The following is a 141,748-nucleotide window of genomic DNA, read 5'->3' as shown; positions in this document are numbered from 1 at the left end:
AAAGCACCCTTAGAGGCTCCAGAACCGCACCCTGCGGGATGCCATATGTTGTGGCAACCTGCTCAAATTTAACACGGCAACATAATAACTCATACAGGCAAAATATTTCTACGGGGAACTGGCAAAGAAAATAGCAAACAAAAAAAATCTACAAACTGTGTAAAGCCCATATAGTCACACTACAGCATTCATAACACCGAACCTCGAGGTTCAAAGAATTAAGATTTAGCTTTGTATTTATAAAAGAGACCATTTTCACCACTTAAATCACGTTACAACCTCGTGATACTAGATGTTTGGTTCATGAACTCTTGACATGATCTGACTCTCAGGCCACTAACCACAGTGATGAACGATAAGTCTCCCCATTGCATGACATCAGCGGTAAACACTGTTATCACACCAATCCCGAGGCCAGCAGCATGGGGTTATGGGTAAATACCCGCTCCAGGAAAGGTTGTAATTTGTCACCAGATTTTCTGAGAGCTGGGCGGGCTGCTGCATGTTAGTCACTGTTTTTCCTGCTGGAGTTAACCTTTAGCTGTTGAACTGGACTCGGCAGTGAGCTATTAATAGGACAGAGGTGGTGAGGAAACTGAGGGCACATCTAGTGAGAAGTGTTTCAACAGCAATAAATGATTACAAGTCAAGTTTAGATAAATCCATGATAAAAAATAATGTAGCAATCTGGCAGGTCAGGGAGGGTAATCTGATTATATCACGTTACAGAACAAAGGGTGCTTTTCATTTCACTGCAACTGAGGAAAAGCTTTCAGATTGTCTGCTGATAGACGATGCTAAATGAAGTGAAAGGCGGAAACTTACTAAATGTTCACCAGACGGGGACTGAGAGCAAAAGAGCTGATGGGAAATTGTGTCTCAAATTGGAGAAACACTTAAACTGGCGGGTCAAAGAGGCAACCAATCATCTCAACCACCGTCAGAGCTGTTTACAATGACACCAATTACATCAGCTGAGACCTAAAACAAACAGCTCATGAGAAAATGTATATTTCAGAAATACTCAATCCTGTTGAGGAATCGTCTAAAATCTTTGAATACTAAAATCTTATCAGGTTTTAATCCAGCGGCCAGTGGGGAGGTTGTCCCGACTGGAGTCTCAACAGCTATTTAATGGATTAACATACAGTTTGTATGGTTCATGGTCCCCAGAGGATGAATTGCAATAACTTAAGTGATCAATACGCTTCCAAAAATGTTGTTGCACAGCAAAAGTCTTAGTGACGGGTGCATAGGAGAAAAAACTCTTGACTTGGAAAGAACACAAAGAATCCCTCTCATCACGTTTTTCAGTTCTCAGGCCTTCATTAAAGTTAAACTTTGCCTAATGGAACATCACCAATTAACTTCAGCCTGTTAGTATTGGCATTGTGAAGTTAGCATTTAACTAAAAGCATCGCTGTGCCACTGCTATGACTGTAGACCTTTGTTCTTTGACCCAAGGCCTGACGTTCCACAGTTTTTCCATTGACACCAGTCAACAAATAATTTGCATATTTCACCAGATAAGAGACGAAAAACAAATACAACGACAGATTCAAAGTAAAAACTATGTTTTTGTTTGTAGCCCATAAAAGGGAACATGCAAAACATTAGGCAAAACACTGCAGATGAAAAGACGTGTGATTGTGTTTAATTGCATCAAGAGTTTTTCTTTCAAAAAGTCGTGGAACAATTGGTGAATAGGTTTCGAAGGCCTAATGGTCACGAGAAATTTACATTTAGGTAAAAAAGAGAAAATACCCAAAGTGCAGTAACATTCTGTTGTTCTGGTTGATACTCAGCTAAACATCCCCTTTAGAGTTTCCAGGCGGTGCCACTTGTTTCAAAGCCTTCCTGCTCTCAGCTGATGTCACTTGGCTGCAATCGACCAATATACAAACTCCCATTCATGTCCATCCATAATAGTTCACACACCAGTGAACTCACACAAAAACCGCAGCCAAACATGAACGAGCTGAACTTTGTTAATGGATTCCTGTTTGGAGCGCCAGAATCGTGGATGACCTCATTGTTGTCTGGATGAATGGTTTGTTTGAAGCAAAACAAAACAAAAAAAAAAAGCATCTGGAAAAAAGCTTTCCCAATCAGTCAGAAGTCCTCTGGGATGAGAAACACTAAGCGGAGCCGCCGCTGACCACAGAGCGAGTGTTTATGGTGGATTTCCTGCCATTGCCACCCTGACAGCAGGTGACCAGCTGCTCCTCCAAACCTTCATTTGTCCACTCTGAAGTTTCTGTCTTTAAACAATGGAGGAACAATTACAGGAAAAGGCAGCGGCAGCAAAGGTCGTCACTGCCTCTCTGCTCGTTTCCGCCTTCCCAATACCGATGTTTATTTGAGTTCAGACCCTCTGTGTTCACAGCAAACACAGAAAAAACATTCCGACTTTTTACCGTAGACTGTACAAAAGAAATGGAAGCAGCAACCGTGACATCACTCCTTGGTTTGGACTGCTATTTTGAACAGGCGGCAACCTCCAATTCTGAAAAGTGAAGCCAAAGAGCCTTAAACTTGCATTCTCTCTACATCAGGGGGCGACTCTGAAAGAAGTCTGGTTGTATAGAAGTCTATGAGAAAATGACTCTACTTCTCTCTTGATTTATTACCTCAGTAAACATTGCAAACATGAGTTCATGGTCTCAATCTCTAGTTGCAAGTCTTCTTCAACACAGCATGATGTCCATTTAGTAAATTATGGTCCATTTAGAGTCAAATAGGCCATAACGCAGGGTATGATTTAGGGCGGGGCTACCTTGTGATTGACAGGTCGCTCATTCGTCCTTCATTTCCTGTCATCTCGCTACTGTTGCTGCATGTCCAACAAAATAAAATATGCCATATAGAATGGCATTGGACATCAAGACGCTATCACAGCACATATGGATTGAGTCAAACATCATGACATTAAGAAGTCGTATTATTTGTAACAGTCAGAATCAGGTCAGTCAGTCGGCTTGACGTCCCACGATGCCGTCAACCTTCCTTTAGTCCGCTGTGATGTGAGCGGAGCTCCACACTGCAGCAGTTTGTTCTGCTGCATAAAGACGCCGCTGGATCCACAAAGCGTCCAGGCTACTGTTACCAACCAGGAGCCTTTTCTCCAGACACAGAACCTGAGACTTTTACATTAGCCGGCGCTGGTTTCTGACGGATCCTCGTCCCCTTCAATGCTCTGTGTGTCTCGCCTCTGTGTGTCCAGGGAGGACCTGGGCCTCTCGCTTGTCCCGCTACCATTGTCCCTCCGCTATTGAGGGAAGGAGCGTAAACCAACACTGCCGTTCCCATTCGGATTCAATATGGCCGAGACCCGACACCATGTGAAGCGACGGCTCGGCTTCTCTCAGAGGGATCCAGTTGCTGGGGCAAAAATAAAATAAAAAAATACTTGGAGCTCAGGTCCATCTCGGCGTCACAAAGAGGGAACATTTTCAGCAGGGTTGAAGGAGAGGAAGGGGTGAGAGAAAGGAAGCATAGCAAACCCGGCGATTCTGAAAGAGTTCTAGAATTCACTTCTCCCCCTGTAGTGCTGAAGATGACTCAAGAAGTACTTTTGAACAGTCCTTTCAAACCTTCCGGGGCCATCGCTTCCATCCCTCAAAACAGTGCAGAAAACACCTCATTCAGACTGTAATCTGTCATCTGCAACAGTTCCTGCCTCGGTATAAGCACAATTAATGCAGGAGAGCGTTTGTCTACAGTTAACGCTCCTAAAACGTGCTGAGTCAGCACTCTTCAACACTTGGTTTCCTGCAGGTTCAGATCATCCTTCTTGGACTCTCTGGCTCTCCGTTGGCTTAAAGTTGTTAATCTCGCTCGAGTGGGGTCACCCCTGTATTAGTCCTATAGCCGGACATTGAAAGAGAATGGTAAGGGCTATCTCCTCAGTTCTTGCAAAATTGCAAAAGAACGAAGTGAAATGGACATTTTTTAAATACAGAATGCACAAATATGTACATTTCTTTCTTTCTGCTTATCGTAACGAAACTTTTCACTTGTCTTTGCTGACTGAACCCCAGACATTTTCTTTGGTGTTAGACTGTCGATGAATGAATGGGACAGTTTTGGCAGAAATTTGCAGAAAAATGTGCAGAAAAAATGAAAGGGATGGAAAGTAAACTGTCCTATAAACGCTCCACGTGTGACCCACTTGGCCGGCGAGGAGGAACAAAGCTGCAGTTTCCACTGAGTCCTGCTGACTGGTTGAACCTCGTGTTTGGTTAAAAGGAGGAAAAATGTGAATCACATCATTCTTTCCTGCGATCGTAATTTTTCCCTGGAACCAAACAGCTCAAACTTCAGTCTCCAATTGAAACAACGGCAATCACATCAAATAGGTTGTCAGTGCTTTCCAAAAATCACTCATATGAGCGTTTCTTTCTGACTCTAATGTTTGGTTGAGCTCAGGCAACTGAAACTACCTGGATAAGGTTTGATGGTAGTCATGATATCAATGTTGATGAGGGATGAGGATTTTAGGATCTTGGCGATGAGACAGATGAGGAAGTAGGAACAGGTGTGTAGGCAACAAATCCATTTGTTGGGCCGACCTCAGCACACGTTGCTAACAGCATACGGCTAAACATATTTCGGGGGCAGAACTCGCACTTATGAACTTTGGTTCAGTCCGAATTCACGAACCGTCACAGCCCCCAACGTTGACTGAAAGCAGACCGTGGACTTGAATGTCAAAATCAGATCATGTAGAGCCGACCATCACCACCGTCCACCAGCTTCTTCACAGGAGGTTTTAGGCCAACGGAGAGACGGCTTGTTCGTACAGTCAGTAAAACAAATGTCTCCGTATTTGACCTGGGAAAGCTTCTACTCTTTTAATTTCTGAAGATCTATATTTTGAACAAGCTGACAGCAATAATATGTAAGTGAACGCATCGTTATCAGACATCTTTCTTTGTTCTGTTTGAGACACGTGGGTCCTTTGCTCTTCAAACTCTGTGAGATTTAACACGCTCCATCCAGACGAAAGCTTTCCTCTCTACGACAACAGACTCAGACTTTTAAAATTCATCCCCTGATGTCAGTGAACCTCACACAGTCGGCCGCCGCCGCTGCTTCTCCTCTGATTATCCGCCAGGAGAGTTGTTAGCTCTGCGTGGGGAATACGGGGGAACTTTCTGCTTGAATGGAAATACCACAGCGCTCCTATTACCCACAATGCATTATTCAACCAGTCAGCCGCTGAGCCTAATGGAGAGATTTAAAGATCCATACAGACAGTTTTGCATGTTTTAGCTGATTGACTTCAGTATATTTTACATAAATTATATGCAGAACTTTTTACAAAGTGTGCCGTCTCCTTCTCTCCAGCAGCTGTTGTCTTCTATTAACTTCAATGGAAATCAGCTGGTAGAGTGTCCATCACAGTCATTATTTAGTCATCAGTTATGACTCATTCGTCTTGTGGAAATGCAAAAGTAATCAAAGACATTTTGAGCACGCAAATATCTGAAAATTATTAGTACTTACTTTGGTAACCTACGTCACAGCGTTTTGATAAAAACTCGGGCGCTTCCGTTTAAAAAACCCGGATTGGAGTCGACCTTCAAGGACTTCAAAGACTAAAAGCTTCAGGCTCTGAGCCTGCAGACACAGTGTTTGTATACACGTACACATGTATGCAGACCACAAACACACACACGCACAACCATGTGTTTGCCGCTGACATCTTGTGTTTGTCCCGCCCAGTTCTGACCTACTTATGTCCGTGAAACTCGTCGCCTCGGTTCATAAAACAGGCCGTAACAGAAGTGCGTGTCCTCTGGGCGCGCCGACCAAAAGCTACCGCAGGGCAGCCCGTGACTGAGGCATGATGGGAGCTGGAGAGAAACCACGGGCGCGGCTTGACCGCCCTAAATATAGAGCAGAGAGCGTGAAACTGAGAGAGGAGGCTGCGTGTTTACATGAACCATTAACTCTGTGGCAGCCATGTTGGAAATACACATGAAGAAGAAGAAGAAGCTGAACCAGACCACAAAGTTTTAAATCTGCCATGAACTGAATACAAACACTTTGATCCTGGAGCATCACTTCACTCAGCTTGTTCAGTGTGGGAATACCGTCCCTTAACTTTAAGAATAAGTTTTACATCTGAACCCCAAGATGGAAAACCACAACAAAGGTAGAGCAGAGTGTTGTTGTTGTTGTTGTTGTTGTTGTTGTGTTTTGTCTTAAAGTCCAGCACATGCTCAGATATATTCTTGTGAAGTCACGTGTGTTTGTGTGCGTTTTAATGATTGTGATGCAGTCACATATTTCCAGAACAGGTTACTTTGTGATATTCGGGAGATTAGGACCAAACTGTCTCTGATGCATGATGAAAAGATGGTCCGTTGATACATGGCGTAAACAAAAGTTACAAACTTATTGTTTCATAAAGAATAACTATAGCGCAGAACTTTGTGTGAAGTGTAACTTAAACATGTGCACAGTTACGCTCAGGAACATTCCCATCAGCCCCGGAGACCGGCAGGTTTGATTCCCCTCCAGAGGACAGACTCAGTCTGTTGTGTGAGCTCGGTGAAGTTGGGATTGAGGTGCACTGTTGACTCCTTCCTGCAGGCGTGACGAGCAGTTGGGTTGTTCTATGTTTTGAAGTGTGTGTGAGTGTGTGTGTGTGTTTTGCGTGGGTTGATGGAGGTGGGCAGCTCACCGTACTGTATCCATAAACACACACACACACTCTGCAGTAATGTAAACCAGCAGCAGCCAGAGGGGACGACACTGTGGACGACAGAGAGAATGACGAAAACAGAAAACGGTGGAGGGAGGACATTTGAGAGAGATTAAAGCTTCAGCGGGAAATCACAACACAATCAACATGCACAGAGTCATGAACCGGGCAAGACACTTGACCCACATTGCTCCGGATGCTGTGCAGTTGGTGTATGTTTGGGTACGAATGGTTAGATAGTTATGATGGCAGGTGGCGCCTTGCATCAGTGTATGAATGGGTGTGAATGGGTGAATGATGACATGCAGTTTAAAAGCACTTTGAGTGGTTGTAAGACTACAACTCCATTTACCATTTACTCAACTTGAGGCATTGTAATTTCTACTCCACCACGTTTCAGAGCGAGTTGTGCAGAGAAAGTACATGAAGAGTTTATAGAATATGACGTTTTGTTATAAGATAAACTACCAACCCGATTAGTCCGTTAATCAATTTGTCAATTGAAAGAAAATTAATCGGCAACTATTCTGATGGTTTCAGTTGTTTTCATGCTTCCAGCTTCACACATGTGATGATTTGCTGCTTTTCCTTTTAATATTGTTACTAATGTTAATGCTTTAGTAATAATGTTGAGGTTTGGAACAAAACAAAGCTGCGTTTTCCTTTCCTGCTTAACAAAGACCAACAAATCTCAGCGACCAAGCTGACGGGCTGATGGCGAGGACGTTACATCAACGCTGAGCGAGAGAGAGAGAGAGAAAGGGAGAGGGGGAGATGTTCCTGAGAGGCCTGAGAACAACTTGTAGCCGCAGAGCTATTTCTGTCACCCTCCCAGATGAGCGAGGACGTGCATGAATGTGTGTGTGTGTGTGTGTGTGTGTGTGTGTGTGTGTGTGTGTGTGTGTGTGTGTTTAATGCAGGGTGAGCTGCAGAGCGAGATATGCACTTGCATTCCAATGAGAGCGTGGCTTTGCAAGCCAAAGAGCTGTCCTTTCTACACGTCTCATCTTAATCTTCAACACACACACACACACACACACACACACACACACACACACACACAGATGTATTACTCTGAGAGGACCCTCACTGACCATGTCTGACTGTCATTAAACTTGTTTATAAATGGGAGTCCTAAAACTTTATTAACTTTATCTCACTGCACAAAAAAAGTGTCAAAACACTGAGCGGACTGACAAACAGGTAAATAAGTAAATAAGTCACACAAAATTAATACAATTGGAAACTACAGTCGGACAATGAAGACAAAATAAAGTAAGAGATGAAGTAATGAAGAGGGGGTGATGTAAACGTGTGGAGCTAAACAGGCTAATTTTGGCACTTGCTGCACAGCTGCTTTTCTTAAATTTTGTCTTTTGTATTTAATTTGGAATATTTACACTGTCAGCATTCTTATTATGTGGTGTGTGTATGTGTGTGTGTGTGTGTGTGTGTGTGTGTGTGTGTGTGTGTGTGTGTGTGTGTGTGTGTGTGTGTGTGTGTGTGTGTGTGTGTGTGTGTGTGTGTGTGTTTTGATGTTTTAATGAATGCCAGATGGGTCAAGGACAATTGTCCACAATACAATCGTCTTCTATTAAATACTATTCAAACAAACAATAACACAAATCTGCGCTAAGAAATAAATATTCTGCGGTGGCACAAAATGGCATTAACTGATTTTTTTGGTCACTTGACGGCAGCGAGCCGAGCAGCAAACACAACACTGACATGAGTATTATCACCTTAAAAGAGAGACTTCCACATCCAGCAGTTAGAGAGCAACATGATGATTGATAAAAGGTCTGTGTTTGTATTCTCCCTCTTTTAGCTCTGTTTTTTGGTCTCCACCAACTCCTGAGGGAAATATCTCTTTAGCTGCTAAATGCTGCACTATGTCCACCAGCTATAGTCTCTAACTGTGTCTGTCTGCTGTTTGCTGCTGAGCAGGCAGAGCTCAGTGGATCTATCAGCTGCTGGAAACACTGAGCTTGAACCATACAGGAGCTAAAAGAGGCTAACAAAGTGCCGAAGAGCTGCTGCTGATTCTCTGTGTTTGTCGAACAAACAGTTCCCTTTAACGGTCCCGTACACGAACCCATAACATGTAGAATACAAATCAAACGTCACACAGAGATGATTCAGGCCAGAGAGGATGACGCTCGCAGCTGTTGCCCCCAGTAACCAGCTGTTAACGGATGAGGACTGGTGAGAACAGGCCGTCCTGAGGGGCTTCAGTGACATAAGACAAAGTAATACACGTCCTCACGATGATGACGCCGAGGGAGCAGTGACTGCTGACGGTTCTACTGTAGCACACTAAAGCAGAATAAAGACAGAACAGAATGCAGCTTTATCGTATCTTCATACGAGAGCGTGCATGGTCTTTCAATTTGAGAGCACGACCTGTTGATTTCACGCTCAGATTTTTAAAATTCTTTCCCTCAGAAACCCCTGCCCTCGCACTCAAAAAGCCCTGCTTGCACTTGTATTTGCTCTGCTTCTGCTCGAACTGTGTGCTCGCACTCAGGATATGTTTTCGCGTGCACGGATTTCTTGCGCTTCAGCTTCGGCCCTTCTGCTCACACTCAGGCTTCTGTTCGCTTGTAAAACGTCTGCTCTCGGATTTCTCCTCTGCTCTCGGATTTTGTTTTTTTTGGTGCAATAACCCTCTCGAAATTCCCCAACCGATATCTCACACAGAGGCATATACTCGCAATAAACACACACTCAAACTTGTAATTACATGCAAGTCACACTCGTCCTTGGTGTACCAGCAGTCCATGTTTGGGAAGAGAGAGGACATGCAGCTTCCACATCCTCCCTCCTGAGTCGTCACTCGTAAAAAAAGGCCAAAGCACATTTTACTATTTTATCCTACAACTTTCATATCCACACACACATGTACACACACACACACACACACACACACACACACACACACACACACACACACACACACACACACACACACACACATCAAATAACTCCATTATCCCTCTCCTGCAGCTCTCTCCAACAAGGCCAGCCATTCATCTGCCGACGTGCCTGGAATCAGATCACTGTCTTCTTAAAGCCGCCGAGCGAGCAGCACAATGACCAGAGTGTCCTGTGTGTGTGTGTGTGTGTGTGTGTGTGTGTGTGTGTGTGTGTGTGTGTGTGTGTGTGTGTGTGTGTGACATGCTCACACCTGAATGCTAATAGAGGAGCCTTACGTTTTGTGAACCAGTGAAAGGGGTAGATGGAGGAAAAGGACAGACAGGTGTGGTTTGGTTCGACAGGTGAGTTTAACAGCAGAGCTGCAGCGCGGACATGTGACTCATGACCTCAGTGCCTTACCGTACATGCCTGTATGTGAAAAGCTGCAGACAGGAAGTGTTCTAGTGTTGTGACATCAGCCTGAGCAGGTTCTGCTTTTTGTTTGCCAACATCGGTGAAACATGGCCGAAGCAGCGGTGACTCAGCGGCTTCTCCCCGACACAAAGGCCCAAACTGTCCGTCCCACATGTCGCAGTGTGTAAACGGTGAGATCACCGTGGGTGTCGTCTGTCAGAGAAGCCTGGTCGTAGGCGTTACAGTCTTATGAAATCTTGTGAGTCGCTGCTCGTTGTGTCAGCCGGAGGCTGCAGGTCAAAGCAGTTTAACCCAAAGGGGAATGTTTGCACCGGTTGACGTCTTCATACGTTCAAGCTCGAACAGAAACAAACTGTGGCCGGTTTAAGTAGCTTTTCATGTAGATCTTTCTGAAAGAACAATCTTTAACAGTGGTGGAATGTAACAAAGAAATTCAAGGTACTTTATTTAATGCACCTTTATACTTTATACTATAATCCAGAAACATCAGATATAATAGTAAAACATTTTACTGCATAATACTTCCATACATTTACTTAATCGTGGTTTTGATTGCAGGACAGTTACTTCAAGTGGAGATCGTGGTATCTTTTACTGAATTATAGGATCTGAATACTTCTTCCACCTCCGTTCTTTATTTAGCTCTTCATCTACGTGACACTTCAAGAGGATCGCTCCTCCTGCATGTAATTACCGCTTCACACTCTCAGCAATGTTGCCAGGGAGCAGGATGTTATGTGTGTTATGTCTGACGTGATGTGAACGCAGCGGGACACTGAAACTAATCAGGTGTGCTCGGCTCGAATGACCTGCGGAGTTTCCGTCACACTGAACTGGTTTCTCACTGTGAAACCCATCAAACCGGCAGAACCTGGATTCCTCTCAGGGCTCAGTTTCACCAACGCCTGGTTCTTAAAGTTTCCCTTTCAAGCTGCGATCAATCTACTCGTGAAAACGGAGCTAAATGTGTCCTATAGGCCGCAACCAACCAGCTGACATTCCAGCATCCTTACTCCACATTAGTGCTGTCACGATATCAGATTTTCACCACCACGAGTATTTTGGCTCAAAGGAAATGATTGTAACGATATTATCGCTATAAAAAAAAGGAAGTATTGATTGACTTTATCTTTATGATTGTGTGTTTTGGCTGTTTTGGCAAATTAATTACACAAAAATGTGAGCGTAGGGAGGTGGAGTGAGTCTGAAAAGTGTCTCATTAACATGATATCAATCTTTAATTTTTTTTAAATATCACCGCTATCGTCAATACCGTCATATCGTGACACACAGCCGTGTGGTAAAACGGGTTTTTTTAACTAAATACATATAAAATAATTTAACAGTATTTCGATGGTTTTCAGCCAGTTTCTTCATTTCTAAATAATGAAAATGTCAATAGTTAAGCTTTCATGACATGTTTTGTCACTGGAGCAGTGTTTCACAAACTCTTTTTCTGGTGACCCACTTTTTAAAAGTGACTAACTTTCTCGATCTGATTCACCACAGGCCTCGTCCCTAAATTGTGAGAAGAGCAAATGATTCTTCCTGACCATTTTTTTCTGCCATTTTCACATCACGTCATGTTATCTTGAAAAGGTAAACGAGACATTTAGAAGAGATGTATATGTTTGATAAATCACACCTTCGCTTTATGAATGTGTTATTGAAAACATACACGCATGTTAAACCAAACACGTACAGTTAAGCCGAGTTAACGGGCAGTTTTCTTTCTTTTATTTTATCAGTAAAACAAACAGAATGAACACCGTAGCTTTTCATTTCGGATCCTGCAGAAATAAACAACTATGGAAGAAATTTAGCAGATTTATTTGGTGGCCTAAATAAAAAATCTCCTGCGACCCACCTGGAGGCTCTGAGCCAGTCTTTGGGAATGAATGCAATAGAGCCCCAAATGTGGATTAATCCGCCGCTGAAAATAGTCCCCAACAAATGCACAATTTCCTCCTGTTTGTTTGATTAAAAAAACGCTGTGAGAAAAATAAATGAAAGTATATATTTGTGTTTTTAAAGATTTACGTCTTCAGTAGGAACCAATGGGCTTGTAGCTGAGAGTCAGACAGGAAGTCAGACAGTACTGTGAAACACACATGTTGTGAAATTTGGGTCTTTTCATTGAATTTGTTGACATTAAGAAAAATATTTTCATCATAATTATTCTGACTGAAATAGTTTCTCCAGCTGTCATGTCACCTCTTTCCCCTCTTCCTCCTGCAGCCTCATGGCTCTTCCTCCTCCTCCTCCTCCTCCTCCTCTCATCAGGCGACCTTCACGCACCCACGCTCTCATCCCGTCTGTTACCTGGCAACCCAGATTTGACACGGGGCAGCGTGTTGCCATGTTAACGAGGATGCGTGTGGCCTCCGTGTGTGAGAGGCGTTTTCTATTGTTCTGAGATTAGAGTCCTGGAGTAACTTTCACTTATTTTATGAAAATCATGTTTCGTCTTTCATCAAACAAATGTCCACACTTGTCTATTGTGTATTTTTTATTAGTGTCTGTAGTAGTTTAGTATATTTATATGTGTATATATATATATATATATGTGTCTTATATATGTGTATTCTGTATATTGTTTGGATATTAAATACTGTATAAATAAAAAATACATATTTTGAATATTCTTTTGAATATACTGTAGTACTCCATCGTGCATTTTAACCTGATTTTTATTACTTTGGAAATAGAGCAGTTACATCTGAGCATTATGATGCAACACAAAACAAAACAATAAAATAAAACAGCAACAGAGCATTATAATGAAGACAGGATTTGTTCCTTCAGATGTTCCTGTGAGTTTGTCCTTCCAGTCCAATAACAAAATAATAAAAAGCTGTGGTTAATCATCGCTCCTGATAAATCAAACTGAAGTCTGAGGGCCCACCTAACAACACGTCAAACTGTGGGGACAAACAGAGGGGCAGGTCCAGCAGCAGAGTGGAGGAGGAGGTCCAGCCTGGTTGAGGAGGAGATCCGGCAGGGTGGAGGAGATCGAGGAGCAGGGTGGAGGAGGTTTAGCAGCAACAGGGTGGAGGAGGTTTAGCAGCAACAGGGTGGAGGAGGAGGAGGTTCAGCGGGGTGGAGGAGGTCTGTGTGTGGTTACATCAGCTACAGAGGATCAAACATCAGAAACTGTTGGAACGATGCATTCAAGGACCAGCGGGTGAGTTTCTTTCCACAAACAGATCATAACAAACTGCACCAGTGAGAGCTGTTGACCACATGCTGCAGTTTAAACTCTGCTGACATCTGAACATCAGCTCGTTGTCTGTCCTCCGGTCGTCCTCAGGGGAGTTCAGGGGATCACCTGCCTGATCGCTCACCTGTCTGTCTCACCTGTTTCCCATTTGCCAATTATCACCCTCAGCATTTGTAGCCCTCAGTTTCCTTCTGACCCTCTTGTCTCGTGACATTCTGCCTTCCTCGTGTGCCACCGGAGTGTTTTCCCTCCTCGGCTCCTGTTTGAACTGTGGTCACCCTTTTTTGCATTTCACGAGTCCAAACTGTGAACGCAACTGAGAAGCATTTGAGACGGACTGAAAGTCCAGCTGTTCTGTTTGAGACACAGCGGCTCAGTGATTTCAACACTGTCTGACCCAGACAGCATGCAGTCTGATTAAACCAAAACGGAGTCACATTTGTAATCTGGTCGATGGAGATGCATACATGTATGAATAAAGAAATGATGAATCACATCTGCATCATCTGGATATATTGATGGACAAGTTCTGTTGACCACGGTTGTAGTAAGCTCTGCCCCGCTGACGCAGGGCCCGTTTCACAAAATCTCACACTCACACTCCTGTTTCACGAATGATTGATGCTGAAGCAATGGGTCGCAAATATATATATTTTCTTTATTGGTGAAACGTGTCAAAGTGAATACTATTGGCCCACAACTGCTGCAGTTTCTGCTGAGCACCAAAGGACCCTTTCTAGACTCTGTTCTCATGAGTGTTCATAGATAAACCTACGAGTTGTGTCGGACAGGAGACCGCTGCCGGTATGTTCAATCTGAAAACAGCGTGCGCCGTTTTGCTACAGTTTCCAGCTCGATTGACATGTTTCCTCAAAACGGGCGGGCTTTGACCTACTTTTTCTTCTCATGTGGTGGGTGTGTCAGAGGTGTTGCCGAATCAGCAGCGTTGTGTATTTAAACCCGGCGTGTTACAAACTCAGTGTGCTTACATCACACAACGGGGCGTTCAACGCGCCACCGTTTCCGTTTTAAATAAACGTTTTGCTACGTTTTGTCGGGGCTGAACGCGCCCCAGAAGTCAACGCTGATTTATTTGTCACGTACTTAGGTAACAGAACTTCCGTGGATATTTTAACCCAAACTAGGATCTTTTCCTGAGCTGAACCAAGTTGTTTTGTTGCCTAAACCAACGCACTGGGCTTGCAACTCACTCCAATGTAAATACACCCGCGTCCTTATTACAGCTCTGAGCAACTGACAAAGTATAAAATGCGAGACAGTCCAAACCTTTCAGGTGGAAGGGTCAAACAAACAGGCCTTTCAGTCAGGAGACCGTTGTTCCAGCCCAGTATCATGGCAGGTCGTGAAATAGTCTCAAAATGTTATTTATTGGTTTCAGGGTCACAAACTACAGTTTTTTTCCAGAGTTAAACCAGAGCTAGTGACGTGGTATTAAATATGGAGAAAGACTACTAATGGTGGACGGGAGGGGAGATGGATGGGTCCAACAAACTACGCAGTTTTCAACCATGAGATCGTTGTTCGATACCGCGTGGCCCAAAGTGTTGTTGTGGCTTTTGTTGCCTAAATCTAACTGTGCGTAGTTATTTTAAGGCCAATCCTGATCAACCATTTTCTTAAACCTAACCATGTGTAATGTAGCGTAATGTCGTCACGAAAAAGAAGTCGTGCCAAGCGACACCAAATAAATTACGGACAAATTGTGTCCCTGCGCACGAAACCAATAGATTGTGACAATTTCACAAACTACCGTAAGACTCATTCTAAAGATTTTGTCACGTGAGTCGACAGTCATTCAAGTTAGCATCAACCCGGCTCTCCTCTCCTAAACCCAACAAAGTGGTTCTGTTGCCTAAATCTAAACTTCCTGTGAAGTTTTTGAAGTCCCTGCCACGTCCCAAACTGACACTCGAAAGCTACGTAGCGCTTCATAGTCTGAAGCTTAGGAGCTCTGGAACATTTGCGGTATTTGGCACATTGGGGTCAGAATGTGTTGCCTAAACCGAACCAACTTGTTACCTGTGAAGACGGACGTTTATTTTAAAGGACTGCATGTATGTCACGAGCGGAAATTGACACGTGTTGCTGCACATTCGTAGAACTCACGAAGAATATGTTTTTCGTAAGATATCATAAGAAACGTATTAAGATACGTTGAGACTCTTAATTGAGTGATTCCGTGTTGGACCTTTGTTTTCTTCAAATGCAGAGACACAGAATGCCAGTTTAGATACATTAATATATTGAAAGCTGTAGATTTTGTGTACATTTCCGTCACCACCACCAATTAATAAATGCATAATGAATTAAAGTCTGAAGCAGACTTTATTATACCGAGCTAAAGTCTACACTACAGCAATAAATCCTCCTTCATGCAGGTTTTAATGTCTAGTTTGTGTTGATTCTTCTGTACGATCATTACGGAGTCTGTAGTTTGTGGTTCTGTTGAATCGTAATGTGTTTTAACATTTCGTCTGCCCTCTTTGATAAAAACGTGGCAGATTAAATATCAGAAATAGGTCTCAGTGTGACAGAGAGAGCTGCACGATGCGAGACGACGCTTCCTTTGGGTAGAAAACGTGACTAAACATGGAGAGGAAGAGGAGAAGAAGAAGAGGTCCGTCGCTGCAGGGTGAAGAGGTTCAGCCGGCTCGTTTTGTAAAGCAAACATGGCTGCAGTCGGAGGGGAAACTTCAAAGCTCAGCGGGACGTCTCAGATAAAGACATCAAATGGAGAGAGTCTTTTTCAGATGAAGCCTCTTCTCGTCTTCGCCTCGCTTTTTTTTGGAAAACAAACGCGCGTCACAGCGGCTGATTGGCGTGACGTGTTTGAGAGTGCTCGTAAATCTCCAATTTATCCGGATGAAATAAATCTGACTAATAAGTAATAGATTACAATAAATAAATAAGGAGACTTATCTCAATACAAACTCTGGTCCTTGAGAGTTTCAAACAGACATGTTTCAATAAAACATTAAGAAACTTTGGAACTGTTTGTGTTAAAGATCAGCTTTAAATTGTGTCTGAACCATGAGATTATAAACTGTGTGTGTGTGTGTGTGTGTGTGTGTGTGTGTGTGTGTGTGTGTGTGTGTGTGTGTGTGTGTGTGTGTGTGTGTGTGTCTGTGTGTAGGTGTGTATGTGTGTGTGTCCTCGTGCCAAAACGTGGTCCTGGAGACAGCAACTGTAACGTGAACTACCACAGAAGCGGTTTGAAAAGGCCAACAAGAGGCTCGATGAGACTACAGCCTTTAGCGCAGCGGTGTAGTTCGATCATAGCCTAACATTAACCTTTCACCTCCATCTAACACCGTTAGACACAGAGCAAACAACAGAGCAAGAGAGAATGAACCACATCTAACAGGACCGCTGCTTGTGTGACTGCCTGGTTTGTGTTTATTGGGAATTTCCTGTCCTCAGTTGTGCCTCTCAGGCAGCTGTGATAAAAGAGCAAGAAGTGATGATGACAAATGTGATGACACATCACACATGTAGTTTATAAGGAGGCCTCTCTACAGCAGACGTGCTGGATGATGGAGGTTTCTGATGATGCTCCCAGATTCCTCAGGAACCGCATGAGATTTACGACCAGCAGCAGCAGAAGAAGACTTAAATACATCCGTCTGCACAGCATCACTTCCACTTTCTGTGTGTGTGTGTGTGTGCGTGCGCTTTTGTGAGTCAGAGGCCAAGACCTCAGAGTCAAATAACAAAGCTGACATCAACAATAAAAGAGGGAAGCAGAAGACATGGAGCCTCCCTGTTTCCTTCTATCTATCTCTTGATGCTGTTGTTGAATTCAGAACATAAACAGGAAGGAGGGGTGTGTGAAAAAAAACAGAGTGAATGAGCGAGTGAGCATGTCACAAAGAGAGAGAGAGAGAAATAGAGAGAGAGTCATGGAGGTCAGATTGCATCATCACAGTTTCCCTCTCACTGGGCGCAGTCAGCTCTCAGCCATGTAAACAGGAAACGGAGAGAGAGAGCGAGAGAGAGAGAGAGAGAGAGAGAGAGAGAGGAAAAGAGGACAAAGGCTTTCATCATCTGAGAATTTCCCCACACAACCTCATGAGAGGATAAGAGAGATTAAAATACATTGTTATTATACGTCTGCATGCATTCCTTCGATTGCAAAGTGCTCTGAATCCAGAAATAATCTTGTAAATACACGGATGATTTAGCTTTTCAGAGAGTCTTAAAGGAGCAGTTTAACATTGTGGGAGCTGATCATAGGCTGCACATAGGAGGTGGACGAAGTCACCATGACGTCACCCGTGTGTTTGTGAATGCGGTTTGTGAGCCTCCAGTTTGGCATTTTGACCGTCACCATCTTGGTTTTTTGGCCGTCGCCATTATGTTTTTCTTGAGACCACAGGGTGGAGCTAAGTACAAGCAGACGCTGAGCAAGATATTTTTAGGCTACAAAAAATGTTTACAATTAACTTTCATGAAGGGAAAACACACTGTGAAAGGGTTAAAGTTGAAACACTTTATATTTTGCTAAATGAATGTGTACACAAACAGAAATGTAAAGAAAAAGATCATATGTGTCTTTAAGGCGATTTACGTGCTGGAACTTTCTCTTGTTGAACAACACTCGGCCACTGAAGCCCAACAATAACTGTTTGTTTTCTTGTATATGTAGGTCCCTGAAATACCTAATATGCTAACAGTAAACATGCATGTTTATTTCGCATAATGCGGTCTATTTCTGCTCATGAAACCCATGCATGGGAACGCACGCAATATACGTTACGCCCCGTTTCGGCTCATTGCAACATTGGGTAATTTTGTCGGCCCAGGCTAAATATTCTGTGTGTGTATTCAAATGTAGTATGTTTAAGGCGGACACATTCATGTATGCACATGCAGCACCCCCTGAACATATAGGGATCCTTGAAAGCTGTTTGTTTGTCTCTGGTGGTCCAGACTGAAATACCTCGACAACTACTGGACGGTTTGTCATTAAATGGACATTCATGGTCCACAGAGGATTAACCCTAATCACTCTGATGATCGCCTTGTTGATTGTGACTGAAATATCTCGACTAAACTTTGGTACATTCACGTTCCCCTCAGCAGTCTTTTGGGATCACTTTAATGTCGATCTCTGACTCTTCCTTTCAGTGAACTTTTACTTGTGAATTTGCACTGTTGATCAAAGTCGAACCTTCTCGACAGCGTTGACCTTTGAGGTAAGTCCAAAATGGACAAAGTTCAGCTGTGTTGCACCATTAACTTTCATTTAAACTCCTCTCCTCGGTTAGCCGTTAAGAGACAGGAGTCAATGACACAAATATGTCTTTTCGATAAATGTGGGATTACCAAACAAGCTGAGCCAGTGAGCTTTTGTCTTTTTCAATAACTTCTTATTGAACTAAATGGTGTACAGTGAAAACACATAATGCCAGGGGGGAAATAAACACATAGACCGAAGCTTTGACTGACAAATGTTAGCTTGTCCTCTAGTTCACCAAATAGCCCTGCAAGTAGCTCAGTCACTACATCACCAAATATCTAAACCAAATATTTGGCAGAGACGGAGAGCGGTTTATTCTCAAATAAAGATAAGCTAAGGAAATTATGAGAGCTGCAGTTTAACACCTGAGCCGTGCAAATGTAAAACTGAGAAGAGCCTGTCTCTTGTTGATTGAGATCCAGAGGTCACTTCCTCTCAGCATAAACAGCGTTTTTCCGAAGAGGATCTGCTGATGTGTGATGTCAGAGACTTCAGATTCGCAGACAGACAGAGAGGATGCTGGGACGGCAGCCTGCTGCCTGGAGCCACAGCGCCCCCTGCAGATGAGTGTCTGTCAATTTATTTTTGCGAGCAACTTCTATTTTGTTCATGACAGATTTTTTCTGGTGTTAAAATCAACAAACATTTTTTTTTTTACAGACTCTTCTCATATTTTGTCTTATTTCTCTAATGGTATTAAGAAATATATGAAAAAACACTGTATATGGTAACACTTTATACAATAAATGGAAATTGATAATCATTGAATGTTTTATGCAATATGTTGGAAATGCATTAAGTTTTTCCAAACAGAAAGAAATATGCTAATATTAAATGTGTGATATGTGAAATGATATCAAGTTTTGTCTTTTTGTCTTTTGGGGCGTTATCATAATGGTTTAAAATGACGTAGAATTACATCGTTTTTGCCCCCAAACGCAATATCTCCTGGTGTCTTTTATTCACTGTAGAAATTCAGAATGTGCGTCTTCATCCTGCTGCATAATACGTACGAGCATCCTGACTGAACAGCTCACACTCCTCAGCTCTGCATGCATAGCTGCCTCTCTGCTGCTGGATCCAGTCTGCAGGCATTATTTAATACATTATAGACAGAGACTATATGTTACAAATAACACAGGAAAGGACAATCATTACAAACACACCACCTTAACCCTGTAATGCTTGAATAGGAATATTATTGGTGTGTTTAAGGTCTGCTATAGAAGATGCATTGAAAGTATAAATAGGGTAACAATAAAATCATAACTGAAACAGTAACATGCTGAGATAAATAATGAATAAATAGGAATAAGTAGCAAGAGATTGCTGTTTCACACTCAAAGACTGTTGAGCACCTGACCAAATTATTGTTGTGCCTAAAGCGAACCAAACGTTAGTCATAACGCTGGAAAGACACAAAGAAATGATGACGTCCTGCTGATAGTGGAGTTGGATCAGTAAACGCATCTGTGTCAGTTTGAAGGCCGTGGACGATGTGTTTGGTCCTTTAATTCAAAGGACTGGTGGTAGTACTAAAAATGTTGTCTCAGAGTAAATATTAGAGACCCCTGCGACGTGTTTGGGTGTGTGAATAACCTTCAAACTCACAAATCTGTTACTAAAACATGGACCATCACCAACCTGTGTGCTCTTTGTTTGTTTGTTTGTTGTTGTTTATCACAGCCATTCACAGTTTCAATACTGGTTCCAAACACAAGTCTCTGTCCTCTGCTGTGACCCAGACAGACGGACGGACGGACGGATAGGACTGAAATGAAAGCAGACGGGGAGGACGAGGAGGACGAGGAGGACGAAGAGGACGAGGAGGACGAGGAGGACGAAGAGGATGAAGAGGAGAAAAAAACCGAAGCCAAACAAGGACGGAGTCTGGTTCCGTGGAGGTGATTGTGTCATGAATATTTAAAGCTCATTCCTGCAGGGCTGTGAAGGGAACACATGAACTTTTAATGAGCCGCAGGTTAAATGAGACATTTTATGTCCATAAATGGCTCATCGAGTGTGGCTTCAGTGTTGGGTGAATATCAATAAGGACGGAGTCACTTTTCCACTCCGCTGGTGTAACTCTGGTGTCTACTGCCTCTACGTTGACTCAACTACCACCGATGGAGCATCAGCAGAAAAAACTACATTTTGAATTATTATATATACCCACATATACCACCGTGGCAGCAGTTGTATATATTAGAATATGGCTATTTTCCGATATATGCATATGACATTTCTTTACAAGATAAATTCTGATATTTAAATATCATTCCTGATAAGAACATTTTCCTCTTTACCTTTGTGTTGTAGAAAAAAATGTGTAGAAAACACTTGCAGTGTCACAAGTGTGATGCTGTTGTGTTATACTATGGATTTTCCAGTATATTCAAATGTATATATGTATATATGTATGTCTATATCTTACTGGTTGTATTCAGTACAATCTTATTATCACTGATAGAAATGATGAAAAACTACAAAAATAAAATTTTACTTGTACAGAAAACAAAGGAATTATCCTTTAAGACTCTTAAAACTAAACTTAACTAAGACAATAAGAATCTGAAATAAAATGTGTGTGTGTGTGTGTGTGTGTGTGTGTGTGTGTGTGTGTGTGTGTGTGTGTGTGTGTGTGTGTGTGTGTGTGTGTGTGTGTGTGTGTGTCCACAGCTGCAGTATTAAGATGCTCTTCACGCACTTTCTGTTACCGTCTTCATGGGCTGCTGACGACGTGACTCTAATGTCAATAAATGTGTTGGAGACTTCCTCTGTCGTTACATTGTGTCTGTCTGTGCAGCTCGAAGGGACCAAACCTCACCGTGAGGACAAGACCTCAGTCATTCATTCCTTGCATCATCATTTATTTGTTGATTATATTTTTATATTATTAATCTGAATTCACAAAAGTTCCAAATAAATGTGATGCAGTGAATCGTAAAATATCTGCGATTCAGTAAAGTCACAGTAGTGAGTAGTATAAAATAGAAATACTCAAGTAAATTGTATGTAAGTAGTACTTGAGTAAATGTATTTAGTTCATTTCCACGACTGACGTTGTGAGATGAAGCTCATTTATGATAATATGCTTTCCATCTTTTGATTATTTGATTGAATGCTTCAGTATCACCATGGGACTTTGGACTAAATGGATGGTATTACCAGTTACAAAGTCATAGATTGATGCTCTGCAGGCTTCACTGACTTTGGGAAGTAAAAGAATAAAAGTCTCTAATGTACAAGTTTACACTCCCCGATTTCCTCCCCTGTAAACTCCAGAGGCTCCCAGCGCTGTTAATTGATGAGTAAGACAAAAACCCATTTCCCAAACGAGAGTGGATTCAGACAGGCGTAATGAGTCTGTGTGAAGTTGGGACCATTACAGCTGCACAACAACAGGCTTCATTAACTGCAGCGATTGGCTTTTCCAGAGGCCCGCGGTCACCGGCTGATTGCTGCGGGACATTAAGCAGAACCTCCGACTCCATCACACCAAGTTCCTCTCTGAAACAAAACACCGCTTTTGCTTGAACTAACCCTCTGACACGGATCGGTCAGTTCATCCGCTCTGCTGCGTGCGTTTTCTCCTTTATTCAACCTGTGTTGACGCTGCTGATAGAATAACACAAGACCACTAAAAACCAATTAGCTTTTTATTGTGCTTTCGGTGTCTTTTTAAAGAATGCATAAAGCGGGAGATCTGCACAGAAAGGAGTTTAGATAACAAAAGGAAAGTAATCGAGCTTCACTGCTGCTGAGTTAAAGCTAATTTCAAGGTTCTGTCTTCTGTCTACATTGGACATGAAAAACTGTAAAAAGCACCACACAAGTGACATGCAAAGATCACAAAATGCGCCAATGATTTAAGCAACGGAACATTTGGCAAACAATTCTGTCCAAAGCAACTTAGCATTAAATGTATTCAACCTCGACGGGAACAAGAAAAGACGTCATCGTCCCTCCCAAACAAACGAATAGTTTGTGTGTTCAGAGCTGCAGAACAAGTGCTTAAAGTAGCACGTCTGTGGTTATTTTAACCCAAACAACTAAGTAGTTATGTTGCCTACAGCTAACTGATTAGTGTCTGTGAAGACGGAAGGCCGTATGCATGCATTGACATGTGTTGCTGACTTTCGTAGGAAAACGCACAAAAAATGAGAAGTAACTTTTGCAAAGATATTACACAACCCGATGAATGAGGATACTTGAACAATACCCATGTTAGTTGTTTACGTTCATAATGTTAATTTTGAGGGGAGTGGCTTCAGAGGGAGGCCTGAAGGGACGGGCTGTCGATGTTGCCGACTTGGCGAATTTCTCGCTAAATTTAGCAACTTTTGAAGCTGAGCTGGGTTTTTCAGTTGGATACTTCGAAACCGACGAACAGAAGTTACCATATTTGGAATGTGGAGGAGTGACGTAGAGACATCGTATATGGCTCTGATAGCACCAGCAACCTGTCAATCACAAGGTAGCCCCGCCCCTAAATCATACTCTGCTTTATGGTCTGTTTGACTCTAAATTAATCATAATTTACTAAATGAACATCATGCTGTATTGAAAAAGACTTGAAACTAGAGATTGAGACCATAAACTCATGTTTACAATATTTACTGAGGTAATAAATCAGGTTAGAAGTAGAGTCATTTTCTCATAGACTTCTACACAATCTGACTTCTTTTTGCAACCAGAGGAGTCGCCCCCTACTGGTCAGTAGAGAGAATGGTAGTTTTAAGACACTTCTGCATCGGCTTCTCAGCAGAACCAGAGGTTATCACCGCATGAGGTAACACAACGGTGATTATGGCTGATGAAACCTTAGTCACACTAACAGCTCTGTGAGGCTGAGCTTGCCGTGCCCGCTGATGTTTAGGTATAATATAATGTAAAGGTATGATGTCTATCCGGTTTACCATCTTAACTGAGGCTGATGGGAACGTCATTAGTTCTGCAGGTATTTGGTCACAAACCAAACATTTTAATTTTGACCCAGTTTGTTCACTTTTATTGTTTTGACGATGTGTTTGACTAACAGTTAACAGAAATACACCTTCACCTGTAAAAGCACTTTAAACTGCATATATGTATATATGTATATATATATATATAAACTTGTATTACGCAGCTACTCTAAAAATAGAGACGCAGTTATTTCGTGCCTCACTATTGATTATTTCTTACAAATGTTAAAATCTGAACCGATTAGAAATCATTGAAAAGGACTCAGTCTGAACTGCTCTATAAACTGTATGGTGGCAGACTGATGAGTCTGTGTTTCCTCCTCGGTTAAGCAGTTGGTGGAGATTCAGTGGACGTAATCAGTTTTGTTAATTCAATTACAATTAATGGACCATAAACTAACAAGTGAGATCCAGGAAAAAAAAACACTCTCGTCAACTCCTCTAATGACGTCTGTAATGAAATCTAGTAAAGAAGGAAGTAACGACTTAATCACTGCACGAACAGATGAAGAAGAGAGCGAGGAAGAGGGCGCCTCTGCGTGGACGTTGTGTGATCTGATTTACTTTAAAATCAAAGAAAAAGATCTGTTGCATTTTTTTTATGTCCGATTTTATAATTAGAAACATTTTTGTGTTCACCAGAAAACAATCATTCCCTGAAACATGTTCACCAAAATAAAGCTACACGTGAGTCAGTCAGTGAGATAATGTAGATAATGTAGAGAGAGATTATCATCTTATCCTCTGAGTGAGAGCTGATGTAGCTCAGATAAACCTGGTCATCAATCATGTTCTCCAACAGACCATAATAGTTTTACTTCATCTCAGAGATCTGAATGAAGGCTCAACTGAAGGAGTCAGTAGATCGCTGCTGCCATCTAGTGCAGAGGCAGAATAAATAATCACTTCATGGGAAGATTGAAGTGCGCTGCAATACTTCCTCCATTACTACAACTAGACTAACCATTACAGCTCGTTTTCCTCATCAAATACAGTAAGAGAAGGTGTGTGGACTCATACTAACAAAGATTGAACAATTATCAAGGTCACATGTTCTGTGTGGCTTTTATGGATGACAGCATGCTTGTCTGGTTTGAATTATACCTTAATTATTTAATAATCTTTTGAGCTGTTAGGAACACATGAAAAAAAAAAACTAAAACTAGGTTTGCTGAAAACACCAACTGCTAAAACAGCTTTATTAAAGATAAGACACCTCATTTTAGGAAACTTAATACAAAAAATAAGTCTTAAGTAAACAAATGGTAGTTTCATGGTAATGTCTAGTTAGTCTTTTACCCTGTTCAGAGTTTTTAAAATGTAATTTTATAACTTCTTCAAAGGTAGTTCTCTGAATTAGTTTTCTCCTCAGACTGAGTCAGAAATCTCCACTTCAGTATCATTTACATCCACCTAACTTTAGTTTCAGTCTCATCTTTCTGCAGGTTTTCATTCATCCATCAAATACAGCACGATTTATGAACATTATCTAAAAAAAAAACTGAAAACGTGTTTTTTATAGTAGACTGATTTATGGAGAGATAAAGATCTTCAACGTGGCCTCTTTAGAAACCCTCGACACTTTAACGTCAACATGAAACAAGAATTTTGAAGCAGGCCTTATTCAAGGTTGCATTTTCCATTCTGGGAATGTCTGCAAATGCGCTCATATTTGATAAGACAATGCACTATTTTCTTAGATAAACTGAATTCCAGAAAATGTGCAATGTCTTGGACGTAATCAACCGGAGCAGTTGGGGCCTTGACCATTTCTTTAAAAGAAGAAGTCAGACTGCATCAATTCACTATTCATAAGATTTATTGGATCCACATACTTTAATTAAAATCCAGCTTTCACAATTAACATAATCAACAAATATTACAATATATACATAATATTTTTCTATTTACAGCAGATACGGAGGCCTGCAGCCTTTTAATACTATAAAATCTAAAAGCGGCGTCAGTGTCCGAACATCTCCTGCGAGGCGTAGGTCATGTAGAGGAAGCCGTCCTCGTCCTGGTGCTCTTTGTACACCTGAGCCATGGTGAGAGACATGCTGGCCAGCCCGTTGTTGTTGATGAGCAGGTAGAAGGCCTGAGACGGCAGCAGAGCCATCCTGTTCCTGAGGGACAGAAGACAAAGAGCGGACATTAATGGGGCGACGGACCTGCAGACGGTTAGCGGCGTCGCATACCTGCAGCTCCCACGTGAGACGCTGGCTCAGCACTAAAAATGTGGATCCACTATTGTTTATTATCCAGCTCCTTCGGCCGCAGACGTCAGCTGTGACCAAGTTCCATTCTTAATTCTGAGCACCAAATTTGTTGCGGTACACATTTGGAGAAGTGACAAACACCTACACAGGAATGTTGGTATGCAGACTTTCAAAAACAGTGGGCCCCGCACTGTCCCACAATGCATTGCACAAAGACATGAGGCACTGCTCTACAACTTTAAAAACCCCAGAAACATGTCAAAAAAAACAAACAAGTGCTGTACAAAACCTAGTAGAAGAAAGAAGACGTGTAAAGTACAAACGGCGCACTATTAGCATGCCTTATTGATTTAGGACACGGTCTTGTGCGATGCTCAATGAAACCACACATCTGTTACTTATGCAATGGCACTGCAACTATTACAGTTTAGCCAGATTACTTAATTGCTATAATTGAACCACGAGCTCCTACTGATTGTGGAACAGCCATCTGACTCGTGTCTGTGGACACTTTTACTGAAGCAGAGGAAAGTAACTCCTGTTGAGTTTCTGCTGTGTAATCATGACTGACAAAATGAGGAAGCAACACAACTGAAGAGATTCAAAGACTCTGGAAGAGGCTGAGAACGACTATAGTCCTCAACATTCATCCGTCCAGATCATAGTCGCTATGGAAGAGACTCAAAGAAACTTATTAAAAACAAGAATCTGAAGCCGATCCTCCAAACTGAAGCAGGTTAAAGTCTTTAAGTAGCCAGCGGTTCTTTGAATGAGCACTTCATGCAAACAATGATGATGTCGACCCATGAAGGCTTCAGTTAACAAGCTGGTTAAAATATCCTGCGTCTCACTGGCTGTTTGACTCGTTTAAAAGACTTTAGGACTCAAAGTGACAGTTTGTGTGAAGACAAACGGGGACTGACTGTTTCTGCTGCGTAATCATGACCAACAAGAAGCTTCTCAGGAACTAAAGACTTTCATAATGAAGTTTGGTGACTTTTTTTTAAATTAGAAAATAGACCAGTCCTGCAGAACTCCAACAGATCTTTTAGTAAATGTTTTCACGCAGTACAAGTTGTGTGAATTAGCAGCCTTGATTTTTTTTTTACAGCAAATAAAAACTTTTCTTTAAAAATAATCCTTGTTTTAAGACTTTACCCCCTAAAGTAGCTTTAAAGATAGAAAATACATTTTCCAGACTATATTCTGGACCTCACAATAAAATTGGCCAAACTTGAATTGATTAATTTTATTAAGCCATAAAAAAAAAAAAAAAAAAAAAAAAAAAAGCTCATAAATTGTGCGGATTCTTTTTGGTGTTACGATAATTAACTCAAGTTTTGAATTTCGGAGCGTTTGGTTGAACAAAGTTTTTAGGAAATCATTTTCAGTCATTTATTTCCACCATTTTCTACCCATCAAGCAAATGACCACCACGTTAATCGATACTAAAGACAATCACTATACACTGTGTTCCACCACTCCAATGAACTATATAAACTTAATGTCACCCTGTTCTCTATCGTAGCTCTGCTCCAGCAAGTAGTCAGACTCCCAATAGTCGCGATCCTTTAGCACATTTAAAGTCTGACATAAGTGATCTCTTATAATAATCGTTTGGACTTCCAAACACGAGGTGAACTTTACCTGATGATGGTGACAAACTGAGTCATGGTGAGTTCATGGGGCACCAGGAACTTGGTTTTATCCAGCGGAGGAAGATACTTCTCCCTCTCGTACCGTTCAATTATAACCTGCGAGAAAGCATCCGTTAGTGAAACCGGAGAGGACACTTTAAATCAAAAGGACTTACCGGTTAATTATGAGAGTTTCACGGCAAACTTACCGGGATTTTGTTGGGGAACTTCGACCTGATCCCCGCCACTTCTTGTTTCCTTATAGCTGCACAGGAAGAAAAAGAACACATCAATTAGTTTAAGTTTCCAATCTCCCCATCACATTACTCTCGTGTGTGAGGCATTTACCGAAGCTCTTCCTCTGTTTGAACGGTTTGTTCTGCACCTGGGTTTTGTCAAACGGAGGCATGCTATGTGTGTTTGAACCCTTGTGTGTGTGTGCGCGTGTGTGTGTGTGCGCGTGTGACGGAGGAAGCGGCAGCAGAGAGCGACAGAGCTGGTTGAACTTGTGGTGTGAACTGAGCAGGAGTTAAATAGGGAGGAGAGGCGGCTGTGGCGCATCAGCTGATTAGCACATGGCCGCAGGAGGAATCATCCGCGAGGTTTAATCGAGTTTTGAGACACACACACACACACACACAGGGTGGCCGCCGGGCTGAGCACCACTCACCACTGCCCCATACGCAGAGATGCATCAAAATGTATTTTGATACAAAATACCCCCAAATAAATGTATTACAACAAAATTCAAAATACAAAATACTGGTCCCAGAAAATGTAACAAAATACATGTATTTTGTATTTAAAATATAGGAAATACTTTTTTCTAGATTTTCTGTTTTCTCACAATTTGGTATAGCAGAGCATTCAGTTTTGGGCTATATAATGTACATGGCTCTTGTTCAGCCATGTCAGTTTATTTTGTGTTCATACAGCTGTAGTAAACAGCCGACGTGTGGCTCGCTAGACACAGTGAGCTCGATGAAATCCACGGAGCTCCTCCGGACTATGTTATGAACCAGACATGACGGCGTTTAGTTCCCTGTGATATCTGGGACTTCCACAACACGTACTGAGCCGAAATAGAGGCTGTTTTTCTACGGTTGATGGCGGACAGTTGAACAGCTTTCAGGCCGATAAGCCACGCCCCCTCCGGCGCGTCCAGCGCGATTCACGAATCACGACACAACAGTTTTCTGTTCCAATTATTCCGCCTGACTGCTCTGGATTCATATCAATTTATTTCCACTACACTTCATTTAAATCAGGGATGTTGTTACAGGTTTGACGTCACAAAGATGTTAGATGCAGATGGGAGCCGACAGTGTAAGCAGGTTGATAAACAATCTGGGTGCAAAGAAGTGTTGTAGAATTTAGAACTTGTACATTAAAAACTCAATTACTCAGACTTCAAACTGTACAGCCAGTCTGGTAAAACAATAATGAATGTGGATTTAACGTTGTTGTGGTAAAGACTAGAAGGGGGGGCTGGTTGGACACCATGTCAAACTGCCCAGAGTGTGGACGAGCAAGACCAGGTCTGCACTGATTTATGCAAAGGAACTTCCTGAAAAAGAAACTCATGATCAGTTCGAAAAGTGTTGTTTCTTCTATTCATTGCAAAGGTTCTTGCAAACAAAAGCTATGTTTACATTCGGTGTTTCTTACCAAAACGACAAAACAAATTGGAGGCCCAATCAATCCTTCTGTCCTCCTGCTGTAATATATCACATCAAACACATGTATTTAGCATAACAGTCTTGTGTTTCTCTTATTGCTGTTCCTACTACTGCTATCTATGTATTATTGCTGTGGTCACACTATAGTCTTGTTGTGTCATATTTACATCTGTTTAAATTGTGACAGCTGTAGTTAATCAAAACAACACTCCCTGATTTGAACATCTTACAGGCTCTTTCCTCACAAGATGAGAGGTAATTTAAAATAATCTATTTACTCGTTTTTGTCAAAACAGCTTCAATAACAAAATGAAATATTTGATGAATAAATCCATGTAGTATAATCTCTGCTTCCATTCCTCTGCTGTCATGCATTTTTATGTTCCATCTTCGATCCTAAACGTTTCTAGAGGCAGGGGGTGCGCGCACCACACTTTGGGAATCCCTGCTCTAAGGGATCACTTTTAGCAGTGTCAATGTACTCTCAGTGAAGCTGCAGAAAACTGCAGGATTACTAGTGACGCAGGCTGGAAGTATCAACAGTTTACAGCTGTAATTGCGGCTTGCTACCTCATCCAGACGGTGAATATTGAGAGCACCTAAAAAACAAGTGTCACGACCTCCCATGATTGAGAGCACGCTGTTCTGCAGTGATGTTCACTGTGCATTACAAAACTCAATTGAGGGAGAGCTCGTGTTTTTGCTGTAGAGCAATCACTGCAGAATATAAAGGGAATGATGTGAAGTTTAGGATTTGTGAAAAACAAATGTATGGGCCTACTGTGGTTATTCTACTTTATCAGATCAAGAAAGAAAATAAATGTAGTTGCCATTGTTTTCCCTACATCCCTCACTCCAAAGAGCTTAAAATGAAAACGATGTATTTACACATCCCAGTGCCGGCAGAGGACAGTTTGCATATCCCAAAGTGTTTGCACACACGCCAAGAAAGTGGACAATTGCTCATTCTTAATGTGGCATGCCGTGTCATATCTGCTTAACTTAAAAGCCGTTTGCTTTGAAGTGAGGCTCGACTCGCACACAGAGCAACATTTTAGTGATGCGGGACTGTTCTCCTTTGCAGCCCACGGACGGTATACAGCTGAGGGCAATGTTTGTTTCTCCCAACACATCGAATGAAAAATCTGACGTTTTCATCACAGTGTGGCTCTGAAGGCCCCTCTCCTGCGCACGCACAGACGTGTTTTGCTTCTCAAGTTTCATTCCAGGTGGAATATATGTAAATATATATATATGGGTCAATGACATGACGTGCATATTTTGGTGTCCGAGTCCACTATTTCCTTTTAAAATAATTGTCATATATCATTTCATTCTATAAAACTTATCCAGTTTTGATACATTTTCTGTACAATCAAATAATATATATAATTTTATGTTTTGGTAGAGTGGTTCACTTTCCATGTCAGGGCGGTACAACCAATGTAAATCTAGAACATTTTTATTTTATCATAAATGTCTTTATTCTATTTAAAATGTATATGTATAAAGTTGTTAGCAAGAACAAAAGCTAATGCTAGTGTCCTAGTAGATGCCTGTTTAATTTGAAATAAGTTGCAAATGTCAGGTGGCACAACCAGTAAATCAGGTGGTGCAACTGCAAAGAATGTCACTTGATATTATATTTAAAGCTCTAACATTATATAAAAACATTTTAAAAAGTTTAACAGTGTTAAGTTAACGATATTATACACTTTCAAACTATTTTCATGATAGTAATGAATATTTTTTAACTATTAAGGATGCCACTGTCAAGTAAAGCAAAATCAGCACCACACAGTGAGCAGACAACAGGTCCTGTGTGGAGTGTGTGCAAAACGCTGCTATGATGAGGTAGAAGCTGCAAGGAAGCTGCAAGGAAGCGACTGTGATTTTGTCTATTCCAGTTATGTGATAAACATGATTAATACGCCATAGTGGAAGAAGTGGCCTATTCAAAAGTATTATTACCACACTGTGAAAAGACGCTGCATTGAAAATGTTTACTTAGCCTACAAGTTAAGCTGTTTGTATTTCATTTTTGCAATGTTTCTTATTGTAGCATTCATTAGATGAAGGAAGTGTATAGAAATATCTTTGAAAAAAAGAATAATTCAAATAAAATAAAAGAAGCAAGGGTCAGTACTGATACATTATACTGTTGCATTGGTGCCAGTTTTATTGAAGGTAATTTATTTTGTATTCATGTGAACTCTGAAGATCTAACTAAGCTAATAAATAAATAAATACATGCTGATGATGTTACATAAACTTGAATCTGCTTCACACAAAACGTAGTAACGCTAGTTTGGAGGCGCACCTCGCACTCTTCTCCAATTGGATCATGTTCTTGTCATTTATCCGATCAGCCAATCATGTGAGAATATGGACGATAGTGGGAGGGGCTAAACGGAGCTGATGTCACCGCTCAGGTGTGTCAAGTGATTTCCAGTTAGCCACAGTGATACCGGTAATGAAATGATTGTGCCTTCAAAATAAAAGTTTGCCAACACGGCCGAAGCCTTAACTAGAGATACATGTGTGCATGTAAATGTTTGACATGGCTTATTATAAAATATACATATTTAATACTGAAATCATCATGTCATTATGAATGAATAATTCATTGTAAAATGGCAATACAATTAATAAATCATTAAAACAAGTTCGAGACCTGCTTAATTTCAAGTTTGCTGTGAGATTTGTTTTTTGTCTGTTTTTTGAATTTGGCAGTCAAGTTGTGTGTGTGTGTGTGTGTGACATTTTATAATAAATTAGACATGGCACACATAATTATTCTTTCTACATTGGCACGTGATGGTATATAGCATTAATATGTAGGCTACTGTATTATTTACAGTACTTTGCTGCACATGTACATTAACATCGGTTGTATTTTGAAATTCTACACCGGAAGTCTTGTGTTTGTGTTGATTCCGGTAGCTTCACGGTCCTCTCATCATCTGACAGCTGGTTCAGACAGGAGTTGTGGTGGCCAGCAGAGAGGGCTGTTGATGGATCAGGTTTCCTTTAGGAGGACATTATACCGAAGCGGTTGAGTGTTCCGGGACCGAACAAGAAGAACCACACTGCCCCGGTCCGGCCATGGACGAGCAGGCGGGCCCCGGTGTCTTCTTCAATAACAACAACAACAACTCGGGCTTGCCAGGCGGTGGGAATATTAAAGCTCCGCAGACTGGCGACGTCGAGGGCGCAGAGGCGGCCAGGGCTCAGTACAACATCCCGGGGATTTTACACTTTCTCCAGCACGAGTGGGCCCGCTACGAGGTGGACCAGTCGCATTGGGAGGTCGAGCGGGCCGAGCTGCAGGTAAAGCAACCTCATGCCTCTCAGGTATCCATTGTTTTGTGTGCTAAAGCTAAGCGCGGTCCCGCAGCGATCAGAAAAGTGCACCAAACCGCATTGACAAATTAGGGAATTTATTGTTTCATAGCAAATCGGCGAATACAAATCCAAGGTAAAGTATCGAACACAACTTCGTTTGAGTGGAAAAGATCCACTATATGATTCGGCGTTAGTGTTATCCAGTCAGCAACTCGTTTTATATATAATATGTGTACTTTTATGGATGCCTCGCTACTTGCCTCGTCCTTTAGCGGTGTGCGTTGGTCTGCACAAGGAGTGACGCACATTCCTCCTGACATGTAAAGTTTTGTTGATATGCAGGCTGCTCCACGGAGCATTGTGATGCCGAATTAAAGCACAGACCCTTATAAACCCAGTACATGCACTGAATGCCGTAAGCGATGTTTGATTGCCAATGTCGAGCAAGACGAGATATAATTGCTTTTAATTTAAATGGATGTTCTCCGTCAACGTTGTCTTCACTGAGGATGTATCTGCGCTGAGATTTCTGACCTCCATTGGTGTCGCGTGTGAGTTTCTCTTGTATATTTATAATTGATACATTTGAGCAAACCTACGTTGTTTTATTTGCTTAAATGCTCGATTACCTGCAGCGCAGAGAAACCAACAACCTGTGTCTGCAGCTGGTTAGACGTTGTATTTCCACGCAGTGCGTGATGAGGTTGAGTCACGAACCAAGTTTATTTGGGGAGCCATAGAGATGGTCTATATGGGCTCTAGAGGTATTCTGGTTCAGGCCTGCAAGATATTTATAATGTACTATATAGCTGAAGAATGAGCACATCCAGGAGGAAAATGTTTATACAAAATCAGATTAATTCTTAGAAAGAAGGTTGTGATATTGATGATATTCAACATGTGTGCAGACACATTATGTGAATATCTTCATGGTCCTTTGCTGGACAACAAGAACGTGCGCTGAGACGCCACGAATAGAGTTGCATCATACACTGGCATCAAAAATAAACAAACTAGGACCCGGAAGTATTTGAAACCCTTTTGGTGTTGGCAGTAGTTTGGGCACTGATCTATACAAATCATGCTTTTTTGTGTGTCATTACACACACAAGCCAAATGTGTCAAACCAGCAGCTTTTAATTCATTTGAAACGCGAGCTGCTCTACAAGAGTTTAGCAAAAACAAAGAAGTATAGAAGCTGGAACGTGTTTGAGGTCCAACCCAAATCTGTCATGTACCGAAAGCTGTCATGGGGACGTTACTTTACTTATTCTGTGATCTGATAGTTCATGTAAATCAAAATGCAGCCAATCTCAGACAGTGACGTTTATAATGTGTAAATCGTCTGTGGGCAACAGTCTCACTCACAGACCGTGTATAAGAAGCGGACGTAGTCATCGTGACGTCACCCGTTGGTTTGTGGACCGTTGTTTTGAAGCCTTGAGTCGCCATCTTGGATTACGGCCGTCGCCATGTTGTTTTTTTCGCAACCGATGAACGGAAGTTACAATATTTGGACTGCGGAGGAGTGACGTAGAGACGACGTATCCGTCTCTGGTAGTGGCAGCGACCTGTCAATCACAGTAAGCCCCGCCCTAAAGCATACTCTGCTTTATGGTCTGTTTGACTCTAAATGGAGCATAATTTACTAAATGAACATCATGCTGTATTGAAGAAGACTTGAAACTAGAGATTGAGACCATAAACTCATGTTTACAATCTTTACTGAGGGAATAAATCAAGAGTGAAGTAGAGTCATTTTCTCATAGACTTCTATACAACCGGAGGAGTCGCCCCCTGCTGGTCAGTAGAGAGAATGCAGGTTTGAGACACTTCAGCCTTGGCTTCACTCCCGCCTGGTTCCACTCATATTTAAGTGCTGTGACTCACCAGACAATTACTGCAAAATCTGACATTCCTCAAAACTGACTTTGTTCAGACTCCACTGGACCCGTCTGGCATTGACACGTTCAATGCAATGAGCCTGCAGGTTATCACAAAGTGCGTAGGAGTGTTTGTCTATTCTGCACTGAAGACCGAACTGTTGCACTGCTGTGTGTTCAAGCTCAGTGCGCTTTTTCTAAAACGAGCTCTGTTATATTACATAAGCAAGAGTCATCAGCCGGCCTGCGGTGCGATAACCTCCTTAAAGGGGAGTCGCTTCCTGTGATGATGAGCTATTGAGAGGTGGCTCTATGTGGCGTTTGTGCACCTTTTTAGCGTTACTACAACCTCCCGGCCAATCGCACTGCAGCGTCCTCTGTCTCCTGGCTGTTTGAGGGCTTTTGTACTAAAAGGAAAATGGAGTTTTGCTCCACAGAGCAGAGCCAAAACCTCCACTCTGCAGCATCGTTTGATTTTTTTAATTTTCCTTCCCATTGAGCCGGGAGCCGATCAGAGCTGCGACGGAGCCGACCGCCGGAGCCGTAAAAAACAATTTCAGCTGTAAATCCATTTGTTCTGTTGCCCGTGTTGCCTGAATGTGCTGCTGCAGACGGACTGCGTGTCGTCATCAAGTTTCTGAAGCTGAGACCGAGAGAGAGAGTGCTGCTTCCTCTGAGGGTCATCCTCTGCAGGGGGAAGAGGAAGAGGAAAGCGGGGAAGCATGGCACACAAGATGGGAACGATTACTCCCGAGTTTACTATCCAAAAGAAACGCAGAAAAGGTCGAGAGTGAAGGAAGTTTGCTGAGGAGACTCTCTCTCTGTGGTTTAATCATCACGACTTGATCAGACAGTGTGAGACCTTTTAACATGTATCACCTCTCACCTGTTGATCCAGTTGTTAATAATAATTAAAATCAGGATAGTTGACATTTCAACCAATCCGGAATTTTTAAAGCTGATTTCGATATTGAAAAGTAAGTACAATAGCAAAAAACTTGTACATTTTACAGTAAAAACTAGAAATGTATTATAGACCAATATAATACCAATATCACTGTGATAAGATAAACCTTTTTTAATCCTCAGTAGGGAAATGTAGGTGTTGCAGTAGCACAATGCGTGCAGATGAAAAGAAAAACGTTGCTGCTGGGACGCGACACTGAGGTGAAGTCATGCGTGAGCTTTGAGAGCGAGTTACGCGCAGGATGTTTGGACGCTCGGCTTCCTTCCTCTCCGGCCTCCGCTATAAATACACCGCCGAGAGGAGGACTACGACGGCCCGGCCGACACACAGACACACCAACCAGAGGAAGGATGGAGGGATGGAGCATTATGGCGTCTGACATGAGCGTGCTGGGCTCACCGGACGGATTCAAAAAGTCTCTCCGCAAAAGGGGTTCCATGTTACAGAATTGAGTTTTCAATGAAAAGCTGCTTCACAATAAGTGCATTTTTGACGGTTGAAGGCAGTTGTGGGCCTCAACCTGTGAGAAGTTGAGTCAAAGTGTTGAGACTTTTGTGTGTTTTTTTCTGGAAACTTTTTGAGTAAAGTTTCTGAGCAGCTTGTAGCTCGACAAAGAAAAAAAGCAGCGCCGGCGTCGCATCTCGTTAACGACGTCACATTATATTATTAGTTTTGGTTTGCGATGAATCAAGATGTGGCCGGGGAAGCGTGTAATGAGTGCATTGAACATCGGTGCATCCTTAATTCTGGTGATGCGAAGTTGTCCAGCCGACGAGCCTCCAAATAATCGTTGTGTCGAAGGCGTTCTCAAACCTTTAACTTGTGTAAAAGTAGTTTTACCACACGGTGAACATACTCTGCTACAAGTCAAAGTCCTGCATTCAAAACCCTAATTGAACAGAAGTATTATTCCCATTTCAGATTCACATATATTATATTATTACATGGCATTGGCCAATTTCAACTACTTTTAATACTAACAGGTGGCTTAATCCATAAAACATACATCATCATCTATTAGTTATCATTTATATTTAGCATTTATATATATATTTAATCTGCAAGGTAACTTGTTGGCAAGTAAATGTAGTGGTTCCAGTATTTAGAGTAGCATAAAGTACAAGTACCTGAGAATTGTATAATACGTGAGTAAATGTACCACCACTGGAGTATTTCCCCTCTGCTGCCTATCGGACTATTATGTCCAAAAATACAGTCCCGGTTATTTTGATCGAAGATCGCGATTAATGTTTGATTAATTGTGCATCCCTGTTGCTCCCTGAGCGGCTCAGACCACGAGCCTGCACACGTGTATACAGCGTACCGTCGGAGTGGAAGTGTTATTGGGGGCGTTGTGCACCATCACTGCTGGAGCGATGAGTGATTCTCCCGCTCTTATCTTTTCCGCTGCCTCTGTTTCTGCAGCCCGTTTCCTTGGCTAATTAAATGATACTTCCCCACGCAGAAAGACAGATGTGCTCGGGCCTCTGGTGCTCTTTGTTTGTGTGCGGAGGAGTTATGTGTATTTGTGCAGACAGTTTGACACAAGGTTCACGCCCCCCCCCCCCCCTCTGCAGCCGCGCACGTGTTTCATACAGGAGGCACAATGCGTCATAACGCGATCCAAGCTGCACTTCAGTTGTGTTTGTTTATTCTGCAAACAGGAAGGAGGAAATCATTGTGTATTGCCTGAACTTGATTTGTGTCACAGTACACCTTTTATATTTAATATGGAATTGTGAAGAAGTGTTGCTGGTTGTATCTTCCTCCCACTGCTCCCAGTCCCATCATCTACTTCATCCCCTTCACATCTTCTATGTACATCTAACAGTAAATCAACCAATGACTTAAAGAACGAGGACAATGCTTGTGGCCAAACATTTTTTTTATTCAGATATAAGAGCAAGTAAACAACTAGCAGAACTTCCACAGACTGAATACAAGTAGTGGACGTAGTCATCGTGACGTCATCTGTTGGTTTGTGGACCGACGTTTTGAAGCCTCGAGTTCGGCGATTACGCTGTCGCCATCTTGGATTACGGCCGTCGCCATGTTGTTGTTTTTTTCCACCGATGAACGGAGGTTACCATATTTGGAATGCGGAGGAGTGACGTAGAGACACCGTATACGTCTCTATTTGGTCTCTCTGACTCTAAATGGACCATCATTTACTAAATGAACATCATGTTGTATTGAAGAAGACTAGAGATTGAGACCATGAACTCATGTTTACAATGTTTACTGAGGGAATAAATCAAGAGAGAAGTAGAGTCATTTTCTCGTAGACTTCTATACAATCTGACGTCTCTCTGCACCCGGAGGAGCATCATGGAGAACTTCCATAGCGGTCCAGAGTGAGTCGGTTAAGTGATGTAAGTTTCTCATGAATGGTTTATAGGAAAGCTATTTATTATGTGGAATGAAAAAGGACTTCAATTTGAGACATTGGTTGTTAAGTTTGGGACAGTTTAAAGTAGAGTTACGGACCGTAGCGGTACGCTGAGGAAAGAAGTTTATTCTGAGCCCTGTGGTTAACCGAAGCCTTCACTTTGTCCAGTCGTGGGACTGAAGCCGAAGTGTCTCCACACCAACCTCTCGCTACCTTGTTTGAGCTCTTTGTGTTTCAGGTTGTTGTGACTGTTGAGCTCATAAAGGAGTGAATCTCTCCTGTGTAATTGGCTGTGTTTACATGCACGCTAATATTCCACTATTATTCCTAATATGTAAACGGCTTATTAAGAATATTGTCTTTTTTCGGAGTAAGGGCAAAAAAAAAAAAAAACTGAATATTTGTTGCATTTAAACGTAGTCGTTGACTTTTGACTCCAAAACATTGTGTTCAGCTAATTCAACCAACCGTGCCCGGCCTGCTTCAGATGCGCTGACTCCGCTGTTCTGGTGAAGCAGACTCAATTCTGTGTTCGGAATGGTACCGAACCCCAGTTTCACTCTTCCAACGGCGCAGAAACCTCCCCGGCCCCCGAGCGTCACTTCTCGCTCAGCGCTGCACCGCTGCAGTGCTTTTGTATCTAAATAATGCAGCTTTTGTAGTTACACGAGGAGGAAGGAAAAGTGTCTTATGTAACCGCTGAACCTGACGATCCTCAGCCTTCAGCCCCGACGAGCCGTGACAACAAGACAGCCGCCTTTCTCTTTTGTACAACAACACAAACGGGGCCCGGCCCGGGCTTCTGGAAACCCAGCCGGACGACCTCGTTCCTCCTGGAGCTGCCGTATAAGGAATGGCATGCACACCTGCTTGTTTTTCAGACGGGGAATGCCACCCCTTGCCACGCCTCAGTGCTGTAACCAGGCTTTGTTTTACCAGGCCTTCAGCCAAGAGGCGCCATGACATGAGCACGCTCTCCCCTCGGCCCGACGTGAACTGGGAGGGAACGCAGCCGGCGCCGCTGCTGCTCACGGCACAGTGAGAGAGTAGCACTTCAGCCGGGCCGGTGCTGAGGTTTAGAAGGTGAAGATAACAGAATTAAAGCAGGTCAGGGAATTCATTTAATTACCTAGAAGCTCCTTTTAGTTACTACCAAAGTAGAAACTGCTCTTCCTGGGGTTTCCATACGACGACGCTTCATCACAATGAAAAATCAAATATGGAATTCAAAAAGGCTGAAGAAAAATGATCAATTAATCAACAACAATAAACCTGCTCTTGAAAATAATAACAACAAGTGACCACCAGGTCAAAAAGGGAGCCGGAAAATGAACAAAAATCAAACTACCAGAAACAATAAATCATCAACAGCAGCTAATGAACGCTCAAAAGAACTCAAAAACAACAGCAGCACCTTTTAAATAAACAGCTGCTGAAATATAAATGCCGTCAGGTATTAAATCAAATGTCACCAAAATCTTAATGTCAAGAAGTTATTCTTCCCGATGACATGATGAGGTTTTTATTTTTATTTATTTTTTAGAGTTTCACATCCAGCTTCTTCTGGAACACCAGTTTGATTTCTTCATATCTTCTCAAATATTTCTTCTCCAAATCAATCGTTCTCTTTGTGTTGAGACACCGTTTCACAAACACTGATGCACCTTTTCTTTAGACGTAAGGAATGAAGCTACAGATGCAGCTGCTTTCACTGCGCTGTGTTCCTCACCAAACACACACATTGTGTGATTTTCTGAGGCCGAACTAATGCGTTTCCTTTTTGCCAAAGTTTCTTTGAGTCTTCGGTGTACAGACTTCAAACGCAGCCCTTGACATTTTGTAGAAAAGTCCTAAAATGACTTTCAACTATTTCTTTTTACTTAAAACAAGATAACAATAAAACAACCTTTGCCAGATCCAATATGTGTTCAAAAGACTTCTACCTCTTTCTTGCTTCTTCACCTTCCTACAAACATCACAATATTTAACCCATTATTAACCTTCTTGGTTGCTTTATTTAGGTTTTGTAGTGTTTCAGCAGCTCTCTGTGAAGTGTCTCAGTAGCTGTGAATCACTTCCTGACTGCGTTGCCGGCGGGTTCGTCTGGAAGCTCGTGGATCCGACTTGGCGTTCAGAGCCAGTTAGTCGGATATATTTCAAGACGCACCGTGACCAGACTCTCCAGACCGCTGTGAAGCTCTGATGACCGATTCAGTCGGACCGATGACCTGGTTCCAGTTTGACCTCGTCTGAACGGATCAAACCCACTGCTGATGCACCGCAGGTCAAAGAGAGAAGAGAGGAAGTGTGTGTTTGACCCGAGGGCTGCAATAAACCAGGACGTGTTCTGTAAGACGTTAACGTTTCAGTAACTTCACGTTTCTCTCTGTGAGGAAACGCTGAGCCGGGAAAAAAAACCCAGTCGACAGAAGAACAAAGTGTTGATCTTTTATCATTAAGGCTTTGGTGACCTTTGACCTCCCAGTGGTGACAGCTCCGAGTTGGAGGCAAAAGTGGGAGGCTGAGAATAACCAGGAAGTGTTGATAGCTCACACACACACACACACACACACACACACACACACACACACACACACACACACACACACACACACACACACACACACACACACAGAGTTTACGTCAAGCGTATGTGGTATCTGGGGTGAGTGCAGAAACTTAAACACACAAACACGCACAGTGAATTGCTCTGGTCTGATAGGTGTGTGTGTGTGTGTGTGTGTGTGTGTGTTTAACTGACTCCATTATATCCGGTGAGCAGGGATCCCAGCCAGCCTGCTTCGGACTCTGAAGTGCTGAAATTAGATCCACTTAAGGAGTGTGCTGATCACACGAGATAATGACGGCGGTAATATTGGATAATAACAGTCTTTTGTACACCGTGGCAGGTTTGTGGTTTCATGGAGAAGCAGTTAAACCCAGAGTTCCTCTCTTGGGAGCCTCTGAGTTTAAAGCTGCTCTTCTCTGTTTTAAATGGTTGTAGTTTTTCTGCGTTTGGACTGTTGGTCGGGTAACCAGATATTTAGCCAACTTCTGGTATCAGAACTCACAAGTCACATGCACCGATGAGCCCAAATAATGCTTGAATACGCACTCGTTTTTCAGCAGCTAATGCGAGCGCGATACTCTCATTGTGAAGCCTCGTGTGTCGCCTGTTTTCAGAACAAGCGCTGACTGAACAGAACATAAACATCCACGCTACTCCAGCATATATGAACATTAAATAAACTTCATGATTCTCCTCAAGCCTCCTGAAGAGACGTAATCCAGCAGATTTGGCAGCGAGTTGCTCTCACGGGCTTCACTACATTTCCGACATACTTTGCATACTTTCTCTTAGAGGTAACCGTCGTACCCGCTGCTTTGAATGTCATACTGGTTTCATCTGTACTCCGCAGTACATACATGTTTATGTATGTACTGTTTTATTTTCCTACAGTCTCAAGTTATTCGAGAAAAGGCCACGTTCCAATTTATTTGAGACGAGGTCAAGCCTGAAATCTGAGAGGGCCTGTCCAAACCAGGTCTCGGGTTATTCGGGACTCGTTGAATCAAATCTAAGAGGGCAAGTACAAGTCAAGCGTCAAGTTATTTGAGACAAGTCCATGTCAATTCACAAATTATTCGAGAACATTTCAATTCAAGTCTCAAGTCTTTTTTTGTCCAAGTAGTTCAAGTCTAAAGCTCTTGTTTGTGGGCATTTAAAAAAAAAAACGTTCGGTGATTACGCCGTCGCCATGTTGTTTTTTTCGCAACCGATGAACTGAAGTTACCATATTTGGAATTCGGAGGAGTGATTTATTGCTGCCAGATAGCAGCGACCTGTCAATCACAGTAAGCCCCGCCCTAAATCATTCCCTGCTTTATGGTCTGTTTGACTCTAAATGAACCATCATTTACTAAATGAACATCATGCTGTATTGAAGAAGACTTGAAACTAGAGATTGAGACCATAAACTCATGTTTACAATGTTTACTGAGGTAATAAATCAAGAGAGAAGTAGAGTCATTTTCTCATAGACTTCTATACAACCAGAGGAGTCGCCCCCCTGCTGGTGAGTAGAAAGAATGCACGTTTTTAGACACTTCCGCATCGACTTCACTCGACGGAACCAGATGTTACCGCCTGGTCTGATCATTTTATCGTCACTGGTTTGGACCAATTTGGTGTTTAGATAATGGTTCTGCTTGTTAGCTGGCTGAGTATCTGCACAGCTAGTCCTCTCCAGCTCAAACGTTTGTTGAGCAAAATCTCTCTGCAATGGATTTTCATGGATTATCCTTGCACCACATGCATTTTTGTATCCTAAATTTGGCTCATAAGCCAGAACACAATACACGGTTGTTGTTGTAGTTATTATCTTGTCATGAAAAAAGGATTCCTCCAGCATGGCGGCGTTCCCCTCGTAGCTCTTGGAGAACTCTCTGCAGACGTTCTGCGATGAGACAGACTTGATGGTTGGCGAGGACGTTCTTTGTTCTGCTCCTTCCTCCTCCTCCTTATCCTCCTCGTCCTCCTCAGCTCTGCTCTTGAAGGCTTTATGTTGTTCTAATTAAAGTCTTGTCGGCTTCAGAGGAGCACGCGTGTCGCTCCCCGAGGGGAAGCAGTGAGTGGGCTAGGGACTTCGTCACGCCGCTATTCCTGTTCATCCCAAAGCCTTCCCTTCCCCCCCCCCCCCCCCTTCGTCTTCCCCAATCTCTGCCTCTCGCTTGATCCCTGTCCCTCTGGGCACCATATCAAAAGGCCTCCTCCCATCATCCTCTGTCTGGTTGACACCTCCCCTCCTTCCATCCGTCTCTTCACCTCCGTTGTGAAACGTAGTGTTCACTACGTAGACCGAACACTACTTTCATTGGTGATGAAGACGAAGGTTGAATTTAACTCAAATGAGTACTTTCGCTTTAAGTCCCACTGAAACGAAAGTTAAAGCGTCATTAGCTGCACAGCGAGGATCCGCCGGTGAGACGGAATATTTGAGTTGCGTTCAGTCACGTGAGAGATTTTAATCAAATCCTTTGCATTTGATTGGACTGTTGAAAAGTTTCGGAGGCGGCGCCCCGTTCATTCCCATGAAAGTTACTCAGTGACGCACTAAAGTTCAACTACCCAGTTTAAAACTATCCTCAGTGATGGGCCCATCAATCATGTTTCCTTTAGCCACGCCTCCCAGCCTTCACACTCATTCACATGAACGGAGGAAAGAAAATTACTCTGCATAACGCTAATTGTGCATTTTACAACTTTTAGGATCCGATTATTTAAATCAGTGCTACACAAATGTTCGTACTGGCAAGTTGATTCACCCCTAAAGACATTTTCCCCTTATTTAGAGACATCTCTCTCCCATCTACTTCTATGTGAAATAATAAATCATTTTGGGACCAGTAGCATCACGTGGGACCTGGAAGTTGTAACTCCAACATTTGGACGCAATGTGAACTTTGCTTTAAAGCCCGGCGCTCTGCTGGTGTGTTTGAGAGCTACAGAGGACTCTGAGTCCACACACACCTTTTCTCTAAAAGCTGATGGATTGATGGATTGATGGATTGATGTGTGTCATGATAGCATAAGTTGAACTTGGTTGGTACCAGCTTACGTAATCACACACACATTTTGTTTTACAGGAAGTAAAGATTGGATTTTGGTACAAAAATACGAATAAATTGATTTTGTATTATTATGTATTGTTGACTAGATGCACAGAACGACCAAAGTGTGATCAAAAACTGTTAAACGGGCATTTTTTATTTCACCTCTAATTTAAGTAAAAGTTTGATTGCTTTACTTTTCCTTGTGACGGAGTGTTTCTACACTTTTCGTTAAGTTAAAAACCTGATTACTTCCTCCACCACTACCCTTGAACTTTCATCTGAACCTCTTAAGATCTGAACGCACATCAGCCCAGCTGTCAGCAGGAACACTTCTAACACCACTAAAATCATTTCTGCATTTCGATCACTACAACGTTTGAGAGACCGCCACGTTAGTTAGTGTTGATTTGATTTTTGGATTTGTCTCTGTCCTCCCACGCTGCCTGGCCAGCAGGACGGAGGTGTTGCTCCTTTCTTACACTTTCTCTCAGATATGGAAGATGTCGACTGCAGCAGCAAAACCCTCCGCAGCAGCTCCTCGGGGGAACGCACAGAAGTGCGTATTGATTTCAAATACAGAAATGAACTCAGGAAAGTGGCATCCATAAGAATAGACATCGGTATAAAGGAGACGTGAAAGAACACAGGCGTCCCGCTCGCTTTTTACGTTATGCTTGCAGACGAATCGATTGGTCTATCTCACTGTCAATCAACACATCAATAGCTCTTATCCTTTACCGCTTTATGACTCTGATACTATGATAATACAATAGCATAATAATGCAAGTACACCCTTTCAAAGAGCAAAGAACTTTTAGCCTAATTCTTGAGAAGCTTCAGACATGGGAATACATGTACTGAATATATAAATTTAATTCTCGGGCTCTGTTAATAATTGGTGCTATGTCTGCGTAATGCTCAAGTCTCATAATAGTAATGAGATCCCTGCTCTTTATTCTGGCATCTAGGAAGAAAAGTTGGTGACATTCTTATGTAAACTAACACAATGGGTCAAATCCATTCATAGTACAATATGTCAAGAACATGAAATGATCGAGGTTGTGTCTATAAATCGTACGATAATTTAAGAGCGGAAAAATGATCAATGTCATGTCCATATCCTGACAAAAAGTTGATAACGTAAGAATAATCGAGGTCATAACTATATATCGTACAATAGTTCAATAATGGAAAAATGATCGAGGTTGTCTCTATAAATTGGACGATATATAAATGACATCATTATCTTCACAGGCTTCCCATATTACTTGTGTTAGAGGCTGTAACAAACTGACTGAACAGTTGCTTTGTATTATCACAGACCGTATTTAAAGGTGGACGTGGTCATCGTGACGTTTTGAAGCCTTGAGTTTAATGATTACGGCCGTCGCCATGTTGTTTTTTCCTCAACAAATGAACATAAGCGACCATATTTGTAATGCGGAGGAGTGACGTAGAGACGCCGTATAGGGCTCTGGTAGCAGCTGTTTGACTCTAAATGGACCATCATCTACTAAATGAACATCATGCTGTATTGAAGAAGACTTGAAACTAGAGATTGAGACCATAAACTCATGTTTACGATGTTTACTGAGGTAATAAATCAAGAGAGAAGTCTTACACAGTCTATGGTCATAACGCTTCCCTAAAAAGACAATGAATACTCCTTCAAATATGCAATACAAGCACACAACATACTAACAATGCTATAAATACACTGTTACTGTTAACCAGCTCACAAGTAGTGTTGAATGACGTGCTATTTGGCTTTATCCTTTTCATGTTAAACTGAGTTGTATCACCAAGTGTCCACAGCTTCACTGAAATAACAACCAGTACAAAGTGTAACTGGACATCCTGGTGAAAGTTCACCGGGAACCAGTTCCATCATGTCGCCTCAGAAATAGATTTATTCCACTTTATCTCAAACTCCTTATTATAAGCTTCCTGTTTATTAATAAACATTCTCTCTGTGCAGCTTTTATGAATCAAAGCGGCACATTTGCATTTCTGTGATCTGATGTGGAGCACCGACTCGTTCTAAAAAGGAAGAAAAGGCGGATGGGACTTTCTAACAAGTGGGTTACCCAGTTAGTCCTTCATCAGAGTGAAGGCACCTCTGAGGGGTTGCCCTCCCTGACCGATGGTTCCTCCTCTAAAACTCTCCCTGAGTTTAAATATGTATTTCTGTTTTGAGCCACTGAAACAAAAAACTCTGATCAATTCAGTAGTTGTTCCAAACTCTGTGTGGTAGTTCTTACGGCCGCACAGGAAGTGGTTGTTTAGTTCTGGTTTGTTTTGAATAAATAGAAGAAGAAGAAATAGGTGGTTGGAGTTAATGATAATTAAGCAGATAATATGAGGCTCCCTCTTGTTTCTGATGGGATTTTTAAGTCTTTAGCACCGTTACATGTGCTTCAAGTGTTTATCACCAAGTCTACGTCTAGTGGTCAAAGGAGCGTCTGTAAAACGATAGATTTTATTTCTCATAAATTCCTCACAATAAAAGCCCCCCGTTTATTTGTGCTGCTTCTACTCTTCCTCCCTGCACTATTAGTATTGTTTTTAATTGAGGAATAGCTGATGAGGTAGTAAATCAAGTGAGAAGTAGTCATTTTCTCATAGACTTCTATACAATCTCACTTCTCTTTGCAAACAGAGTCGCCGCCCCCTGCTGGTCATTAGAGGGAATGCAAGTTTAAGACAGTAAAAAAACGTTAAAATGAATTAAGCTTGTGTTAATCCCAGACGTTTATTTCAGGCATCGAACCAAAACCCATTTAAAAAATCACAAACTGACATGAACACAAAAATGATATGTATGTCATGTTTTGTTAAGCAGTAACGTTTTATTTTGGTGTTGAACCAGAAGTTTCTTTTTAGATGTAATTATGGCTCCTTTTGTAGACATTATTAATTCGATTTCATTGTTACGTTGTTTCCCGCTCTGATGGGATTTTTATATCCTGGGATTTAGAAGTGCGGAGACAACATGAGGGTAATTAGTTTACAGCAGAATGTGCTTTCCAACCTGTTTCACAGCATCAGATGCGTTTCAGCCTAACTGGAGTGGAAACCAGAGTGAAAAACAACATGATTAAATCAGAGAAGAAGAGAAGTTCGAGGTCATCAAAGCGCTTTAATAGAAAACCGGTTTAAAGCCTCGTAATTGCAGCGTCGTCACAGCGTGACCTCTGCTATCGATTAGTTTTCCTGCCTCCACATTCAGCCCTGTGAAGCGTTTTACTGGCTGCTGAGAAAACATGACATTCAGATGTTTCAGTAAAATCTATAATTATGAGAAAAGACTCCCCCGGCACGCTGCAGATGTCCTCCTACACAGAAGCTCCTCAAACATCAGCCTTCCCCTCCGACTTCACCGTCCTCACAGGGCGACGTAGTCACCGCAAGAGTACAAGAGCTAGACTGACTTCAGCTCAATGAACCAGGAGGGTTATCAATTCCTCATTGTTATTACACATATTATTTCATGCTGAATATCTTTGAACTTTTGAACTGTTGGTCAGCTGAAATAAGAAATTCAAAGAGGCATTATAACAATTATAAATAAAGCAATAATGAAAATACTTATAAGACGGATGTTAATGTCACTCCTCTACCGCAAACACACACTTCAGATCCACAGTTTAACCAATGTTCTGAATCCGTGCTCGCTGTACATTAAACGGTAGTTGACTTTTAACTCTCAGTTGTCGGATTGCTCTTGAACACAACAGCCGTTGTCCTAAAAACATCTGTTGATGACGTGTTCAAACGGCATCGATTTTCAAACAATACGAGCAGAAATCCATCACAGAGTCACAGAGATTAAAAACTGCACCAACAGCAGCAAGAAAACGACCAGAGCGCAGTCACAAGACATTTGTGTTTTGTGCGTTACGTTCCCCCAAAAAAAGGTTTGATCTCTGGGAGTCCTCTTCATGTTCAGCTCTGCGTGATCAAACAGAGAGCTCGTCTCCTCCAAATAAAGTTTGGCGTCGTCTCTGTGAAATTCAGATGCAGTCGCCTCGAGTGCGGAGCGACCCAGTTATAGTGTGTGTTTGACATGAATGAAGGGCTGAGTGTCCTACTTCCTCCTGTGTGTATGTGTGTGTGTGTGTGTGGGGGGGGGTGTGTGTGTGGAGAGAGGGGGTTTAGTTTGCAAACATGCAGTCCAGTCAGTTGTTGTGTGAAATGGTCTGGAAGTGACGCTCACCAAACAGAGCAGCGGCCTGCAGCGTCCGTTCTGCTCAGATCAAAACAATGAATCCACACGGTCATGTGTTCACTAACTGGTCCTCCATTCTCTGCAATATTGTGAGCGTTGAAACTAGAGTTCAAACCATTTTCCAATTGATCGATTTTAGATACTCAACAGAAGATTAATCGGCAACTATTTTGACCGTTAATTCATTGTTTAGGTTTTGTTGTTTTTACAGGTTCGAGTGAGCATTTTCTTAGGAAAAGTCTCAAAACGTTCCTCATCTTCTGACATGTTTTATCGAGCGGCGACCTCAGTTGCTGAGAAGTGAAGCCAACACGGAAGTGCCAAAAAGAGCTGCAGTTCCTCAAATGGTCACTTGAGGGCTGGCTTTAGGCAACACAGCTACTTGAAATAACTACAGAAGTGCTGTTACTGAAGGACGCAAAATACGTGTACAAACACATCAACATTGACTTCTCATCCTTCTCATCTTTTGCGCTCTATTTACGTCCTCGTTCATGACTATTTTCCTGTAGGTTTAGCTACAAATGCAGACTGAGACCAGCCTGGTTAGCATGCTAATGTTGGCTAATTAGCAGTAAACACAAAGACTGTTTGGATTTTTCATTAGTTCTGCGTGTATTTGATCATAAACAGAAGTAATTGTTGACCCGATGACGGCGCTACATGAACGTCGCTGCAGCTTTATGGAACCGTTTGTTTTGAACTCTCCTATTAAATATATAACAGCTGACCTGGTTTTTAAAGCGACGGCACACACAAACAACAGTCATATGGAGGAGGAGGAGGAGGAGGAGGAGGAGGGTTGAACCTCTGGAGTAAAGAAGTGTTTCAGGGTGTGACGTCAGCACTGATGCCATGAATCCAGCTGGGTAACAGCTGGGTCTCTGCACACGGAGCCTGCAGCGCCCTAACACACAGTGAACTCACTGTCATGGACGAATGTTATTTCATTGTTTAAGATCACGAAACCTTTCAGCTGCTTTTACATGTGTCGGATGTATGACTCTGACCAAACTGAACTAAGACGTAGACGCACAAAGTCGTAGCGCTCAGGGTTTCTGCTGCGCTCTCCGTCTGTCCTCTCGCTATGTTTGACCTCGACTCTTAGACGGTCACATGTCGTCTGTTCCCACGCTGCTTCCCGAGTCGCCTCCTCACGTCCGACCCGCGTCTTGAGAGGAGACGGTAAGACGGATCAGACGTATAGACGCGTTAGTCGGTCACAAGTAACCTCTCAGTCCCTGTCCCATTTCCCAGGAGGCTTTGGGGCCCTTGGATACCCGCTGACCTGACAGAAGAGTTAGCTCTTATTGTAAGATGCTCAATTTACACACAAACTTTTTCCATTCAAGCTTGAAAAAATATATATTTAAAAGGAAAAATACACGTGTAGACAGATGCATGAATATAAAAGCGTCAGAGGATCATCAAGGCAAATCATTACTGCAACGGAAAGAAATGATTCTCTGTTTTGTTGATTGAATGATTTTATAGTTTCTCACCATCATCCTCATGTTTAATGGACTTTAGATGTTTTTATCGAACCCCGCTGAGGTTTTGTGGCTTTCGCTGTTAATTTCCTCATGCAATTAACTGCACTTTGGCGTTTGATAGAAACTACGCAGCAGGGATCCAAACTTATGGACTGAAGGGATAAAAAAAGACGAAACGTGGTTTTCACCGTTCTATCTGTCCTCCGTCATCAGTCGGTGTTTCCTCTGCTCCCTCCAGGCTCAGATCGCCTTCCTGCAGGGGGAGAGACGAGGTCAGGAGAACCTGAAGAAAGACCTGGTGAGACGGATCAAGATGCTGGAGTACGCCCTCAAACAGGAGAGGTGAGCACACACACACACACTCACTCACTCACTCACCAAAGAACTTTGCTGTTTTGTTGACAATAATAAAAACGTATATAATCGCCGAGGACTCTCCGGTCCAACCTCAATAATCTAAAGTGTGACGAGGAGTTTAAAGGATTTAGAGTGACTCTGATTTACAAATACGATCAGTGTGAAAATGGATCCCTGCACCTCAAAGAGCAGCTTATCCTCTTATGGAATTATTAGTAATAAATCACATAATCTGGCGACGGATTTTCACACAGTTTGGCAGCGTTTGATTGGCAGGTCTGGACGCTGTTTACTGAAGCGTTTGGAAGAGGGGTGTTGTGGGAAAACTATAACGGACTTCATTAAGGACGTGACGGGACACCGCAACTCTCTTGGTTTAGTGTTAGCAGCACTTTAAAGGACCATTGTGGTACAATTGGTGCATCGTTTTCTGAATCATTCCAACTTCTCATATGTATTTCCATTACATTTATTGTGGAAATAAAGAATAACAATGTTCTAATATCTAAATACAGCCAGTGAGGCCTGCTCAGACATTGTGATAACCAATCTGTCTCCCTCAGGGCCAAATACCACAAGACAAAATATGGGACAGAACTGAACCAGGGAGAGATCATACCTCCAAGTTATGATTCAGGTAAGACAAACCTCTCTCCTCTCTCTGTATATGGTACTCTGCTGACATGTCCCGAACAGTCAAGTGACCGCTCCCACGCCGAGCGGCCGTCTCGTTGAATCCCCCGGGCAGAGGACGCGGACCCCGACTGTTGAAAAGTGTGAATTGTTCGAGTGCAGCATCGGACCACATCCGACTCTGTTAATGTGGTTAAAATCATCACTGAATCTCAATGGGTTTCCAGATAATCTATATGAAAATAAACGGGAAAGAATAGTCGCATTTAAAAAGCGCTAGAAAAAGGTCGCGTGATAAAAAAAAAGAGGCGCGAACGTCAGGCACGTCGTTTCGAGCGACAGGTCTCGGTGTGACCTGGGCCTGAGGGGTTCTGGTGCATTTGCAGGCGAATACAGAGACCGTGGCTTCATCAACTGGCTCTATGGATGTGATACCACGTGTCTCTGTGGCGAGGAAGAAGCTGCAGCTGGTGCAGGAGGTCAAGTAGTCACAAAAAGATATCGATGAGGAACTTTTAACACCAGCACTGTTACCAAACTCCTGTACGGGGCTTGACTGGGATGATCACAGCTGAGTGCCTCTGTGTGTGTTTTTACCACAGAACGAGACGGTCACCTCTACATGGCTGCATCTCACTGTTTGACAAAACAATCTTAACTCAAGGTCCACTTACTAGCTTATTGTGGAGCTTTCAACTGTATCACATGGTCTAAAAACTTCAAGAATGAACCACGTTTAGGCCAAAAGAAAATAAGTTTTGTGTGGAAGAAGCCAGTTGAGGTGGTTGAGATCAGGATGCCTCTCGGACGCCTCCCTGTGGATTTATTCTGGTCACGTCTGATGGGAAGAAGAAACAGAAACACGCTCTGGGGACGTTGTTTATCCCGTCTGGGGACCCGGCAGCAGGAGGAGCTGGAGGCTGTGGCTGTGGACGTATGGATGAATGAATGGATAGAAACATGTTGGTAATTGTCTCTCACTCACACAGATGAGGGGAATGACAGTGAAGCTCCCAGTCCTCCAAACAGCAGCCATCAGCTCAGCTGGAAACAAGGACGCCAGCTGCTCAGACAGTGAGTTTACACACACATGAACACACACACACACACAAACAGACTAATTTAGACTTCCACTGTGTCATGGGACAGCTGACTGTGTGCGTGTGTGCGTGTGTGTGTGTGTGTGTGTGTGTGTGTGTGTGTGTGTGTGTGTGTGTGTGTGTGTGAAAGCAGCTGAGTCAATCTTCTTAATGGAGATTAACACTTTTAATGGGAATAAAACCCACTAATCCGCTGTGACCAGTTGGAGCCGACAGTGTTGAGATCTTATACTTGAAATGTGAAAGTACATCATTACAAGTAAAAAGTACTGCTTTCAAAACATTACTTAAGTAAAATGTATACAATGTACGCAAAGTATGAAAAGTGAAAGTACTCGTAGTGTTTGGATTATTATTATACTCTACTTCTAAAGTTTTACTTTTTAATGTTTTAACTGTACATGTACTGTTTTAGGAAGACGTACTATATATATTTTACTTAAATAAAAGTACACACAGTGTAGAAATACTCTGTCCTGCATTGAACATTTTATTTAAGTGAAAGGGCAAAAGTATTGTCAGTACTCACTCTGCACAACAGCCCATGATGAAAAATATATATTTTATGTTATTGAACTGTAATTATAGATGCGTTAATGTGTTTAATGTTGCAGCTGGTGAAGTCACATCCTGCTGTGTAGCTTGTGAATTGTTTTATCTTAACTTATAATAATACTTGTTGATATTTGTTGGTTATATTTTGAATTATTAATCTGATTCTGAATCTTCACATTAACTTAAGTTATCAGATAAATGTGTTTGAGTAAAAAGTACAATAATTCCCTCTGAGATGTGGTGGAGCAGAAGTATGAAGTAGCAGAAAATAGAAATACTGAAGTAAAGCGCAAGTACCTTGAAATTGTATTTAGATGTAGTACTTGAGTTAATGTACTTAGTTACTCTCTGCCACTGTTTAGACGTTTAACTTATAACAATCCATAGTATTTCATGCACTGGTCACATGTTCAATGTATGAATACAAATCGTAACCTGCAAAGTAACTCCAGCTGATGAATAGTAGAAAGTAGCTGACGGGATCATTTTGTTATGAAGTGGAGTTTTTCCTGTTTTTTTGTGAGCTTTTCTTATCTAATGCGAGGGTCCAAGGACATCATATGTCGTACAGATTGTAAAGCCCTCGTAGGCAAATGTGGGATTTTGGCCTTTACAAATAAAATGTAATGTAATTGATAGTAGACGTCGGTCCGCTCAGCCCGTCTGGAGAAGCAGACGGGAGCAGAGCAGTGAACTGCTGTGGATGGAGGCAGCAGCAAAACCTGTTTCAAGTGCCTTAAATAAATCCATATCAGTTAAAGTGAATGATATATTTAGAATATTGTCTTGCCACCAGACAGTCCTTTCCAAAGGGAAACTGACACTAAGATCTGTTGAAGCAGCACTTCAGCATCAGTCGTACCTTTGTAAACAAACCAGAGACGCATCAATCGATCGTCTGCCAATCGAAACTCAACGTTCTTCAGCTGGTCGGTCGGTCACCGGTCATGACTGAAGTGCTCTGTCTTCTATTTATTTATTTATTTTAAGTGATTTGTTATCTTTATGTCTTTGTAAATATATTCTGGGTTCATTGGGTTCACAATGAACCCAATGAACCCAGAATGAATTTGTCTGGTGGGACAAAATAGACTCTGGTGGGCCGCCACAGTTTAGGTACTGAGCGCTTCTGTTTGGGATTGTGTTTGGTGTTTTTTTGTCTTTATTTTGTGTGGGTGTGTGTGTGTGTGTGTGTGTGTGTGTGCGCGCGAGCGTGTGCACGTGCACGTGCATGTGTGCGTGTGTGTGAGCAGTGGCTGTGTGGGGACAGTGAATGGAGGATTGTGTGGAAGTGTTGAAGCCTCCTGCGATCGGAGAGGCTGGTACAGAGGGAGGGAGGCCGACCTTCTCTCTCTCTCTGTCTATCTCTCTCTCTCTCTCTGTCTCTCTGTCTCTCTCTCTCTCTCTCTCTCTCTCTCTGTGTCTCTTTCTCTCTCTCTCTCTGTGTGTGTTAACAAACACACTAGATGCTATTTAGAATTAAACCTCCGTCCGATAAGACGCTGCTCTCAGGTCAGCCGGGTCCTGCTTCTCTCGGTGTCTCGGGGTGAAGTTACACAGAGATTAGTTTAAACGTCTGTTTGGACATCTGGATTCTTATTGGACGTCGCCCACCTTAACGGGTAAACTTTAGTATTTTTGTCATGTGAGACGAAGCAGAGCTTTGTCTTTGGTTTGTCTCATGACATAAAGTGCTAACATTTCTAACCTGTATGATGATGTTAGTTTTGTTGAACTCAACTATTTCTTGCACTCAAATGAGTTTCTAAAAACTCACTTATTGTCGGTTGAACGAAACCATAATTTGAATGCCAACTTTTTCTCAAACATTGTGTGTTGTTTTTTTTTCTCTGTGTGCATGTTGTCAAACATTGACTGGACCGATTACAGGGAGGACAGTCGGTGTGTCTTCGTTCCTAGACGTGGTGGCGTGGCCCTTTAAGGGCGCCGCTCCATTGATATAATCGTGGTGTTGTGTAGCTCAGCCGGTACAGCAAGGCACCGACGCTGCAGGAGGAAGAGACGAAGAGAATGAAGAGGAGCACTCAGGGAATACGGGAACGTTTTAATAACGCCAATGTATTCTATGACTTATAGTATGTGTGTACTGCAAATACCAGTATGTTATATCGGGATCAGCCTGATGGGATATTTGTCATGTATTCGTCTTTGTCAAGTGACACTTTGGAGATTTTCCAACGCTGGTCATCAGAAATATTTGATGATTTGAACAAATGAGATGAATCTGCATCCTTTTTATCGGTAACGGTGACGCTCTGCAGGGAGGAGAACATGGTTCCACTGTGAACGGTGTTTAGAAATTTAGCAGCTTATCATCCGATGATTAACCCTTGATTGTTCCTTCTCTTTCCCCTGAGCCTCCTCTGACCTGTCTCCTGTCTCCTGTCTCTTGTCTCCTGTCTCCTGTCTCCCCTCTCAGATACCTGCAGGAGGTCGGATACACAGACACCATCCTGGATGTGAAGTCTCAGAGAGTGAGAGCGCTGCTCGGTCTGACCGGAGACTCAGGGGAGAAACCTTCAGAGAGGAACGCCGAGCCGATGGTCAACGGCACCGAACCGTCCTCCCTGAAGGACAGCGGCATGGTCAGGTATGAGATGAGACGCTGTTTCTCCCCCAAAAGCACAGTTTTGTTGTCTCGTTGCTTTTTTTTTTTTAACCACCAGACTCACCTCCTCTCTTCGCTCTCGCTCTCCTCCCAGTAAACCCGACATGTCGGACTCGGCCACCGTGTTGGAGGCCTTTAAGTTCATAGAGAGCGCTGCAGCAGAATTCAGCGACGAGGACGACGAGGACGACAGCGAAGGACGGGACAAGACCATCTTAGACATGGCTACAGTAAGATATTAACACACTCTTTGGCAAACTACTGCTGTGAAACCTCACAGTGATGTTTACAAATCTGGTTTTCAGGTTTGTGACGATGCATCTTCCAGCTGATCCAAGAGTCTTTTTAAAGAGTTTATTAATCTGAAGAAGTAGGAGGATTTTAATCAACACATAAAGGAACATTTCATCCTTCAGTTTATCACAAACATTCAACATCAACACATCTGGAGATACGAGGTTTTCACTGGCCAGGAAGGAGATGAAGAACTGTAACTGTGACAAATGTAGTAAAAAGTACAATATTTACTTCTGAGATGTATAAAGCAGCATACATGTGTACCTTAGTACAGAACCTATTGCATTGGTATTGTCACAGTTATGATCCAGAGCCAGATTTTCAATAGTGTTCCTCATTTCCTAAACTTTAACCAGATGGTGAGGAAGAAACAGTCGTCCACCCCTTCCTCCACGACCTCTGACCTCAGCGACGACCCCGACACGGAGGAGGCTCTGAAGGGTTTCGATTTCTTGGCGAGTCCAGACGAGCTGGACGGGTCACCGGAGTCCAGGAGCGGGGAGGACAGCGGAGAGTGGGGTGAGACGAGGGGACGCGTTTAGATGAAGGGGTTTTCAATGTGTGAAGGTTTTAAAACCAAACCACCGCAGGTTTCTGTGATTGGTTGGAAATTAAATCCAGAGGACATTTAAACATGGGCACGGCCGCCCTGATGATCTGAAATTGGACTAAAGACGGAGTTTGGAGAAGTCCTGAAGTAGCGTCGTTCCAGTCATCTTCTCCCAGTTAAGATTCTTTCCGTGTTCATCGTTTTTAGATCAACGAGGTGATTTAAAACCGGTGAAACCAGCGTTTGCTCAGCTTGTTTCTCTGATAGATTGAGATCCAGACGTACGATAACTAGAATCCTTCATCCGGTTCAAACAAAAAGTTAAAAACATCCAAGATCTGAAAAGTGAATCGTAAAAATGTGGATTAAACCTGCACAGCGCAGACGAGGATTTCTCTGAGTTTTAACATGGTTGGTTTTAGACATTTTAATGCGGACATATAATATCTTTAAATACACACTCGTGTCTTCTATTTCAGAGTAAAGTTGAGTGACTACAGCTGAACACGGACAACGAGCCGAATGAACCTGAAGTAGATCCGGCTGCTTCGTGTAGAATTCTAATTAGTTAAATGACGTCAGAAGGAATAGGTTTGTGAGCTGCAGCACAAGGCCGACGCATATTTCCTCTTAACAGTAAATGTATAAATACAACTCTCTTTACAAAATAAAGTTCCCAGCTGGCGACCCGGCAGCCCCCGCAGTTTACTCAACAATCCTCCATTTTTCCACTGTTTCCTAGCAACGCATTCAGTGTCGTTAGGGCCGACGACAGCAATCCCCCACGCAGTCGGTGAGTCAACGCCTCACCGGCCAGATAGTTGTAAAGGAGTGCTGACTCAGCGCAGCGGGTCTCACCACACACTCGGGGCGAGGAGAACCATCTTTGTAGATTTCCTTCTGACCTTCCTCTGGCGCTGCCGTTGTTTTTGGAGTCTTTTCCCTCCGCAGTTTAAAACCAGTCTCAGGCCGCGTGCCGCCGCGTTGTGAAACACGTTTTGTCGTCTCTGACTCTGAAGGCTTTTTCTTTCTTCTTGAACCTCGCGCCGCCTCCGCCTCCGCAACCCCAAACGCATCGCTCGCCCCGGGCCCGCGAGGACGGATGATGAGAGCCATTGTTTATCACGGCAGCAGCAGATCCTGCAGACTCCCACTCAGGGTCGTTTCTCATCTTTGGATCTGTTCTTGTGACCTAAAAAAAAATCGATTTAAGAATCACGGAGCCTGGGAGAAAAAAAACTGAATTTAAGATTTAAAAAATCTTTGTCTCAAGACCGTCCATGATAGACATGATCGTTTTGGTGAAATGTTGTTTGCTTCCCTGTTAATGGGATAGGTCAGGTGCTTTGAAGTGGGGTTGTTTGAGGTACTCCATAGTCAGTGTATCCGGATATATGTTCAAAACTCCATCTACTGTATTAAAAACACCTCGTGAGTACCTCATACGACCCCACTGCAGAACAGCCGAATTATCCCTTTAAAGGTTTTTGTGGCTTCTTTATGATAAAGAGTCGATCTCCTGCGTTAACATCTCACTTCCAGAACTGCAGAGAGTTTAATTTGGATGCCAGCTGTTATTTTTTTTAAATTTATTTGTTTGTTATATCTCGCCCTGTTTTTGTCTCGTGTCCATTTCTGTTCCCACATTCAACAGCGTATTTGTTTGTTTGACACCAGAAGAGACTTGTGTTTGTGTTCCTCTTGTTTCTCTTTGTTGCTAATGTGCGGCGCCTCAGCAGAGTCTAAAAGTACTCGTGACGTTTACATGTTTATTAACAGTGTCCGTCCCACATTGCTCATTATATGGTATTTATATACTAATACAAAAGACACAATACCATTTTCTTTTTAAAGGCTGAAAGTTACAGGAAGTTTATTTTGGGTCTTTTTTTTTTGTAGTTTTGGCCTTCGGTTAGCTGCAAAGGTATTGATTGGATGTAAAAATGAAGATGAGCATTAATGTTTTAACTGGAGTCAGGAAGTGGTTAGCCTAGCTTAGCATAAAGACTGGCAGCTAGCCTGCGTCAGTCCAAAGCCTACCATCACCTCTAAAGCTCACTCTGGACTTGATTTGGTCGGACCCATGCTAGCGGTTTCCCCCTGCTGCCTGTCTTTATGCTAAGCTAGGCTAACCACGTCCTGACTCCGTGCATAACACACAAACATAAGATTGATCTTTTCATCTGGCTCCCAGGAAAGAAAATGAATCAACTTTTTTTTAAAGCTATTGTTGGTAATATTCTTCTTTTGTGTTGTGTTTGCTGAAATTCTCATCACATTCCAACAGCAGCAGCAATGTTCTGACAATGTTCTTTGTGTACGTTCATAACGCTAACTTTGGGGGAGGGGCTTTAGAGGGAGGCCTGAAGGGACGGACTGTCAGTGTTGAAGACTTGGCCACTTTCTTGCTAGATTTAGTGTGTTTTGGAGCTAGTTGCTGCTTCTTGCTGGGTTTTTAGGTTGCATACTCTTTGCTAGTTTCTCAACATTACCAACCCTAGCTTTAAGTATTCATTTAAAGCAACATTACAGTTGTCTACATTTTCCGCTTCCAAACCAGAGGTTTACATCACAACTGAAAGAATTTTTGGCCAAAACTACAAAAGACTACAAAAGATTTCCCTCCTAAAAAAACTTTCCTCCTCGTCCCGTCTGCCTCAGTAGGTTTGTCAAAGTCAAGTTCGATATGTCGTAGTGCATACAGACACTTATAACAGGTTTCTACCCCACTTTCCTCCTCCTCCTCCTCCTCCTCCTCCTCCTCCTCTTCCTCCCCCTGCTGGCCTGTAGAGAAGGAAGAGTCTCCTCTGGGGGAAGTGGCCTGGGACGTGGACCAGGAACTGATAGCCCAGCTCAAGGAGCGGTACAGGAAGGAACGCAAGGGCAAGAAGGGGGTAAAGAGTAAGTCCTGGACCAGGCCTGCAGCTCATCCTCTCTCCTCATCCTGATGTTTTTTTTATTTTTGTTCCTTTGAATCACTTTGTTTATCCGTTTTCTCTCCTCTCAGTCTGACACATATTTTATTCAACATTTCCAGCTTCAGATGTTTATCAGTATCTCGAAAGCCGAACCATTTAGTTGACATTTAGTCAATTCACTTTTGATCTGTTTGGCTTATTCACAAACATTTAACCATACCAGCCCATTTATTCTACCTCACCAACGCTATAACCCTTAAAGTCTCACTTTAATCCCCTGTTCATAGCTATACATCGGTCTCTGATCTCACTCTGCTTTGTCTCAGAGGTTTAAAGGTGTTTAGTGTTGGAGGGAACTAATGTGGACGTCCCTCTATCCTCCCTGTGTCCTCTGCCTCCTTTGTTTTGTCTCCTTTGAGAAAAAGCTCTGGTCTTGGTTACATTTGTGTTCCTCTTTTAATATCCTGGCGTTCCTTTTTGTTTTGTAGATCGTAGAATGCACCGACTTTAAACCATCACATTTAGTCTAATCTCTTCCTCTGGTTCTTAGTGAAGCATTAGAGTTTAAATCCATTTATCAGCACCAGAGAGATCCGTCATCCTTAATTGGCTTTTCTCTAAATGGATTATGCCGTTGACATAATGTCACAGTCGTGCAGTTTTCTGATATTGATGAATTGTGACGATATTTGGTGACGATATGAGTGCATCTCTAAACATTCCTGTGTGTTTCTTCACTGTCTGCAGCCGGTGCATTTCATCTACGTTTCTTCTTCTTCTTATTATTTCTGTTTACTGTCACGTTGTTTCTCTGGTTTTATTTGCCTTCATCTCCTCTGATCGATCCTGCACAGAGCTGCTGCTGCTGCTGCTGCTGCATCATCTTCTGCTTTATTTATATCCTTCCTTCATGTTGATTGTTTCTCTTTTGTGACAATATGAACTCATAAGACTTATTTTGCCTCCATTGTGCTGATGACTTTTTTTCCATCTCTCTCCTTTTCTTTCCATTATTCCTCTGCCTTTTTCCTGACTTGGCCTTTCTGTTTTCCTCTTCTGATTCTTGTCTCCTTCTTCTTTTCCCACTGTCCCTCCTCCTCCTCCTCCTCCTCCTCCTCCTCCTCCTCCTCCTCCTCCTCCTCCTCCTCCTCCTCCTCCTCCTCCTCCTCCTCCTCCAGGACCAAACCGGTCTCGGCTCCAGGACATGCTGGCTAACCTGCGGGAGAATGAGGAGCCCTCCATGCAGACGCCAGTAGCGCCCCCCTCCCGCCCCAGTGTACCCAGACTCAATGAGCAGGAAGTGGGGCGCCCTGAGGACGGTAACCTGCCCTCCTTCTGCATTCACTTCTGGTTCTGTGAACCAACTTATTAACATTATTAGTTAGTTGTGAATAATGTCGTTCACGAAGGTCTTTCTTATCCCAGCTGCCTGCTTTGTCTCCGTAGAGGCGATGACATTCCTGCCGTCGTCTGGGAAGTCGTTCATAATGGGCCGAGTGGACGAGGCGGTTTCTAACGAGCTGGGACTGGGAGAACTGGCCGGACTGACGGTCGCCAACGAGGCCGACAGCCTGGCGTACGACGTGAGTACAACAAACAGTCAGTCTGACTGTTTACAGAGGATTAGAAGTGAAGAAAAACACAAAGAACTCTTTAGCAGCCAGACGGCTTCAGAACCGGACTCCAGCCGTCAGGCCTCCCCTCAACAACACTAATGAAAAATGGTAAATCACTTAAAAAGGTACACGCAAAAAGAAAGAAACTTGTTATTTTCATTTCAGCTATTCCATTTTATTTGTATCATTTTATTATTATTGTTCACATTTTAAGAAATACTTGGAAAAACATTTTTTTTAAGTTTAATAAAGAGACTTCCTCGAGTCTTGTCGTCCCTGTGAGGAAACAAAACTTTACATTTTTACACTAATTTAATAAAAGAAATTCTAACCTGCTACACATCAGAGAGCTTTAGAAACGCTGGTTGGTGGACTTCGTTACCTTCGGACCAGAACCAGAACCAGGCTACCTGTTACCCTCTGTTTCCAGTCGTTATGCTAAGCTAAGCTAACCCGCTGCTGGCTGGAGCCTCATTTATCTACGGACACGTTCGTCAACGTTTCACAAAATGTTGAACTACTCCTTTAAGCCTTCAATAGTTTTTCAATTGAATGTTTTTAATTCAATTTTATTCTTTTTATTTTGTGATATCCATTTTAGTTTTTTAGCAGAATAAACAATAAATTACAGGGTAACTTTCTCCCAAACAGCAACAAGTGAGGACTCCTTTACATTCCAGTTGTGTCGGCAAACATACCTGAGATCAGGAATGTTCTCTGATTATGTAGAGTTTTGTCATTCTGCTTTAAAGGCTACAAACCATCATCATCACGTGGATTCTGCCCCTCAGATCACCAACAACACGGACGCTCTGAGGAAAACCTGGAACCCAAAGTTCACCCTGCGGAGCCACTTTGATTCGGTCCGGAGTCTGGCCTTCCACCCGGTGGAGCCCGTCCTGGTCACCGCCTCCGAGGATCACACCCTCAAACTGTGGAACCTCCAGAAGACGGCGCCCGCCAAGAAGTGAGTGTAAACTATATTTAATTCATTGAAGCAGTCTGATACGAGAGACGGGCCTTTGTTTCTGTTTTTCTAATCGTATATCTGATCATGTTTTAGTGTTTTTTTCTCTTAATACAAACTCTGTTCTGTGTTTATAATCCTCCAGATGTGCTGCTTTAGACGTGGAGCCCATCTATACATTCAGAGCTCACAGGTGAGATCCTCTTTACCACTTTGTAAAGGTTCTCAAAACTGTGTGCTGTACTTTACACAAGTCATACTCCTCATTACACATCTTTGTTTGAGTATTAAATATATTCTGATATCTTGCTCTACTTCACTCTTACTTTATAGAAAACAGCTCAATTTACAGCTCAGAGGTTGAGCTCAGCACCAGAACGTTCACATAACATCCGAGTTTAAGATACATTTTGGGTTAATTCTATGAAACAAAGTGAAATAAAATATGAGAAAATTACCAAAAATCTAGAATTCAGATTTACCATCAGAATAAATCCAAGAGTAATCCTAAAAGTCAAGTCTTAATAATCACTTTCATTCCTTAAAAGTCTTAAAAATGTTTTAATGAAACTGTATGCAAACAGCACTCATACATATTATTCATTATTAATACAGAAATGTCTGGGTACTGGTATGAAACGTTGTTGAAGTAAAGGATGTCTCCCCCCCGCGTAGCGGTGCTGTGCTGTGCGTCACCATGAGCTCGAGTGGTGAGCAGTGCTTCAGTGGGGGGGTGGACGGTACCGTCCAGAGCTGGAACACCCCCAACCCCAACATCGACCCCTACGACTCATATGGTACGTCCCAGCAATCATTTAGGACGGCTGTTGCAGGAAGTGTATTCTTGACGCCTCACGTTTTGATTGTTGTTGTTTTTTTCCCGCAGAGCCCTCTGTCCTGCGGGGGGCGCTGTGTGGTCACACGGACTCGGTGTGGGGTCTGGTCTACAGCTCGGCTCACCAGCGCCTCCTCTCCTGCTCGGCCGACGGGACGGTCCGGCTGTGGAACGCCGCCGACACCTCGCCGTCTCTCGCTGTTTTCAACGAGAGAGGAGGTGAGAAACGCAGGCGGTTTGTTACTGTAAAGAGATCGGTGTCAACACGTTGGTCCAGCAGGAAACTATCAGAGGGAGTCCACATTCACGGTCCCCAGGGGATGAATCATGATGACTTCCTGTGGTTAAAATACTAACTTTACTTCAGGACAGGAAATCCTGACATAACAAATTACACCAAAACATTCCTAAGTATTAATAAAAACCACGAGTAACGTCAGAGCTTATTAAGGTCTTTAATAATTTAGCACCGGGACCTTTAATACCCGTCCCGACCTTCTGATAACTAAAAAAAAGCAAAAGGCTCTCGTACCAAATTACATCTCTGCAAGAAGGTTTTATTTTTCTATATATACATTTGATTTTTCTGATTTAAACAGTGGTGGAAAGTATTAGTACCACACTGTGAAAATACTCCACTACAAGTAAAAGGTCTGCATTTCAAATGTACTTAAGTAAAATGTATGTAAAGTACTTAAAGTAATGTCCAGTGAAATGTTGATGTTTCTGGATTAATATTACTGCTGCATTAATGTGTATGTTGCGTTTCAGGGCTCTAGATGTTGAGGTAATTAATAAAAACATAATTAAAGAGCTGGATGAGGGCGTAATATTCAGAGTCTTTTTTACCTACTTGAGAAAATGTTCATATTTATATTCCACCACTGGATTTGAAACTCGTAACATGCGACAATATTACAAAACTCTCAAAGAATACTCATCAGGAAGCGCTCACAGTGTATACATCGGTTTCTTCACATTTAAACAGTTGCATTTTTTGATTCGTCGGTGTCTCTTCCACGCGGTTAACCTCTGCTGCCCGTGTTTGTTTCAGAGCTCGGAGTGCCGACGTCGGTAGACCTGGTGAGCAGCGACTCGGCTCACATGGTGACGTCCTTCACCACCGGCCACATCGGACTCTTCAACATGGAGACGCAGCAGCTCGTCCTGAAGCTGGAGTCTGCCGGACCGCCAGGTAAATCAACCGACCAATCACACGAGTCCAAATGAGGCGAAAGTGTCTGATCGGATCAGTACTGATCCATCTGAGGCTGAGAAGTCAGATAATTAGACCTCAAGGTTGCACAAACAGCAGCTGAATAACAGACTACTGCTGAATAAAATACTTTTACTTGTGCTGCAGTATTTATACAATGTTGTGCTGATCTTTTACTTAACAACAGGATCTGAACTCTGTTTAAAATCCTGCTTTTGTTCGTCTTATTATGTATTTACTTTAGTGCAAAATGTCCTTTTAAGACGCTATAAAACTGAAAATGATGTTGTCTTTCTTCACATTCCTTCTGTCCACATTACAGGATCAGTCTGGCATTATTCTGTATTTTTATTCTGGTCAAAAAAATCCCCCGAAAAAGATCAAAACCAACATTGTGTTAGTCCGTCTCTCAATGCATTCAGACTCACAAATGGTTCCTTCTGAAGACGCACACTTTTAAAAACACAAATATGTAGTTTCATGTTTAAAACAGGCTCAGTAATTTCCTGAAACAGCTGGTCACTGTAGCTTCTAATCAAACAAACAGGAGGAAATAGTGCATATGTTGGGGACTATCTTCAGCGGCGTATGAATCCACATTTGTTGCGTGTGCGTGTGCGTGTGCGTGTGCGTGTGCGTGTGTGTGTGTGTGTGTGTGTGTGTGTGTGTGTTCATGGTGATGAAGGAACATGTCACCCAGTGACACAGCTCACTAATGTGTTACAATGGAGCTCTGTGGCTCAGAGGAAGAAGATCTATAAAGCTTTAACACACACGATACTTGATAATCATTCACTGTTGGTTTGGATTGATGAAATGTTGACTTTTACAGAGATAAACTGAACGCTCTCCTGCAGCGTGTTCCCTTGATGCTTCAGGTGTCTGTGTTTCCTGCAGTGGCCATGAGAGGAAACCATCTCCTCCAAAGTGCTTTCTGTCCCGATGGACTGAAGATTGTAGGTATTGAAATGCTAATGTTGTCCTTCTCACGTCCGCCTCCACACAGAAGCTCCGTGCAAGATCAATAGAGTGCTGAGTCACCCCACGCTGCCAATCACCATCACAGCTCAGGAGGACCGGCACATCCAGTTCTTCGATAATAGCACAGGTAACATTACATCATCATCACCATCATCATCATCATCTCCACCAGCTGCTGCAGAGAAGGCTTTTCTGTTACATTTAAAGCAACACGCCAACAATTTTACACGTCGAATCCTGTTTACTTTGTCACGAATAATCCCACTCAGCTCGAGAATGCTGTTGTATAATCGTCTGGTGGCTCAGCAGGAGGTACGGTATGTCGAGATGACATCACCATGACATCATCGGGGTTACCTCAGCTTGAGCTCGCAGACTATAAATAAACGTAAACCTGCTCTACAAATTCAAGGTGGAAAGGGTTTGCTTTGTATGTGGCCGTTTATCAGGCAGGGGGGCTCTAATAAAGGTTGCTACTGAGTTGCATTATGGGTAAATGTAGGAGTTTTTTGGAGCTTGACCCATACCAGTCGGGATTCTCTCTCACACGGCTAATTACTTTATGGAAGCAAAATACTAAACGTCCACCTGGACTCAATTAATGGGATTCTAGTTATAGTTTGGTAATTGGATTAAAGTTCCGTAGTCTTCTTCAATGCATCATGTCGTTAAATATTCATACACGTTTCTGTCCATCTGAACCGACATCTGGTGATGATACATCATTAAGAAACAGATAACAGTGTAACTTTTCATAAAATAACATTTAACACATTTAGCAATGTACTGTGTGCATTACCTCACACTTACAACGTTGATTACAAGAGATGAATTCCTTTTATCTTTTTGATACGCCTCAATAAAAAGTGATTGTGATTCACCATGTCTTATATTTTCTCTTCATATAAATCTGTGTCAAAGTGACATTTTTCTTCTTCTGTTTTGAATTGAAGGTAAACTGATCCACTCGATGGTTGCTCACCTGGACTCGGTCACGTGTCTCGCTGTGGATCCAAACGGACTTTACCTCATGTCTGGAAGTGAGTCCAACCTAAACAAATATGATATTTAATATATATTCAGATTGATACACCGGTCTCCACCAGTGCTGGGAAATACGCTTAGTTACTCTCTTAGCCAGTATATATATATATATATATATACACAAAATAAAACATGTAAGAATACAGTCATAGTATAAAATTCCAACAAAATGTATATAAATGATCCTGTGTGGACTAAATTGTACAAAAATCTACACAACAACAACAACAACATACAAACGTAAGTCCCGCCTCTCTCCGGGTAGGTAGCCAATCAGGGTTTAGGCTCCCTGGACACGCCCCCCTGAACCTGCTCTACACCGTCCTCCCTCCTCATTGGCTCTCTCTCTCTCTCTTCCTCCCAGGCCACGACTGCTCGATCCGTCTGTGGAACATGGAGAGCAAGACGTGCATCCAGGAGTTCACCGCTCACCGCAAGAAGTCCGAGGAGTCGATCCACGACGTGGCGTTCCACCCCACCAAGTGCTACATCGGCAGCGCCGGGGCCGACGCGCTCGCCAAGGTCTTCGTATGACCTGAAACGACAGAGGGTGGAGCGGCAACGAGAAGTGAGAGGGTGGAGTTCGTCTCCACCTCTGAGTCTGGGGAAGCAGAAAACCTGAAGGTGACTGTTTACGTGGACTGCTCCTTTAAAGATTTGTCAAATATTCCCCCCCCCCCCCCCCCCCTCCCTCTTCGGACTTAGGCTGGCCCGGGTCCCGAAACAAAGACACCTCTGGATGAGACGATGAATGAAAACAGGAAGTGGCAAAACATATAAATAAACAGGAACTCTCGGTACATTTTTAGTAAAGCTGGAATTCTTTTTTCTTTAACATAGAAACTCTCCGCCATCACTGACCCCAAACACAGCCAGTGTCTGTTGATGTTGCTTCTAAACATTGTTCATGATTAATGTGCCTTTTTTCTTCACATGAATTATTTTAGGTGTTGAGGAAAATGTATTTTGTTCACGAGAAGATCGACTTTTTTGAAAAGTAACGACCTAATTTAAAAAAAAATACAATTCTGTCTTCAAAATGATTCATTTTCTAACAAGTGAAGATTAAATCCCCTCATTTCACTCTGGATGAGATCCCACTCTGCACTAGAAGTTTTGCTTAATTTGGTGTAATTTTAATTTTCTCCCGTTTAAGTTGTTGCCTGCAGCCTGAGGAAGACTTTGTCTGATTTTGTAGATCCTGTAGAGGTCTGGAGGTCCGGTCACTGGTCTGGAATCAGTGACACTTGTGCTGAGTGGACAGTCACAGTGACTCAGCAGGTCAGATCACAAACATCGGAAGAGTTTTATTTCAAAATGAGAAAGCCTTTCATCAGAGAAGATGCGTCACTCCGTTCACATAGTTGGAGCAACAACACTCACAGACAATTAGCTGGAGTTTCATTTCTATGCTTTTATTCTCTGCACAGTCAGCTGTGGTTCGCCATAGAAAAAGAGAAATCGGTGTCGTAGTTTTGATGACAAATCAATGGATTTTGGCAGCAGCAGTGAGAATTTTGTGTTGTTGTGAGTTTAAAGGAGCAATGTGTAGGATGTAGAGGCCTCTAGTGGTGAGTTTGCAGATTGCAATCAACCGTTCACAAGTGTGTCGGAGAACTACGGTGGCCTTCAGGTAAAAACTCAAAAGGTTTGTCCGTTCTGAGCCTCTGTAGAAACATGGCGCTCATAGATTGGTGTTAGATATGAAGAGCTCATTCTCAGCTGACAAATACACAATAATTCTTAGTATCATGTGATTTACACTCTAATACAAACATATATTTTATTCCATTTCTGCCAATAGAACCCTTTAAATCCTACACACTGGCCCTTTAAGAGCAGGAGAGCTGCTCAGGAATTGGATGGTTTGTTAAACTTCCTGTCGACAACACTGTGCTGCCGCTCTTTGGTGTCGTGTTTAAAGTCGACACAGGGTCATTTGTGTCCTCCACATTCCCACCTGAGCACCAAACATGCACAGACACACTGGCTGTAGAGCTTTTTCTTTTACATCGAAGATGAACACTACAGAGAACATAGCCGGTCATTTTGAAATGAAACCCTTCCGAGTGTTTAAGCGGCTGCAGAGCTGTGACATGTCGTTGATGATAACTACTAAACTGTACCGAGCCTCCACATCTGCCGTCATGTGACACTTATGATGGTTCTAGATCAAATCAAGAGCTTCTCTCCAAAGGGAAATAGGTTGAAAAAACAACGACAAATGAATCTGGATTAACTGAAATATTTCAGGTTTTAATTCTTGGCCAAATGTTCAGGATTGAATCTCTTCCGGTTCATTAGTTTTGATCGACGTTGTGGCGGCGAGGCTCCATTTGAAAACCTGCTGCTTTTTTATTGTGTATTTATAGTTGAAGATTTGTGACAAACTGCAGCGAGAGAACCTGCAGTGAAGCTTTTCTCATTTTTCTGTTTTACTTTTGATCACATAAAGTATTTATTAATTACTTAATGACGCCAAATTAAAGCCAAAAGATTGAACCGAGACAACGAGACGCTTCCTACTAAACCTGACGGTTGTTGTTGCTAACGCTAATTAGCTCATTTTGTTGTGAAATAACGGTAGTGCAACACTTTTCGTAACAACTGTTTAGTTCCCAAACTGCACACAAGCTCCCCTCAACGCTTTATGTGCTGACTGCCTGAAGATATTGTATTTCGTGTAATTATTATTATTACTATTATTATTATTATTACTACACTATTTGGAGCGATTACTAGTTTTTTAAACGACTCTTTGTGTTTGGTGACAGACTTGTAAAGATACAAGTAGAGACGTGTTTTCTGTTTTACTTGAAAAGTGAAGTTTATTCCTTTGGGTTTCTGCTGGTGTTGTAAGACGTACGTATACATGACTTTACCTCTTAGCACTACATAACACTTTGATTTTGCTTTTTACCAAATTATCATCTCCAAAAACGCAGCCGTGTTGGTGGGATGGAGGGAAACTTTTGGGGAGTTTGTGTTGCTCTTCTTTTTAACGTAAAACGATACGGTGTAAAAAGGGTGAACAGATATGTGTACAGTTTTTAAGTATTACAGCAGATCTATTTATAAATGTGGTGTAATTTAAGGGACATTTTAACCGCAAAGTGAGCAAGTCAGCGAATCATTCACCGACTTCTAGTTGAGCCGAAAGATCAAACTTTATTTATGAGACACGTAAACACACAGCTTTGCTGTAAAACGATGTAGAACATGTGTGGAGTCTGGTTGTTTTGGTGCTTCACCTCATCTCAGTCTGAGCTCAGTGACAGAAATGTCCTTTTGGTGTGAACTGTTCCTTTAAATCAACTGTTTTAATGTGACGATACGACACATTTAAACTTTGATTCTGGCACTTTTTGAAATGTCTGTATCCAAAACGTTTGCTTCAAATCCAGAAGAAAACTACTAAAGAATCTCCCCACAATAACATACACCAGAGCGGTGTTTTCCATGTTTATCCAGTCCGACAAATTTGGAAAAGTTACATCAACCAATCAGAGAGTCTCACAGGGGCACATGATGCACTCTCTGCAATTACCCAGAACACCCTTCTGCTTACATTCATGTGTATTTTTGCAGAACAATAATATTTATGATATTTGAACATGTACGGAGAGAAAACGATAAAACTGTCTTCTTGTGGACGTACTCAACCTTTCAACCAACAGCAAATGTTTCACTAGATTCAGAACATTTAGACTCGGCTACAGTCTGGACACGGAGATGAAATCTGGATCTCTGCAGACCTCAAAAACACAATCCAACTGGAATAACTTGAGAGAGAGTTGAACATCACTCGTGACGAAAGGGTTTGTGTGGCTCCTTTTTAAAGGGTCATGAGCCAAAAGAAAAGTTTGGGAACCGCTGATTTAAAGTGACAGGAAACATTCAGTGGATGCAGGAAATGAGCAGAATCACATTGGGACTGTGCTGCAAGTGACAGGAACAGATTTGTGGTGATTTTGAATGGAGTCTGGTTGTTTGTTGTTAATCCTGTCTGCAAATGAATGAAAGTAAAGCCTAAATAAAATAAAGTAAAGGTGTTTTTTGCTCCATATTTTTGGTTTATATCCGTACTCAAATAATCCGACAAGAGCTGAACCAGAATCAACCTCAACAATACCAGACTCTATTCACAGCCGTCTACTTTATTTCACTTTCAGAGCAATAGAATCAGTGTGTTTTCCATTACTTTAATCTAATTTACCATTTTACACTGATCATGGTCACCCACACTACACGAGCAGTAACACTAGTCAGTCGTGATGTAGGCAGCTGAACTCTAGTCAGATTTATATTTTGTTGTTTTCAGAGCTGAACCTTCGGACTGAATAAAACCTGTTCAGTTTGCCTGTAAATGATTGTTGTCCTTCAATGTGTACAGTGAAACTATTAAAGAGAGATTATAGATGCTAATCTGGCTGTACATAAAGTACATACAGGTGTTGTTTCCTTTTTTTCCATTGTTGTTGGGTTGTTTTTCAAAATGGGAGAGTGATTTATCAGTAACAACAATAAAGAAATATGTTGTATATCATGTTTGTTTAGAGTTTTTTTTTTTTTTTACAGCCTCATGTTGAAACTACAGCAACACACACTCACAACAAATGTGTCTTTAATTGCAATTGCATACGTAAAGCAATTAAACATTTTGCATTATGAAGGCTTCTCACCGAAAAAAACATTACAATTAATTATGGAAGACATTTGAATAACATAGACAATAGTAGAAAGTAAACCTACAATAATGAAATGTACTGACAATAAAATAAACCTCAGACAAGTGTGAGAAACAAAAGCATAAAACTAAAGTATTTTTACTCATCAAACTTAAGCCTAAATTCAAAGTCTGTGAAATAAATGGAATCGTACTGATCAACACTTTGTATTATACTTTCTTATTCTTTTGGTTTTATATGCAACATGTCCAGTATGAACAAGTCTGGCTGAAAGACAGCGATGAGTCATTTTTACATCAAAATATGCATATAACTACATCAATAACACATTTTACTCTACATGTATACATGTGTGAGGAGGACATCGTGCAAAATGAAATGCAAATGATACTGCAAAGGTGTAAAAGAATATTGTTACGAAAAATTCACTCGAGTGGTAACAATCATTAAACAGGACATTTATTCTTTGCAAAGAAGGAGACGAGTTGATTCACATACAGTATACATGGATCAAGGCTGCTCGGAGATCTGTCCCCGAGCCTCGTATATTTATACCAAGTAAACAGTGCCACAGGCAATATACGTCACAGAAGGATAACACACACGAATTGCCTTCATACAGCATATTCTAAGTATCTGGACACTTTAACAATTCAGTCTAGTACAAAGGTCACTTTCAAATCAGAAGACGCCATGAAGTAATGACGCCGTCTACAACTTTACAAGCAGTGCTGAGTGTTCTTTCAGATAGACTAAACTGCTGTGGCGCTTAATGTCAGGGGAAGTTCACACAACGAGGACACATAAGGACACCAGACTTTGTAAGCACACCTTATAATTAGTCATTTAGATTTTGACTCTAACAAATATATAAGAGCACAAAAAACAAAATAAAATAAATCAGTACATAGGGAAAATGAAATACATAATATATAGAATATATTTGAATCACTTTTATAATACGAATTATAGTATTATAAACAGGGACACACACACCAGTTATTTTCAGTAACAAGCTGTCGTTGCAACCTCCGGCCACCAGGTGTCAGCACTGTGCCGTTAATGAGTTGACTCTGCCGTAAACAGTAACAGAAGAAGCTAGCTAGCTACTGTAAACAAAGCTGAGCCGCTAGTCTGTCAAACAACTCAAAACCTGCGTAATGTGAAGAGAAGCTATGAACACAAAAACGTCCACATAACCGTAAAGTAAGTGGATACTGAGTTATTCATCAAACAGTTTAACGCTGACGGAGAGATGAACTCGAAAAAATTGCCTTTTAGTTAGTCAGCTAACTAACTAGCATGAACATGCTAAAGTTAAGACTAAAAAGACACATCCGGTGTTTTAGACGTTGACAAGCTGACTATGTGTTTTATACTAAATTATTTTGACTATATATTATATATATAGTCAGGAATGATTGGTGCAACGTTAAGCAGCTGGTGTAAAGGACGTGGGTGTGTGGCTAGCTTGGTTAACGTTGAGTTAGCTCAACAACATCGTAAAATCCAGACTTTTAAGCGAAGTTTTGCGGCTCTTTTCAGTGTCTGAATATAAATCACTGTTCTCGGCAGTGCTCTCCAGACTCTGCCGGGCGCCGGAGCTGCCATGACCCGGCCTGCAGTCTGACTGGAAGATAATGGCTGCAGAGCTGTTTCCCACCAAGAAGCTGGTCCCCTCCGCCTCAGCGAGCAGCACCACCTCCTCCTCCTCCTCCATCCAGCAGCAGAACCTCAACAACAACAGGACCACCGCCACACAGGGCTGCTGCAGCTGGCAGGGCCTGTTCCCGACCATCCGAGAGAGGTCGGTCTGAACCCGCTCTGCTCCAAACAAACAATACTAAAGGACAGCAACACCATAGTCAGACATCATGGCTTTCACAATATCCAGATAACAACCACCCTATATTATGCTTTACATGCAGGGAGTCTTAATAAACCACATCATCATTTGCATGTGATTGTCATTTCCTGTTATTCTCTCTGGTAGATCACCCAAAGTAACTCTCATATATTTATTTGACACATATGTTATTTTATGTAAAAAGTAACTAAATGTTCATATGAACGTAGAATTATACTACTAATCTACCCAGCAGTATACAAAGTATCTCAAACTGGCTCCACATTGACAAACTTCATGTATTTGTGAGTGATAAAACACAATGTTGTCACTTTTACTTGTGATACTTTAAGTACATTTTGCTGATAATAATCAAAAGTTTGAGATCAGGACTGTTGGCGTATTTTTAGACGATGGTATTTCTACTTAAAATCAAAAGTAAGCTGAAGAAAACATCACAGAGCTCTAATAGTGACGTGAAGAAGAAACTACATGAACCGTCACAAAGAATCATTCAGATGATGATCGGAAGTGATTCTTCATTTCCTATTTTGTTCTTTGATGAGGAAACATTCTTTGCTTGGCTTCACCAAAGTAAAAGTAACGAGTCAAGTCAGTTTTATTTATACGTTTGTCTCAGAGGACCTTTTAACCAAGTGAAAGCTTTACAGGAACATGTGAACGTTAGAGGACTTGATTTTAAACAATAGATCCTGAATGCCGCTTTTGTTTCTTTTAACTTTATTTAACTTTGAGTATCATGTACCAGAGGTTTAGATGTTCTAGTGTGTGGATACACATATTCTTTTATTTTCATATTGTAAGATAAACTGTTTTGTGTCCTCGTAGGAATTCAGTCATGTTCAACAATGAGATGATGGCGGATGTTCACTTTGTGGTGGGGCCGCCTGGCGGGACGCAGCGAGTCCCGGGACATAAGGTAGAACTCTCCAACCGCTTCAACCACAGAAGTTTGACTCAGACACGACCAAGAGGCTGAAAGCCGGACAACATCCAAACTTTGCATGTTTACAACTTGTTTACCTTCTCATCTCATAATAACAAATTGTTAAAAATGCATAAGTTCAGTCATAAAAATCAGGCCGAGGACCAAATATCAAATGTTGAAGGCCTGAGTGAGTGAGCCAGATTTGTACCCGTTATAAGAGGAGATGTTGTCTCTTATGTCGTCCATGTTGTTCCTCTGCTCCGTCAGTACGTCCTGGCCGTCGGCAGCTCCGTGTTCCACGCCATGTTTTATGGAGAGCTGGCGGAGGACCAGGAAGAGATCCGGATCCCCGACGTGGAGCCTCCTTCGTTCCTGGCCATGCTGAAGTATGTCAACCTCTGATTCAGTCTTCATGGACAGTGATGGTGCTGTGTGGGCGTGTCTTAGACACAAGACACACAAAACAAATACTCATTATACTTCTCAATATAAAAAGTACCGACTAAAGATGTTTGGACCTAATTGTACTTCGCCATGAAATGAGCAAAATGTAAGTTTGTGACGTCGAGTTGATCCCTTCCTCTACCTTCTCAGGTACATCTACTGTGATGAGATCGACCTGTGTGCTGACACCGTGCTCGCCACCCTCTACGCCGCCAAAAAGTACATCGTGCCTCACCTGGCCCGGGCCTGTGTCAACTTCCTGGAGACCAGCCTGAGCGCCAAGAACGCCTGCGTGCTGCTGTCTCAGAGCTGCCTGTTCGAGGAGCCCGACCTGACGCAGCGCTGCTGGGAGGTGATCGACGCTCAGGCCGAGCTCGCCCTGCGCTCCGAAGGCTTCTGCGACATCGACACCCAGACGCTGGAGAGCATCCTGCGGCGGGAGACCCTCAACGCCAAAGAGATGGTGGTGTTCGAGGCGGCGCTGAACTGGGCCGAGGCCGAGTGTCAACGGCAGGACCTGACGCCGACTATCGAGAACAAGCGCCTGATGCTGGGGAAGGCCATCTACCTGATCCGCATCCCCACGATGGTCCTGGAGGACTTCGCCAATGGGGCGGCGCAGTCCGGCGTGCTCACGCTCAACGAGACCAACGACATTTTCCTGTGGTACACCGCCGCCAACAAGCCCGAACTGCTGTTCTGCACCAAACCTCGTAAAGGCCTGGCGCCGCAGCGCTGCCACCGCTTCCAGTCCTGCGCCTACCGGAGCAACCAGTGGCGGTACCGCGGCCGCTGCGACAGCATCCAGTTCGCCGTGGACAAACGCGTCTTCATCGCCGGCTTCGGCCTGTACGGCTCCAGCTGCGGTTCGGCCGAGTACAGCGCCAAGATCGAGCTGAAGCGCCAGGGCGTGTCGATGGCCCAGAGGCACATCAAGTACTTCTCGGACGGCTCCAGCAGCACTTTCCCCGTGTCCTTCGACTACCCGGTGCAGATCGAGCCCGACACCTTCTATACCGCCAGCGTGGTGCTGGACGGCAACGAGCTCAGCTACTTCGGCCAGGAGGGCATGACAGAGGTGCAGTGTGGGAAAGTGACCTTCCAGTTCCAGTGCTCCTCGGACAGCACCAACGGCACCGGGGTGCAAGGGGGCCAGATCCCCGAACTTATCTTCTACGCCTGAGTAGAAGGGAGAACGTAGACTTTTACTTTGAAAAGTGCGGAGACGGGTTCTCGGGTAGCCGCCGGAGGAGGGAGGGACTCCTGAATCTGCTGCTGAGCCTCGGAGACGGGACGACGGGTTGGTCGGAACATGAAGGCGCTATTGAAGAAGACTGACACCTCACATTCCTTCACACCTCTGTTGTTGTTGTTTTTGTTTACAGCAGCTGTTGTTGAGTTCGGGTCGTCGCTGTTTCACTTTAGTAATGCAGGAATTACAAACAGGACGGTCTAATGCAGTGAATTAAATACCTGACAAATCAAAGTACTTCATCGTAGTTTCTATCATGTAGAGAATCTAATTTTGGCACAAAGTAGTCCTGATGTCCTAAAACACGCTGAGGGGTTAAAGGAAGAGTTACTATGTTAGCACCAGTAATTATTAGGATTGGTTGATCTAACGTCGTGTCAGGAGGCGGGTCTGAACCCGACGCATTAACGCTAAACCCAAAATATGTACACACGTCTCTCAATAACATCTGTACTATTTTCACGATCACTTTCATTGATGATTAATCCGTCTTTTTTATTAACTTTGAGACATCTTTAAACTGTTCGTCTCACTGATTAATCGACTAAACATTTGAGCACAATCCTCTCCCACAGCACATTTTACTCAAACTAAACTCAATGTGTTTTAATGTGCAACAGAAAGTTACACAAATACAATGAATAAATAAAATACTGAACCCAGCAGCTCTAAAGTGTTCACATTCTGCCATCGTCTCCACAAGACAAAACAGGTTTTCCGGTTTCTGGCCTAAAAGATGATGCGTTCCGTTTCATGAATCACAGAGACGTTAAAACGTTTAAATGAAGCTCATTCAGTTTCAGTTTAAAGATTTGGAAACATTCCTGCTCTTACTGTAGAACTGAAGGACTTTAAAACAAATGAAGCACTCCTTTTATGTTTTAACCTGTGCAGGTGTTTACTGTTGTTTTGGTTCTTAAAGGTTCTCTTTACGACATTCGGAGCATCAATATAGCAGCAAACAGCTATGTTCTTTGTGAAGATGTAGTGGAGTAATGTCTACCCGAGCAGATAACGACTCTCTCTCTCTGTTTGAGCGTCGGCTCAGCCGTCGCCATGTTTGAGAGCCGCGTGGAGGCGATAGATATGCTCTGAATGTCGTATAGAAAACCTTTAAAGCTGAATAATAGCTCTTTATATTTGTAATATGAGAGCTGATCACTCCTGACTTCTTTTATACACACTACTTCAGACATGCTGTAACCTTCCTCTGGTGCTCTGTACTGTCCTCTTCTTCTCTTAAGAAATGTGCAAACTTAAAGGAGCATTTCATACATTATATGAAAGGATTTTACCCGTAACTACACTTTTTGTTTGTGTTGTGTTTAAAGAACAGTATTCCTCAGACATCATTCCTACAGATAGTCGACAACTTCTATGCTTTTATTTTGAAAAACATGTTTGTACTGCATCCTGACTTAGTGTTTCATTAATGTTGCAGTCGTGTAAATATATTTCTGTGTTTGTGTCCTGACGCTCTTCTTCTTCATCTGCCCTCTTTGGAAATACAGTTTTATATGATTCTATATTGAAGAAACATATTTTTGGATGTCTTTGTTTCCTGTGATCTGATTCCAACCAGAATGTGCAGTGAGTGAGCTGGTGGCCTTATGAATGTGGTGTTGTGACAAATTTGGAAATAAAAGGTTGAGATGTAAAACGGGGTTTTGTTCTGTTCATCCCGCATCCGAGCAGAGGTGAAAATGTATCTCCGTCCAGTCACTCAAGTACTAAAGTAGAAGTATGAGGTACTCCTACTTTACTTGAGTATTTTCTTTTCATGCTACTTTCTACTTCTACTCCACTACGTGTGTCTGACAGCGTCAGTTACTTTACAAATTAAGATTTCTTCGCACAAAACATGAAGAATACGGTTTATACGAGAAGAACTCAAACGATTTGTCGATTGACAGAAAATGATTTGTAAAATATAAAAACAAACACATTGTGTCACGTTGGCCTCTGGGTCATTGTGGCGGCATTGTGTTCACTTTCTTTACAAACCGAACAATCAAATCAATTAATGGAGAAAATGATGAGCAGATTAATCCATAATGAAAATAATCATTAAGTAATAGTCAAAATGAGCTCCGGCTCAACAGTCACATCCTGCTTTTAATTTTATAATGAGTGATAATGATCTAATGATATGATATATGATAGTATAGCTGTCACAGGGGACATTTTTATACTTCTAATACTTTTAAGTACATTTGCCTGATTATACTTACATACTTTTACTTAAATAACACAATGCAGGACTTTTACATGTAACAGAGTGTTTTTTACAGTGTTTTTACTAATGTTACATCAATGAGTACTTTTACTCTCTATACTTTAAGCATACTTTGATGCTCATACTTTTTGTACATTTAGTCTACTCCAGTAAAAATGTTGAATGTAGGACTTGTAACCGTGTATTTCTACACTGCAGTACTAAAGTGTATTTCTTCGTAGTATTACTAATGTTGCATCAAATACATCTAGGGAAGTAAAAAGAAAAGTACAAAAGTGACATAAAACCGGAACCGGAAATGTTTCAGTCGGACACAACGCAGATGAGAACCGCTCGGACTCGATTTGCTGTAGTTTGTCCCTCCGCGCTTTCCATCCTGCCAGTTGACAGCTGAGAGCAAAGTACAAACTAAACAGGCCGTTTGCAGCCGCGTTAACGTCGCAGATTAAACTCTGGTTTTATTTTAGTGTCGACATGCACAGATTAAAAATCATCTCGGGCCACTTGTCACCCTCCGGGTCCTCCAGATGCACGCGGGATTTAGGGGGGACGGAGTGCGGATCTGCGGGGAGCAGCAGTCCGGAGGACGTGGTGGTGGTTCACGGACGGAGGACGGCTATCGGGAAAGCGAAGAGAGGAGCGTTTAAGGTAACTTCCACTGGTTCATGGAGCTGATACAGGGAGCAAAACAACCAACGGTACTAGTGGGAGAGGTAGTGGGATCCTTTAGTTGCAATATAAATACACTGTGCAACACAACAATTATTCTGTCTGTATATATAATATTTTAGTTATTGTGGATTTTTTATAATTATATTCCATACTGTTTTATTACTTATTTATAATTGTTTTGAGCTTGTGTTTTTACTATGTCTCTTGTTTGGAGATACGTGTTGTAATATTTTAAGTAACTAAAGCTTAATGTGGTAGTAAAAAGTATAATGGTTACCTCTGAGATGTAGTATAAAGTGGAAATACTCGAGTGAATGTACTTAGTTACATTCAAACACTGGTTTCTGCAAATAAACTAATGATGAAGCTGAGGTCAATTAAATATTTTACTAAAAGAAATCAAAGTTCAGTGGACTTTTACTACATGAAGCTGAGAATCATTCTGTACTTAATAACTTACTAATTAAACCCTTCCGCTCGCCTGCAGGACACGACGCCTGACGAGCTGCTGAGTGCAGTGATGACAGCTGTGCTCACAGATGTTGGCCTTTCACCCGACAAGCTGGGAGACGTTTGTGTCGGTGAGACGAGACTTCATTTCTCTACATCGTTCTTTTGACCGACGCCATGTTGTGGGCGTCAACATTAAAGTGATGAACACATGAATGCATCAATAATTATAATACACATTATTCTGAAACGGACCAAGCTGCCTAGCAAGTACTTTACTTTTTATGGTGGTACTTAAGTATAAGTATATTTTGATGCTAATACTTCTGAACTTTCGTTGAGTACGATTTTAAATGCAAGACTTTTACTTTTAACTGAGTACTTCTACACTGTGTTCTTGCTACTTTTACTTCAGTAAAAGATCTGAGTACTTCTTCCACCGCTGGCTGTGAAACAAGTTCATCAGGCAGATATCAATGAATTAAAAGGTTTTAATATATAAAACATATTAAGATATATTATATATTAAGACATTATGGGAATACTAACGGGCAGCTGTATATATTTTAGTTTCTTAAAGGCAGGAAAATTGTAAATAAATGTACTTAATTAATTCAATTGCAGCAGCACACAGAGCGGAGCCCTCACGTATGTTTGCTGCACTGACTCTGGTGTGTTTTACATTTTAAATGCACTCTTCGTTGACCTGTGTGTGTCGCTGTCTGCAGGTAACGTGCTGCAGCCCGGTGCCGGTGCTCTGATGGCCAGGGTGGCTCACTTCCTCAGGTCAGACCCATCATCATCATCATCATCACTGATTCACACGCTCTTCCTCCTTCATTCAGTCACAGCGTGTCTCACGGCTCTGTTCTTCGTTTCAGCGGCTTTCCAGAGACGGTACCCACCTACACCGTCAACAGACAGTGCTCCTCCGGACTGCAGGCTCTGTTCAACATCGCAGGTACAAACTCCTCAATCGTCACTTATATATATATATATATATATATATATATATATATATATATATATATATATATATATATAAAAAAAACCTATAACTGCACTGTATGTTTACTCTGTTTGTAACTCCGTTTGTGCAGGAGCTATCAGGAGCAGCTCCATTGACCTGGGCCTCGCCTGTGGGTACGTTTCTTCATCATTCAAACTGTGAAAAGATAGTTAAAATCTGCTGTTTTTTTACACTGCGTGTGTGTGTATGTGTGTGTTTGTCAGCGTGGAGAGCATGTCTCTGCGTCAGGTAGGAAATCCAGGAGATTTGAGCTCCAGGCTGACGGACGTCGACAAAGCCAGAGACTGCATCATCCCGATGGGGTGAGACCTCCGCTGCTCACACATCAGACCACATGCTGCAGAATACTGTGATTTAACTGAAGGTCCCTGAATTACAATCAAAGCTATAATCCCAAATAGAATGTCTATTGCAACTAACTAATGTGAGCAACTAACGTCTTCTAAACTACTTACTCCACACCAACATGTTTTATACCAATCCCTAAATGATTTTGTTATAATCCCATATTTAGTTTTACAGCCCTAAAATCTATTATTATCGCGAAAACGTCTCATCCCAAATTGTGCCGTTAATCTCAAATGGTTTTATCGTGGCATTTTTTATAATCCCTAAATTAGTTTTAGCCCTCCCAAAATGTGAAAATTAAAATGTTGGGATGTCGCCCTGAAATGTTTATATAATCCAAAAAAACACTAAATGTATTTCCCGCAAATTTGTTTCCACTCCACCTGTAATCCCCCAAATAATTTTATTCTGAACTTTATGATGAATTATAATCTTGAAACTAATCCCAAAATGATACAGCCCTTAAATGTATTTATATACAGTAACCCACGATTTGTTAGAATCCCACAAAATGGTTTATAATGTATAATTCCAAAACCTGTTGAAGCATTTCTTCTAATATGTATGTTTGGTTACAAAATGTGATATTTCCCTTCACTGATCCGCTCAGCTGTGTTATTGTGATCCGTCAGACTGCTGAAGTGCAGTTAGTATTAGACCGACACCAGCATTCATCCCTCTGTCCAATCTGTGGCGTGTAGACAAACACAACATGCGTCTGAACAGACGCTCCACATGTTCTCTGTTTTTACAGCATCACCTCAGAGAACATCGCAGAGAGATTCGGGGTCTCCAGAGAAAAGCAGGACGCCTTCGCTCTCAGTTCTCAGCAAAAGTGAGCGACTCAACGTTTTTGTGCCTCCATGCTGGTCGGGTTGTCTGTTCGTCAGTTCCTCCCTTTCTCGTGACCGCTATTTCTCAGGAAGACCTTTGGCACAAACGTGCAGGGATGAACTTATTAGAGTTTGGTGGTCAGAGGTCACTATGTCTTCAGTTTCACTCAAATGGGATAAAATGATTAGTGATAGGGTATCAGGAAAATGTACTTAAAGTATTAAAAGTATAAAAATGTCCCCTGTGACTTCTGTCTGTTATAAAAACCTCATAAATAAGTCTCAGTGTAGCATTTTAAGGAATGTCATGGTGTAGTACATCATAACGTCACAGTATAGTACATCATAACGTCAGTGTAGTACATCATAACGTCGTAGTATAATATAGTGTAGTACATCATAACGTCACAGTATAGTACATCATAACGTCATAGTATAGTGTGTACTGAAAAAGCTCTTAATACAATGTCATAAAAAAGTCATAGTATAAAAAGTCTGAAATATGTGTATGTGAAAAAGGCAATAAAGAAGTCATAGTATAGATTGTCAAAAAAAGAAATACTATATAGTGATTTGAAGAAAGTCATAAAAGTCTTAGAAAAGTATCTAAAAGAAGTCATAATATAATGTCTAAAATGTCAAAATAGTCATAGTACAGTATGTCGGAAAAAGCCCTATTATGTCAAGAAAGTCATAGTATATTAACAAATGTCAGTGTTTTATAAAGATGTCATTAAAAAAAGTAAAGTAAATCAATATGAAAAATGTCTTATGTCAAGAAACCTTTCCTATGCATTGATTATCTTACTAATATACCTTACTGATACCTCTGCAGAAGATATATATAGATATATATATTTTTTTTTAATGCATAATTATTATTATTATTATAATGGTTGATGTAATGGGTGATATTTGTGACAGGACACCGACACATTTAACCTGCTTCACACAGAGCGGCCCGGGCGCAGAGCACGGGTCTGTTCCAGCAGGAGATCGTTCCCGTCACCGTCCGGTGTGTGGACGACCAGGGCAACGAGCGCGAGGCGGCGGTCTGCGAGGACGACGGGATCAGAGCGGGAACGACTCTGGCGGGACTGAGCAGACTGCGGCCGGCCTTCAAACCCGACGGCACCACCACAGCAGGTCGGTCCGCTTCACTGGCCGCTGAACGCGCTCACCTCTCCCGGCCGCCGCCGACTCTCAAAAACGCGTGTTCTGTCTCCAGGTAACTCCAGCCAGGTGAGCGACGGGGCCGCGGCCGTGCTGATTGGTCGCAGGTCTGCGGTCGAGGCTCTGGGTCTGCCGGTCCTGGGGGTCCTGAGGGCCAGTGCGGTGGTGGGGGTCCCCCCGGACGTTATGGGTATCGGACCAGCATTCGCCATCCCCGCAGCTCTGGAGCAGGCTGGTAAGGTGTGCGTGTGCGTGTGTACTCAAGTATTTCCATTTTATGCTACTTTATACTTCTACTCTACATCTCAGAGGGAAATATTCTACTTTTTAGTGCACTATTTCTTTGATCAATTTAAATTACTAGATTTTTGAAAAATGGAGAGAAATACAAAATATAATCAAAGTGATGAACACATTAATGCATCAGTAATTATAATCCAATAATATATTCTGGGTGTACTTTTGGTACATAAAATACATGTTGATGCTAATACTTTTGTGCTTTTACTTCAGTAACGTTTTGAATGCAGGATGTAGTATTACTACTTTAATTTAACAAAAATATCTAAATTCTTCTTCCACCACTGCCTCCGTGTTATATTTACAGTGTGTAAAACTGGAAGTTCTCAAAGTAGATGTTCTGTTGTTGGTCAGAACACCAGTAAATATAGTTATTAGTATTTATCTGTCAATTACTGGTTTATGCATCCGAGTTGATGAAACTCTTTCCTCCCTCAGGACTAACTGTGGATGACATCGACGTGTTTGAAATCAACGAGGCTTTTGCCAGTCAGGTGAGTTCAGACCGAAATGTGGACGCTTGGTTTCTGTTTGAAGGAGATAAGTTTATCTCACTACACGTACACAAGCGCATGTCGAAACAGTATCTCTGTTACTAAGAATCTATTTTCTACTAAAAGATAAAGAAACCACGCTGAGGTCTGTGAAATAAGACTTGTTTCTGTAGAGACGTTGGGATGCAGTACGTGTTTTGGTTGACCTGACCCTTTGCTGCGGCTCAGGCGGTGTACTGCGTGGAGAAGCTGGGGATCCCGCTGGAGAAGGTGAACCCTAACGGCGGCGCCATCGCTCTGGGTCACCCTCTGGGCTGCACCGGAGCGCGACAGGTGGTGACGCTGCTCAACGAGCTCAGACGCAGAGGCAGGAGGTTCGTCTCAAACCGCAAACACACCGACATTCTTCTTACCGACGCGTGCGTCGTCTTAGAGCTCCTCTCTTGTGTCTGCAGGGCGTACGGCGTGGTGTCCATGTGCATCGGGACCGGGATGGGAGCGGCCGCTGTGTTCGAGTACCCCGGACCGTAGGAGCCAAATCAAGACCACGTCACTGATCAAAAGCCTGCTTTAAGGCAGAATGAGGATTTTCCCAAAAACATTAGGCTAGAAGCTGATGTCTGTTTCTGCAGAGAGCATCCTTTAAACTAACGCTGCTGTACTTTATATGTTAATACTTGTATAGAAGAGACTCTTCAAACAGCACCTGATTAAGTGCCTTTGACTCATGTTGATAATCGAGCCACTGACATGTCTTTCTTTAATTCTTCAATAAAAAACTGTAAATATTGCAGATAGAAAAGCTGCAGACAACACGTTCTTACTGTTTTCTGTAAACTGTCCTCAAAGTAAACAAACAAAAACAACCTTTTACGCAGACGTGCCGTCGTATGGAAACTAACTTGCAGCTTGAATGAATTGTGGATCAAGGTTTTAGTATTCACTCATCAAAACACACCATTTCATATTTAGCTGCAAAAATCAGGAATTTATGTGAAGATACGGAGTTATATTTTCTGTGTCTGATGTTATGCATACATGATGTTTTGTCAAATCTAAAGGACCAATCGACAACGTTAATTATGTTTGTAAATTAATTGAAATCAACAGATTAATGGGCCTCATGCAAGAGCGTTCCATCTCCTAAACCTTTGAGCGCTCCAAGTCCGTTTCAACAAACTGACTGGATCAAAATATGAACTTTATCAGCTTAAATTATTGATATGTTTGAAAGTATAACAGGAAGAATGTGACTCGTGACACTGACGTGGTGTAAAGAGAAGACGTCTCACTGTGTTGAACTACAGGAGACGACACTGAGACGAGTATTAAGAATTAAGACTCTCCTGTGTGCAAACAAAACATCTCCTATAACGACGTCTGATGGGTCGGAACCACACGTGAACTGTGTTCTAACTTCGAGGAATCTGTTGTGCTGCTTGTTCTTGCATGAGGCTCAATCGAGCCCCGTTTTCTACAATGACTTTGAAATGACTTTGTAAAAGTGGACCGTGAAGAATGTTTTCACGAAACTGATTTTCTATGTGCAACAATAAAACATTTCAACATGATCTGATGCAGCAGGATTCAGTTTTTACTGAAAACATAGTGCTGGATTCCTCATCGTGTGCTATCCTTTCCTCTACGAACACGTCAGTCCATCAGTCAGTGATTTTAGGAGGAACCAGAGTCTCAGTCCACTTTCTTGTGAAACCTACACGAGCTTCTGCTTCTTCCGAGCCTGAAACTGCTCCGTTTTGCTTTTGATGGACTTGATGAGCAGAGACAAACTGGGGTCCATCGATTTCTTCGAGGTGCCCTCCTCCTCCGCCGGAGCGCTAGAGTCATTTTCCACTTCCTGTTTCCCAGCCTCGGCGCTCAGCTGCTGCCGCCGCTCCTCCTCCTCCCCTCGCCGGCGCTGCTTCTCAGCCAGGATGCTCTGCGTGGCTTTGGTCTGCTTGTAGTTGGGGTGGGACGGGTCCAGGTTGAACAGGTGGGAGGTGAACATGGCCTGGAAACGAGTGTCTTTAACGTCCACCTGGACACAGAACGAAAGGACACAGGTCAGGAAACATTTAAAGCACCGTACCGTGTACGTTTCATCCATTTAACAACAGAGCGAACAGACTCCCTACTGTGTTTTACTATGTCGGCGCTCATTCGATTTGTATACAGCAGCCGCCACCCAAGGGTGCCTACAGGAGGAATTATACTTCTATCTGCTTAAAACGAGGGCGGTGCGGTAATAATTGGTTTTTAACATTCGAATGAAGCTCCTATCATCATATTCTATGATGTCATCACCGTGAAAAATTAGATATTTTATGTGACGTGGTTGTATAAATGGTATTCATGGAGCTCTCAGATTGCTGCATGACGGAGAGAAAACATCTTGAGTTCAGTGAAAATAGTTTTTGAAACGCTAAACGTCATCAAATACATCCGTCTATTTCATGACCTTTAGATTTGAAGAGACATTTAAAAAAGAAGCTGCACAGCATGCGAATGTCTTCTGTTATGAAGGAAGCGTTGAACTACACACACAATGTTTATGTTTATAAAACACTAAGAGGAGGAGGCGGGTTTCAGTAAAGTGTTACTATTCGGGGTAAAGCACCACAAATTAAGTGAAATCTCAAAACTGTGACAAACAAAAGAAGACATTTGCTTGTGTTTTATAAATTAGGGTGAACCGCTGGTCCCTACATTATTTGTTTAAGTTCTGGTCCAGCACAACAACACCTGCTCATCATCGCACAGACCTGGAATTCGTCGCCCTCCGGCGGCCCGTCGCCCTTCTTCAGCAGCTTCTTCCTCTTCTTCTTGCTCAGGTTCTGCTGCTCCACGATCTTGTCGTAGTTGAAGTGTTTGTGTTTGGCTTCGTTGCCGTCGTCCTCCATCAGCAGAGCCATCTCAGCCTGCACACACACACACACACACACACACACACACACACACACAAAGTTCAGAGGTGGTCGGCGCTCGGCTCTACAGCTTTGGTGATTTGGGGACTGAACTCTGACCTTTTGTTTCTCCAGCTCCTCTTCCTCCTCAGCTGTCCGCTCCTCTTCCTTCTTCTTCTTCTTCCACTTCGGTTTCTTCTTCATGTCTGCAAACACATCAGACAACACTGATCATCAACATGCTGCTGAACTAATTAATAATCGAAACTCAAAACTGTACCAACTTATAATAAGCAAAGATCAAGAACGACTTTTCATGTTCAAATCTACGGACACACTGAGTTTGGTCCCATTCTGAGGTTAACGTGATAAAACGTTAATCTCAGTTAATATGTGCACTTTAAGCTGCATGTGAATATATAAATGAATTCAGACTGTACCTCAGTATTAAACACACTGTATAGAGACGTGCATATACTGTACATATCTATTTCACGAATATAAAGTAAACTATAATAATAAATATTTGTTCCAGCGCTCTTTGCACTTTTGAATTATTTTAACAATTTACAGAAACAGTTACACTTCGTGTATAGAAACTGTGTATTGTTTTCCATTGTTGCTTTATTATATTACTGTATTTAAATACACAGTTTTCACCGACTTGTATGTACATTATAGTTAAATGTGTAATTTTATTGTCCTTGTTTTTGTGTCTTTTTCCATCTTCCAGTAAATTGTTCTTGGATTGTGATTAACTTTGTTCTTTTCTCCACTTTCATACTGAGAGGTGATGGACAATAACGAGAGCATGAGACATATTGATCACCTGTAGCGGCGAGCTCCTCGGCGAAGAAGGGGTCGCTGAGATCGACGTCTGGAGGAAGGTCTTCGTCACTGAGCTCCTCCTCATCCTCTCCCTGATGCAAAAGAAAACAGAAAGCGGATTATTGAAACCGCAGAGGGAACCGGAAAATCACAAATCTGCCCAAAAACATCTGTTTCTAAAGTAGATTGAGTAATAATAACGGAGATTGTACTGTGATGCTGGTTTGCAGCAGCGTGATGAATTAATGGTACGGGCGCTACAACCATGCGTGATGACAGCCGCTCTTAGAGAACCTCGCTGACACGACACAATCTGTGAAACCTTTTTCTCATCGACAGATGTTCGGGAGCATTTCTACATCCATTCATAACCAACTGTGGGAGTGGAAATGAGACTCGTGCATGTTTATAAAACAGCATGAGGAGAGGAATGCCGATGCCTCCTCTGTGCGCACAACAGAGTTTCATGCATCTGGCCGCTGTTATGAACTGTGAAGTGCTGTTTGTGTGGGAGGACGAATCCTCTTACCTCTTTGCTTTGAGATTTCTTCTGCTTCTTCTTGTCTTTCTTCTTCTGCAAGAACCCCTCCCAGGGCGTCAGCTTGTCCGTTCCCTCCAGTTTCTTCTTCACCAGCTGCTCCGTCGTCTCCTTCAGTCCTGCAGACAGATAAAAATGCACAAATAATAAACTAACTGGAGCTCAAACACTCACAGCCATATACACACTTTGTTACAGGTCACCAAACACTGGAGCCTATAAAAATAGAGAGGACACTTCTTTACCAAAGGAAAAAACAAAGAACACAGACACGGCTTTAATAAGCCTGCTTCCGTCTCCTCGTACCTGGCACCCAGGTGATCTCCATCTCCATGTCTCTGTCCTCGTGCAGCTTCTTCTCTTTGACCTGGATGCCTTTCAGCAGCTCTCTGTACTTGGCGATCTGCTGCTCGCCTTTCTTCTTCTTCTCTTCCTTCGGCGGTTTCTTCTCCACGACGGGCTCCTCTGTCTGTTTCGCTACAAACAGGAACAAGACGGACATCAGCGCCGCTTCGTCTCATCAAAGAGTTTAAACCGCCACAACACACACGCACACGTTTGAATGCGTCTCGAGCGGCCGGTCTCACCCTCTGCTGTCGCGTCGTCCTCGTCTTCACTCTCCTGCTCTCCAAACACAAAGCCTCCTTCACCATCCTCCTCTTCTTCGCTGGAGGAGGCCAGGTAGGCGTTGAAGTCCATGGCCAGCAGCTCGTCCTTGTTGAACTTCCTGTTCAGGGCGGTCACGCGGTCGTTGTCCGTCTCGTCCCACGTCAGCTGCACCTGATTGGTTAAACACAGACTCACACACATTAGTCTCACGGTCCTGCTGTTTGTCTTTCTAAAAACAGAAATTACTTGATATACTGCTGGGTAACTTAGCCTATAACAATATATTTTATGTCAGTGAAGTAACTTCTTCTTACCTTTGACGTTGCGTTTGCAGAGGAGGTGAACAGTTTGGGCGTGTAGGACAAGAGGTTCACGTCCGTCGCCACGTCTCGGGGCTCCTCGTCAAACTTGACTTCGTCAGGAATAAACCTGTTCAAACAAAAGGATCGGTAGTCAATTTAAATATTAGCTTTTCCAGAATAGTTTCAGGAAGTCAGTTTCGTATTCTTTCTCCTCTCACCGGAGGTCCAGGACGGAGCAGCTGCTCTCGTACTCGAAGCCGTCACACTCCTCGTAGACTTTAGCAGCGGTGTCGGTCGAGTCGCACTCCACCACGGCGTAGAAATACTTCAGACGCTTGAACTGGTAGTTACGCATCTTCTCCCTGTAACCTCTGAGAGACGGGGACGGGGAGGGAGGGAGGGCGAGAGAGAGAGAGAGACAGAGAGAGAGAGAGAGAGAGAGAGACAGAGAGAGAAAAAAAACATGAACCTCGAGAAGCAGAGATGGATTTCTGGCTTAATAATTTCAAGACGACGTAATTGTCGGACCAACAGATTTCATCCTGTGGCCGTCATCATGAGACACATTACAACGATTAAATAAGATGGGAATGAAAAATAATATTTACAAGCTTAAAGGGACAATATGTAACGTTTCTGCATTAAAATGTCTAAAAACGACTCAAACCGTTAAATATTTTGTTGAGTTTTGCAAAATGCTTCCAACGATTTTCAAACTCAGGAGAAATCCATCGTGTTAATCAAAGTAACGGTTTTATCCCCTTTGTGCAGCGTCAACGTTGTGGTTGTCTGCCAGAAACTCACTCTTTTTATCCAGTTTTAAGCCACATCGTTGATCTAAAAACGATGAACACTGAAGGAATCTTAACCGGGAGAAGTCACATGATCCCACGATACTTGGCAAAAACTCCAAAATCCGTCTTTTGTTATCGTTTTGATTGAGACCCCTTGTGTAATATTATGCGTTTAAAACTGGCTTGTTCCCTTTTTTATTTTCGTATTTAAATGTTCTTTGTAAAGCGTAACGACCCTGATGAAGGACGCTGGAGCTTTAACCTCTGGACGCTTTAACGTGGACATTTTAAAAGACTCCATTAGTTCAGAGGGATGTCTGACGCTTCAGTTCAAACCTTTAGAGAGTAAAACGTTGTGTGGCTCATTACCACAAGGGTCAAATGGGTTTCTGTGAACTGACCCATAGAAAGACATTACGGGTTTGTAAACAACGTTATGGTGAAACTGTTAGTCCTCCTAAGTGACAAAAACTATCTGCGTCTTACTTCTCCTCCTCGTTGTCGTCCTCCGAGTCGTCGGGCAGAGCTTTCAGCTCCAGCGGTCCGTGAGTCTCTTCCGCCTTCAGCCTCTCCTTCCCAAACTCTGACGGGTAGACCTAAGACAATACCCAGAATGCACTGCTGTTTACCTCTCTTACAGACACCCTTCTCCTGTTTGGTGACGCGACGTTGACTGGCTTTACCTTCACAGACAGCACGGCTCCTCCTTTAGGTATGAAGGAGTTGAGCAGAGCCAGCAGGTCTTTGGCTTTGATCCGGTCCCAGTCCATGTTGCAGACGGCCAGTCGGGTAGAAACCTGACACGCGAACATTCAGAAAACACAAACGCAGTTAAAGAGAGATGAAGGCTTTTCCTGTTCAGGTGAGCAGAGCGTCCTCTTCCAACAGGCGCCGCCTCACCTCGTCGCTTCGCCGGGCGTCTTTGGCCAGCTCTCCCCAGTCGTGCTCGATATCCTCTTCCTCTTTCTTCAGGATGGCGTCCACATCGTCGTCGTCTTCATCCGAGCTGGTCTCTACGTTTCCTTTACCTCTGGCCAGATCTGGTTCGCTGTCACTGTCCTCTGAGTCCAGCCCGGACTCCTCCTCCAAATCTGAGCCACTCCCCACATCGCTCTCTTCTTCTGCATCTGCATCATCGTCGTCGTCGTCGTCTTCGCTGTCGTCTGTCACACTGTCTCCCAGGTCAACATCATCATCCTCTGCAGATTTCTTCCCCTCGTCCTTTTTATCTTCTGCGTAAAATAATAAAATGTGTTACAGCCGCAGTGACGATGAGCTGCACGGATACTAAAACAACTAACAGATCATCGACGCTGCCTGTTCCTGTAGATGTATGGAGCATTCGACAGTCGGGCTGCACGATGCGAGGAGAACAGGCCACATCGTGTTCAATATCACAATAACGGTGATACTTGTGATAAATAAATAGATATTTAAGTGAATTCAGTTCTGTGTTTCTGGTAAAATACAACAACTTGCTTGCTGAATTAAAAAACATATACTTCTATTTCTAAAATTATTTTATAGACCAAATTTAACATTAACACAAAAGGCACCAATGAAAAAAAACAATGGTTACATATTTAAGTGCAGTTTTTTTTTTTTTACTGATACTTAATTTCAACTAACTAATAAAATCTCCAAACATCTGGATGTTGACAGTAAATGTCTGATTGGCCAGAGACAGCGTGGTGCACCAACAGACAGGACGTCATTTATTATGATGTCACTTTATTCAAAGGGAAATATCAGTTTAAAAAAGTGATTTCTTGTGCAGCACTAACAGACGGTTTGTAACAGTAATGCACGGTGAGCTGATGTAAACAAGTTTACCACCTTTGTATGAAAACAATTGATGCATTAGTAAAATAGCTACAATTCATTTTCTCTCAATCGATAAACAGACAAATAGAAATGAACGTACGTTTGATGGAAGTCTGGAGTGGAGACATCTCGATTCAACAACAGAAATCTATTTTCTTTTATTCTATTTCATACACTCCAGTGTAAATGTTGTTGACTAGTAAAGACTTCATAAACGCTTTTATAAATCAGATTCAACTTTATGCAAAAAAAAGCAAACGAGCACAGATTCGATTAGTGGAGCTGACGACATGTAGCTGGTTGAAATAAAGAATCTGTGCTCGTTTGCTCAGCTTGCATCAGAAACATCTACTCACCCTCTTCAACCACTCTGACGCCTCGCTCAGCCTCCTCTCCTTCAGCATCTCTTCTCTGCACTGCTTGTCCTCTCTTGGCCTCTCCGTCTGCCTTCACCAGCTTCACCAGCTTCTCCTTCCCTTTCTTCTTCTTCTTCTGGCCCTCTGCCGACTTCTTGCTCTTTACGTCCTCGTCGTCTTCGTCCTCTGAGTCGGAGAGTTTGTAGAAGCGCTTCAGGTCCTCCTTGGAGGTTTGGGTGATGGGCCGGCCTCGTTTGTCCACCGTGTTCTTCACCTTGAAGCGGTCGTCGTGAAACATGGACTGGAAACGCTTGTCGATCTTGATTTTGCGTTCTCTCTCGGGCATTTCCCAGAACCTGGGATCCTTCTGCACCCGGAGGAAGCGCTCATCGCCCTCCGGCTTCTTTTTGGACGACATGGTGGCAAACTTCAAGTGTCACCTGAAAAATAACAACAGGACATACTGTTAGGTTACATGGACAACAAGCACTGAGCCTCTTTCTCCCATCATGTGCATCTTGATTCCAACAAATTGTCGATCCTTTACTCAGCCTCTAAAATGCTTTTTGTTTGGTTCAGTGTCTGTTTCCAGCAGCTGTTTTCTGATAAACCCACCGTACTCTACCTCCACAACACCAAAGAGCAGACAGACAAGCTTGTGTTTCGATAATATTTTAAGAATTGAGAACTTTTAGCATCTTTTATTATAGTATGTAAACCATGTTCATACATCTGGAGTAAGTATTGTTTAGGTGTTGGTGGAACCCACACAGATTAATCCTGAGGGAGAACGTAAGTACTGCTTGTGCATCTCAGAGGTAAATATTGTACTTTTCACTTCACTACATTAGTCTGACTGCTTTTATAACTTTTCTGATTAGTTCTTCATCTCCTTCCTGTCCAGTGAAAACCTCGTATCTCCAGATGTGTTGATGTTGAATGAACAGGTTGTTTATATTTGATTTGAACACATGATGATCTCATAGAACATGATGCATTGATGAAGCTTAAACTAGACAACAGGATATAAAGGAGATAAAAACGTCAGCAGTAAAATGTAACATACACATTAATGCAGCAGTAAAGTAAAAACAGAGACAGGTAACATTTTACTGCACTCTGACTACTTTTACTTTTCATACGTTAATACATATTTAAAGACTTATACTTGTAGAGGAGTATTTAAACATCCCATTCACTGGGAGAACTGTTCAGCCGTTTACAACCCTGTTATTTTAAATAACGTGTTGTCAGAAATCCTCCGCTGTGGTTCAGTTTCAGTAAACATGCAAACAACAGACGGACAGTAACGGCGGGAAAACCAGCCAGCTGCTGAAACTACACACAATACTAAACATACACATCCCAAAATATATGATAAATGAGTTTAAACAGCGTTTTAAAATAAAAACTAACCTCTCTGGTGTTCTGCTACACGTGTTTTCCCAGCATGCAACGCTTTGGTGCCTTTTCTAACTTCCTGTCCCTTCCTTGGTACGGCAAGCGAAGTGGGACAAACGAGACAAAACGCTCACCGAGGCTTGAGATACTTTAAAAAAACACTTTCTCGCTGACATGGTTTCCAAAATATGACTTTTTCTCTGCCTGTCATCAATCAAAACTATTACAACACGTATTTTATTAATTAATATTGATTGATCAATTTGTCGTTGTCGATGAATGAAAGATGTGGGGCAGGTGCTTTAATAAACTACGTTATATAGTCTAAACAGTAATAAATCATAAGTCTATAGTCTAATAAATTCAACCATACTTGTAGATTAAATATCATCTGATATTTCTTAGTCTAATATCTTAGTAATGTCACTCAACCATAGTTACTTTGTTAATATTGTAGCCATAACAATGTTTGTGTTTACATTGAATGACATTGTCAGTATACATCCAGTCTGTGATCCAGTTCCATTGTTTCCAACGAGCTCAGTGGAATCCAGTTCCACATGTTCCCTCCTCCCCTTGCAGGAGGTCACTCCGTGTGGAGGACAGGAAGAAGTCAGCTCAGCTGTTGTACAACAATGCTTTAAATTCACAACTGAATTTGGACCTTGAAGCAGCAAACCGATGAGCAGCGGGGTGTGTCGGAGAGTCCTGCGGGCAGCCGGCTCCTGTCCTGCAGCCTCCTCCTCGGCCAGCCGGAGCTGGATCACGTCCTCCGGCTGCAGACCGCGGTGTGAACCCCGCAGAGGGCTGTCGGCGGCGGGCGGCAAAGGCACCATGAACGTGTTCAACCGGGAGATGAAGAAGAGGCAGAAGAACTGGGCAGCGTCGCTGCAGGACGGACACCAGTACGACTACCTGAGGGACGAGGTACGCACCTGCTGCAGAGTACTTCTACTCAAGTAGTTTACTTTATAATATAAATACACTGTGCAGTACTACAAGTATTCTGTCTGTATGTATAATATTGTAGTTATTGTGGACCTATTTAATATTATTTACTGTTTTATTACTTATTTATTATACTTGTTTAGATCTTTTTTTTTGTTTGCACTATCCACTATGCTACTGTAATCCTGTTAATTTACCCCATAATTTCCATTATATTATTTTATTTTACTGTACTTAAGTACACAGTTGAGGTATTTGTACTTTACTTTATTTTCATGGTCCTTTTCTATTCTTCTTCTTCTGTGTTATTATTCGGTATTACATACCTGACAGCTACTCACTTTACAAATGTCAGGTTTTACACATTAAACACACAAACAGGTTATAAAATATTACGTTTATTTATTAATTAAACCACCCAACAGTTTATACAAGTAAACTACAGCTGGCGACAGTTAGTCGATTAATTAATTAGCCGGTTGACAGAAAATTAAGTAGCAATTATTTATAATAAACACATTTCATTAAAATTGGCTGCTATTCCTAAGTATCTAAATGTATTTTTTAAATATAATTTTGAGGTTTTTATTTGAATAGTTTTAATTGGACAGAACATTTTCTTTAACATATAATATCAAATATTAGAGAAAAGTTAAAAAATTACATATTTTTTGATCCCCAGAAATAAGATAACATGCAAAATCAATATCTATAGCTGGTTAGTTTTATAATTTAGTTTTTTATTGATTTTCATAAATTAAAATAAAAAAAATGTGCTTTTGGAAATCTTTAGAAACAGGTGTGTTAAAAAAAAAGTCATGAAGAGTCGAGTTTAGTTGTCACATTCACAATCATACATAACACAATATATAAGAGAATTCTTAGACGCCTAGCTCCAGAACAAATACATAAATACAATGAAAATCGATAGATCATATATAATACAAATGAGATGGTGAAACAAAGAGACAATATAACCAGTCTATACTGATATATGCGCCATTAAAAATGATGAAGAAATTAAGTTCAAACTAAACTAATTTTCATCTCACTGACAAATTGATTAGTTTGCTCCTTTTTTTGGCAGATTTTTTGACCAACAATTTGAGGTTTATTTGTTTTATTATGAAACTCGAGAGTCCGTGCAGAGTAGAAGCTGACTCGTGAAATCCAGCAGCATCTTTGGCCTCCGGAAGACAGATTCTACTTTAACCATAAAAACACAGCGACACAAGTTTGATCTTTGTTCTGCAGGTTGGCAGTCGAGTGGCAGATCGGGTCTATGACATTACGAGGTGAGTGTATGACGAGACATCTGGTTTCTAAATCAAACGCACATCAACACACTCCTACACAGGTTTGCTTTCTTTCCTGTCTTCTCAGGACGTTTCCTCTGGCTCTGGACGTCGGCGGTGGAAAAAGTCACATTGCAGAGCATTTAAGCAAGGTACAGTCAGTGCATGTGGGTGCTCGCGTGTTAGTTTCAGCTGCAACACTGGTTCTCAGTGCCCCAAATAATCTCATTAATTGAGTTAAATGCTTAGATTATTACACACTTTGCCACAGCTGACTTTGTGTTTTGTGCTTTCTGGTGTTTCAGGATGTCGTGGAGCGTTTGTTCCTCACGGACGTCTCGGAGAAAGCTCTGGTGAGAGTTGAAACAAGCCATAAAACTATCACGTGTACATTAGTAGTGTGATTATTGATAGAAGATGAATGAACCCTGGTGAAAATGATCACTTACTGCAGTTATCCTGGACTGATGACACCGTGAATAACAATGGATGCTACTGATACACGACGGCTGATGTGAATTGAATTGATGTCTCTGATCTTCAGAAACAAACGAGACGAGGGGAAATCCCGACTCATCACGTTCTTGCTGACGAGGAGTTTCTGCCGTTTAAAGAAAACACCTTTGACCTGGTGGTGAGCAGCTTGAGGTGATTGATACTTCTTTCTGTATGTTGGTTAAAGCTTTTCTCCACATTGTAGGAGGAAGACACTGCTAAGACATTTTACTGACAACAGTTGGTGTCAAGACTTTTTTATGAATATTCCACAAAATTACATATGATTATATTCTCTGATAAACAAAAACAAAAACATTACTAATTAATCTTACTTTTTGTCCTGTTGTTCACCTCATTCTCTCCATTTTATCAACACGTTTCTTTATGACAGTTGGGTTTGTAAACACATACTCGTGTGTGTGTGTGTGTGTGTATATACTGTATATTTATATATATACTTCTTTTCATTTAATTATTTTAAAATCGTCATAAAACCCCAGAAATGAAGGAAAATATATATTGCAAATCCCCAGAGCCCGATGTGTTCTCCTTCAATTACTCTGAACTGTTAAAAACAACACTAATAACTTCTCCTGTTATGTCGTCATATTGTTTTCTCTTTGACGTTGTGACATTTTAACATTATTTAGTTTAAGCATCAAATAAGCCCAGTGGGTTTTCTGCCTCTTCCTGCACTGCATATTAATTATTTTCTTTGTTATGGTTGTGTATTTTTTAAATTGTGCAAATGAAACTGAAACCCCTAATGGTGGTGGTAGTAGTACTAGTTACTGTCTTAAGTACTGCAGTCCCTCCACTTGTAGACGGGTAGATGTTCTCTACTGATGCATCTGTAGCTCACGTTTTTAGCATTTTTAATGTCTCCAGTGTGTATCATTAAACTTGTTGTTCTCTCTTCCTTCAGTCTGCACTGGATTAACGACCTGCCTGGAGCTCTCAAACAGGTGAGAAGCTTTCTGTCGTTCGACCACAAACGAATGATATCGAATCATCAACATCATGTATGATTGTGGGCTGCACGGCGCTGTAGAGGCTCGTCGCCTCTGTGAATACCAGAGTTTTTGGAGGATTGAGGTGTTTACATTGACAGTATCCTCCTCCTCTTCTTCCTCCTCCTCCTCCATTCAGATCAACCAGGTGCTGAAGCCGGACGGGGTGTTCATCGGGGCGATGGTGGGCGGGGAGACCCTCTACGAGCTGCGGTGCTCCCTCCAGCTCGCCGAGATCGAGAGGGAGGGAGGCTTCTCCCCCCACGTCTCCCCCTACACCGCCGTCACAGACCTGGGCAACCTGCTGGGCCGGGCCGGCTTCACCATGCTCACTGTGGTGAGAAACACCGGTGCTGTCAGACCCAGTTAGCCTCCATAACCTGTCCCAGTTCCTTTGATTGAACACACTGGAAGCTTGTTTTGGTTCATTTTTCTTTTATAACGTTAAAAGATTTTTTTTTTTAAACAAAATTTTGTCACATATACACATTCATATAAATAAAAACAGTTGATATTAGAACATGTGTGCGTCCTTTTTTACATGTTTTAACTAATTTAATAAAACTCGTCTGTCACTTTCTTTCACTCTGTTTCAGGACATTGATGATGTTCAGGTTCAGTATCCAGGAATCATTGAAGTCATGACCGACCTTCAAGGTAAAAGAAACTCCCGCAGAGTCTGAATCCAGCTGGATATCAAAGCTGTTAATGTGCTGAACGCTTTAGTGTCAAGTTTTAAACTTTACTTTCCTTGAGTTCGGTAATTTATGCTCCAAGTACCATTAAAGAGCTCTTAGAATTGGTTCCACCAGTGCAGTTTCTGTACCTTTTGAGCAGCTTACAATGTGTTTTTCTTGACATCGTTTGAGATCAGAAACATGTGGTGTTGTATTTATTTCATTATATTAAAATGTGTTCAGTTGAAATCCGGTGATTCACTATGAATTTACGGTTTTCAGACCTTTCAAACCAAGTCTGACAACATTTTTACTCTGCATGATTTACAAACTTTTATTTGCGTATTCTGTAGGCATGGGTGAGAGTAACTGTGCCTGGAACAGGAGATCGCTGCTGCACAGAGACGCCATATTAGCAGCAGCAGCCATTTATAAAGGTGAGTGGATCGGCTGCTACACTTCCTGTTAAATGATGAAAACACACAAAGACCAACAGCAGCTTTGTCCAGTAGTTTCTTACATTAGATCAGTCTCCAGTTTTACAGATTTAACACATTCATTAATTTACTTACAGCTGGACTACAGATATAGCTTTGGCTGTAGTTTATTTTGACTCACACACACACCGTCTTGCTGCCACAAACACTCATTACTGAAAATAGTTCCCAACAAATGCACCATTTCATCGTTACCAGCTGTTTTAGGTAAATTAAACTATATTTAGTACTCTTTTATTTAAGTAAACGTAATAATACCACAGTCTAACAATACTCCTATAATAGTGCTGCATTTTTAAAACTTACAAAAATATGAACAATTACATACTAAAAGTAAAAGTACTCATCATGCACTTGACACTTTAATAATATACTTGTTTTAATATACTCTTGTTTATTTACCATATTTTTATATTTTATTGTAAATGTCTTGTATTTTGCACTGTGTTGATTGTTTAATGTTAAGCACCATCCACCAGCTCACATTCCTTGCATGTGCAACATACTGATTCTGATGCAGAATGGTCCATTTCATCAAACCATTGAGTCACTTATCAATTTAGCGATGAAGTTCTGGTTGGCCTCTAACCAGTACAGAGATTAGCTTAGCACAAAGACTGGAAGCAGAGGGAACTACTAGCCTAGCTCTATCAAAAGTGTTGCTTCCTTATTATCGTCTGTGTTTGTTTGAAAATGTTTCAGAGATGTATGGTAACGAGGACGGGTCCATCCCGGCCACCTTCGAGATCCTCTACATGATTGGCTGGAAGCCTCATGAGTCTCAGGTGAGACGGGTGTTCAGTTTGGGTTTTGCTGGTTTCGATACGCTGCTTCTCTTTTCTCTATGTATAAAAACTGGTTTAATCGTTTCCATATTGTTTTTGTCTTTCTCAGGCCAAACCAGCAAAGCGAGGCTCAGCCAGCGTGTCATTTGGGGATTTGTCAAAGATCAGCCAGCCAACCAACACAAACAAGTCATAGAACCACCTGAGCCAGTAAACAGTTGACATATTGCAGATTGTAAATAATATATTTTATTTAAACAACTATGTTTTGTTGCAGAGTTAAAAGCCTAGGTAGGAGATATGTTGTTATAATATTCTCTGGAATAAAATGAGCAATGAAGAAGAAAAGGCGTCATGAGAACGTTATTCCCTGGAACAGGAAGTTTAACTTTTAGAAATCCACAGCAAATGAGATCATTTACAAACAAACACTGATTAATTCACCCACACAGCAGATGATACTCAAGAATTTAAAACAACAGTGACCGCAATAAAGTGTAGAATCAGTTGCTGCTAAAGTGTCATATGAAAGGCTTCAAATGCATATACTGGAACACGTCTTAACCAGAAGTTGTTAAAACCTGTTGACACAATCTCGGAAGCTACGATTGAAAAGTGGCTCCCTGTGCTGGGTGCAGATGACCTCATCTATCTATATATATATATATATATATATATTCTTGAGTATCATCTGCTGTGTATATATATATATATATATATATATATATATATATATATATATGAGAGAGAGAGACTGGACCTTGATCTTCAGGTTTTCCTGCAGCTCCTCCAGACAGCCAACCAGAGCTCTCCTCTTAAACCACCAGATACAGGAACAGCTTCTTTCCACTGGCCGTCACTCTGATGAACTCTTAATCAGACACACTGCACCTCCATTTGCACTATTACCACCATTCTGCACTGATATCCCAAATCCTTTGTCATTGTTCTTTATGTTCATATATCAGCATCAGCTTTGTTGGCCATGTATACCTACGCATACATGGAATTTGACTCTAGTTTACACATTGCGCTCAACGTACATACATAGAATATACAAATAAACAAGAAAAATATAAAAATAAGGACATTAAGACAGTAGAACAGAGAAACTAAGCATTTATGCATTAATGCTAACATTTAACTACTATGTACAATATAAATATAAATATATATCTAAGAATATATATTGTCTGTCTATCTATCTGTCCATCCATCTGTATCTATGACAACAAGCAACAACAAAAGAGACGTTGCCATGACAGCTCCTCGTGTTAGCTCTGAGCAGAGGACCGTTAGCTGACTGTTAGCTAACAGGCTAACTACTGTTTATTCTTGCTCCCAACGTTTGAGAGCGTGTTACGATATTTGACGATGGTGAGTAAACTCCTTTTATATCATCGTTATATGTCGTTGGTTAACAGTTAGCACGTGGTAGCTTCAGCCAGATGCCAGCTTCTCATGGAGACTAGCTAAGCTAAGCTAGGTCAGCTAACGTTAATTAAAAGGGTGCTTTAATGGTGATGTGTTTTTCTCTCCAGCCACCCAAGACTAAAAGCAAAAAGGCCGTGAAGGGGAAGTCGGTGGTGGACGGCCTTCCAACGGAGGAGATGTCCAAGGATCAGGTCAGAGCTGTAGGGCGATGCTAACACGGCTAACATTAGCCTCACAAGGATCAGGTCAGAGCTGTAGGGCGATGCTAACACAGATGCTAACACAGCTAACATTGGCCTCAAAGGCTATGTAACTGTGTTTAAGTAGCTAACGCTAGCTGGAAGGCTAACCAGCTTCACGGTCCAGTCCGTGAGGATTTGGAAAAAGACACATTTTGTTGTTGTTGTTGTTGTGTATTCCAACACATTGTGGTTGAAATGAAACGCTGAATGTAAGGTTAAAAAGCTGAGATTCAACTTTAATTCATTCAACAGTTTAACAATTTCTTTAAAACAACAGGGTTCAAAACTCTTCAGCAGTTGATTTCTTAATGAAGAGACACGAAATGCTCACTTGGTGGTCCAGTAAAAGTCACTTACAGGTCCAGAGAGTGAGCTGTAATCAGTGACGAGGAAGTATTCAGATCCTTCAGTAAAAGTACTAATACCACACTGTGAAGATACTCCTGCTTTCCCAACCTTACCTAAGTAAAAGTAAGAGTTATCAGCACAGTGTACGTAATGTTATGAACTGTCACAAATGTCTCTGCGACCTTCCAGCTGGAGGAGCACATCGTCCGCCTCCGAGAGGAGCTGGACAGAGAGCGGGAGGAGAGGAGCTACTTCCAGCTGGAGAGGGACAAGATCCAGGCCTTCTGGGAAATCTCCAAGAGGAGGCTGGAGGAGCAGAAGGCCGAGCTGAGGAACAGACACAGGGAGAGAGAGGAGGCAGAGGAGCGCCACCAAGTGGAGATTACTGTGAGCTGGTCACACACACGCGCACACACACACACATTCTGTAAAATAAATAACAGGACATGATCGCACCATCACGACACGATTGAACCGATTGAATGGAGTATGTTGAATTTCCCATTTAGGTGCATGAATCTGACCTCTAAACACCTCCTTTTGATGGCTGGTGTCCAGGTGTACAAGCAGAAGCTGAAGCACGTCCTGTCTGAACACCACGGCACCATCTCCGGGCTGAAGGTGGACGCCGTCGTTTCGACCACGCTGGTCCAGAACCAGCACACACAGTCGGAGCTCGGGCTTCAGAGGGAACTGCACGACCTGCAGGCCGACTTCAGGGAGAAGAAGCTCCACAACGAAAACACCATCAAGGAGATGAAGCTGGTGAGCCGGCTTCACTTTTACATTTTAGTGTTTACATTTGTCTCTAGTTTTCTCTTCACCGTAGACCTGTCGCCTTGTGGTTCTCCACAGAAGCAGCAGGTGGAGTTAATGGAGCTGGCAAAGAACCGTGATAAAGTAATCAGAGGTGAATAAACCCGATCTCTCGAGTTTAATTCAGAAACTCCCGTCAGAACCTGTCATTAACATTTTCCCTCCTGTTGCTTTTCAAATAGCCATGCAGGTGAACTATCACGAGAAAATGCAGTCGATGGCCGAAGCGGAGGCCAAAAAGCGTCAGGCCGAGCTCGACGACATCGAGGACAGAAGGAAAAGCAGCGTTGTGACTCTGATAGAGGAGCACGACAGAGCGCTCAGACGCGCTGACGATTACTACTCTGCTGTGCAGAAGAAGCTGCTGCTGGACCAGAACAAGCTGAAGGTACGAGACGCTACAGAAAAACAAAGAAAAGTGAACAGATGAGCAAAAACACAGAGACGACGAACAGATTTAAATAAAACTAATGAAAATATATAAATAAAATATATTTGTATATTATTTTTAACTTTCAAATACCTCACTCCCCCCCCCCCCTGAGCTAAATAAATTAAATTTACTTCTATAATTATTTTGTATTGTTTCATAAAGATGTTTTAGCATTTTTGCATCTTCTGATGACTGATCTAAACTAGAATTTAATTATTTGTATTTATTTGATAATTCAAGTGAAATTGTTTAAAACATTTTTTAGCAGCCAATCAGGACAGTTTTCTCCACCGTCAACAATCACAGTTAGTTATTTTGCCGCCACAGAAAAATGTCCTGAATCTACAATCAAATTCACAAATATTCTTTATTTTATTTGGTTCACAAACCAGAATTTGATCACATTCATCAGAGAATTTCTTTAGTTACTAATCCAGATTCATAAACTAACGTTTACATGTCGTGAAGATGTTCAGAAAACTTAGAGTACGGCACAGCTCTGTTTAGGTGACTCTTGCTTCATGTGTTCGTTTGTCAGGATGAACTTGCGAAGGTGACGAAGCTGCAGACGCGAGTGGACAAAAAGCTTTCAGCGGCGGAGCAGGAGAACAAACGTCTGAGCGAAGCTCTGCAGGAAGCCCAGCAGAAGCTTCCCGAGTTACAAAAACAGCAGGACGACTACAAGCAGGCCAAGACCAAGATCGTGGTGCGTTCACTGCACACCCGTTCAAAAAGCACCAATACATCAATACATATGGAACATCACTATCTTACTTTAGAAGAAGAAACTTTATTGTTGTCATATACACATACACGAAATGTAACTTCTGCATTTAACCCATCCCTCTAAAATCATACAAATGTTCCCTTTAAATTGCTGATAATGTGTCCGACAGGCGACTAAAGCTCGAGTGAAGGTCCTTGAAAAGGAGCTGAGGGACCTGTCGGTGGAGCACGAGCTGCTGCTGCAGGCGTTTGAGAAGGTAAACTATTACATCGCACGTTTTTACCTTCATGCCGCTCGGCGGGGATTCATATTATTTGCTTTCGTCAGGTTCAGCAGGAGCGCGACGAGCTGTTGAAGAAACAGACGGAGGTCATCCTGGACATACAGCAGAAGAGCGGACTGAAGCAGCTGCTGCTGGAGAGGAAGTTGGCAGCTCTGACCGAAACTGTGGAGAAGAAGGAGGCGCAGCTCTGCGCCGCACTGTCGGCCTCCAACATCGACCAAACTGCAGGCAGCAGGGCCGCAAACAAACTCCAGGTATCGTTTTATTTCCACCAAATTAAATCTTTGCACAACTTTAAAAAATGACTTCAAAATGACTAAATTCATTGATTTTTGGTTATTGAGCGAATCCCTGCGCGTCAACATGCAGACGCATCTTTCCTTTGTCTCGTCCCGGCCGACGTCACTCACTATAAGAACGGTTAAATCATCAGTGCGTTGTTCTTCTGTCCAACGCTTTCATACGATTCCTCATGAACAGGGCAAACTGCAGGGGACACTAGCATGGTTTTAGACTCAACTCTTGCAGTCATTCTTCTTTTTAATGAAGATTTTCCTTAAATATTTGTGTGGGAGCTTCAAGAACAACTATCTGAAAGTGTTTTCCTGCTTGTAGGGAATGCTGGATTCTAAACAAGCCACCATCGACGCCTTACAGAGCGACTTGGCTCGAGATTGTACGGTCAGTTCATTTAAAAGGGTTTTCACGCAATTATTTAATAATTAACAGAGTAATCTCAGTCAGCTGAATGACGTGTGTGTGTGTGTGTGTGTGTGTGTGTGTGTGTGTGTGTGTGTGTGTGTGTGTGTGTGTGTGTGTGTGTGTGTGTGTGTGTGTGTGTGTGTGTGTGTGTGTGTGTGTGTGTGTGTGTGTGTGTGTGTGTGTGTGTGTGTGTGCGTGTGACCTGCAGGAGTACGACGACCTGCTGCAGACCTGTAAGAAGAAGCTGAAGGATTTGGACGTCCCTCTGTACGACTTTCCCTTCAGGCCTTCGGAGCGGCTCCTGGGTGGACAGAACTCTCCTGGACCTGCCTCCAAAGAATGATGTCATCCAGGTGTCCGGCGTACACTCACCTGCTCTTCCTGGATGCTTTCCAACCCCCAAAAAACTACTTGACCTCTCCGCCTCTCTGTCACTTGATCATTTCCTACAAGTCACATAACGAATGAATGAATAAGCACTTTACAGCTGATTTTCGTAATGAACTTTGACGTCCTTTATCCTGGTTATTCAACCAATTCATGTCTTTCTATTGATGCTGCTGGTGATGACGCGGTTTACCAGGTAAACTCTTACGTCTTATGTTGGTAAACAACAATAAACTAATGACTCAAGACATTTATGTGACATTTGTATCTTCCTAGATCTCATATTTCCTCAATGGGCATTTACCTTTTCTTTTGGTGCCTTTTCAACAACTATTATTAATTTAGTGTCATTAGTGTCGTTGCTAAATCCTTAAGTAACATTTCTTCTTTTAGTGGAACGAAAACGTGATCGCTCCACCACTTCGATCCAGCCTGAAATATCCCAACAACTATTGGGAGGATTTTTACATTCATGGTCCTCAGAGGATGAATTCTACTGACTTTGAATGATCCCCTCAGGATGAATTGTAATAACTTTAGTGATCCTCTGACTTTTGTATTTTCATCTAGCTCCATCGTCAACAATTCACAGTGTCCAGTACTTTGGTTTATGATCAAATACCTTTAGAACCACTATTATATTTGGTGTTAAACCAAAGAAAGCAAGAGGTTAGTGCTGATCACGGAGTCTTAAGTTCAGCCCCACAGAGCTGTAAGCGGGACTCTAGAGTGTGGTTTTGTTTGATTACTTTTAACTTCGGTGGTGTTCTGATTGGTGACTGTCACTTTCATTTAGATTACACTTTGTTGTTGTGCTGATTAAACAAATAAGATGAAAATGTGTGCCGGTAGGTGGATTCTGTCACTTTTGGACATAGCGTGGCTAGCAGTTTCCCCCCCCGTTTCCAGTCTTTATGCTAAGCTAAGCTTAGCAATGGCCGGCGGAACCTTTTGCATTCACCGTACAGACACGAGTATCAATCCTCTCAACAAAACCAGTCTGAATGTTGTGGTACATTCCCTTTACTGACATTCAATGTCAATAGTTTACATTACATACAAGCATATTGTATAGAAAACTTATGCACAGCAACATTTACACTTTATATACACACACACACACACACACACAACGTATGGCTTATGGAGAAAACAAAGCAGCGAGTGGTCGACTCTTCATGCACAACAGTGAGGCTCAGGAAGACTTCAGCATCGAATCGCTCGATACGTTTTTGGGGAATATAAAAACTAAATCAGCTCTGAGCGGCCAGTGGGAGGAAATATTCCCTCTGAATGAATTATTTGAATCTGCGTACTTGTACTAAGTGGGGAAAAAAATGTATTTGTATTTAATCGGTCAAAGATGCGTTTGAATTTGTGCCGATACAGAAAGAAAAATGTCCGTGAGTAAAACTACACACCGTCACCTTCTGAGGAGGCTGTGGCTCCTCGGGACCGTCCAACAACTCCACCATTCTTGTCTTTTAATATTCTTTCTTCAAACATCCACCTAATGTAATTTGAATGACCACGCTGTTGTTCAAAAGTGAATATTCGTGCGAATAATGAGTAAAATAAAATGCTTAGTGCACAGACGAGGGCTGACAGGACAATATTTTTGAACTTTTGGCATCAGTCAGTTATTGTTCAAAGGTTCATTAACCTTCTGAGTGAGTCTTTGTCTTAAAGTTTCTATCAGCGTTCAAAACGGTTCTGTGTTTAATTTGACTGATAAGTACGGTGTAGTTTTACATTAAAACATTGTAGTAACAGAGCTTCCAAATATTGTTCTTCTATCAAAGCATAATAAACATGAATATCAAATATACAGAACGTGATGACGCTGTACAGGTCTTTAAACTGGCTGTAGTGGATTGCACTTTATTACAGCTGCTCCTCCATTTGTACAGTAGATAAAAGGTGGACACATTATCATAAACATGTCAATAAAATGCAGTGGAACTAGAACTACTTCTATTTTTCTGGACACGGTCTGTTCGGAGTCATTTGTCAGCAGCTTAAAGTCAACGTAGGGCACTGATGGTAACTTAGAGGACAGGATGTTATTCTTCTTCCTGTTTCCGGGTTTAGTCGTCCATCACTAGCAGTGAAACACATTATCTCTTACTGTCCAGTATGAACAGGATGATTGATGATCACAGCAAGAAAAAGCTGTTATGTTCATGCGTTCACCTGACTCTGAACCATTGTGAGCCCGCCCTTTAACACGGTCATGCGAGTGTTTTTAGCTTCACTTCCACACAGTTAAAGTTGTTTTTTTTCTGCTCTTCTTTAAACTACAAACAAGATTAATTAAGATTCTTTTGGACTTAAGCTTCGTCACACGCCGTCTCCGTATTATTCACTCTCCCGTTAAGTCGGACACATTCAAGCAGGAGTTTCGCTGCGATCTCCAGCCGCACACAAACACAAAGAATGTAGTGTAGTCTGCAGAGACTGATTGCGTTCAATGTTTATTTATACCCGCATCAGAAACCGGGACTTCACATCCTTTTTGTCAGTGAACAAAAGCCGAATGTAACCGGATCTTCACACAAAGTGCTCTGTAGTGTTAACCTGTGTTAGTGCCTCGCTCTGCTCACTGACAGGAAATGAAAAGTCAGGGTCCATGGTGTTATTGAACTACAATTAATCATCATTGCCATTACAGATTCCTTTTTTCTTTCGATAAATTTGAATGTTTATCTGTAAAATGCCATAAATGAGAGAAAAATGCCCGAAAATAACCTCCCAGAGCCAAAGGTGACATCTTCAAATGCATTGTTTTCTAACAGTCCAGAGATATTCTGCATATAATGACATTAAACAGCAAAGAAAAACAGCAAATCTTCACATTTAAGACGCTAAATCAAGTGAATGTTTTGGCATTTTTCTTTGATAAATAACTTTTTTGTTGACGGACCATTTACAGGACGACCTAATTGTTTCAGCGGGGAATTGAACCCCCAAACAACGGCAGTGTTAATGTCTTTGTTCTACTTTTAGTGCGGTCACTACACGAGAGGGAGTTGCCATAAACATCACAGCTGCATGTAAATATATTTAATATAGCTGTTTATTGCTATAACGTAGAAATGAAACTCTTTAAAACAGAGTGCTGAATTTCCTACTTTAACCTTTGTGATAAAGTTTCTACATGAACTAACAGCGGACACGTCTTCGTCGTGGCGAGGAAACTGACCTGCAACTTTGACCTTTCTTTGACCGATTCTCCCGAGCCGAGGCCCCGGAGAAAAGGCACCGAGCTGCTTCTTTTTTTTTTTTTTCCCCTTTTAGTTTTGGAGTTAATTTTTCGCGGTCGGGTCAGCCGGTGCCGTGGCTGCTGTACTCGAAGACGCCCTTCTTGAAGAACGGCGAGAACTCACAGATGGCGTGTTTGGTGAGATGGAAACCGCCGTCTGCGTCGGCTCTGAGAGGAGAGCTGGAGCACGACAGCATCACCCGGAACAAGTTCCTCAGATAACGCTGTAAAAAAAAACAAAATAGAGTGACCCTCCTCCTTCCAAACCTCCAACATTTCCATTTCTTAGAAAACAGGATGATTAGTCTCTCGTGTGTGAATAAAACCGTATTTCAAATGTCTGACCTCCAAGTGGTTCCGGCGTTCAGCGACCATCCGCTCGTCTCGGTTTCCAAACAGTTTCTTGGGAGGGAACTCGAGAGCTGCCAGCTAAAGCACAGACCAGGACGTCACACACACTTCAGGGACACCGGTGAAGCGTTTCAACGGAGAAAACAGATGCAACGGTTTGAGCTCACCTCTGGGTATTTTAATTTGAGGCTCCTGTGCATTTCCCGGAAGCGACTGTAGCGTCTGAACACGGCCCACATCTCATCCACCACAGTGATCTGATCAAAGAGAGAGAAAACCTTTGATGCAGAGATCAAAACTCAGGACACACTTTTACACTCAAAGCTTCCGCTGTACGAACTCAGCTCTGATGCTTTATAATCTTTGTGTACAACAAAAAAAAGATCCAAAAAAGGCTCTCACACAACGAGCAACTAAACCTGAACACCTCCACAATCGCACAACATCGGAATACAATGTATCCCAGTACAATACAATCTTAAACTATGACCTCAATAATAAACAAATAGCGAATAAAGTGACCACTAAGGAAAGTAACTCAATAACTGTACTGAAGTACAATTGTTTTTTTCTCCATTTTACGCTACTTTACACTACATAAAGGGGGAATATTGTACTTTTTACTGAACTACATTTATTTTAAAGCTTTAGTTGTTTTGCAGATTCAGATTATTAACACAAAATAAAACAATAAAAATAATCCGTTATGATGCAGCATTATAGATTACGCTACCCAGCAGTATATCAAGTACTTAAATGTTTCTCTATCAGCTACAACATTAAAGTGATCAACAATTGTAATCCATTTATATTTTATACATTATTCTGAAGTGGGCCATTCTGCATGGGGAGTATTTTCTAACACAATTTCATAATTGTGCTTCAGTAAATAGTTCAACACAGGACCTTTTATTTGTGACAGTGTATTTCCACACCGTGGTAATATTTACTGAAGTTAAACATCTGAATACACAGAGTGCAACCTGAATTTGAATGCAAATTTGTATAATATTTAACATATTATCCATCCCGACACATTTGGTTTAAAATGGATTATTCTAAAATAGATAGTAGATAAAAAAACTAACATCAAATAAAGCCAGAGAGAGATGGATGATGAAAAACGAGACCGACGATAACGAGGAAGATGAAGACGGCGGAGTGAGCTCACCTTCACCTCGAACTCAAAGTGCTCGTCCTTCCCCTGCCCGCGGAGAACGTAGCGAGGAATGCTGATTTTAACGGGCTCCTGAAGGCCGTCGCAGCTCGTCCCGAGAGGACGGCCGACCAGGTGCTGCAGAAGAAGTCACCGGGAGGACGGGGAGAAGACAGAAACACAGAAGAAGAAAGATGGTGGAGGGTAAAGGGTTGACTCAGAAAAGAAATCACAATCATTGTCATGAACTTGATTTGAGAATGATTAACTACGATTGGCAACAGTCAATAGGAATCACAGAAAGTTCAATCTTTATTATCTTGTTAAAACAATTAACATGTTCTCACTGTACATTTGCTGACACATTAAACATTATTACTTTAATACTATTTCATCTGTAATCACTTCAAATCATGACAAATCCTCCCGTTTTCTTCAAGACATCAAATCACATCATTTTTATCGAAATACAAGCTGCTAAATTTTAGACCAAACCGCGAATAATCATAATGTTCCCTTTAAACCAAATACGACAAAAAAATACAAACAAGAATAATAATCAAGAATCGTCAACATGACTAAAAACAAACAAGTGGTTTGAACTTTCCTAAATACATAGAAACTGATTATATTAATTTATTCATTAAGACTACATATAAACGAGAGAAATTACAGCTAACACACTTCACATCAACATGATCTGTGCGTCTTCATCTCAAAAGACAATCTTTAGTATCTTTACATTTGACAAACAGACGTTTTAAATATGTTAGAAAATATTCTAAAAATACTTGCAGATGCGTCCATTTTACTTTGGTACGATGATGAATCACCTTTTAAGACACAGGTAAGTACGTTGCATTTGTGACTGAATACAGGTAAAACTGCCTTTTGGTGAGTTACTCATGTAGACAGATGATTAATCAACATCACCGCTTCTGAGGTAGAACCAAAAGATAACTTCCAGGAATCGCTCGGACGACTGCGATCAGAGACGGAGGGCACTTCGGTCGAGCATCGCCTGAACTCCATCCTCTTCACTCGAGTTTGTGGTTTGTGAGTTGTGAACGTGATATCGACCACGAGGCAGCTGTCATTCGTCTTCACAAACAGGCATCTGATATCTGAACGCTTGCGGAGTTCGAGTCCCCGAAACTGGGGCTGGACGGGGACCAGACTGGAGCCCCGCGGCACCGGGTGAAAGACGCCGTCCTCCTGGAGAAGAGCCATGTGAGTGTCCGTCAGCAGGAACTGAAAAATGGCATCCGAATGCACGCGGGTAGAGTTCTTGACTTTGACGCTGGTGTAGAGCAGAGGACAAACGTGTGCCAGAGAAGGTTTGCCAGGACCGTCCATGTTCCCGTGGACGATGTAGAGCAGGTCTGCGAGGACCCGCTTGAATCTGGAGGTGACGTGAAGGCCGTAGTCCAGGAAGATGTCAGGAACGATCGACGTCCAATCCAGAGAGAGGACCATGAGGTCACCAGAGAGTAACGGGTGATCTTCAGTCCCTTCAGGGAAGTTTTCAGGAGAAAGAAGCTTCAGTAAAGCTTTGCAGAACTCCTGAGTGAGCTCTCTGCTGTGGGTAAAAACGACCAAGACGGGGTCTTCGGTGCAGCCAATTAGGCGAACGTGCTGCCCTGCCAAACTAATCTGGACCTTCTTGATTTCCAGGAGATTAAAATGGTGACGAATAGCTACGGTGTCATCTGAATTTGTTCCACTTGACAGCACTATTATGTCCTTTTCTGACAAAAGCAAGCATCCAGGATTTGGGATCGGCTGCTTAATGTTCGCAGTTTGGAGCCAGAAGATACTCACAAGCTTGTTGACTTTTGCTCGAGGGGTCAGAGATTCCAACTTTTCCAGCATCATCTGGGATGAAAGCGACTGTAGCTGAGACAAGGCTGGAGGCAGCTGGACCAGCCTCTGATAAAACACTTCAGCACATGTGTTTTTGAGAGACAACACAGAACCTTCAGGCCATCCCGTGACGCCCGGGATCGCAGACGTTCCGCAAATCTGAGGAAGACTAAGGGTGCAATCCTTTGACGGATCAACCAATGCGACTTTGTTTTCTGGAAGGATGCAAGGTTCTGGCTCCGGTTTGAGCTGCATTCGATGAATCAGTGGCAGCTCCTTGGATATCATGGTCACATACTGAGAGAGCACAACCTTCATATCATCCATTTGTACATTTCGAATTATGTCCCGTGTGCCCTGTAGCCTTCTACCAGCGTCTTTGTACGCTTCGGACAGCTTTCCAGTAAAATACCCCAAAGCAAAGCCCCCGTTGGCTGCCACTTTATCAGTTTCTGTGCCCGTCTCTTTTTTTATTTGACCAGTAACGGATTCCTTTGACTCCTGCTTGAAATCCACGCAACCATCGACAGAGTTCTGCAACTTTGACGACTGATCATTGGAAAGTTCTGCATCATTTACCATCCCTGCGTCACATGTTTGGTGCTTGCTTGCTGCATCTTCAGCCTTTTTATCATCACTGGGAACACGGCAGGCAGAACTGTTTCTTCTTCCATCAATTCTGTTGGTCTCTGAGTTTGCAGATGTGCCACACATCTTGTGCTGACCAACGCCAAAACGACCAAGTTCGCAAACATCTCGGTCCACTTCTCCTGGAGGGATACTCGCTCCTCTTTGCCGCCAATAGTTTTTTTCACCATCTTTGTAAGGCACTTCAGCTGTGGATTCTAGTTTGTCTTCTCTGTGAATCTTTAAGAGGTTGTACTCTGGTTCTTCCAACATGTTTTCCTGGACGTGAAGAGGGGATTTTGCCTCGAGGATCGGGGCAGGCAGCAAGCTAGACCTCAACCCGCAGGCTTTCTGTGTGCACAAGGGGGGAGTCCATGACTACATCGTCAAGAAGGACGTGAAGCCTCTTTGAATAACACTGAAGTCCATAATCCACCCCATTGAGAATTAGAGTTCCTCCATCACCAGGTGCACAGGTGAGTTGTAAGTGATTCAAAATTAACATTGTGAAGAGGTTTGGCATGCAAATTAGGATGACAAGTGTACAAAAATAACTTCTTCTTGAAAACCTTCTAAATTCTAATGGCAAAGGCAAGGCAGCATTTGAAAATAGTTATTATGAGGATCTATTGCTGTGACTAGACGGATGGTCTTTACAGATCTACATTTAGTTTGTAGGTTTCTGGCTCAAACTAAAAAATAAGGCATCTGCAAATACTGTTTCACCATGTTTGATCCCACTTCGTCTGAACTGAAGGACTGTGAGCTGAAATATTACGTTTTCGATCATTTCAAGGTGTTTTGTTGTCTGTTCACTCTACGTTCCATGCATCAGTAGAACGGGCTTCCTTCCTTCCTTCGGGTCTTACAATAATAATGAACAGAGTCGCCAAATTTTCAAGACCAACACGAGTCACAAATAATAGATTAGAAAAAATGCATCCGTCTGTGCACTCCTGTGTTTGGTAAAATTAACAATATAAAATAGAAACCGCATTCATAATTTCTGTTAAAATTACATTGAATTTGTATAATTATGAGGAATCATGCTCAGATTTTTCTTGTGTAATTGTTTCCATGCATATAAGCGATAAAAGACAATTTGTTTATACAATGCAAAGATACAGAACCTCCATTGTAAAATTGATTATTGAATTATTATAATCCCAAAACTACAATAAGATTCTGGTCTTACCTCATATTTAACCCTCCTGGGATTAATGTTTTGAAGCTTTTCATCATCCTGAAAAACAATGAAACTTAACATCAACTCTCAGTCTCATTACATATCAAACACTATTAATTCTTCATCTGCAACATATCAAGCATTTTGTAAATGAATAACCCAAAGTTGCAAATTATACTTTATGATGACAGGAGAGAGGGAATAATCAAACAAAACCAGGAGACATTATAAACCAGGTGGAGAAGAACCCAATTTAAAAGAGCTACAAACCAAACGGATCGATAGAAGTGTGAATGAGTCGATCCATAACCGTATTTGGGAGAGTCATGCAGATCACAGAGCGGGGAAAGTCTCATACAGAGCAGGATGATCCCGGTCTTACCTCATCTGTTAATCTAACAGAGCTACAGTCAAAAGATTCTTCCTCCTCCTGCAGGGTTAAAGAGCTGAATATCAGTTCTACACAGAAAGACGCTTCGACTCGCAATCCGTCACTGGATCTGCTGGATTTCTTTGTTCTCGCTTTGCTTTTAAACAGCAAAATACACATTTTAGAGTAAAGCTAATAAGTGTTAAGACCGTGTTGTTGTTTTTTCGCGTCTGACCCGTTACAGCCCTTGTTTTTATTCACAATGACATAAAAACAGAGACTAACGGCAACGTCTCGCTCCTGAGAAGCTGAAACCAGAAAATGTTTGCTTGAAATATGACTTTGAACTATTTATTGATGATCTAAATAGCTGGCGATTCATGTTCTACCAGAGTCTGGATGTGCTGAAAGAGTGAAGGCGACAGAATCAGCTTTATTGGCCGAGTATGCGAACACACCTACAGGGAGTTTGACTCACACCAACACCAACACATAGCTGAAGGTAGGTAGGTGGGATTTATATTTACAGGGACAAGAAGGTGTTTGAACTGTAAAAATATCACCTATATCGGAGTGGATGTTTTAATGTATGACTGATGTTAAGTGTTCATCAGAGTGAAGGTCTGTGGGGAGAAACTGTTCTTGAGTCAGCTGGTTGGGTAAACAACAACAACAACAACAACAACAACAACAGAACTCAGCAGCACCTCACAGGTCAAACAAAGTGAGAAAGTAAAGAAGTGTGAGGGACATTTCTTACCCTGAGCGAGTCGCAGGACAGAGAAAGATCCACGTTGCTGCTGCTGCCATTGAGAAGATTCATCTTGCGTAACCTTCTTTGGACTTCCTCTTCAATGTACGCATTTATCCTACAACCAATAAGAATGATGAAGCACCCAACGTTAGTTTTACAGCTTCTGGCTATCGGATAAACGGTGTAGTTTTGGCGATTGTTTGAAGAAAACATGCTTTTCCATCCCGCTGGCGGGTTTTGGGGTCCAGAGGGTTAATGTTTGTGGGACAAAGACATGAACGCAGCAGAGCACACTGAGTAAAGGCGTACCTGTCGTCTGACAGCGGCAGCAGAGGGTTCAGACTCTGCATGTGGCTGACCGGCGAGCTGCTGTGACTCGTCTTCTCATCGTTGCTGACGGAGTGAGTCCTGTTGTTCTCCTCCCCCTCGCTGATCCTCCGTCTCAGCTTCTGGATCTCCCGCTCAACTCTGGAGAGAAGTGGAAACATCATGTATTTATTATATATATATATATATATATATATATATATATATATCTATATTATATCTATATCTATCTATATATCTTTTGCTTTCTTAAAGGCTCTGACCTCTGCTGGTCCAGGTTCTTGATGGCCGAGCTCTTGTGTCTTTGCTCCTCGGTGTCGGGCTCCAGGGAGACGCTGCGCCTCAGGGCCGAGTGCCTCCTCTCCAGCCGGGCCACCGCCTGCTCCATCGCCTCCCTCTGCTGCTTCTCCTTGGACTCCAGGATCTCCTTCTCCTTCCTCCTCACCTTCTCCTCCTGCCGCGCCACGTTGGCCGTGAACTCGTAGGTCTCCTGGAGCTGCTGGAGCTGCTGGGCGCCGTGCCAGTGGAGGTTCAGTTTCTCCTCCTTGTCCTCCAGCTCCTTCTCCACCTGGAACAGCGTGTTGTCGAGCCCCGGTGGGCTGTCGCAGTTCCCGTTGCTGCCGCCGCCGCTGCGCTCCAGCATCTCCGCGGCTCTCTGCTTCTCCTCGGCCAGCGCGGGGAGAAGGCCGTCGGCCACGCTGGCCAGTTGGCGCTCCTTAAACTGCAGTCTTTGCTCCGCCTGTTTGACCAGCTGCTCCTCCTGGCAGACAGCCGTGGCGTCCTGCGCCCCTCTCTCCTGCGTCTCCTTCAGCTGCTGATGTCGCTCTTTGAGGCCATGGGTGAGGTGCAGCAGTGTATTGCGCTCGGCGGCGACCTCTTTCTCCAGGCGCTCCCTCTGCTGCCGGAGCCCCTCCTCCAGCCGGCCCAGTTCCTTCACCTGCGCCTCCTTGAAGTCCGTGTATCGTGCCTGGGCGGATCTCGCCTCCTCGCCGGCATCCTCCACATCTGGCCGCTCAGCAGTCTCTTTGGCGCGGAGGAGTGCTTCTCTGATCTCAGCCAGGGCTCGGCGTTCCTCCTCCAGGCGGCCGGCGTCCTCCCGGGTCAGCAGGGTGGTGGCTGCCTCGTGTTTCTCCCTCAGCTGCTCCTCCAGCCGCCCCACCAGGCTCAGCTGCTCTCGCTCCTGCTCCTCCAGCCGCCGCCGCTCGGTCTCCAGACGAACCTTCTGCTCCTCGCGCTCCCTCTTCAGTCTCTCCAGCTCGCGGTAGATCTCGGTCTGCTCGGCAGCCTCCAGCTGCCGCCGCTGCTCCTCGTCCGGCTGCTCCTCGTCCTGCTGCTCCTCTGCTTCCTCCTCCGGCTGCTGTTTCCTCTGCTGGAGGTCCTCCCCCTGGATCTCCGAGCGTCTCTCCTCCTCAAAGCGCTCCTTCTCGGCCAGGAAGTCTTGCAGGCGGCTCTCGATGTCCTGGCTGCGGCGGCGGAGGCTCTCCTCCTGATGGAGGATCCGCTGCTGCACCTCCTCAGACTCCTTACGCTGACTCTCCACCTCCTGCTGGAGGAGCTCCAGCTCTGCCTTCTCACTCTGGTGCTTTGCCTCCATCTCTTTGATCAGCCTCCTACAGCAACAACAACAAAAGTGGGGCATGTTTTTACATATAATGTAACATTATGACATCTTAACAGTTTTTTTCTTGGTGATGACTTGAGCTTCAAAAGTATTCCTGAATTGTATTTATGTATTCTTTAAAAGGTGGCATCTGGTTAAATACTCATAACATTTCATATCTTCTGCTGACAACTCTAACTGGACAAAAAGTGATTATATCAATTGAATTTATTGAGTTTTTAAAAAGGTTATTTAAATCTTTAAACTGTAAATTAGATTAGAAAGGATTCAGATGTAATGCAGGGTACAGGTGTGATGTACGAGCGCGTCAAGTCTCTCAGTAACTTTTGAGACTCTCGTACCTTTTCAGCTCCAGTTTTTCCAGCTCTTCTCGCTGCTGTCTCTCAAACTCCAGCCTGAAAACAGGAAAACCTTCATCACCTTGTTGATTTACTCTCATAAAAAACAAAAAAACATACACACACACTCAACAACATTCAACACCACAACTAGTAAAGTGCATTAAGTGAAAGTAGCATCAACACAAAATGACTTCAAATGAAATGCCAGGCGATGTGACGAGAAGCAACGAAACATTCTCTACTCTCAGACGTCAAAATGGAGACAGAAGCAGTAAGATGGCGAGCAAAATAATAAAAAAATAATAATAATAATACAATGAGGGTTTAGGGTTGAGAGACTTGACATGTCAACAAATGTCTTTGTGTCAAAGACGGGACAGTTAGACAGGAAGTGGACGGCTGAGTCTACCTGAGGAAGACGGGGCCCTTCTCAGTGAAGAGACTGTCAACAGGACGGGGTTGACAAGAGTTAATTCACTAACAGAGAGAGTGCACAGATGAAAGGAAAATAATAATCTAACACGACACACTGCTGCCTACAAAGAGAGAGGACACCAACCAAACACAGCTCTCTTTACATTTGTGCAAAAATGAATCCTTGAAATCACTTAATTTATATTCAACAGCAGTTAAACAGATTACACGGAGAACAAACGGCTCAAGTTCATGAACAATGTTTAACAATTAGAGGAATTTGTCCTGAAGGTGGCACTAAAGGTAAACTCATGTAGTGTCCACAATGGAGGTGGTTCATCCTCTTGGGAGCATGAATACTCTCAGTCGGTGGCGGTAGAGGAAAGGAAAACATTTCAGTAAATCGTCATTCTCACAATATATACGGCTGCCATTATTCTAGACTTCTGTTGTTGTCAACAAATCTCATGTTCAGACCAAAACCAACAACACTTTGACTTCCTGTCTGTGGCTCTTCGCGCCAAGACCGGTGTTGCAAAATTAAAGAAACTCTTGATTGACACGTCAGACCCCAGGAAAGCCTCAACAGCAACATTTCAGGGGGGGGTCTCTAAAATGATATGACCATTATTTGTCACTTGCATTTGTCATTAAAATGTCTCTTAAAAGTTTACATCGTTCAAACTGCAAAAACATTTATTCACAAATATGAATAGTGAGTGCGAGAGGTGCTAATTGGACCCCCCCCCCCCCCCCCCCCCCCCTTTCGGACAAATTTGATCGGGTGCATTTTGTGAGAACCTGAATTAAGGCGGGACGTCGTCCCTGCTCTTTTTGGGTACCAGGACGGCAATGAGAAGAAGCCAAGCCGAGGTCTGCATGCGTGTGCGGTTAGCGGGAGAGAGGCGAGTGTGTGCTGTGCGCATGTTCTGTTGTGGTGTAGTTTTGTGTGAGCGGCCTTATTATTAAGCCTTAGTGATGTGTATGCAAAGTGTGTTCAGCCTAGTTGGCCTGCATCCATGACATCTTGTATATTGTGAATCTGAGTATCACTAAAGCATATTGGTGGAGCGATCTGTCACATATCTGTGAATCCTGAACTTTGAATGGATGCAGATAAACTAACACGATCAGAAGCCGAACATCAGCTCTGGAAACAGGAGAATCTACGTCCTGGAGGGGCTTTGATGCAGAGGGGAGATGCGCTGCAGGGTCTGAGCTGATAACCACATGCAGCTGATGTTATTAGTGAATTCATGCGCTCACCCGGGGTTGTAGAGCATCACGGTGGACAGGCTTTCACAGGACTTGGACAGATCCGTCATAGAGAGGCTGAATGTAGAGAGCAGGCCACTCTGAAAGGTTAAAGGTCGACAGCATTACCGTCTCAACCTGAGAGCAGGTTTCCTTCAAGGTCTCTAAAGAGGTTAGAGGTGTGGAGTCTAACCTTTCGTTTCTCCCTCAGCTTGGCCGCCTCCTTCGGATGGTTGAACCGAAACATGTTTGTTCTGCCGAGCAGAATAACAGCACCTGGAAACAACAACACAAACAACAGAAACTGAAAGCTGTCCAGGACAGATTCCTCTTTCACCCTGTGAGGATTTAAACATGTGCTCGTGTTTCACAGCGAGTGCAGCTTTAAACAGAAGTGACTTTAAGACGACTGATGTCAGAGGTTTCTTGATTTCGTGGCTCTCACCTTGGTTGAGCCGCGACGACTCCGTCACCTGAACTCCGTTGACTGAACACTGAGCTCTGCCGAGCGGCACCAGAGTCACTTTACCGTTCTGGTTCTGAAACATACAGTGTTCACTCTCCAGGTCCAGACCGTGCAGGACTGCAGGAGGACGAAACAACACATGAATGCTACTCTCTGCACAGCAACAATAGTCAGTTACAGAGCTCCTCCGTAAAAGAAGAGATAAGAATATTCTTAATAGGAAAACAAAATAAAAAGCTCTCGTGAAAGAGTAAATATACAGCTCAAGCTGCTCTATAAATAAAACGGTCTGTGCCGCTGTGTGTGTGTGTGTGTGTGAGATGTAAAACCATCATGCTGCACATGTGTGTTAATCTGTCAACAAAATCAGTTTTATGACACTGATCAGTTTCGACCGGTGGCCGATCGATCGGTGCATCTGTAACTTTAAGTGGGTCATGAACTATATTTAAGAAGTTAGTTTTATTATAGTTTCTCCATCAGAGGATAAAAACATCTTTTGGGGAAAAGAAAAAACATTGTTTTACTTTTATAAAACGACTACTGAAACATGAGAAGTACGTAAAATAATGTTTTCTTTATTTTAACTCTGCTTTCCTGTGATTTATGTGATGAGCCTGTATAAAAAGGCTTTTCTTGTTTGTTAACACGGTTTGTGTTTCTCTTCCCCTGCAGCTTGTTAAAAGTAAAAACAGGCTCATATGACAAACTCACTGATGTCCTGCTCTGTGGACGCGTCCTCTCGGCCCAGGTACGTCCGTCCCTCCTGAGGTTTAGAAAGAAGAAGTTTAGAAGTCGCTCGCAAACAGAAGGACACTTCATTGTGCTCGGGTAAATTCATTTTCAATTTGTGATTACTGGGTGTACTTTGCCGTTTCCAATCTTTTTCTGAAGTGGAAATGTTTTAAGTTTTGTTTCTTGCAATTTCCTCCTTTTTAGTTTTTGACCCTGAAGAAGCTGAAGACTAGAATAAAACACTTTCTTCCGTCCAGATCTAAGCAGATACGACACTGATACTAACTGTTAAAGTTATGTCTCGTATATAAGTGCTTCAGGTGACCTCTGACCTTTAGATGGTACAGGATGATGCCGGTGCTGAGGAGGTCGTCGTCGATGCCGATGAGGTGAGGCAGCTCGGAGTCCAACACGACACCGATGCCCTCTTTCCTCAGAGCGAGAGTCTCCTCCTGCAGACGCCACAATCAGGTTTATTCATGACGGCCACAACAGAGAGAACGAGAGACAAGAAAAGGTAAAGAATCAGGAACATCAAGTAGAAATAGAAAATGAGAAATATGTTAAATATATTCGTTTTAGAATGAGTGTTTAAGACGAAGAGGATAAGAATGCTCAAAATATCGACTAAAGAATGTGCAATGTGAAAATAATCACAGCACGTTTGCAAAAACGTTCATTAATGTAACGCATTGAGTTTGATTTAGAGACTTCTATAAAAAAATGACTTTCTATCATATTTGCTCAGACTGTCACTCTATCCTGACAGCAGTACGTGAGACAGATAATCTGTGAAACACACACACACACACACACACACACACACACACACACACACACACACACACACACACACACACACACACACACACCTTTAAAGCAGCTGTCAATCACCGCTGGTGAAGCTCATGAACTCCAATCCACTAGCTGTGTTGAGCGGTAAAATAAGGAATTTAGTTTGTTTTGGGCTCGACTGACGGCTGCCGGGTCACAAAATGTCTCCTTTTACAGCTAAACAGAACAATAAAACATGTTTCTGTAAACATTTGGGGCCATGCAGTGACAGCATCTTGATTGATATTTAAATCAGTCCTGCCTAGTTCGACAGGTTGATCGTAGTTCACCAGCATTGATGCGTTCGAGACTCGAGATTGGTTGTTTTTATTTGGGGGCGCGGTGGAATCCAGCAAATGCTGCTCGGAGCACTAAAAGGAGGCAGAGGAATCATTTACGAATGTGACCACAAACTGCAGCTATAATTTCACAAAAACAAGCAAACTTGTGCACAAAGAAAACAATGATTAGCCAGGAAAAAATGTGTTTAGGAGACAAATGAAGACCAAATTAAAAAGCTAAATCTACACATTATGTGAAACTTTCCCCACTACGCACACACAAGCAGAGATTTTTGGTGCTTTCACCATGTTTAAGTCAGACAGTCCACAAACGGTGAGCAACGTGAAGGATGAACAAGCGGACCTTGAGAATGTTCTGTGTCTCGTTCCATTTGTTGGTCCACTCTTTGGTCAGCTCCAGGACCTGCAAACACAAAAACACAAATAGAAACCCGACAGAAACCACCAGGTAACGTTTACCTCTTCAGCACAGATCAACTTATGCAAAGCCACATTTCCAGTTTACTAAAACGTCAAATAAAAAAGGTGCAGTTTGCTGCGGCAGTCGTCACAGTGAGGCAAACGTTAAACTCACTCTGGCTTCGTTCTGGTGCAGTTTCTCCTCCATACTCAGAGCAGTGGGCGAATCCAGCAGAGCAATCTGACACAGAAACAGAAAAAAAGGGTCAGAAACACTTTGACCGGGTTGTATTAGTGACTTCAATGTGATTAGAATAATCATGACGGCTCAAGCTCAGTTTCAGCCAGTAGGAAACATTCTATGATCCGTGTTTATCGTCGCTCTCCTTCAAACTGCTTCATCTTCTTCCATTTTCATCTTTTTGTTTAATACCGTGCCTAAATGTGAAGGCAGAGACGGATGCTGTGACAGCAGCAGAGTGAGACCTCCGCCCGACCCGCTGTAGCCGCGTATCCGTCAGCGTTGTGTATACCTGGTTGCCCTGAATCAGCAGAGTCTTCAGTCGGGCGATTTCGGCGCGCAGTTCTCTGATCAGCCTGACGTTGCAGTCCTCGTTGATGGTGGGCTTGTTGATGATGTTCTTGGCTCGGTTAGCGTAGCGCAGGGTGCTGAGCGTCTCGCCGTAGTTCACGTCGGCGGGGGAAACGGCTGCGAAGAAAAGGCCGCTTTTGAATTTGAAATGGATACAGGAAGTGTTAACAGAATGAGAAAACAAGGAGGCTTCATACTCAAATATGACCGGGTCTATTTATCAAACAGAGGAAGTTAGAAATAAAGGCCAGTCTCTAATAGAAGCCTGCTATAATAATATAAGAAAAGCCCGGTGGCCTCTGCAGCTGAGGTAAATAAAGGCCCCGAACACTATTTGAGAATTGACATGACTTGTTTTGGAAGGTTTTAAATGTCTGTGAGTCTCACTGGCTATCATGATGGTCTTGGAGTTGCCGCCCAGACTGTCTTTCAGCAGCCACGTGAGCACCGAGTCTCTGTAGGGAACGAACACCGCCCTCCTCTTCAGGTTGGTGTTCACGCCGTCCTGCGTCATGTCAGCTGGAGCAGAAACAGGAAACAGACCCTTCAGTCAGCAAACATTGTGAACTGAAACACACACGTTGAGATACACGTTGAGGGCTTCAAGATATCCGTTTCTGACCGAGAGCAGAGATGACGTTGCCGAGAGTGACCAGAGACTTGTTGATGTTTCCTCCTTCCTTCAGCCGGACGCCTGTCGCTCCGGTGGCGTCGGCTCGCTCGCTGCCGGCCAGATCGACCAGGTGGATCTTACTGACCGTCTCACTGGGCATCTCTGCATCGAACTTGGCCTGAGGGAGGGAGGGGGAGAGAGAGAGAGAGAGAGAGAGAGAGAGAGAGAGAGAGAGAGAGAGAGAGAGAGAGAGAGAGAGAGAGAGAGAGAGAGAGAGAGAGAGAGAGAGAGAGAGAGAGAGAGAGAGAGGTGTTGAGTGATACGAGATGAAATCATGGCTCATTTCAGTAGAAAATCCTCTGAATTTTTGAGTTTATTTCATACAAAAACACTGTACGTAAAATGATCTTACAGCAAGAATATTAGTATGAAAATCCTCCACACTGATCTACTTTTTGATAACATCTGGAGTTTTATTTTGGTGAAAATCAGAAACAACAATAACAAGCTCCGGTTGAAAGACTTTTTTTTCTTTTAAAAAATCTGATATTTTAGAAAAATACTGAAGTTATGATCTGAAACTTCAGTCAAAACAAATGAGACTTTTTTTTTTAAATCTTAGCATTTCCACCAATGAAAGGAAGAGGTTTGTTTTTAGGATGTTAGATAAATAGCTTATTGCCAACAACCTGCACCACAGTTCTTATAACTGTGGTTCTTCTTGGACACAAACATGTTCCATGTTGTCTGTTCGAGTCAATTGTCCCAAACACAGAAAACTTTCCCAAAAGGTTAAAGCACTTATATTCAGTGAATCATCCAAAACAAACCCTCTGTGGAGAAATGATTTACGGTCTGAAGTCAGTGAATTCTTTCTGACCTGTGTGAAGTTGAGGGTGAAGATGGCGTGCGAGCGGCTGCTGACGTCGTTCATGCCGGTGCTGGCGGTGGTGCGGTTGATGTTTCCGGCCTCCATCAGCTCCTCCACGTCGCTGTAGTTCTGCACCAGGTGTTTGGACAGATCTGAGACCAGGAGTTTACAGGATGTCGACACGTGAACAAAACGCTGAGAAAACATGATTATGTGGGTACGCAATCACCTAAAACTACTACAAGACTGTCATACACACACACATTTTCCCTTTACCACTCCTGAAAAACACAGTAAAACTGAAATGAAACCAGGATAAACAAAAACTGGATTATTACACAGAATCGTTTGCAGATAAAACTGTAAACAAGAAGGATTCTCCAGCAGTGCAGTCTCACCTTCTACATACGGTCCGTCTTTCGGGTGCTCCCTGACTCTGAGGTTGTAGGTCTGAGTGGATTTCCTCCTCAGCAGGTCTCTCACCCTCTCGTTGTAGATCTCCAGGTAGCTGAAAAGCATAAACCAGAGGAAAACACGGCTGCAATCACAACTTAGTCCTCTGTATCGCAAGTTTGCTCTCTTACAATCATCACTTTTGTTCTATCTGTGTTAGTAAACCCAAACACGAGCTGGAGTCGCTACCCGCTCTCTGTCAACGTGGGAAGAGCAAGAGGAAAGATGAAGGACACCGTTATCTACGGCTAAAACAATGGCTTGTGTATAACAAATATATCAGTGGATTTAGATCTAACGAGATGCTTCTGTTTCGGTGCTATTGAAGTCTGCTCACTGAGAGCTGGCGCAGACGTGGAAAAGATAAACAGTCCGGCCGGTCCGGCTCACCTGACTTCCGTACGAAACGAAGCTTCATCCCATCGAGACGCCGCGGCGATACGACTGAACAAACCTTCACAGAACCTCGGGATCAGACCTGCGTCCCCCTAAAATAACAACAACAATAACAACAACAACACACAAAGTTCAGACTTAGAAACACACAGGCTCAAAGGTGTATGAGGTTTAGTGAGAGAGAGGTGAGAACAACGCGCATTTATAAGTCGTGATAAAATGATTATGTACGAGTTGCATGAATGTGAAGCAGGAAAAGGTCAGCAGCATGTTAAAGACGTGTTTTACGAAACATATTTTTATATATTCTTCTGCATCATGTCTTGTCTTTCCTCCCTCCTGTGAAGGATCTTGTCGATGTTGTTCTATACGTGTGTTTGCTCTCCTCTCACATCTCTGCAGACCAGTGTTATCTCAGAGGAGCCGGCTGCAGGTTTATCATTGACAGCGCGGCTGCTGATCGATCAGATAAGATCAAATAATAAGACCCGACGTGGCCGCGTCTGGAGTCGGACTCGTCTCCCTGAGGACGGACAGATCATGTGACCTGCTGACACTTCAAACATGTCAGCTGAGGTCATGTCCTCTATTACTTTTACACATTTGGAGAGGTGGGGGGGGTTCCATTTGTAAATTAAAGACATAGAAAAGAGGTTATTTTAAGGTCTGGCTCTAGAGTTTTAGATTTTTAAGCTCACAATAAAAACATAAATGAAGCGTTGGTTTATGATGAAATGATTTACATCTTCAGGAGGAACCAAAGACAGGAAGTCAAAGTATTGAGAGACGGACCAACACATTGTTGAAACAAATAAAACATCACCGGCTTTATCCTATAACTGCGTACGTAAAATTTAAATACTTTAAACGTGTCTGGTCTAATGTTTCGGAGGTGTGTTGGGACACTAGCTCATGATGTCCAGTAGAGCAAACAAATAGTAAATCAATTAATCGTGGAAGTTATTTTTCATCAATGTGATGATTTTCTTTTCTTTCTCTTATAAATAACAGTAAACTGAAGTTCAAACACCGTGGCCTCCAAGTCGTGAAAGACATGTTTCACTATTACACCTCATAGACTTAATGATTTATAGAGAAAGTAATCAACAGATCAACCGATAAACTGGACCGGAGCCTTCGGTGATGAGTTCAGCTGAGCAGACGGATCAATAGTTGGGACTGTGACTCTGATCTCTCTGTGTGTGAGATGTGTCTAGTTAGTCTCACCGGATTCCCCATCATGGTGTAGGACTTCCCCGAGCCGGTCTGACCGTAGGCGAAGACGCAGGCGTTGTAGCCCTCGAACGCCGCCCGCAGCACGTCTGAGCCCAGATCTTTGAAAACCTGCAAATGAAAACGAGAAAATTAAAAAAAAAAACTTTTTCTTTTTCAACGTGTTAACGCTTTAAAACATTTCTCTCCAGGTTTGAGACTCGCATGACTCGGTATTGATGTTGCAGAGCTGTAATGTGATACGTCAGAGCTCAGTAAACACACACAGAGACTAACAGCAACGAGCTGCGTAGACCGAGAAACCCAAATCCAAAGCTCTTTATATCAATAATCCCCCAAAAAGAACAAGAGGAGATTTGCAAGGCAGGATTGTGGAAATGAGCCAGATTAACCCTGTGAACCCCAGGATGGCATCTGTATATGATATCTAATATAAGAACCATGTTGGTCGGTCACTGTTCAAAAACAAATTACTGAGAAAATGATTTCCATTTGGGATAAACGTGTTCGTGCGTTTCGGCACCACAGTTCCCGTCATGCTTGAAGTTGTTAAAAATACAACATGACAGTAAATGTGTTAAAAGATGCTTAAAACCTGCTGAGTAAACACAAACAGCTGCTCTTCACCTTTTCCTGGGAGACGAAGGTGGAGCTCTTAGAGTCCGTGGAGTCGTAGGAGAAGTCGTACGTGAACGTTTTGGTTCGATCCCTCGTGGAGTCGGCCGCGATGCCGTCGGGGATCTTTGGAGGAGACGACATTAAAACAAGACACAGATTCAGCTCCGCGGCGTTACGATCGTAGTCCGCCTGAATCACATACGGAGGGAACAGTTTTCTTCTTTTGGGAGATTAAAAAGATTAAAAAGGTACCTTGAGGTTGGTGATGGAGGTTTTGGTTCCCTCCATCCTGATGATGGATTTTGCGGTCAAGTCCTTCTCCCTGAAACAGATCAATAATGTTTATGTAAGAAGTGAACACTGGACAGACTTCAGGTCAGCGTTCAGAGACTCTTTTGGAAAAAAACGTATCTAGAATCTGTTCATGTGGGAATTAATCAACCAACCGTTTACCAAAAATACCAAAATAAATAGATTCCTTGTCTGGAATCGGGACGGACCCAACGATATTCTTCAGTTCTACGATAAATATTCATGTTTCCATCATCACCGATGAGACACTGATGACCGTCAGGAGACTAACCCATATACCAGGTATAAACATACAGCTGAATGGACATAATAGATATATTTATATGCTGGTTATATGGTTATATTGTTATATAGTTAAATAGCAGCCTTGTTGTCCTTGTGTTTAGCTGTTTGTTCATTTGCATCTGTCCTGTTCTTGAAATGTGTCCAAGTACAGCGAGAGTACCAGAGTACCAGAGTCACATTTCTTTATGTCCACATACTTGTTGTTGTTGTTGTTGTTGTTACTGAATCATTTGTGCTGAAGCTCCATCAAACTGGAGAAACGTGTTTCAATCGCTTCAGACGTTTAAAACCATGTTCAATATCACCAGCTGTTTACACTGTAACACAGGTAAACATAAATAAACTACATCCAACTGTGAGCTTACTGTAGACGTCCGATCATTTATTTTACTCACACACTTCTCTGTGATAGATATGTGTAAAACATAATAGATGTAATACACAATATGTGTAAAACATAATGTGTGTAAAACATAATGTGTGTAATACATAATGTGTGTAAACAGGAAACTCTTGCCTCCAAACTACAACTTCAAATATACTTCCAACAGGCTGAACGAGACTCTGCTGTATTGTGATGTTGAATGAAACCACATGACTGAACATGAATTGTGTGAGCAGGGCGACATGTTTGCTTAGTATAATTATCCGTCTCCACCCCGGTTTGTTCTCAGGCTCAACAACACCCTTCACGTCAGATTGAAAGCAGAAACAGAAGCAGAAACGCGTCGCGTTGAATCGGCATCAACTGTGTTTATAAGCAGACATGAAGGCGTCTGTTGTCTGTTGTCTGTTGTCAACACAATAACTGAACATTACGTAACACCGTGTGCTCTCATTGTGACCGCGTCACAAAATGGAGACACGGAAATGTGTTTTATTATTATTTAATATCACATACTTGTTAATATCAGTTACTAATGGTTTGGTCTATAAAATGTCACAAAGTAGTGAAAACCAGTACAACAAAAACAACAACAACAACAACGATTAACTTAAAAAGATTAAATTTACTTTCATAGAAGATGAAGAAAATCACATTTAAGACCAATCGATTATTGACTCAATCATTCTTACGGGTATTTAATTTTGATAAATTGTTGCAATTCATTATTAGAGGAATTAAATTATTCGTTGACTAATCATCATCATCACTAAAAATCATTGTTATCCGAACAATACAAAGCGCTTAATGGTTCCAGCTTCTTCTCTTTTTGTAACCGGTTTACATTTGGTATTATTTTGTGCGTCTGTGTATTAAATACAGTTTGTGTAGCGAACATAATGTGTCTGGAGCGAAGTGTGAAGCGTCTGAACATGTGTCTGCTTTCTCATCTTTATTCTCAAACCAGCTGCACCGGCTCTGCCTCTCAGGGACCAGAGGTGGAATGTAACTCAGTACATTTACTTAAGTACACATTTGAGGTACTTGTACTTTACTTGAGTATTTCTACTTTCTGCAACTTTAGCCTATATTTCTCCTCCACTACATCTCAGAGGTAAATATTGTACTTTATACTACATTTGTCTGACAGCTCCAGATGAGCTGATGTTGAATGTTTGTGATGAACTGAAGGATGAAATGTTCCTTCATGTGTTGATAAAATCCTCCTACTTCTTCAGATTAATAAACTCTTTAAAAAGACTCTTGGATCAGCTGGAAAATGCTTCATAACAAACCTGAAAATGTTTATATTTGATTTGAATATAAGATGCTCTTATAGAATATGATGCATTGATGTAGAACAGTGTATAAATACATCTACACCAGTAAAATGCAGCATACACATTAATGCAGCAGTGATACAGAAACATAAAATAGTAAAATACTGACACTTTTACTGCACAATTTATACTTTTACTTTCCATACTTTAAGTACACAGTGCAGATAATATGTAGGTACTTTTATATGTATGTTCACAGTGTGGTAGCAGTACTTTCACTTCAGTAAATACTTCTTCCACCGCTGCTCTGATCTCACCCTGCAGGCTAATAACTCTCTCTTTAAATGAAAATATAACGTCATTGTTACAGTCTCAAATAGTGTTGCTGAGTCCATGCATGTGATTTAAACACCATGATCCCAGAGGCTACATCTGTATGAGCTCAGTTAGCAACAATAACAACATTCTGACATTATACCTGCAGAAAGATTAAAAAACAACCGCGTTATTGTCCGAAACTCACCGTCTGTCCATGGGCCTGACCCGGACAGCCACCCGAACCGATGCCATTGCGCATGTCCGTCCGGTCCAGTTAAGTTAGTAAGTTAGCCTCGAGCTAATTAAGCTAACAGGCTAACCCGCTAGCATGAGCCACAGCGGGATAAAGAGGGCAAAAGTCTGCGCAGAGACGACCGACCGACTGCACACGAACATGCACAAATGGACAGATAGTGAGGAGAGAGAGGGGGAGAGGGGGATGGAGGGAGAGAGGGAGAGAGAGCGAGAGAGAGAGGGAGAGAGGGAGGGTCAACCCCGTGGACAGGTGTTATCGTTGTCCGGTGACACAATCTGTTGAGTAGCACGTTAGCCTGTTAGCTTTCATATGACACAAAAAAGAAGCGAAGTAACGGCGAAGCATCAGCTGATGAAAACATTACATCTGTACAGAAGCCCGGAGAGGCCAAAATACACACTACTGACGGTTGAAGGAAAAGGACACATATAGTATATATTTATTTATTCTTCTTAGCATATATATTTAGCATATATATATATATATTATATATATATACATATTTAGATATATATTTAGAGAGAGGGAGGGAGAGAGAGAGACAGAGAGATGCATATATAGATATATGGTCGACTAATCAATTGTTTTGGTTGACCAATTTATTTGATTGATTATTGATATCAATTTGGATTTATACGTTATTGTTTCATGCTGATGACTTATTTCTAAGAAACTCAAGATTTGAAGTGGCGTTTCTGTTTGTTCTGATTCTTTGGGGAGTAACTCTGTTTTACATATCTGTAAATTAAGTCAACTAATCGATTAGTCGAGGGTTAGTTGACTAAGAATGTCTTTGGTCGAGGACAGTCCTAGTTCCCATGGTGTTGCATGATAAGAGAGAATATTTTTGAAACTTTTTGCTTTCTAGTCCAGAAACGCGCCATTGACTCTCGATCATTATTGAACCACATCGGTGTAACTGGGCTCTAGATATTGAGTTAGTCCGCTTCTCTTTGGGCCCTCTGAGGTCTACTCAGTGTTAGACTGTAGAAATTTAAACTGTGATTTGTCAGTCTATAGTGTGATCAGCTGATATTTCCTGACCCAATTCCAACAGTGCTAACCCTAAACTAACTTATTTATATTGTGCATTTTAAAGAAGAGCTTCACTACAACACCTGTTAATTCCAGAATAGTCATTATTGTGCACACAGAAACAGGAAGCTGTTCCAATTTAAATCTGCACACAGTTTACTGCTAAGCTTCCACTTTCTTTGACTAGTGATATTTATTCTCTTCTGATTCAACTGTTGCTCAGAAGGATCTCTTTCTTCCCTTTCAATTGTCAGTCGGGTTTTGTTCTCCACGTCCAAAACAAACCCTTTGTACAAAATACCATCTGTTAGTTACGATGACTCTTTACAGCCTAAAAGCATGAAAGACCTTTTAAAACATAGTAATCCTCTCTGGACCCAATAAAGCCTCTGTGGCCGGAGATAACACACTTTTCAACCATGTGAATTGTCGCTTGTAGTTGTCCTCCTGGCCTGCTGGTGGCGGTAAAGGTTCAAGTCATAGCTTGTAGTTGTCCTCCTGGCCTGCTGGTGGCGGTAGAGGTTAACGCTCGTTAAAGCAGCGGCAACTGTTACCGGCACCACCAGTGTGTTTCCTGTTTTATATGAGCAGTGTGGAGGGAGAGATGTGAGTTTAATATTTAATACAGTTTTGTCTTCATATAATCTGTCTGTAGTGTTACCGATTCCCCAGGTCAAGTGATGAATGCCTATGGATTGTGTTCATATTAGAGATCATTGTGTTAAAAACACAACGCGTAGTTAGCTAGCTTACCGCCGCTAGGCTATCATTGTGAATGAACGTAGCCTGCGTTAAGCTAACGTATGCTAACATTAGCCTAAACCGAGCCTTTAGCCTAACTAAAACGTAAAAAACACGTCAAATGGGAAATGATGGCATTAGTTATGAGGGACATGTCCAGCTAACATCTTGTTTTCATTGTATATATTGTGTATTTGCGTTGGAGAACAAAACGCTGAAAGAGACAAAGATCCTCTGAGCAACAGTTGAATAAGAACAGAAGAAATAATAAATCAAAATAACATCAACGAGTGTGCAGATTTAAATAAGAACAGCTTCTTGTTTCAGTGACAAGTGCACAATAATTCAGCCAATAACGAGCTGTGTTGCTCTTCTTTAAACGTCACAATAGAAGGTTAGTGTAGGGTTAGCACTACTGGAATATCAGCCGGACTGATTCATTTTAAACCTCTTCAAGCTAACACTGAGTAGACCTCAGAGGGCCCAAAGAGAAGCGGACTAACTCAATATCTAGAGCCCAGTTACACCGATGTGGTTCAATAATGATCGAGAGTCACTGACGCGTTTCTGGACTAGAAAACAAATTAAAAAATCCAAGTGTGGACATCGACTAAAAGGACGTTTTAATCATTCAATTCTTCTTCTTTTGGGGCCAAAACTATTTAAAATGTAAATAATACATTTGATGTTTGGATTTTTATAAGAAGCCGTTATTGAAGACAGAAGAAAAACATAAATAATATAACGTGATTCCAAACTTTTATACTTCAGTGAAGCTTGAAAATGTGTTTCAGCCGATGTAGACGTTGACATGCTTCTCTTGTTGCTCTCGTTGTTTTCGTCAGACACAAACATGGATATCCGACCAAACCACACCATCTACATCAACAATATCAATGATCGAGTCAAGAAAGAAGGTACGTGTGCATTTCTTCTTCTCTCCAAATAAGCAGTCGATATTATTTGATGAAAGAAGATGAAGCTAAATGTCAAACCGGCTCTTGTTATGCGACGACATTCTGCTGTTCTGTGTTTTTGTGACGTCGTTACTATATTCAAAGAGCAACATGGCAGATTTGTGTTGAGCTTCGTCTCGTCTTCCTCCTGCAGAGATGAAGCGTTCGCTCTACGCGCTCTTCTCGCAGTTCGGCCAGATAATCGACATCGTGGCCATGAAGACCATGAAGATGAGGGGACAGGCCTTCGTCGTCTTCAAAGAGCTCGCCGCGTCCACCAACGCACTGAGGCAACTTCAGGGCTTCCCCTTCTACAACAAGCCCATGGTAGGAATGACGGCGCCGTCCTCTCACCTCCGTGGGCAGTTTTTGGGGCTTTAGCTGACCCGTGTTGTGTTGTTCCTCAGAGGATACAGTACGCGAAGACGGACTCCGAGGTCATCGCGAAGGTGAAGGGAACGTACGGCGACAAGGAGAAGAAGAAGGACAAGAAGAAGAAAGCTCAGGAGCCGATGGCGGTCAGCTTACTAAAGAAACCAGCAGCGGTGAGTTTGTGTTTAAACATCAGTCACGTCATCGTTCTGTGTCTGGTTTAATGTCCCGAACACACATTTTAAATGATGAACAGCAGCTTTGTAAGTCTTAACTCATTCCGTACAGATCGATACTGCTGATCATTTCTCAAAGCAAAACTTTAAAATCTTAGAAAGAATCTTAAATTAAACTTTTACAGAATCATAACTGTGGAACAGTTTTTTTCCTCATAGCGGTGTTGAATACGACGAGATGTTCGTTATCCGATCATAACTCGGGAAAAATGACAAAACTGGAAAAAGTTATCAGTTACAGGGAACTCAAATACAACAGATTATTGTGTGTAAAGGCCTCTGAATGTTACTTGTAACAGTGTATTTGTACACGGTGATATTGCTACTTTTGCTGAAGTGAAAGATCAGAGTACTTCTTCAACCACCGCAAGTATTACATTTGATGCATCTGAAAATGAAAACACGAGGGAAAGGGCAACGCGGTGAATTCCTAAGCAGTAAAAACTTTAAAATAATGTAAAAAAACTTTAAATCTACTGCTATAGTACACGAACACTGTCTCACAGATACTTAAAGTCAGATTAAACAAATCTCCAGCAGCCCTCCACCCACAAGACGACACCGCTTCCTCCTCCGCTGAGGACTGATCACTGAACTTCACACATTACTGTCATTTAACAGGAAGACTGACGGCTGTAATTTAGAAAAGAAACGGGGAAAACAAGCAACAGCTGGAAGAAAGATTCCCAAAAACCTGTTTATTTCTCATGATTTGTCATTTTTATCGGCGTGTGATTGTAAATATGTCCGTAAGTAGAAGCAGAGGAAAGAGACACACACACACACACACACACACACACACACACACACACACACACACACACACACACACACACACACACACACACACACACACACACACACACACACACACACACACACACACACATTCTGTACCTCCAACAGTTTGGTGATGGAGGCAGAGCTGTGGAGCGATGCGGCTCTATAATCAGAACGGAGGCCGTCAACAGTTACTCACGATATGAAATGACTTCACTGCTTCTCGTACTGTGAATACTTTTATTTTGAAACCCAGGACCTAATGATTCAGTCTTTAAAAGCTTTTTCTAGTGTTTCCATTTTAAGACGGTAAGAAAATGTTCTAATCTAAGACATAAAATATTGCACAAGTTCAACAACGGGGATAAAATATAACGTATCAAATATGTATTTGTGTTAGGCAGGTGTGCAGTAATGTTTCAACATGATTTTTTTAACACCACGTGTGCTTTAACATTTCTTACATTAATTTAAAATCGTTCCAATCGTTCTACGTTTGAACATCACGACACACAGATCACGTAACATTGACAAGTTTCAAGTCAAAAGAGGATTTAGATAGAGCTGCTGATTTAAACTGAAAACAGTCTAGTATGTGGGGGACACTAAGCTGTGACCTGTCAATCATCGTGTAGCCCCGCCCTAAAGCATCCCCTGCTTTATGGTCTGTTTGACTCCAAATGGACCATCATTTACTAAATGAACATCATGCTGTATTGAAGAAGACTTGAAACTAGAGATTGAGACCATAAACTCATGTTTACAATGTTTACTGAGGTAATAAATCAAGAGAGAAGTAGTCATTTTCTCATAGACTTCTATACAACCAGAGGAGTCGCCCCCTGCTGGTCAGTAGAGAGAATGCCGTCTGCACTAATCCTGTTCTTAGTAAACTTCGTTCAAAGAAACGCGCCGTTCCGTACGAATGAAAGCAAACCGTAAATGTCTGATTTTTGCTCTTCCATGTTTTTCACTGTTGTGTTTTTTGCTTGCAGGGATCGGCAGCACCTGTGAACTCCAATGCAGCACAGGTAAGAAACCAAACACTGACTCTAGTCTAGAGCCTTTCACCGTTTTACGCTACCTCAAGGCCACCGTAGTTCTCCGACACGTAGGGGGCATTCAGTTAGATGTAATGTGAAACCGCACCACTAGATGCCACCAAATCCCACACTGTGCCTTTTTAATATAGAGCTGTTTTTAACTTGAACGCATGTTTTTCACATTATTTTGCCTTTCACTCATGATTTTCACGACACTTCAGTACTTGGAGTCCTTGTGTGTAAAGCTGAATGTGATGAGTCTCTGCTGTCTCCTCAGGTGCCGGACAACCCACCAAACTACATCCTGTTCCTCAACAACCTGCCCGAAGAGACCAATGAGATGATGCTCTCCATGCTGTTCAACCAGTGAGTCCACAGTCAGGACTTTGTCTTCTACGTTCTGTTCAGAAAACGTGCGTTGACCGTGTTGTGACTGTTTGTTTTTGAACAATCCTCTGCAGGTTTCCTGGTTTCAAAGAGGTGCGGCTCGTCCCGGGGAAACACGACATCTCGTTCGTGGAGTTTGAGAGCGACACGCAGGCGGGCGTGGCTAAAGACGCCCTGCAGGGCTTCAGAATCACAGCGACCTGCGCCATGAAGATCACATACGCCAAGAAGTAGCGTGGTCGTCTGTCTGGAGACTCAAAGACACTCTGAGCGGGAGGACCGGCCCTGGATTTCCCCTTGTGTTCCCACACAAATGCTTTTCATTTTTGTAAATGCTTTTATTTTTATTTTAAGTCCTCTGCCGTCGTTCATGAGGTCGAGCGAATAATCCCCGGCCAATCTTTTGTTTTGTAAAATAAAGGTCTTTTACATAATCGTTGCCACAGATGTGAGTTTTCCTGCTGGATCTTTAGGGACAAACGGGATCAGTTGAATTCATTTGATCAATTTAAAAAGATACTTTCGCACGTCAAGAAAGTGGCATTTTGTGGCAAAACTCTGGAAGTATAAGACTGTGAAAATACATCATTGGAAAGAGTACACTGTGTGTGATGTTAGGTGACATGGAGCTCTGTGGCTCAGAGGAAGAAGAGATATCACAATGCTTGTTAGTAGATACATTCACTGTTTAGAAGAAGAAATCTGGAATATTACCAGACTTTATTTTACATGGTTGTCCTGTAAGAATATCTAGTCATAGATGTAGAACACGTACACCGTGTCTTCACTCAGTTCTTCCTCCGGCCGTCACTGATCGGTGTCATTGAAGCCCTTTTTTTCATGTTGCTGTCGGTGTGAACCACATTTCACCGTGTCGAGAGACGGAGACATGTTCTCAGCTCTGGTATACGACCAGAGGAGATTTATTGATCAGCACAACAGCAGATGTTTGTGGGACGAAGAAGAAGAAGAAGAAGAAGAAGAAGAAGAAGAAGAAGAAGAAGAAGAAGAAGAAGAAGAAGAAGAAGAAGAAGAAGAAGAAGAAGAAGAAGAAGAAGAAGAAGAAGAAGAAGAAGAAGAAGAAGAAGAAGAAGAAGAAGAAGAAGAAGAAGAAGAAGAAGAAGAGGGGGGTTGTTTGCTGGTGGGGGTCCTCCCAGTGATGAGAGAGCTGGTTTACATTCACCATCAAGGGATGGAGTCCACAAACTGACCCTTTTCTTATTATTATTCTGTCTCAATTTAATTAAGATATTTCCAGAGATGTGACACTAAGTGAAAATGCTTAAGAACCCACAATAATAATAATACACAATAAATAAGTGTTAACCAACTGAGCATCTTAACTCTCAATCTACAAGTCAGGTCAGCACGTCAACGCATATAATCTAAGTCATGTGGTTTGTTTGCAAAAAAAACAACATTTAAACATTATTTTCAGAAGGAATAAAGTGTGCGCGCGCGTGTGTCTGTGCGTGTTGGGTCGCTACTAGATTTCGTGAACGCGCCTCGCGGTCTTTCCTGTCATTCAGTGGATCAGAGCGCGCGGAGAAGCAGCTTCAGGTCTGTACCACACAATATAAGATCTTTATTTAAATTAACCTCCGTGTGCAGACTACGTGTCATCTCACGTCTTAAAATACGCGATTTAATGTAATGATAAACAGCCACACATGTTGTCAGATATCCTTAATCCTGCAGTTCAACACGTGCGTCCTGGAGATTTTTAGTCTTGTGTTTTATATGAACATGTTTTCAGCTATAGTTGCTCTGCTGCAGATATCTTCATCGCTCTCTTGTGTTTCTTATTCTGTTTCTCTCCTTGTTTCTCATTAATCTCACTCTCTGTTCCCAAAGTGTGGTTCATGTGGTTTTATACTTTAACAGTTTTATGACGGAATGACATTTTCTTGACGTGCAAAAAATATGTTTTGAATTGACAAACGTGTGTAATTCATGGCACAATTCAATCAGGATCAAATCATTATTTGTCTCTCTCCGTTGAATACCGAACATAGTTTATTTTCCGAAAAAGGACTTCACAGAGTCACCGGTAGAAGTGCCGCTAAACTATAAATAACATAAAAATAGTGTGTTTTCAACATTAAAGCATGTCAACCTGTTCTAGTAGAAACCTGTAATACAAAGTAAAGTAAAATAAAATATGAACCTCAAAATGAGCAGGAAATGTCTCCTTTAATAATGTTAATGTATTATAATAATGTTGAGGTTTGTCACTGGGCTCTGGGTAATTGTGACATTTTTCACTATTTTCCCTTTTTTTTTACAAACCAATCAATCGATTAATGGAAAAATGAATCTCAGATGAATCCGAAATGAAAATAATCAATCAATAGTTTAAAATGAGCTCCACCTCAACCAACTACAACAGTAGAATCCTGCTTTCACATTAATGCATGAGTGATAATAATCCAATGATTTATTATATAATAGTATAACAGTCACAGGGGACAATTCTATACTTTTAAGTAAATTATACTCAAGTAACATTTTCAAAGCAGGACGTTTATTGTAGCAGAGTATTTATGTAGTTTTAGTACTTTCACTGAAGTAAAATACTTCCTCCACCACTGATGACTCCTGCTGTCCTTTACTGTAGATCAGTGATGAGAACAAACCCGCCGCAATGCAGCCGACAGACAGAGTTTGGAGAAAAGCTCTCGTGTCGAGGCTCTAAAAGAGTTTTTCCAGACATAACATTCCTCGAGCTGCGGATAAATCTAACAAGTAGACGACAAGAACTCTGTCACGTAGCAACGGCTTCAGCAAAACTATCATCAAACAAATCAGATCCAACGTCTTTAAAGTCGCACTGAGCGGCAAAACAGGTGTCTGTGTGTCCAACACTAAATGTAATGTCTGTGCTGTAATGTGTGTGAGAGGCTTGAGATGCACTGGTGACCTGTCCAGGGAGTGTATACCTTCACGCAATGCATGCTGGGATAGGCCAATGTGTACAGGATGTGACAGTAGGAATAATGTCCTGTATTTTTCTTATTGTCATTAAATGTTTTCGACTCAAACCAACCAAAAAGTGAACGACAGCTAGAAGTGATGCTGCTCCAGATGAGATGTATTCATATTGAGTTGGTAAACAATAGTTAACTAAACGTATCTCCCCACACGGTCCTTTATTATCTGTTCTTCACAGTCTCCCTCAGATGTTCATTTCTGTTAAAACTTCTGAATTTATTGAGGATTTCTCGACCACGTCGGCTTCAAATCTGAGATTGGAACTTGAATCAATCTAATTAGATGCTGTTCTGCAGCTTTTTATTATATCACATGATTTTCCTCTAGCAGAAACTCAACTTGAAGGAGTTCTCCGATGAACAGCGAACACATGGACATTGTGGTCAGACTGCTATTGTTTCCCAGGGATCAGCCAAACCTGAGCATGTTGACCTGATCGCAGATGGACGACCCGGCCAACAGCAGCTCGGCTCTGTCGGACTACTTCCTGTCCAGTGACGGCCTGGACTACGAGATTCCTCCGGACGACATCCCGGACACCACGCAGGGCCGGGCCTTCTTCGTGGCCACCATCGTCATCGCCGTGGTCCTGGTGGGCATCATGTTGGTCTGCGGCGTGGGGAACTGTCTGTTCATCGCCAGCCTCGCCCGCTACAAGCAGCTCCGCAACCTGACCAACCTGCTGATCGCCAACCTGGCGGTGTCGGACGTGCTGGTGGCGGCGGTGTGCTGCCCCTTCCTGCTGGACTACTACGTGGTGAAGCAGCTGTCGTGGGATCACGGCCTGCTGCTCTGCGCCTCCACCAACTACCTGCGCACCGTCTCCCTCTACGTGTCCACCAACGCACTGCTGGCCATCGCTGTGGACAGGTGAGTCCACCCGCTCCTTCGTCACACGCGGTGTAACGACATTAATCGTTCGGTTTTCAAGCACAGCCATGAGGGTTTTTTGGTTACTTTGCTAGATATCTCAAATATTCACAGGCTGAGGAACAAGTGATCAGGCTTTGGTGTGAATATAGAGACTAGTTTATTTCAACCTGGAACCTATTTTCCCATGTTTTTACGTACAAATGACTGAAGGGGACGACAATCATCTAAATTGGTCCAGTACTGAAGGAGAACCCTGCAGCTACGCTTGTTCTTGCTTCTCCGACAAGACCGATAAAGAAAAGCGTATTATTTCACTCTAGGATCCTTTCCATTATGTCGTCAGACACATAACAAATAATAAAAGCACTTTTAGTGGACGGAAAAAAATTGTGTACGGTAAAAAAAAATACCAAAGTTACCAATCATGGGAAAGTCATGGTGACAGTAATAAACATGTGTCAAGAACTCAAGATAAAAGCAGGCCGACAGGGTCAGTGCAGCGAGTTCACGGGGGAGCTGCAAACCTTCAGAGTCACAAAGGTAGACCGGTGATAAACAGGCTGCAGGTCAGAATCCAGAGCAGGAAACCAGAACGAAGACAAATGGCTGCAACTAGTGGAAGTAGTGAGAGGCTGATGAGGAAACAGGTGTGTAGATGGGGGGGGGGGAGTCTGAGGGGATGGATCGGTTAGGGAATGACGGGCGTCACGGTTAAAAGAAACCAATGACGACTTGGAAACAGGAAATGAACAGCCGACCCCTCCATCCACACCCACTTCTTCCTGAAGCTCTTTAACGACGTCGTAAACAGATTTGCTGGCACCGCGGTGCCGCTCTTTTGCATAATTCCTCCTCGCTTGGAGCTACGATATTCACAAACAAGATTTCAGTATTTTCCAAAAATACTCCAGCCGTTATGCCGTTTCTCTCTCAAATATTATTTTATCGTGAAGCATGTTTACAGCAGTAATACAGACGGAGTGGACATCATGTCTTTCTTTCCTTCCATCCTCTTCCATGTTGCAGATTAACAGCACCCCTCCGTCTCCCTCCCCTCTCTCTCTCTCTCTCTCTCCCTCTCTCTCTCTTTCCTTCTCTGTGTACGCGTGTGTGTGTGTGTGTGTGTGTTCCTCTCATCACCTCCTTCGCGCTCTTCTCCTGCATGTACACGACCGCCCGCTGTGTCCAGATCACATAATCAAGATGTATGTGTGGGAGAACAGCCGGGGGCCGTGTTCTGGTTGGTTTGCTTGGTTTGCGGTAACAAACGAGACGGAAAGCGCACTCTGCTACAGTAGCTGCTGCGGTGCTGTTCTCAGTAACATACACACACAAAAAGGAGAGTTTTAAGCCTCATCATCAGCTGTGTTGGTCGACGCCACTTCTTCTACTACCGACTAATTCTGGAGAAGACCGACTTTTGCTGTGCAGCTCATCTTTACAGCTGATTTAAGCTGTTCGTGTGGTGTCACTTTAAGGCTCGACCGTCTTGATAATAATGCTCCTCAATCAGAATCTTGTTCTTCCCATGTGTGAATGCAGCATAAATCCTTTAACCCTCAGCTTCAATCAATTCAAGATATCAACATGTTGGTGTGCCAACACATCAACTATAAGCCACTGCTAACATTAGCATGTCGCGGGCAGACTTAGTTTGGCCGAACTACAGAGCTTCATCCGTCAAGAGAAACAGAAACATTAATGATCGCTCCACATCAAACAGATCTCAGGACTCTGAGGTGATTTACATTCCGCTCTAATAAAACCTGCTTCTGGGCTTCAAATCCATCATCTGCTGACGCTCACACTTGAGGACCAGCAGCATGTTCCATTTATCATGGCTGACATCCTCTCGTGTATAAACAGCATCGGCAGGGAGGAAAGATGAAACAATATCTGTGTATCCGGGACCGTCAAAGTGGTTCCAGTTGTAAGTCTGTAAGCGTTGTGTCCTCCTCTCTGCATCAAGGGTTCAGCACATCTGCATCCACTCAATCAAATCAGACAAAGAAAGCTTTGCTCTTCCTGTCTGCAGGTACATGGCCATCCTCTACCCTCTGAGGCCTCGTATGAAGATCCAGACGGCGTACTGCGTGATCCTGACGGTCTGGATCGTCCCCATCGTCGTCTCCATCCCCTCCGCCTACATGGCCTCTGAGATGACGTACCCACACGTGGAAGGTCGCGCCCACAAGACCTTCTGTGCTCAGATCTGGCCCGTGGACCAGCAGGTCTACTACCGCTCCTACTTCCTCCTCATCTTCGCCCTGGAGTTCATGGGCCCGGTGACCGTCATGGCTGTCTGCTACGTCCAGATCTCCAGGGAGCTGTGGTTTAAGGACGTCCCGGGTTTCAAGACGGATCAGATCCGGAAGAGGCTCCAGAGGCGTCGGAGGACGGTGGTGGTGCTGATTCTGGTGCTGGCGGCCTACGTCCTGTGCTGGGCGCCGTACTACGGCTTCACCCTGCTGCGGGACTTCTACCCGACGCTCATATCCAGGGACAAGAACTCCCTGGTGGTCTTCTACATCATCGAGTGCCTCGCCATGAGCAACGGGGTCATCAACACCCTCTGCTTCATGAGCGTCCGACACAACAACAAGCGCCTGAAGAAGGCGGGAAAGTTCCAGCTGAGGCTGGTGACGTTCGTGGCCGCCAAGTCGGTGGACGACGGGGAGGCGCGGACCTGCTCCCTCCGGGTGACGGAGGACGCCGAGGGGGCTCGGCTAAAGTAGAGGTCAAAACATCTGACCGTTCAAACAAGCGGGCTGGATCTGCTGCAGCTCGTCCAGAAACGGGTCAAAGAGGCGAAACAAAAAGCGGGAACTTTCAACCCTTACTACCCGACCAGAGATGCCGGTGCCTCCAACAGGAGTGCTGCAGGAAGGAGTCCTAAAAGCCAGAAATGAGTCAGTGTTTTTACACTTCCGGCGGGTGCTGACAAGAGGCTAAACGAAACTACAACACGTCATCACGCAGAACACCGGTCCTCCTTTAGCTTAGTGATGGTGACAAGAAGTCATGTGACCGTGGTGAAGTTCCTATATAGCCTAACGTTAGCTTTTTACTTCTGGCGATTGCATTCATGCTTCAAAAATCATAACAGTGGTGTTCATTTGTAAATATTCTCAAAATGTGTGAAGTATCGTAAACAGTTTGTTTGCCACGTGGGGTTATTTGCTGCAATATTTAAAAATGCAGTGAAAAAACCTTTTGTCTTTTTTGTCGAGGCGACCAGTACAATGCTAACTTCCTGGTTGGCCTTAAAAAAATACACCATCCCTGCAGCTCTCTGTTCGTATGTTTGTTGCCATGTTTGTAGTTCTGTTTCTGAGATGCTTGGTACAGTTTGTAGAAATACTGGATTCAAACGTTGGTTTTGCCTCGGTGAAGATGTTCTCATCCTGGACAGACAGTTAACACCCGTGTGATCATGAAAGCAGGTTGAAAACAAGAAAATAAATGTATTCCCCCAAGAAGCCGGGGTCATAACGGTGGCTACAAGCACATCTGCTGTTTTTTGTTCATGTGCAGCAGCGCTAAAAGTGCACAAAGACGCTGACTGAAGTGGAGTATAAAAGCAGAGGGTGTGGTGATTAATGAAAACACTCTCGGCCAATCACATCCCTCTGAAACAGCTGAGCCAATCACAGGGGAGCATGACAACAATGACTCAACAAATGAAGAAGCAGCTTCTTCTTCTTCTTCTTGTTGTGCTGACGACTCCATGTGAACACACATTTGCAGCCGAAGAGACGATGTGTTTATTTCATTTGTACAATAATGATGGTTAATAATATTAAAAAAATATTGTTGAAGTTGTACTTATCGTGCAGTAAAATGTTCCCCGTCAGTGTTTTACTATTATATCTGATGTTTCTGGATTAATATTACTGCTGCATTGTGTATTTTGCATTTTACTGATGTTTTTAACTCCTTTATATCCTGTTGGGTAGTTTAATCTACATCAAAGCATCATATTCTGTATGATCATCATCTTTTTAAATAGTTTATTCAGCTTAAGAAGTATTTTCTCAACACATAAAGGAACATCTACACCAGAGTCTCGTGAGAGGAAATTCTCCTGCAGGGAAGGATGATGGGAAAACAGGAAGCGGTTTGATGTTGAGTGTGTGGAGGATTTAACTTCCAGTGGGACCACGTGTGTGTTACAGATGTAGCTGACGGTGCTGCGAGGCGCTCTGGATGAATCCATCCTCTACTCGTGTTGTTTGTGCCTTTAAATGGCAGCTCTGGAGACGTGAACGGAGAACATGTTTGCAGTTGTTGAAATTCACGAGGCCGCCTGTCTGTTTATCATCATCACTGAATGCAAAGTCTCAGCTGGAAGAATCACGACGCACCACACACAACCTCACGGGCAGCAGACCTCAGATCAGCTCTCTGTGATCTGTGCTGGGTCTGAAAAGGGCTACAAAGGGCTACACTTCTGCAGGTTTACTCAAGTACTGTACTTAAAGGGGCCAAACGCAGTCATTCAGAGCGTATCCATTAACTCCACATGGCTCTCAACAGGGCTAACGGTGTTTACCTGAGGGGGAACCGGAGAGTGGACGCTACGCTTCAGCTGTAACCGCCGCGTGAGAGCCGTGCAGAGCGGCGGCCGTGAGCTAACCAGTGGGGCACGCTCACATGCACTAGCATGCACGCGCTGCCGGCCCGGCTATGTAAACAAAGCACAGAGAAGTTTGGGTAACAACACGCACAGAGGGAGAGCTTCTTCATCCTCTGCTCAGGTAGACATTACTACACTGTGTCTTTACAAACGCTAATAGCTGTTTGATGCTATATTAATGCTCCCAATGTTGTAAAGAGAACCTTTTAAGTACAGTTTTTAAGTACTTAAATTTCACGTTACTTTCTACTACACCACATTTTGGAGGCCAATATTGTACTTTTTACTCCATTACATATATTAGATAGTTTAATAGTTACTCTTTAGAGTCAGGTTATTAATACAAAATGATGTATTTTTACAGGTTAAACTACCCAGCAATAAAGTAATTAAACTAATATCCACATTTACCTGCTGCAGCATTAAAGTGATGAAGACATTAATGCAACAATAACTATAATCCAATAATAAAATAGATATTATTCTGAAAGGGGCCATTCTGCATAATGATTCCCTCAAGAGAGGGACAGTTGACACGGAGTTGGTTGCAGATGTTGTTCCAGATGCAGAATAACATTTGTAATCCATGCAGCAGGATCGTGCAGCCTTGGCGGACGTGTGTGCGACTGAAAATGTGAGTGACCCACGAGAGACTGCGACCCCAACAGTTGAGAAAATGTGCTAAAATGTGATTTATGTTGTTCAAAGATGAGAGTGAATAACATCAAAAGCGATAAAAGCTTACATCAGTTTTGCTCTTGTCTTCATGTAGAAATCACTTCAATTCCATTTAATTCATCACACGCTCAGAATCAACCTTCAATATGCACACTGTGGAGGACGTTGACGGGGTTGTGATTAAGATGTCAGATGTGTGTACACAGACCAGGTGTTTGCTCAAGCCCTGGAATAAAGAACGATGACTTTTAATCGAGTGCCGTCATCAGGTCAACCTTTTAATGTGTCCAGTACTTTGAGAAATAACATTCCCATCAGCCTCAGCTGGACTTTGTGTTTACTGCTCATTAGTAGCGCTGCACAATACAGTGTTTGTTTTTATTTCTATTATTGTGACGTCAACTTGCACGATAAACACAAAATGCTATAGTCCACCAAGACATGTATATTTCATTATTTTAATAGTGTACTTTTGTGTTTAGTTCGATGTTCAATTTATTTAAAATATGTTGAAAATAAATTTCTTAAATCACTTTAATATCCGTTTATGTATCGCAAGTAATGTCGTCATTGCAATGTTATCTCACATTTTCCTCGTATCGTTGCAGCCCCACTAATAAGCAAATGTTAGCGTGCTGACACGCATTTTGATCAATAAAATAAAATGATATAAAATGAAGCAAATGTATTTTCCACTAGAATGAAATATGACATGACATTTTGTGTTTTTCTTATAAAGTACAGACAATAGTTTGGCGGGTGGCTCGTCAAACTGTATGACGAGTGTGAGTGGGTTTCTCTTTCATAATAAAACTATAGAATCAAATAGCAGGAAAGTCTTTGTCTTCATCTAATGTATTTAAACAAAGTAAGAAAAACAGCTAAAAAAATTTGAGTAACAATTATAAAGACATCTACGCCTAAAACTCAATTTGACATATTTACACGAGCAGAATCCATCCCAAAAAAAAAAGGAACCGATTATCATTCATTATCATTCATTAAACATTCAGTTTGGACTAATGCTTAACTACTGTATCTCTGAGTGTTTCCAGTGGTTCAGAACGAACCTTTAGTGGTTTGTCATATTATTGTGTCTGCAGCAAACAGAGCTGACGTCCCAGAGAGAATAC

General features: G+C 42.4%; 11 protein-coding genes across 20 annotated transcripts in view; 7 read left to right on the top strand and 4 right to left on the bottom strand.

The window, feature by feature from the left end:
- Positions 1-25,473: 25,473 nt before the first annotated feature.
- On the bottom strand, positions 25,474-27,785 carry map1lc3c (microtubule-associated protein 1 light chain 3 gamma; the record flags this gene model as incomplete). The annotated part of the gene is made up of 4 exons (XM_079159689.1): positions 27,715-27,785; positions 27,576-27,631; positions 27,377-27,483; positions 25,474-25,636 (listed from the first exon to the last, which is right to left on the bottom strand). Exons 1-4 carry the CDS (start codon positions 27,773-27,775, stop codon positions 25,474-25,476), a joined length of 387 nt encoding a protein of 128 aa, XP_079015815.1. The 5' UTR covers positions 27,776-27,785.
- A 4,257-nt stretch (positions 27,786-32,042) lies between these two features.
- Positions 32,043-69,174, top strand: strn (striatin, calmodulin binding protein). Of its 4 annotated transcripts, none has more exons than XM_079158855.1 (18): positions 32,043-32,375; positions 49,202-49,305; positions 49,884-49,957; positions 50,943-51,027; positions 54,049-54,219; positions 54,332-54,467; positions 54,891-55,053; positions 57,875-57,985; positions 59,181-59,321; positions 59,449-59,585; positions 60,410-60,585; positions 60,731-60,778; positions 61,261-61,382; positions 61,472-61,639; positions 62,475-62,615; positions 63,643-63,744; positions 64,571-64,657; positions 65,026-69,174. In XM_079158855.1, exons 1-18 carry the CDS (start codon positions 32,151-32,153, stop codon positions 65,193-65,195), a joined length of 2,361 nt encoding a protein of 786 aa, XP_079014981.1. In that variant the 5' UTR covers positions 32,043-32,150; the 3' UTR covers positions 65,196-69,174. The 4 variants fall into 4 exon arrangements, with proteins under 4 accessions (XP_079014981.1, XP_079014979.1, XP_079014980.1 ...); XM_079158853.1 differs by having other exon boundaries at positions 60,371-60,585; XM_079158854.1 differs by having other exon boundaries at positions 59,428-59,585.
- A 1,271-nt stretch (positions 69,175-70,445) lies between these two features.
- On the top strand, positions 70,446-75,455 carry LOC306695447 (BTB/POZ domain-containing protein 3-like). The gene is made up of 5 exons (XM_079158689.1): positions 70,446-70,555; positions 70,925-71,156; positions 72,045-72,135; positions 72,412-72,530; positions 72,739-75,455. The coding sequence occupies exons 2-5, from the start codon at positions 70,990-70,992 to the stop codon at positions 73,769-73,771; spliced, it is 1,410 nt and encodes a 469-aa protein (XP_079014815.1). The 5' UTR covers positions 70,446-70,555; positions 70,925-70,989; the 3' UTR covers positions 73,772-75,455.
- Positions 75,456-76,464: 1,009 nt separating this feature from the next.
- acaa1 (acetyl-CoA acyltransferase 1) lies at positions 76,465-82,955 on the top strand. The gene is made up of 12 exons (XM_079159873.1): positions 76,465-76,724; positions 77,236-77,329; positions 77,927-77,984; positions 78,080-78,159; positions 78,299-78,341; positions 78,432-78,530; positions 79,331-79,411; positions 80,365-80,555; positions 80,638-80,817; positions 81,321-81,376; positions 81,605-81,750; positions 81,832-82,955. The coding sequence occupies exons 1-12, from the start codon at positions 76,551-76,553 to the stop codon at positions 81,905-81,907; spliced, it is 1,278 nt and encodes a 425-aa protein (XP_079015999.1). The 5' UTR covers positions 76,465-76,550; the 3' UTR covers positions 81,908-82,955.
- Positions 82,337-90,993, bottom strand: esf1 (ESF1, nucleolar pre-rRNA processing protein, homolog). Its single transcript, XM_079159872.1, has 14 exons — positions 90,947-90,993; positions 89,531-89,970; positions 88,251-88,582; positions 88,034-88,147; positions 87,837-87,946; positions 86,775-86,927; positions 86,569-86,683; positions 86,233-86,425; positions 85,952-86,122; positions 85,637-85,764; positions 85,109-85,199; positions 84,400-84,485; positions 84,139-84,294; positions 82,337-83,414 (listed from the first exon to the last, which is right to left on the bottom strand). Exons 2-14 carry the CDS (start codon positions 89,946-89,948, stop codon positions 83,091-83,093), a joined length of 2,391 nt encoding a protein of 796 aa, XP_079015998.1. The 5' UTR covers positions 89,949-89,970; positions 90,947-90,993; the 3' UTR covers positions 82,337-83,090.
- Positions 90,994-91,518: 525 nt separating this feature from the next.
- Positions 91,519-96,965, top strand: ndufaf5 (NADH:ubiquinone oxidoreductase complex assembly factor 5). The gene is made up of 11 exons (XM_079159334.1): positions 91,519-91,858; positions 93,134-93,174; positions 93,263-93,326; positions 93,480-93,527; positions 93,719-93,822; positions 94,598-94,637; positions 94,822-95,019; positions 95,279-95,339; positions 95,713-95,796; positions 96,559-96,641; positions 96,751-96,965. The coding sequence occupies exons 1-11, from the start codon at positions 91,613-91,615 to the stop codon at positions 96,835-96,837; spliced, it is 1,056 nt and encodes a 351-aa protein (XP_079015460.1). The 5' UTR covers positions 91,519-91,612; the 3' UTR covers positions 96,838-96,965.
- A 933-nt stretch (positions 96,966-97,898) lies between these two features.
- On the top strand, positions 97,899-102,254 carry LOC306696291 (dynein regulatory complex subunit 4-like). Its single transcript, XM_079159874.1, has 11 exons — positions 97,899-98,018; positions 98,183-98,266; positions 98,855-99,052; positions 99,224-99,430; positions 99,521-99,575; positions 99,664-99,869; positions 100,453-100,620; positions 100,811-100,897; positions 100,969-101,178; positions 101,540-101,605; positions 101,835-102,254. The coding sequence occupies exons 1-11, from the start codon at positions 98,016-98,018 to the stop codon at positions 101,967-101,969; spliced, it is 1,419 nt and encodes a 472-aa protein (XP_079016000.1). The 5' UTR covers positions 97,899-98,015; the 3' UTR covers positions 101,970-102,254.
- A 774-nt stretch (positions 102,255-103,028) lies between these two features.
- kif16ba (kinesin family member 16Ba) lies at positions 103,029-126,177 on the bottom strand. 6 transcript variants are annotated; one of them, XM_079159182.1, is made up of 27 exons: positions 125,837-126,177; positions 123,304-123,373; positions 123,061-123,174; positions 122,428-122,544; positions 121,195-121,292; positions 120,750-120,859; positions 120,361-120,503; positions 119,490-119,658; positions 119,255-119,386; positions 118,809-118,984; positions 118,451-118,516; positions 118,220-118,279; positions 117,073-117,192; positions 116,720-116,771; positions 115,985-116,122; positions 115,733-115,815; positions 115,552-115,640; positions 113,872-113,925; positions 112,173-113,519; positions 111,892-112,050; positions 111,589-111,697; positions 110,841-110,888; positions 110,468-110,515; positions 106,798-106,920; positions 105,794-105,883; positions 105,621-105,704; positions 103,029-105,499 (listed from the first exon to the last, which is right to left on the bottom strand). In XM_079159182.1, exons 1-27 carry the CDS (start codon positions 125,881-125,883, stop codon positions 105,338-105,340), a joined length of 4,008 nt encoding a protein of 1,335 aa, XP_079015308.1. In that variant the 5' UTR covers positions 125,884-126,177; the 3' UTR covers positions 103,029-105,337. The 6 variants fall into 6 exon arrangements, with proteins under 6 accessions (XP_079015308.1, XP_079015309.1, XP_079015306.1 ...); XM_079159183.1 differs by lacking the exon at positions 110,841-110,888; XM_079159180.1 differs by lacking the exons at positions 103,029-105,499; positions 105,621-105,704; positions 105,794-105,883; positions 106,798-106,920 and adding an exon at positions 106,929-109,623.
- On the top strand, positions 125,016-131,876 carry snrpb2 (small nuclear ribonucleoprotein polypeptide B2). 2 transcript variants are annotated; one of them, XM_079159187.1, is made up of 7 exons: positions 125,016-125,147; positions 128,509-128,580; positions 128,774-128,946; positions 129,027-129,164; positions 131,003-131,038; positions 131,328-131,416; positions 131,512-131,876. In XM_079159187.1, exons 2-7 carry the CDS (start codon positions 128,517-128,519, stop codon positions 131,669-131,671), a joined length of 660 nt encoding a protein of 219 aa, XP_079015313.1. In that variant the 5' UTR covers positions 125,016-125,147; positions 128,509-128,516; the 3' UTR covers positions 131,672-131,876. The 2 variants fall into 2 exon arrangements, with proteins under 2 accessions (XP_079015313.1, XP_079015312.1); XM_079159186.1 differs by lacking the exon at positions 125,016-125,147 and adding an exon at positions 127,477-127,528.
- Positions 131,877-134,870: 2,994 nt separating this feature from the next.
- prokr1a (prokineticin receptor 1a) lies at positions 134,871-138,036 on the top strand (the record flags this gene model as incomplete). The annotated part of the gene is made up of 2 exons (XM_079159907.1): positions 134,871-135,298; positions 137,337-138,036. 2 exons carry the CDS (start codon positions 134,871-134,873, stop codon positions 138,034-138,036), a joined length of 1,128 nt encoding a protein of 375 aa, XP_079016033.1.
- A 2,844-nt stretch (positions 138,037-140,880) lies between these two features.
- Positions 140,881-141,748, bottom strand: part of aplf (aprataxin and PNKP like factor) — a 13,168-nt gene continuing 12,300 nt past the window's right edge. The window contains exon 11 of the mRNA XM_079159731.1: positions 140,881-141,748. This exon is cut by the window's right edge and continues 775 nt beyond it. The gene's annotated coding sequence lies outside the window, so the exon portion shown is untranslated.

Source organism: Pholis gunnellus (genome assembly GCF_910591455.1).
Source record: "Pholis gunnellus genome assembly, chromosome: 5".
NCBI classification, from domain to species: domain Eukaryota; kingdom Metazoa; phylum Chordata; class Actinopteri; order Perciformes; family Pholidae; genus Pholis; species Pholis gunnellus.
The sequence above is the reverse complement of the archived record's forward strand: the minus strand, read 5'-3'. Positions and strand labels throughout refer to the sequence as shown.

Bases quoted from the DNA above. Each gene is read 5' to 3' on its own strand.
- acaa1 (XM_079159873.1), top strand. From the start codon at position 76,551: ATGCACAGATTAAAAATCATCTCGGGCCACTTGTCACCCTCCGGGTCC. The intron at 76,725-77,235 runs GTAACTTCCACT...GCTCGCCTGCAG, and splicing joins CGAAGAGAGGAGCGTTTAAG to GACACGACGCCTGACGAGCT. The intron at 80,818-81,320 runs GTAAGGTGTGCG...TTCCTCCCTCAG, and splicing joins CGCAGCTCTGGAGCAGGCTG to GACTAACTGTGGATGACATC.
- LOC306696291 (XM_079159874.1), top strand. The intron at 99,576-99,663 runs GTGAATAAACCC...CTTTTCAAATAG, and splicing joins CCGTGATAAAGTAATCAGAG to CCATGCAGGTGAACTATCAC. The intron at 101,606-101,834 runs GTCAGTTCATTT...TGTGACCTGCAG, and splicing joins ACTTGGCTCGAGATTGTACG to GAGTACGACGACCTGCTGCA.
- LOC306695447 (XM_079158689.1), top strand. From the start codon at position 70,990: ATGGCTGCAGAGCTGTTTCCCACCAAGAAGCTGGTCCCCTCCGCCTCA. The intron at 71,157-72,044 runs GTCGGTCTGAAC...GTGTCCTCGTAG, and splicing joins TTCCCGACCATCCGAGAGAG to GAATTCAGTCATGTTCAACA. The intron at 72,136-72,411 runs GTAGAACTCTCC...CTGCTCCGTCAG, and splicing joins AGCGAGTCCCGGGACATAAG to TACGTCCTGGCCGTCGGCAG.
- kif16ba (XM_079159180.1), bottom strand. From the start codon at position 125,883: ATGGCATCGGTTCGGGTGGCTGTCCGGGTCAGGCCCATGGACAGACG. The intron at 122,545-123,060 runs GTGAAGAGCAGC...TTTCATTTGCAG, and splicing joins CCTTCGTCTCCCAGGAAAAG to GTTTTCAAAGATCTGGGCTC. The intron at 119,659-120,360 runs GTCAGAAAGAAT...TCCCTCCCTCAG, and splicing joins TCACCCTCAACTTCACACAG to GCCAAGTTCGATGCAGAGAT.
- ndufaf5 (XM_079159334.1), top strand. From the start codon at position 91,613: ATGAGCAGCGGGGTGTGTCGGAGAGTCCTGCGGGCAGCCGGCTCCTGT. The intron at 91,859-93,133 runs GTACGCACCTGC...TTTGTTCTGCAG, and splicing joins ACGACTACCTGAGGGACGAG to GTTGGCAGTCGAGTGGCAGA. The intron at 93,823-94,597 runs GTGATTGATACT...CTCTTCCTTCAG, and splicing joins CTGGTGGTGAGCAGCTTGAG to TCTGCACTGGATTAACGACC.
- snrpb2 (XM_079159187.1), top strand. From the start codon at position 128,517: ATGGATATCCGACCAAACCACACCATCTACATCAACAATATCAATGAT. The intron at 131,039-131,327 runs GTAAGAAACCAA...CTGTCTCCTCAG, and splicing joins TGAACTCCAATGCAGCACAG to GTGCCGGACAACCCACCAAA. The intron at 131,417-131,511 runs GTGAGTCCACAG...AATCCTCTGCAG, and splicing joins CTCTCCATGCTGTTCAACCA to GTTTCCTGGTTTCAAAGAGG.
- strn (XM_079158853.1), top strand. From the start codon at position 32,151: ATGGACGAGCAGGCGGGCCCCGGTGTCTTCTTCAATAACAACAACAAC. The intron at 51,028-54,048 runs GTGAGTTTACAC...CTCCCCTCTCAG, and splicing joins GGACGCCAGCTGCTCAGACA to ATACCTGCAGGAGGTCGGAT. The intron at 57,986-59,180 runs GTAAGTCCTGGA...CTCCTCCTCCAG, and splicing joins GGGCAAGAAGGGGGTAAAGA to GACCAAACCGGTCTCGGCTC.
- esf1 (XM_079159872.1), bottom strand. From the start codon at position 89,948: ATGTCGTCCAAAAAGAAGCCGGAGGGCGATGAGCGCTTCCTCCGGGTG. The intron at 86,684-86,774 runs GTGAGAGGAGAA...TTGTTTGAACAG, and splicing joins TGCTCCGTCCTGGACCTCCG to GTTTATTCCTGACGAAGTCA. The intron at 85,765-85,951 runs GTACGAGGAGAC...ATCTGTCTGCAG, and splicing joins GGAGATCACCTGGGTGCCAG to GACTGAAGGAGACGACGGAG.